Here is a 121,896-nt window from a genome sequence, read left to right on the forward strand (position 1 = left end):
GAAAATTTTCAAGATTCTACCGAAGACAGACAGCGTCGCCCAGGCCAGGACTTTTCCCTACGTGGTTCCAGGCCCTGGGCGCTAGGTAGGATTATCCTAACTTCTTGTTCGGGAAAAGGACGGCTCAGAGAAGCTAAGTAACTTACCCCCAGTCCCAGAGCATGAGGGTGCCAGGACTGGAAATGTGGAAGCAGGTGGCAGAAAGCCTGACTTCTGCCTTGGGCATCACTGGTTTCCAAGCTGTGTTCTGCCAAGCTTCTACCTGCTTGGAGGGCTCTGAAAATGTACAATTCTGATTCTTGTTTTAAAAAAAAAAAAATTAGTTCGTGTTTAGATTGGGACTTCTGTTTTGAGCAATAGAGTGGATTATATAACCTGAAAACCATCCGGCTCTGAACACCTAGAAAAGCCAGGCTGAAACCAAAACAGTCAAACAAAAGAAAACGACCAACAGCATCCTTTCCAATCCAAGAAGTGAAGAAACAAACCACATCCTTTTAAGTCCAAGAAGTGAAGAAACAAAAGGAAATTCTCCAACCCAAAATGAAGTTGGCCACAACTGCCCTCGCCGGGGGACCAGGGAGTGGTGAGGGCACAGGCAGAAAGTGGGGACCGGTTGTCATCCAGGGAAGGTGAGGCTTTGGACCAACCGAAGTGCAAGGGGGGTTGAAGCAGAGACCCCAACTAGAGCCGAAGCTGTGGGGGGTGATACCCTCAGTGCAAGCATGTGCTGGGGAAGAAGGAAAGACCTTTAGGCACAGAGGACAAGAAGGAAATTTGCCTTTCCAACCTGGCTGGTAGAATTTTTAAAAATCCCTCGTGATAGTTTGTTACCATGAGCCAGTGCTTATACAAGTTTTAGATTCGCATTGACTGTACCCTGCAAAACCTAAAACTGAGAGATTAACATATCTGTTGGTCCCAGGTTTAATGAGAGACAGACTCCAAACTTGCTTTAAAGGAACAGGACGATGGGGCGCCTGGGTGGTTCAGTCGGTTAAGCGTCCAATCTCGGCTCAGGTCGTGATCTCATGGTTTGGGAGTTCAAGCCCCATGTCAGGCTCTGTGCTGACAGCTAGAAGCCTGGAGCCTATTTCAGGTTCTGTGTCTCCCTCTGTCCCTCCCCCACTTGCACTCTCTCTCTTTCTCTCAAAAATAAATAAAAACATTTTAAAAACTTTTTTAATAAAAATTAAAATTTAAAAAAGAAGGAAAATAATACCAGAAGGAAACCTGGAACATCGGGCTTGACAAAAAAGCAATAGAAATGATAGATGTCTGGGCAAATACAACAGACTATTCTAAGTTTCAAAAACTATGTGTGACAGTTGAAAGGAAAAAGCTATAACATTGTTTGGTGGGATTTTCAGCATAGGTCCACGTAGGATATGACCACCACAATGTAAAGGGGAAGAATAAAGGAACCTATATTATGGTAAGGTTTCTATATTCCATGTGAAGTAGTAAAACATTGATTCTAAATAGACTGGAAAAGTTAAGTCTGTATGCTCCCTGGAGACACCACTAAAAAACTATACAAAAAGATACAGTCAGAAACACAATAGATAAAACAAAATAGTAACAAGCATGCAAACAACCCAAAAGACAGGAAAGGGGAAATAGAGAAACATACAAGGGAAAAACGGAAAATTGATAAAATGGTATATCTACATCCACACAGGTAGATAATAATCCTAAATGTAGATAAACACACCAACTAAAAGAAAGAGATGGTCAGAAAGGATGGAAGGAGAAACAAAACAAGACCTAACAGTATGCTGCCTACAAGAAACTTACTTCAAATGTAATGATACACATAGGCTGAAAGTAGAGGAATGGAAAAAGAAAACATTCAAAAGAAAGCTGCAGTGGCTATATTAAGATCGGGCTAAGTAGACTTCTGAGCAAAGAAATTTACAAGGGACAAGTTCAATTTACCAAGGACACCTAGCAATCTTAAACGGGTATGCACCCAAAAACAGAGCTTTGGAATACATGGAACAAAGGCTGGCAGAAACGAAAGGAGAAATAGACAAATTCGCAATTACAGAGACTATAGCACTTTTCTCTCAGCTGAGTGGTTACGTCCTGGAAGACAGAAAACTAGAAAGGCCATTGAAGAAAGAACAAGACCATCAGTCAACTGGATCTAACATTTATAAAACACTCTATACAACAACATCAGAATACACCTTCTTTTCAAGTGCCCATGGAACATTCACCAGGATAGCCTGTATTCAGTGTCCTAAAACTAACCTTTACAAAGTTAAAGAAGTGAAACTATACAAAGTGTGACTATAGTGCCCTGAAACTAGGCATCCGCAACAATAACACACAAAAATATTCAAACACCTGAAAATGAGACAACATACTTCTAAATAATCCATGAGACTGAATACCCCTTATTCATTGTACGTGGCCCGTATTTCCCTGATATCAAAGCCAGACAAAAAAAACACAACAACAGAAAACTGGAAACCAATAGCCTTTATGAATATAGGTGAGGAAAAAAAAATCTCATCAAAATACCAGCAAACTGAACTCAACGGCATATAAAAAAGATTATATACCATGACCAAGTGGGATTTATCCCAGAAATACAACAGTAGTTCAACAAACAGAAATCAGTCAAAATTAACTCAAATTGTATCAAAACGTAAGAGCTAAAACGATAAAATTCCTATAAGAAAACATAGTAAATCTTCATGACCTTGAATTTGGCAATGGTTTTTTAGAAATGACATTAAAAGTGGGGCGCCTGGTTGGCTCAGTCGGTTAAGCTTCCAACTTCGGCTCAGGTCGTGATCCCTCAGTTCATGGGTTCGAGCCGGATGTGAGGCTCTGTGCTGACAGGTCAGAGCCTGGAGCCTGTTTCAGATTCTGTGTCTCCCTCTCTCTCTGATCCTCCCCCGTTCATGCTCTGTCTCTCTCTGTCTCAAAAATAAATAAATGTTAAAATTTTTTTAAAAAAATACACTAAAAGCATGAGCAACAGAAGAAAAAATAGATAAATTGGACTTTGTCAAACTCAAAAAAAAAATTATGCTTCAAAGGATACTACCAAGAAAGTGAAAAGATAACAAAACAGGAGAAAATATTTGTAAATTTTATCTCTGATAAAGAACTAGTATCCAGAATATATAAAGAACTCTAAAAACTCAACAATAACAAGACCAACAACCCAATTTAAAAATGGGTAAAAGACCTAAATCACATTTCTCTAAAAAGAGATATACAGATGGCCAATAAGCACATGAAAAGGTGCCCAATATCATTAGGCATTAGGGAAATACAAATCAAAACCCAGTGAGAAACCACTTCGTACCTACTGGAATGGCTATATTTTTTTTAAAAAAAAGGAAAAAAAACGTTTGCAAGGATGTGAAGAAATATGGACAACACATTCATGGTTGGTGGGAATAGAAAATGGACAGCCTCTGTGGCAACAGTTAACCATATTGTTACCATAGGACCCAGCGATTCCACCAAGAGAACTGAAAACATATGTTCACACAAAAATATATGCATGAATATTCATAGCAACAGTGTTCACAGCAGCCAAAAGTTGGAGGTAAAACTGATGCCTGAAGAAATCAAAAGTCCAAACCGACCTCTAATTAAATAGATGGAACTAGTAGTTTGACATCTTCAAAAATGAAATACTCGGACGCGTGGGTGGCTCAGTCAGCTAAGCGTCCGACTTCAGCTCAGGTCATGATCTCACAGTTCGGGGTTTGAGACCTGCGTGGGGCTCTGTGCTGACAGCTCCGAGCCTGGAGCCTGCTTTGGACACTGTGTCCCCCTCTCTCTCTGCCCCTCCCCCCCTCATACTCTGTCTCTCTCAAAAATAAACATTAAAAACAATTTTTTAAAAGATTCTCTTCCTCTCCCTCTGCTCCTCCCTTGCTATAAATACATACATACATACATACATACATACAAACACTAGATTTAGGTGGCTTTTTAGGTGAGTTTTTCCAGATATTCAAGGAACATAAAATATAAATTATGAACAAAATATTCCAAGGAAGAAAAAAGGAGAGAATGTTTTACTGACTCATTTTATAAGGCTGATAACAGTATCAACCCAAATACCCAACAAAAACAGTAGGAAAAAAAGGAAATTATAAATCAGTCTCTTCTAATAGCACTGAAGATGTCACAAATGCAAAAATTCTGAGTAAACTTAGCAAATTAAATGTAGCAGTAAAAAAATTAGGACAGTATGACCAACTTGCAAATTATACCAGGTATACAAATAGTGTTCAGTATTATTAGGAAATATATAAATGCAATTCACCGTATTACCAGTTAAAGGAGAAAAGCCATGGGGCGCCTGCCTGGGTGGCTCAGTCGGTCAAGCGTCCGACTTCCGACTTCCGCTCAGGTCATGATCTGGCGGTTTGTGACTTCAAGCCCCAAGTCGGGCTCTGTGCTGACTGCTCGGAGCCTGGAGCCTGCTTCAGATTCTGTGTCTGCCCCTCTCTCTACCCCTCCCCGGCTCACCCTCTGTGTCTCTCTGTCTCTCAAATAATAAATAAATGTTTAAAAAAAAAAAAGAAAAGAAAAGAAAAGCCAGATGATCTTCGCAATAAATGCAGAGAAAACAATTGAAAAAATAGCATTCGTTTATGTTAAAAATAAAAACTCTCAGTAAACTACAAACACAAGGGCATTTCCTTAATCTGAGACTGCTGTGCACACACCCCTACATGTTCTTCCCTCCTTTTTTGCCAATAGCATTTTTAGCTGGGCATCTGCACCGCCAGCAGAAGGGTTAACCTTCCCAGCTTCCCTTGCTGTGGACTCTGTTGCAGTGGGGTCTAAGGACCGATTTCTGGGAGCCTTACTTACCAGACAGCTACTGTGCATCCTTCGCCTCTGTTTCATCTTTTCCTTCATCCTGGGTAGAACTCAGAGGCCACTTTGGACCATGAGGACCAGAAAGACTGTGGAGCAGTGAGCAGAAAGTAGCTCGAGTCTCTGAGGGCTTCTTGTAAACGAGATGTCATACCAGCCTCTGGTTGCCGACATCTGAACTGTTTTATCAAAGAGAGGTAAGTGCGGCGCCTGGAGGGCTCAGTCGGTTAAGCATCTGACGTTGGATTTCCGCTCAGGTCGTGATCTCATGGTTCATGGGTTCAAGCCCCGCATCGGGCTCTGTGCTGACAGCGCGGAGCCTGCTTGGGATTCTGTCTCCCTCTCTCTCTGCCCCACCCCCATCCACTCCCTATTTCTCCCTCAAAATAAATAAATAAATAAACTTAAAAGAAAAAGAAAAATAACTTTATCTTAAGTCACCGTTATTTGGGAATTTTCTGTTACAGCTGAAATTAATCTTAAATGGGCAATACTGATAAAGGATGTCTACCAAAAGCCTAAATGAGAGGTGCCTGGCTGGCTCATTCAGAGGAGCAGGTGACACTTTTCTCCGGGTTGTGAGTTTGAGCCCCATGTTGGCTGTAGAGATTACTTAAAAATAAAATCTTAAACAAACAAAAACACACACACACACAAAAAACGGGTGTCTGGGTGGCTCTGACACCAGTTGGGCATCTGACGCTTGATTTGGGCTCAGGTCAAGATCTCACAGCTGGGGGGCTCCAGTCTGGAGTCCAGCTCTGTGCTCACAGTGTGGAGCCTGCTTGGAATTCTCTCTCTCCCTCTCTCTCTCTGCCCTTCTCCCCCTTGTGCACGCACGCTCGTGCTCTCTCTCAAAATAAACTTAAACACACACACACACACACGCACGCACGCACACACACAAGCCTCAATCAGTTGTCATACTTAATAGTGGAATATTAGAAACGCTCCCTTAAAATCTGCAATTCTGTTTCAATTCAGGATTGTCCTGAAATTCCTGGTCAATACAGTAAGATCAGGAAATAAATACGACACTCTTCAAAGTGAAGGGGAGTCGCATGGTTTCCCCACCTTATCACCCAACAATTCCAATTCCATTAAGTATCCAAACTCTTGCACATATTCATAAGGAGACATGTACAGGAACGTTCATGACATCATTGCTTTCGGTGAAACTGTGGGGTCAGCCTAAGCACCCATCAGTAAGTCAGTGGTCAAAGAAATCAAATTATTTTCCCCATGTAATCAAATTTCATGGAACAGCCAAAATAACAAACAAAGCTACATGTACCACGTGGATAGATGCAAGACACGCTGTTGATTTTCTAGGCCGTATCTTTCTCTGTAGGAAATATGTACTGCAATGTTCACAGATGAAATTTCACGGCGTCTGTTTTGCCTTAAGATAAGTCAGAAGAGGGGCTTCTGGGTGGCTCAGCCAGTTAAGCAGCTGACTCTTGATTTTAGCTCCGGCCACTGTCTCACTCTTCGTGAGTTTGAACCCTGAATCAGGCTCTGTGCTGACAGCACATAGCCTGCTTGGGATTCTCTCTCTCTCTCTGCCCCAGCCCCACTAGTGCTCGCTTGCTTTCTCTCACTCTCTCTCAAAATAAAAAAGAAATAAACTTTAAAAAAAAATGATTTAAAAGAAGTCAGAAGAGTGAGAGGAAGTAGGTAGGGGAGTTAACAAAGCACATGTAGCCATAACTGATTGTTGCTGAAGTTGGTATATGGATACACAGGGGTTCATTATATTATTCTCTGCTTTTGTATACATTAGGGAAAATAGTGTGAAAAGAAGGCATTGAGAACAACATACTCAAAATGACAGTATTTTTACATAGTTTAACTTTTTTTTTTTTTGAGAGAGAGAGAGAGAGAGAGTGAGCGGGAAAGGGGCAGAGGGAGAGAGAGGGAATCCCAAGCAGGCTTCCCCCTGAGCTCGGAATCCCACGACCCTGGGAGCATGACCTGAGCTGAAACCAAGAGTTGGATGCCCAATTAACTGAGCCAGCCAGGCACCCCTGCATAGTTTAAAAGCGCACAAAACATTACTGTATATTGTGCAGTGATTACATATATAAGGTTTTAATGTATATATTTTTATATATGGTTTTAAAATACATATACGGTTTTTAAAAACATTCATAAGAGTGATAAACACTAAATCCAGGAAGATAGAGGAATTAGGATGGGGAAGAGTTGCGTAGGAAACTTCAACTGGTTTTGTGATATTTAAATATTTTTGTTAATATTTATTTATTTTTGAGAGAGAGAGAGGGCTCGAGAGGGGAAGGGCCAGAGAGAGAGGGAGACGCAGAATCTGAAGCGGTTTTGTGATATTTTATTTCTTAAAAGAAAATCTGAAGCAAATAATGCAAAATGTGCAGATTTGACAAAGCTGGATTGTATTAGCTGTTGGTTATATAATTTCTGAATTTTTTTTTCTGAATGCTTGACACATTTACTTTTAAAAACATTTTTAGCTGTTTACAGAAGAACAACATGCCTACTCAAATGACTTTTAAAGTTCATTTATTTTCAGAGAGAAAGAGAGAGCACAAGCAGGGGAGGGGCAGAGAGAGACGGAGAGAGAGAATCCCAAACAGGCTCCGCACTGTCAGTGCAGAGCCCGACATGGGGCTTGAACCCACAAACCACAAGATCATGACCTGAGCCTAAACCAAGAGTCAGGCGGTTAACCGACTAAGCCACCCACGCACCCTTCAAATGAATTTTAAACCAAATGCTTACACATTTGCAATCACCAAAGCAAAATTTATGACTAAACTGAATTTAATAAATGATTGCTATTGTTAAAAGTAAATGGGGCGCCTGGGTGGCTCAGTTGGTTAAGCGTCCAACTTCGGCTCAGGTCATGATCTCACGGTTCATGGGTTTGAGCCCCACATCAGGCTCTGTGCTGACAGCTCAGAGCCTGGAGCCTCCTTCCGATTCCGTGTCTTCTCTTTGCCCCTCCCCCGCTCGTGTTCTGTCTCTGTCTCTGTCTCTCTGTCTCTCTCTCTCAAAAATAAATGTTAAAAAAAATTAAAAAGTAAATGAATTTGACACTATAATTATACTAATTATACTAATTATACTAATTATACTAATTATAATTATACTAATGAAATATCATTTCTATCTGTTCTGTATACTGAGAATCTCATACAAAAAAAAAAAAAAAGCTTTAAAAATCTTATTAGGAATTGCATCAGAAAACAACTTTGTCCAGATAGAGTTCACAAAACATACGATTTAAAGTGTACAATTCAGGGGCGCCTGGGTGGCGCAGTCGGTTAAGCGTCCGACTTCAGCCAGGTCACGATCTCGCGGTCTGTGAGTTCGAGCCCCGCGTCGGGCTCTGGGCTGATGGCTCAGAGCCTGGAGCCTGTTTCCGATTCTGTGTCTCCCTCTCTCTGCCCCTCCCCCGTTCATGCTCTGTCTCTCTCTGTCCCAAAAATAAATAAACGTTGAAAAAAAAAAAATAAAGTGTACAATTCAGTATTATTTAGTACATTAACAGATAATGTACAATCATCACCACAGTCAACTTTAGAACTTTCCAACGCCTCCAAAACAATTATAACCTTGTAACCTCTCCCATCTCTCCCAGACTTATGCCAAAACTAGTCTACTTGGTGTTTTCTAAAGATGTATCTATATTGAACATTTCATATAAATAGTATCATATAATATGTGGCCTTCTGTGACTGGATTCTTTCATTTAGCAAAATGTTTTCAATGTCCATCCATGTTATAGCATATATGAGCACTTCTTGCCTTTTTATCTCCTTGGCTTTTTTAAAAAAAATTTAATGTTTATTTATTATTGAGAGACAGAGCGTGTGAGCAGGGGAGGGGCAGAGAAAGAAGGAGACAGAATCTGAAGCAGGCTCCAGGCTCCAAGCTGTCAGCACAGAGCCTGATGCGGGGCTCGAACTCACAAACCATGAGATCGTGACCTGAGCCAAAATGGGACACTTAACTGACTGAGCCACCCAGGCACCCCATCCTTTTTATCTCCTTGTATGGAACCACTAAATATTGTTTATCCACCCATCAGTTGATGAACATTTGGTTTGTTTCCATCTTTTGGCTACTATGAATAATTCTGCTATAAATATTCATATACAAGTAGTTCTGTGGATGTATGTTTTCATTTGTCTTGGATGTATATCTAGTAGTAGAATTGCCAAATCATATGGTAACTGAATGTTAAACTGTTTAAAGAATTGCCAGGTTGTTTTCTCAAAGCAACTGTATCATTTTATATTCCCACCACCTGTGCATGAAGGTTCTGATTTCTCCACATCCTCACCAACACTTGTTATTATCTGACTTTTTGATTATAGTCATCCTAAGGGTGTGAAGTGGTATCTTGTGGATTTCATTTGCATTTCCCTAATGCCTAATGATGTTGGACATCTTTTCATGTGCTTTTTGGCCATTCGTATATCTTCTTGAGAGAAGTGTTTATTCAGATCCTTTGTTCATTTTTAAATTGGGTTGTTTGTCTTTTTATTGTTGAGTTGCAACTATTCTTTATACACTATAGATACAACTCCCTTTTCAGATACATGATTTGCAAAAATTTCTAACATTCTGTTAGTTTCCTTTCACTTCCTTGATAGTGACTTCTGAAGCACAATTTTTTTTTTAAGTTTGATAAAGTCTAATTTTCTATATTCTTACTCTGTTGCTCATGCTTTTGGTAACATATCCAAGAAACGTGCCTGGTCAAGGTCATGAAGATGCATCCCTATGTTTTCTTCTAAGAGGTTTATAGTTTTGGCTCTCATATCTTTGATCAATTTTGAGTTGATTTTTTTATATGGTGTGAGACCAGGAGCCAACTTCACTTTGCATGTGGCTCTCCAGTTGTCCCAGGAACCATTTGTTGAAGAGACCATCCTTTCCCTATTGGATAGTCTTGGCACCTTTGTGAAAAAAATCAGTGACCATAGACACATGGGTTTTTTCCTAGACTCTCAATTCTATTTTACTGATTTATATATCTATCCTTATGTTAGTACCACCCTGTCTTGACTACTTTGCTTTGTAGTAAATCTTGTAAACAGGAAGTATGAGTTCCCCAACCTTTTTAAAAAAATTTTTGAAGATTGTTTTGGCTGTTCTGGGTGCCTTGTATTTCCACATAATTTTAGGATCAGCCGGCTCATTTCTGGTAGGGAAAAAAAGCAGTCATAATTTTTATGGGAGTTGCACTGAATCTTTAGGCTAATTTAATAATAAGCCTTCCAATCTATGACTTAACAATATTATTCTGGATCTCTTAACTTGTTCCTGTGGATTCACATTACTGTCTCATTTCCTTAGCTTTGCTTCCACTCATCTCTTCTGTGCTGTTGTTAGCCAAAAAAAAAAACAAGTCAAAACAACAACAAAAACCCATTACATTTCTATATGTTATAGGCTCACCAATACATTATATGCATGTTGTTTTATGCTATTGCTTTTTAAATCAGTTTAGAGAAATAAGAAGCAATGTGCATTTATATTGCCTTTTAGAGTTACATAATTACCTGTGGCTATTTTTTTTTCCCCTTCTGTGAATCCTGTCACTTGTTTTGGGATCACTTGATCTCAGCCTGAAGAACTTCTTTTAGTACTTCTTTTTTTTTTAAAGCATTTGTTTATTTAGTTTATTTTTTTATTGTTTTTTTAACATTTATTTACTTTTGAGACAGAGAGAGACAGAGCATGAACGGGTGGGGTCAGAGAGAGGGAGACACAGAATCTGAAACAGGCTCCAGGCTCCGAGCTGTCAGCACAGAGCCCGACGCGGGGCTCGAACTCACGGACCTCGAGATCGTGACCTGAGCCGAAGTCGGCCGCTTAACCGACTGAGCCACCCAGGCGCCCCTTTTAGTACTTCTTATAAGGCAGTCTGGTTGCAACAAATTACCTCAGTTTTTGTTTATTTGGGAATGTCTTCATTTTTTCTTGATTTTTGAAAGATAGCTTTGCTGAATATAAGCTTCTTGGTTGACAGGGTTTTTTTTTTCTTTGAGAATTTTAGATATGTTACCCCAGCACCTTCTGGCCCCATCGTGTCTAATGAGAAATAATCTATCTTATTGATGTTCCCTTGTAAGTGACAAGCTGTTTTCCTCTTGCTGTTTTCAAGATTTTCTCTTGTCTTTGGCTTTCGGCATTTACACTATGATGTGTCAGTGTATGGGTCTGTTTGTGTTTATACTATTTGGAATTTGTTGAGGTCCCTGGATGTGTAGATTAATGTTTTTCCAATTAGTTTGGGAATTTCTCAGCCATTATTTCTTCAAATATTTGTTCTGCTCATTTCTTCTAGTGAATTTTTCACTTTAATGACTGTAATTTTTAACTCGAGAATATCCATTTGATTTCTTGTATAATTTCCATCTCTTTATTGATATTCTCAATTTGCTGCAACTTAATCATCACATCTCCTTTTACTTCTCTTGTCGTAGTTTCCCTTAGTTTTTTTGAATATGTTTATAATGGCTACTTTGGGGCGCCTGGGTGGCTCAGTCAGTTGAGCATCCGACTCTTGATTTCAGCTCAGGTCACGATCCCAGGATCATGGGATCAAGCCTCATGCCGGGCTCTGCACTGAGTGTGGAGCCTGCTTAAGATTCTGTCTCTCGGGGCACCTGGGTGGCTCAGTCCGTAAAGCGTCCAACTTCGGCTCAGGTCATGATCTCGCGGTCTGTGAGTTCGAGCCCCGCGTCGGGCTCTGTGTGGACAGCTCAGAGCTCAGAGCCTGGAGCCTGCTTTGGATTCTGTGTCTCCCTCTCTCTCTGCCCCTCCCCCACTTGCACTCTGTCTCTGTCTCTCGAAAATGAATAAACGTTAAAAATTTAAAAAAAAAAAAAGATTCGGTCTCTCTCTCCCTTTGCTCCTCCCCTGCTTGTGCTCTCTCTCTCTCTCTCTCTCAAATAAAAAATAAATAAAAATCAAAAAGTAAGAATTTATAAAATGGCTACTTTGAGGAGTTTTAGATCTAATACCTGGTCACTCTCATAGGCTGTTTCTATTACCTGATTTTTTTCCTGGTATGTGAGTCATACTTTTCTGTGTCTTTTTTTTAAGTATGTATTTATTTTGAGAGAGAGAGGGAGAGGGGGAGAGAGAATCCCAAGCAGGCTCCATGCTGTCAGCACAGAGCTGACACGGGGTTCAGTCTCATGAACCGTGAGATCATGACCTGAGCCAATATCAAGGGTCGCACTGAACCACTCAGGTGCCCCAACTTTTCTGTTTCTTTGAATGTCTCATATTTTTTTTGTTGCAACCTGGATAATTGTAGGTTATAGACATTCGATTTCAGATAATATACTGTAGGGACTCAGTGTGGTTCCCCCCTCCCCTGGGTCCCGTTATTGTTATTTGCTTGTTTATATATGTAGTGACTGAGGGGCGCCTGGGTGGCTCAGTCAGTTGAGTGACCGACTTCGGCTCAGGTCATGATCTTGCAGTTCGTGAGTTCGAGCCCCGCGTTGGGCTCTGTGCTGACAGCTCGGAGCCTGGAGCCCGCTTCGGATTCTGTGTCTCCCCCTCTCTCTATCCCTCCCCTGCTCACGCTCTGTGTCTCTCTGTCTCTCAATAATAAACAAACGTTAAAAAAAAATTTATATATGTAGTGGCTGAAAGGATTATGTATCCCACCCTCTCTCCTTCTCCGCGTGTAGCCTCTGATGTTGCTTCCAAGGAGGCGTAACCATAGGTGTGCCCACAGTTACGCCAGAACGGCCGTGGTCTCGGCAGGCTTCTCCTTGACTGTCTCTTCCTCTGATTCCACCTGTACATTAAGCTCCACTAATCGCTATAATTATACAATATTTTTTCAACAATGTGCTATGGCATAAATTGGTCTCACGCTGATCCAATCAAATTTGAGCTCATTTGGTAGTTCCCGAGGTCAGTGTTTGAGATTTGTTCTGACCCCAGGAGAGCTCTTTCTGGTCGTCTCTCTCCCTGATCCTCTCTGCCTACAGTTTAGTCTGTATCTCTAATGAATTTGCTCACTTCCTTCCAACGGCGTTGTACCGCAGCCCCCACTGTTTTTGAGAGCACTGCTGGGCCCCAGCTTCTTCACGCTCTGTTGTAAATAAGTCGGTTCCTTTGGGAAGAGATCCGGAGCCGTCTGTCCTACAGTCTGCCTCTTCCTGTAGGTGCAGTCTCTGTGCCGTGTCTCTCGAGCTGGAGACAGGACAAGGGTATGCTTCCCTCTGAGAGACAAGTCTGCCTCAGGGGCCGAGGGCTCAGTAGAGGGGAAAGGCAGCAGCCTCGGGTCTTCCTGGTTGTCCTCTCCCGCGATGGAACCTCTGCCTCACAAGCCAAGGCAAGGGGATCGGGGCCTAAGATTCTCCGTGGCCTCATGCTCGCGGCAGAGTGGGGTCTGGGCAGAAGGGATTCCAGAGCTGAAAAGTGCTGCTGTCCTGCCCCTTCGGGGAGAACAGCCCTCTTGACTGGGAGCTGGAGGGAAAGGGACTTCTCCGTTCTGGGCCACCCCAGTCTGGAGTGGAGTTATCATCTTGAGGAGCTAGAGGTGGGGCTGGGGGAGTCTTGGTTCAAATCCCACAGACCCCTCACTGTTCCTACCAGCCCTCGGTAGATTTGAATAAACGTTTCTTCTTCGCTTGTTTTTGTTTTGTTTTGTTTTGTTTTGTTTTGTTTGAGAGAGGGGAGGTGCAAGTGAGCGAGGGGCAGAGACACAGAGAGAGAGGGAGAGAGAGAAGCGAGGCTCAAGCTCACCTGATGAGGGACTCAGGAACCGTGAGATCGTGACCTGAGTCGAAGTCAGATGCTTAACACCTGAAGCCCCCCCCCCCCCGCCCGGGCGCCCCATTGCTTCATTTGTTATATGCCTTTAAGACCATTTCCAAAGGGTGCCTGAGTGCTGTGATGAGCAAAGTCCCCCTCCCCTCCCACCCCTGGCCGACAAGCAGTGTGAGGGAGAAATATTCCTTTGCTGTTTTAAGTCACTGCGAGTAGAGTTTTTGTTGCCACAGCAAAGCTAGCTTAGTGGTTGTCACGCTGGAGCGCACATTGGAATTACCCAGAAGGCTTATTAAAATACAGAGTCCCGGGGCGCCTGGGCGGCTCAGTCACTTGAGCAGACTGACTCTTGGTTTCGGCCCAGGTCATGATCTCCCGGGTTTCGTGAGACTGAGCCCTGCTTAGGGCTCCGCGCTGACTGTGCAGGGCCTGCTTGGGATTCTCTCCCTCTCTCTCACTCTCTGCCCCTCCCCGACTCGAGCTCTCTTTCTCTCAAAACAAAACAGAACTTTAACATACGGAGCAGCTCTCCTCCTGAGTTTCTGATTCAGCAGCTCTGGGGTGGCGACAGAGAATTCCCATTTCTAGTTCCCACGGAAAAGTGATCCGGCCATCCCACTTTGAGAGCCACTGCTGCACTGAAACGCAGGGGTAAATAACAGTCCGGTAGCCCTGACCTCACTCGAGAGTTGTAGGAATCATGGCGTTAACATCCGCAAGTCATTTAGACTGTGGCACACTGGTAGCCTCAGTGCTACTGTTAATATGTCCCAAGGTTTTCTTAATATATTCTCAGGTGGTTCAATTTTAATACTATTTGGCCTTTTACTCCAATAACCCCGATGACTAGACTTCCCAGGATTTTCAGTTGTCTCTTTTTCTTCCTTCCTGATCCACATAGAGCTCCCGCCAATTTGCCAGGAAAGAGAGCCAGCCATCCAGGCAGGATTGTTAACTAGACCGCATCACCTTACCTGCTTTCCCCGGGAGGGGGGGGGGGAGCCGCTCCCCCAGTGCGCGGGGGAGGGGGGAGAGGGGGTCAGCCCTTTCCTCCCCCTGCACAAAGGGGCATGGGCTGTGTGACTGCGGTTCCCCTCGGTTCCCCTCAGGACTGGGCTTTGGGGAGGGGGCGGGTCTCCTTTTTTGGCAAAGCTGGTGCAAGGCCCCAAAACGGTGTTATCGGAGTAGTGCTGAGATTTCTTCCTGGCGGACAGATTGTGTAGAAGGAAAGACAGGCACCAAGCCGAGTCGGGGAGAAGGGGGGGTACCTGGCTTCGGCCGCTGCCTCCGTGCCTGAGGAATCGAGGAACCGAGGTTTGCTGCCCTTCGGGAGGCTGTGGCCCGAGAGGAAAAGGCAAGAGCCGTTCCCTTTGAATTCCTCAGAGGGAAAGATTGGTGGGGCTGCCGCAGTCTAAATGATGGCACTCCGCGATTTGGTGCCCCAGTACCGTGTCATAACCCTCCCAAGACTCCCCGGGAGGGCCTCAGGTCAGGCACTGACAGTGAGGGTAGCCAACATTCTGTGTCCCGTGCCATTAACTCATTTAATCCCCCCCACCCCGCAACAGCAAAGCCCGTACCTCCATTACCGTCAGTTCACAGCTGGAGAAACGGAAGCACCGAGAGGTTCGGCGTTTTGTCCAAGGTCACACAGCTAGTGAAGAGAGCCAGGCTTCGAACCCAGTTGGTTCTAGAGTCTCTGCTGTCAACCCTGCCACTGTCACACTATAAGACTCCCCAGAGTGCAAGCCCCATGCAGACAGGGACCCGTCCTGTCTCGCCTACGCTGGAGCCCCAGCCCTGGAAGACTGCCTTCCCTATAGGAGGTACCCCGTAACCATCTGTAGAATGAACGAGCAAGTCCCCACTGTGACAGGTGGGCGGAGACTGCTGAATATGTGCTGGGTGTACAAAGGAGGCTCAGAGAAGACTGACCCCTCCGAGATCTCCCAGGGCGTGGTGTGGCCAGAACCACTGCCCAAGGCTAATTAGATGAACGAAGTGCCTGCGAGTCTCTCCAAAGCAAGAACCTGGGGCAGGGTGAGGTTCTGCGGGCGGAGGCTGCCCCAGAGAGGCAGAGCCCAGTGAGTGGGCGGGGAGGGCACCGTGCCCGACGCTCATGTCCTAGCCATCACGAGAGACAGACACCGAAGGCTGCTGTGCAATAACACTGAGCTTGGACACAAGGAAGAATCTGGGGTTTTCCACCATGACCTAGACTGTGGGTGGTGGCCAGAGACCCAGGTTCAAATCCCAGCTCCAGGGCTACTGCCGCCTGGGACAGTCCACCCTGCAGGTGATTGTGAATAGCTCAAGCAGGCCCTTACCCACTTCGGCTCCTCCCAGACCTGGCCCGAGCGCTTCAGCCCCCAGGGAGCTGCCTCTCCCCAACCTCTCGCCAGGCGTGGATTTCCCAGAGAGAGGCCTGGACACTGGTGGGGTGTGATCTTGCCTCAAATAGGTCACTTTTCCAGCCGGTCACTTTTTCCCTGCTGCTGCTGACCCAGAGAGAGCTGGCACATTGGCCTGCCCGAAGGGAGGAGGTGGAAGGGAGGGGGGCGAGGAGAGAGCCTGGACCCTGCCCAGTCTAACACCTCCCAGAGCTCCAGCCCTGTGCAGGGGGCGGGTGGCGGGGGGGGGGGGGTGGGGGGAGGGTCGTGCATCAGGGGAGGCCTGGGCCACCACAGAGACAGCAGGCCTAAGACCATGGGGGCCTTGCTTAAAATGCACTTCTGGCCCCACTCCTGGGAGCCCAGGGTCTGGAACCTCCATTGCGAGGAGCTCCCCAGATTCCTCCGACGCAGGCCTCAGACGCCCTTTGGGGCTCCCTGGCGGAGGATCCCCACCCCAGCCCCACCCCTGCTTCCAGGGCGCCTTAAGTTCCTCCTTTCCTCTCTCTGTTCCTGGTTGCCGGGGAGGCCCGGGTGGTGCAGCAGGCCCCTCACCGCACCCGACCCTCATTCCTCACCGACTACCCAGCTCTGACTCTTCCCCAACCTGACTCGGCCAAGGATGTGCACTGGCCCCTCTGCAGCCGACCCGAGCCAGCCCAAAAGTCAGCGGTCTCGGCCTGGGGGACAGAGCTGCGGCGGGGGACCCTCCCTGCACCCCCTCCTGTGGAGACCAGGGGCAGGCAGCGAGCCTGGTGCGTGGTGGGGAGGAGGAGGTGGAAACTCTGTCCGGATGGTCAAATGAGGCATGACCAGAGGGCGGGGCCTGGGGGTGGGGGGCCTGGCCGGCCAGCTCCGTTCCATGCACAAGCATGTGCAGGATGCCATGGGGCTATTTTTACTCCTGCCAAGGAAATAGCATGATTTATGTGAGGCCTGGTCCCCTTCAGGGCTATGTTATAAATACACCTGGCCCCACACTCGTGTTTGCTTGGAGAGGAAGCTCGGGCCCTGTCCTGGGTGGCCTCCCTCCTGCCTCCCTCCCAGCCTCACTGGGTCGTGTCCACGTGTGGCCTCCTCAGAATGCCCTCCCTCCTCCTGTGGTGGCTCAGCTCTCCTCGCTCATCAGGGCCTCACATGCTTTCAGGAGTGACAGCTGTCTGGGTGCTGGCTTTGATGAGGGAAAGAGGAGAGAGGCCTTGAATTTGGGGTTCACGCTGCCTCCAGGGGCCAGTCTGGGTAACAGGAAGGAGAGAGGGGTCCAGGCAAGAGGGAGGCAGGCCTGAGAAACACACGGCCCCTCCTTGAAGATGTGCCCCTCTGACCAGAGTCCCTTCCTGGAAAGTAGGAGGCCAGACAGAGAGGGTGCCTGAGGGGCCTTTCTGGGCCCCGACTGGTCCCTGCCCTGCTCCCTGCCTTCAGCTCCCAGAACGGCAGGTAGTGCTTCATCATGGAAAAATCTAGTCTCGGGAGCACCGGCTGAGCTATTCCCTGATCAGCTCCGTGGTCTTAGGAAGTCCCTCAATTTCTTCTGAAATGGGCACAAAGATGCATACCTTCTAGATTGATGTTTGTGAGATTCAGCCCAGGCCAGAGGGACAGGGAGATATTCAGGGCAGGCAGCCTGCGTCTGACATCATTCTCATCCTCTGAGAAACCCTGGTCATGGGGCGGGGGGCACAGGGGCCGCACTGATCTGTGGACCCCACCTCTGCTCTGCCGGGAAGAAGGCAGGGAGGGCTGCTTCTCAGTGAGCTCCTGGGTCACTCAGTTCCTTCGTGGTCATTCAGCGCAGCATCCAAACCTTTCACAGAAGGCCGGGATTAGTCCCGTCACAGATGCTAAGAGCTACAAGGGGCCCCAGTGGTCACCTAAGAATGACAGTCGGCTATTGCCACAATAATGCTGTGTACCAAGCTGCTTGAAGACCCAGAAGCTTGAACCAACAAGCATTTATTTCTTGTTCATTCTGCCGGGCGGCTGGACTTGGCTCCCAGTCGGGTCCGGGACTGGCTCCACACGTCCCTCAACCTCTGTGGACAAGGAGGGGCTGGCTGGGGCGTGTCACGGCCGAGCCCAACCTAACGCTCCTGCCATAGAGGGGGGCGGTGGGGAAGGGAGTGACCATCGCTAACTGATAATCTCGTGAACTAACTTCCCGATCTGCCCTGGACGATGAGACGGGATCATGGAGATGCTCTGGGGCAAGGGGCGGCAGAAGGGACAGATGTCGCAGAATACCCCCCCACCACGGCACCCCCCCCCCCCAGCCTCAGCTCCATCCAGAGCCTTCCGGCTCCTGCTTCGATGGTGGGAGGTGGAGGGAACTGCTTCGTTATTCATATGCTCTGCTCTTCTGCAGTTCTGAGCTACGTCCTGGGAAAGGCCATGCAAAGAGGAAGAGGAGACGGGGAGGATGTCTAGCATCCAACCACACAACTGTGCCATCTTGAAAAGGAATGAACTTAATGCCAGCACCTTCCGCTGTAACTGACCGAGGTCCAGGCTTGGAGAACGACACTGGGCCGTAGTGTTTATGATGAGAAAAACAATCCAGACAAGAAGAAGGAGGGCGGGGCGGGCCCCCACTTCCTGCACCTGGGATTCGTGGGAAAGCAAGTGACGACATTGCATGTCCCCACCTGGGCTTCTGGATGAGTGGAGAGGGGAACCAGGGGTGGGGTTCTCTTGCCATTGGGACTGTGGAGGAAACCCCTTGGACTGAGCCACATCAAAGTGGACACGATGGCCAGCATGGTCAGGCAGGGGTAGCCTGGACACAGAGCTCTCCAAGGCCCCTCCGAGTGGGTCCTGCAGGACGAGTCCCAGGGTTAAAAGCCAGCCGTCAGCCACAGAGACATCTGTGGTGGCCACGGTGCCACCTCAGCTAAGGGTGGGAGGGGATGCAAGCCAGGCCCGGATCCTGGAGGCCGGCAGACCCCAGCAGGTGCCAGCACGGGCCCCAGGCCAGCAGAAGGCTGGACCCTTCATCCCTCGCTCCCTCTGCATCCAGGCCACCCTCTCTGGGAGGGAAGAGGAGGGTGGAAGGGGTGGTTCTGAGAAAGATGGGGTTTGTTTTCCTCTATGAAAGGCTAAGAGCCACTAGAAGGGAGCCTCATCAGTCATCTGAGCAGACACACAGGATACCCCCTGCCCGTCCCCACACTAACACAGCCCTCACACGGCCGACATCACTGCCCCCCAGAATAGGTCTGAGCGGTTCGCTCTCTTGCTTCACACTTGGGGCCAGCCCCTCGCCCGTGGGGCAGGGGTCCACCTTCCCCGCCTCTCTAGTCCCCCGACCCCACGGCTGGATCCAGCCATGCCAAAGGAGAGAGACAGAGACCTCTGGTTGTCCCTTGATACCTCCTTCCCCTTCTTCCGTGGCATTTGAACCCCTGAGTTTTAGCTGGATATGCAGCCACCCAGAATAATCTCTTGGCTGTCCTTGTGGCTAGGGTGGTTACAAACCACGTTCTGGCCAACAGGTTATAAACAGTGTCACCTGTCAGCTTCTGAAAGCCTTCCTTCAGCACACTGGCATGTATATTCCCCCCCCCCCTTTTTTTCTTCACCTCTTCCTCCATGCCACTGCCTGGAATGTGGGTGTGATGGCCGGGACTCTAACTGCCATCTTGGGCCAAGAGGTCAAAACCTGCATTCCAGGGATGTGTGGTGAGCTGGAAAGAGCCTGGGTCCCTGAGGAATTCATGGAGCTGAGCCACCAAGTTAGCGGTGACTGCCTCCCTCTGGACTTTCCCATGAGAAGGAAGGTGGGGAGGGTGGGGAGAGAAGCTTCTATGTTGTTGAAGTGGCTACTGCCTTTCTGTCGCTGTTACTAACAAACACATGGAACTCACTGTTTCCAGAACGGGCCACATTCTTTCAGCCCTCCAGGTCTTTGCACCTGCTCTCTTTTCCTGTCCCCACTGCCACCCAACAGCCTGAGAAACTCCCATTTAGCTTTAAAAACTCAAACGCCAGACATCCTCTTCCCCGCAAAGAAACCTAAGACTACACTTATTTTAGGTGATTAATGAGCCGTTTCTTCTCGTTTTTCTTGCATTTTGTTCTTAAACCCTCGCAGAGCTAGCTGCTTCCGGTTGCGGGTCCCCCCCCCCCCCCAGCTCAGATTCACCCCAGGGTCAGCACCGTCTAGACTCCTGTCTCTCCAGCCCAGCAGCTCCTCAGGGACTCTGTGTCTTTACCCTCCTGGTCCTTTGTGAAGTACGATTCATCACAGGGTCTGGTGGGTTTATGCAGGGCGGGGGTGATTCCAAATCGCAATCCTGCCCTCTCCTGTCATTCCGTCCCCCTCGCGCGCCCCCCCCCCCCGCCCCGGGCTGGCAAGGTGGTGAGGGTCAGCCGAGGCCAAGGGCAGGCAAGGTGGCCACGTACCTGGACTGTGCCAAAAGCAGTGCCGGGCGGGGGGAGATCCGCTCTGTGGAGTGGAGGTGGGGGCCTCAGACCAGGGCTGCGGGTGATGTGCCCAGGTGTCCGGGCTGCGGACAGGAGGGAACAGGCGCGTCAGGAGAGTGTAGGTTCCAAAAATTAAAAAAAAAAAAAAAAAAAGGGGCGCCTGGGTGGCGCAGTCGGTTAAGCGTCCGACTTCAGCCAGGTCACGATCTCGCGGTCCGTGACTTCGAGCCCCGCGTCAGGCTCTGGGCTGATGGCTCGGAGCCTGGAGCCTGTTTCTGATTCTGTGTCTCCCTCTCTCTCTGCCCCTCCCCCGTTCATGCTCTGTCTCTCTCTGTCCCAAAAATAAATAAACGTTGAAAAAAAAAAAATTTTTTTTTAAAAAAAAGGAGAGTGTAGGTTCCACTGCCTAGAACCTTATCCGGCCGGCCCGGCCCGGCCCGGAAACACACAGCCCGGGCATTATTGCTTCAGCCATGGAGGGTCAGCTCGCCCCGGCTCTCCAGGGCACTGACTTACACGAGACCCTCTTTGTAGCCAACCTCGTTGCTAGCAGGGACGTTGACAGCGTGCTGGGCCCCTCCTGGGCGGAGCTCCCCTACCTCTTCCTCTCCTGGTGACCCTGTCGGGAGGACTGGTCCCCGCACACGGGGGAGAGGAGGGCCCAGCCACAGATGGTGGACACCCGGATCGGCCTCAGAGCCACACACCCTGAGTACAGACGGAGCCCCAACTTCAGACTGAGCTCCACTAGTCTGAACGTGTCCGCATGGGACCGGGCTGAAGTCAATATGTCAGAGAGAAAAATCCATCTGTCCCTAAAGGGTCTGTTGTCTGGTTATTACAGAGTGATTCGTTGGGCAGACGAACCACGTCCAATAAGGTGGTGTGATTACAACGAACGGAAGGGATTCAGGATATTCCCTGGACTGGCTGGTGATGAACTGGGCGTTGGGAATCCAAGTATTCCCAGGTTTCTGAGCACAAACCCCTGCCTGGATGTGACGTCACCGGCTGCAGTGAGGACAAGAAGAGAGGTAGAGGGGGAGGTGGGGGGTGAGGGAAAGACAAGAACCCTGTTCTAGTTGCTGTGTGCGTGGGCTGTCCTAGCGGAGACACGTGCCAGGCACTCGGTTGGATGTCGGGACTCAGAGGGCAGGCTGGGTGGGAAATGGGAATTTGGCAGCCACCTCGTACAAATGAGAGAGGTCCTTGGGGGGTTGGGGGGGGGCGCAGTGGGGAAGGTGCTGCCCTGCCAGCATTCGGAAGTAATGGGAAAGTTTGAGGCACACCCAGCACATGCAGGTCAAGGTCAGGGAACCAAATCCTTTTCGGAGGACTCTGGAACGGAAGCTCCATGTGGGCAGGGACCTTATCACTTGTCTGCTTCCCCCATCTCGGCCCTCCTGGGGAGACTTCCAGACCCGCAGGTGGAGCAGACCGTGCCTCGCGCACCCCGGGGGGCTCCCCATTGGCATCAGGCATGCTGTGCTGTCGGGTATATGTCTTTTAAGGGAACATAAGTGAAGGAAGGCAGGATTCGGGGCCTGAGGTTGTGGAAACAAATGTGAAGGATCGGTTTCAGGAAGTAGGTGCCACCCGATGGGCCTTCTCTATGGGCACCAGGTGGGAGCAGGCAGAAGACGGGGTGGGGAGGAGTGCGAGGGGTTGCGTGCAGCCCCCACTCCCTGCTCTGTGTCCTTCTCACCCCCACAGCTCAAGGTGGGCTCAGCCTGCACGTGTGGGGGGGGAAGCTGGGGGAGGCAGGGTCTGATCTTGCCACTCCCCTCACATCTGGACAAAAGAACCAGGACCACTGGGGCACGGGCCCTGAGTCTCCTTCCCCCCAGTCCTGGGAGCTGTGACTTGTCCAGGTCAGGCAGCCCAGCGAGGGGCTTGCGGCCCTCCAGGCACCACACCCCCACCCCCGCCAGCCCTTTCTGCAGCCGGAGGCCATTTCCTTCCCCAAGGACACAGCCCCCCGAGGTGGCACAGAGGGTACAGGAGCCCCGGGGACAGCCATCCACCGCAGAGCTCTTTCCACACCTCCGCTGCCTGTCCCCTGCCTGGGAACCCCTGCTGGGGGTCCCTGGCTCCTTGCTTCCTCTCTGGGGGCAGCCCTGGGTGAGGGCAGGACCTGGGGAGACTGGGAGGCCCGAATCTTCAGTGGGCCCTGTTCTCTCTGGGGCCAAAAATATTCAGGGGTGGGGGCTCAGCCTTCTGTTCTGCCCCTGCGGCCACACAGCAACTACGGCCATGGGGTTGGGGTTGGGGGCGGAAAGAAAACCCCAACACCCCGCTTTCCACCCCAGGCCCCAACTTCTCTGTATTTGTTTATTTACCTTGGAAAAGGCCCCACGGCCCAGGCAGGAAATGGGCCAATTCCAGGAGGCTCGGCCGGGCTGGGGAACAAGGAGCCACATTGTGCTCCGTGCCCGGCTGCTCCCCACCCTGGGCCTGCCGCGGGAGCCCAGAGAGGGGGATCTGCGTGGGGGCCCGGCAGGAAGGAGGCGTGGGGCTCCAAGCCAGCCGTCCATGAAAGGGCTTCTGTGCGGGGGCGGGCCGGGGGCTGCCGTGTCCCCACCCCTCCTGGGAGCGGACGCAGCAAGGATGCGGGGCAGGGGGCGGCCCCTTGCTATGGCCTAGGGCCCTCCTGGCACCGACCTGCCAGGTCAGGCGAGAGACACCCAGGAGCCGCCTGGCCACGGCGCCCCCTCCCCTTCCCAAGCAGATGCCACCCCTCCGTGGTGGGGACGTCCTGCCCTTAGCCTCCCCTCCCTGGTCCCAATTCCTGCCAGGCAGCTGGCCCAACCTCAGGCCTCCCTGCGGAGAAGCCCGCAGGCTGGAGAGTCCTGTGGTCAGAGCCCTGCCCTGGCTGACGAGGGCCAAGCCGGTGTGGAGGTTGATGTCACCGTGGGGGCACTCGGGGAAGGCTGGCCCTTCCCCAGCTCTGGACTCTTCCCTACCAGCAGACTGTGTCCATGGGGGCTGATCGTTCATTCGTTCATTCACGTGGCTCCCTGTCTGGGGCCGCACGCTCCCTTCCTCCCTATTCGTGCAGCCCTGACAGGCCACAGCCCCCTCCCCCAGGTCCCAGAGTGCCGGTCTGAGAATGGCACCCCATCTCTACGGTCTTCTGCAGAGGCTTCCTACTACTTTCTGGGTCAAGACACTCAGGGCCCTGCACACTCAGCCCCACCTGCCCTTAGGCCCCAGCACACCAATGATGGGATGTGGGGAGACAAGGGATGTGGGGGGACCTCCCCCACCAACACTCAGTGGGGCTTTTGGATGAACATGTCCTTCCATCTGGAAGAGAGTCTGAGGGGGCTCAGAATGGGGATAAAGACCTGGGAAAAGAAATGTGTACAGGAGTCACCTAGGACTGCCCCTCCCAGCTAAGTTACCACCCTCCACCCTGCCACTCGGGGCATGGCTCTGTGCCCCCACACCTGCAGGCCCTCACAGCCCCACATCACCCAGCATGTGTGTGTGTGTGTGTGTGTGTGTGTGTGTGTGTCTGTGTGTCTGTGTGTGTGTGCGCACGCGCGTGTACCTATCTGCACTAATCTCCGAATGGATCATCAGCCTTTCCGGCCGGGACTGGGTCTGTGTCCTCACTGTGTCCCCAGATGTGGGCCATAGCAGGTGCTCAGTAAATGTGTATGGGATGAAGCAAGCAGGAGAGGAAGGGAGGAACGAATTAAGGAAAAGACCAGAATATAAAGAGAGATAATCTGCTTCCAGATGGGTGGGCTCGATATTGTAAAAGTGTGAGTTTCCCCAAATTAGTCTATAACTTCAATAAAGTAATCTCTAAATCCAATAGGGCTACTTAAGGAAGTAGATGACACAGTTCTTCTAGAAGAGAAAGTGAGCAAGAAGGAGCCAAGAAGATGATCCAGAGGAAAAAAGACGAGGACCTGCCCTTCTAGCTATTAAAGCAAATGACACGTTCGCAATCATTCAAACCAACGAGTCCTGCACAGCCGATGCTGGGGGCACGGATGTGTGTCCCACACCATTAGGAGCGGCTCTTCCTGTATGGACCCATCTGAACCTCAAGTTAATCTCCTTTCACAGCTCCTGTCATTTCCAGGTAAGGAAACTGAGGAAACACCCCACGCAGTGGGTACTATTACTCATCCAGTCCAGCTAGAATATTTTCATGCTGTGTGAAATGCTGAGCCACGGTTACTCAGGGGGCAGACTGAGCTTTGAAAGGGCCCAAGACCCATCCAGTTAAAGAAAAGCTGCAGAATGGTACCTACATCTTTGAAGGGGAACACAAGAAAACACCCGTTGTTCTGTATACATGTGCATGGAGGGAGGTGAGTGCATAGAAGTTTCCGGAAGGAAACAGAGACCCACCATGTCAACCCTCCAGGGGGGAGAGGGATGGGGACGTTTGGATTTCCCTTCATATACTTCTCGTGCCTCTTTCCTTCTTCCGTGGGAAAACCTAACACACAGAAACGTGCCCCAAATGTAGGTGTTCGCACTGAAACTTGTTATCAGATGAGCACCTGTGTGACACCACCCGGCCAAGAGAGGGACACTCACTGCCAGTCCCAGAGCCCCGTCCTGCCCTTCCCGAACGTAACCAACTCCCGGTCCCTGCATGACTGCCACATGTACTTACCAATTATGATGTCACCTGCTTTGCATTTCTGTAACATTTATCAAAAATAGCAAACCGGGGCACCTGGGTGGCTCAGTCGGTTAAGCATCTGACTTCAGCTCAGGTCATGACCTTACGGTTCGTGGGTTCGAGCCCCACATCAAGCTCTGTGCTGGCAGCTCAGAGCCTGGAGCCTGCCTCAGATTCTCTCTCTCTCTCTCTCTCTCTCTCTCTCTCTCTGCCCTCCCCTGTCTCTCTCTGTCTCTCAAAAATGAATAAGTATTGAAAAAAAATTGTTTTAAATAGCAACCTAATTTACTTTCGCCTGTTTCCAGGCTTTGTCTAAACAAACAGTAGGTATTCTGCTGGCCCTGGCTTCTTTCAGCCTTACGATTTAAGATTCACCACGTTGGTGCACGTAGCTTGTATAAAGACGCTAGTCTCGGGACGCCTGGCTGGCTCAGTGAGAAGAGCGAGCGGCTCTTGATCTCAGGGTCGTGAGTTCAAGCCCCACATTGGCTGTAGAGATTACTTAAACAAACAAAAATCATGCTAGTGTCACTCATGGGGCTCCACCCTCATGACCTGTCAGCTGCCAAAGACCCCACCTCGTTACGTTACCTGCACACAGAGGGTTGGATTTTGGCCCAGGAATTTGGGGGGACACAGACACTCAGTCTATAAGACGTACGTGCCATCTATAAGCAAGCCCCAAACTGGAGACGGCCCAGATGTCGGTCACCAGAACAAACTGTGCCATGTCCATACAGTGGAGCCCCACTCGGCAATAAGAGCGAACAAATCACAGAGACTCACAATGACACAGAGGAGTCGCATAGACACCACGCCGAGCGCAAGAAGCCAGACACAAAGAGCAAATACTGTAGGATCCCATTTATAAGACGGTCCAGAACAGGTGCAGCAGAGCTGAGACACAAGCAACAACAACAGCAGAGTGTCTGGCTGGAAGGGGACACGAAGCAGCCCTCGGTGGAGGGGGTGGGGCTTGGGGGGCGGCGGGGGCGGGGGGGGGGGGGAGCACACATGCTCTGTTTCTTGATCTGGGTGGTGGTCACAGGGCCGTGTTCACTTTGGGATTTTTTTGTTTTTTAATTTTTTTTATTTTTGAGCGAGAGCATGCGAGCAGGGGAGAGGGGCAGAGGGAGAGAGAATCTTAAGCGGGCTCTGTGCTGAGGGTGGGGCTCGAGCCCACAACCGTGGGATCGTGACCTGAGCCAAAATCAAGAGTCAGATGCTCAACCGACTCAGCCACCCAGGCGCCCCCATATTCACTTTGTTACTAATTGGTCAAGCTGAACACGCAAGACTTGTGCATCTGAACGTAAATTATATGTCAGTTAAAAAAAAAAACACAAAAAACAACTATATGCATGTATCACTTTAATTACGAAAGTATTGGGTCACCTGGCTGGCTTAGTTGGAGGAACATGTGACTCTTGATCTCGGGGTCATGAGTTCGAGCCCCATGCTGGATGTGGAGATTACTTAAAAATAAAAATCATTTAAAAAATTACAAAAGTGAGGTGCCTAGATGGCTGAGTCGGTTAAGAGTCTGACTCGTAACTTCAGCTCAGGTCATGACATCGTGGTTTGTGGGTTCGAGCCCTGTGTTGGGCTCTGCCCTGGCAGTGCAGAGTCTGCTTGGGATTCTCTCTCCCTCTATCTCTGCCCCTCCCATGCTCTCTCTTTCTCTCTCAAAATAAATAAATAAATTTTTAAAATGCTACCTTTTAAAAAAAATCACAAAAGTATTATAAGTAAACAAAAGCACCCCAATTTTACTCACCTGTAAGAATGTCTTTGAGTCTGGATAGACACACCTCCCACTGCCAACAGGGAACCTTCCAGAGAGGGGGAAGAGAAGGCATGAAGAATGTGAATTTTCACTTTTTTAAAAAATGTTTTAATGTTTATTTTTGAGAGAGAGAGAGAGAGAGAGCATGAGCTGGGGAGGGACAGAGAGAGACGGAGAAACAGAATCCAAAGCAGGCTCCGGGCTCCGAGCTGTCAGCACAGAGCCCAATGTGGGGTTCGAACCCACGAACCATGAGATCATGACCTGAGCCGAAGTCGGACGCTTAACCAAATGAGCCACCCAGGCGCCCCTGGATTTTCATTTTTTTTTTAATTTTTTTTTTAACGTTTATCTATTTTTGAGACAGAGAGAGACAGAGCATGAATGGGGGAGGGTCAGAGAGAGGGAAATCTGAAACAGGCTCCAGGATCCGAGCTGTCAGCACAGAGCCCGACGCGGGGCTCGAACCCACGGACCGCGAGATCATGACCTGAGCCGAATCGGCTGCCCAACCGACTGAGCCACCCAGGCGCCCCTGGATTTTCACTTTTTTTTTTAAAGTTTATTTATTTGTAATCTCTACCCCCAAGATGGGGCTCAAACTCATGACCACGAGATCAAGAGTCTCACGGTCTGCCAACTGAGCCAGCCAGGCGCCCCATTTCACTTTCTATTGAGTAAACTCGAAAGTGTGCAGAGAACATAATGCTAGTTTTTAAAATATGTGTGATTATAAATTATATATATTCTGTTTCTTTCTCTTTAAAAAGAATAATCAGAAAGCAATGGCGATGAAGAGTCCACAGTCAGCAGAGGGTTGTCCTGAGCCAAGATGTGGCCCAAGCCCAGGGAAGCTGCACAGATTAGCTGAGATGACAGGTGCAGAGCACGGTTTGAACCCAGGCAGCTGAATCCAGAAACTGTGTTCTGAACCATCCTGTGTGCGGCCTAGAGGCGTCAAAGATCCACGTGTGGTTTGCCCCAGGGGGGTGGGGATGCCTGCAGAAATGGTAGTACAGGCCACAGGAGAAGACGTATGGGAAGGAGGCTTCTGTCCTTCTCGTGGGATAACGCTCCCCTTGCCTCTCCCCAGAGCACACCCAGGAAGGACAAGCAACCGGCGAGGACCAGGGAGGGACCAAGATGGAGGGACATCCTCCCTGCCTGTGCCGCAGCTGGGAGAGACACAATGACGGGGCCATGGACGCGGGGACTCCCTGGTGGGATGACCTAAGGCAGAGAGGTAAGGCAGGGCATAGGCCAAGTGTCTGGCCCAAGGTCCAGGTGACCACTCAGCCTCAGTTTCCTCATCTGTAAAATGGGGCAAATAAGGTCATGGGTGTGAAAGGGCCTCACAGGACACAGGGAGTGGTTGGGACCATAATCTGAAAGAGTTGGAGCCTGGAAGGGGAGGCGGTCTGGGCTGTGAAGCAGTGGGAGGCTCTCCCTGGGCCGTAGGGAGGGGGGCCTGGGGGCAGCGTCCACACCTTTTCCTCCACACGTCCGTCCCTGGCTGAGGGAGGCCACGGTCCGGAGTGGCTAAAGGTCATGCTTCTGCATCTGACAGGCCTTGTCAGGCTTCTGCCCTCACACCTTGAGAGGCCAGTGTGGCCTAGAGCCAGGCTCCTATGCTGGCTGCCCCGGAGGCGGGGGCTGGGGCGGGGCAGGAGGAAGGCTCCAGAACACGTTCAGGAGCTCAGGACTGTCCAGCCTGGAGCCTCCCCAGGCAGGGGCGGAGTAAGGAGGTGAGACCCTTGGTGGTCAGGGCCCACTTGCCCCACAGGCAGGTGACTTTCCCTGGGGAAGCCCCAGAGGCCAGCCCTGCAGACCGCAGCTTCGGGGGGGGGGGGTGGTCCCGGGCCCTGGAGCCAAGGGAGACCCGGGCTAGGGAGCACGTCTGCTGCCGGGACAGCCTGTGGGCCTGGACCCGAGGCCCCCGGCTGCGCTGGGCAGGGCGGCAGAGGCGGCAGGGGCCGGGCTGGGGCCTCCTTCCTCCCTGCTCGGCAGCTGAGGTTATTTTTTTCCCCTCCGCTGCTGCTGAATTTCCCTTCAAGTTGGATAAATAAGCAGCAGGTTCCAACGTCAACGAAACAGGAGCTGGAGCTGCCGCACAAAAGCGGCTTTCAGTAGCCGCGGGCGCCTCCCGGCCGCCCCGGCCCCAGGGTGGCTGCAGTAGCCCCAGCAGGGCTTGGGGCTGGACACAGGACGAGGGGCTCCCCAGAGGAGGGGTGCCTCTTCCCGGCAGCAACCCCAGAGTCCCTGCGCTGAGAGGGCCTGCTTCCTGCTCATAGCTCTGCAACCCTCTGCCTCAAATACCTCTCCCCTTCCCTTGGCCCGCTGAGAGCACCTTCCCCTCCAACACTCACGCACTCGCACTCGTCACCTCTTTGGGTCCCTGCCTGCACCCGCCCCCTGCCGCAGAGCCCACGCTTGTCCTTTGCCCCCCATAGCATGCCCTCCCTTAAAATCTTCCCAGGCTCCCCGTTGCCCAACGGTAAATCCCAGATTTCCAGCCTCCACTACAGACCCTGGCAGGCTGCTGCCTTTTTCTCTCCAAGGCTTTTGCAAAGGCTGTGCCCTCTGTCTAGAACACCCTTCCCTCTCTTCTACCTGGCTCCCACTTAGCTTTGAGACCCAGCTCGTGTATCACCTTCTGACACGCACCCTGGTGTCTCTCTAACCACAGCAATCGGCTGACACCACAGTGGTGGCTCTCCCATCTACGACTCGGGCTGTCCCTGGGCCACCAGAGAGCAGGCGGCCAGGCTAGCCCGGCCTGTGCTGTGCGAGCAAAGGCTCCCGGCGCAAAGGAGGTGCTCAGTTAATATTTGCTGCCAAAAGATGTGATTCCTACAAAATCACATTAACATTCCACTCATGTAAACTAAATGCAAACCAAACTGTACTGACCGCAGTCCAGCACCTGGGAAGGGGAGAGAAGGTACAAGACAACTTTTAGGGGTGAAGAATATATTCACGATTATTATTTTTTAATCCTGGCACTATTGCTTGCCCTTCAGCCAGTAGCTTTAACTCTCCCTAAGCCCATGAAAACTAAAATAAGAGCCATCTCATAAGGTGTTAAGAGGACCAAATAAGATATAAATTAGGGGTGCCAAGCTGGCTCAGTTGGTAGAACATGCGACTCCTGATCATCTCCGGGTCCTGAGTTCGAGCCCCATATCAGGCACAGAGCTCACCAAAAAAAAAAAAAAAAAAAAGGTAAATGAATACTTAAAATATGGTACTTTTTTTTAAGTTTATTTATTTAGGGGTGCCTGGGTGGCTCAGTCGGTTAAGTGTCTGACTTCAGCTCAGGTCACGATCTCATGGTTTGTGAGTTCGAGCCCCACGTCGGGCTCTCTGCTGTCAGCGCAGAGCCCGCTTGGGATCCTCTGTCCCCCTCTCTCGCTGCCCCTCCCCTGCTCACTCTCTCTCTCTCTCTCTCTCTCAAAAATAAATACACTTTTTTTTAAAAAAGTGTACTTATTTATATTGAGAAAAGGAGAGTGGGGAGGGGCAGAGAGAGAGAGGGAGAAAGAGAATCCCAAGCAGGCTCTGACCACAGCCCAACGCAGGGCTTGATCCCATGAACCGTGAGATCATGACCTGAGCCAAAACCAAGAGTGGGCTGCTCAACCACCTGAGACCCCCGGGCGCCCCAGGACTTATTTTTAAGTTCGTTTCACACTATACTGGCCAGTTATTGTATATAAGTTATGTACCAGTTATTAACAGTTGAATGTGCTAGTGCCCGGCAAGATAGTTGCATTTTAACCAGAAGATACTCATTATCTGCGTAGATTGCGGTGATGATTCCACAAGTATATCCATACGTCAAAAGTCATCAAATTGTACACTTTATTTTTTTTAAGATTTTATTTAAGTAGTCTCTACACCCAAGGTGGGGCTCAAACTCACAACACGGAGATCAAGAGTTGCACACTCTGCCGACTGAGCCAGCCAGATGCCCCAAAATTGTACACTTTAAATATGTGAATTGCACATCAATAACGTACCTCAGTGATGCTGTAAAAAAAACCTCATATACCCGTTGATCTAACAAGTTCTCAGACTCTATGCTATAAAAATAAAAGCACAAGTACATTCAGCATTTGACAAACATTTTCTATAAAGGGCCAAATAGTAACTGTTTTCTGCTTTGCGGGCCATGTAGTCTCTATCACAACTCCCTCTGCTATCGTAGCTCAAAGACTGAAGATTCTGTGTCAACCAGTGAGCATGACTTTGTTCCAGTAAAACTTTATTCACAAAAACAGGCAGCGGGTCCAGATTTGGCCTGTGGACCACCTTTTGCAGACCCTGAATATAGATACATATATTCATTTATCTGCATGGTAATAGAAATCATAACAGAAACCACCTAAATGTCTATCTAAAGGGGATTAGCTAAATAATTTATAATAATTCCACACAGTGGGAATCAGAGAAGAATGGGTTAAGGGCACCTGGGTGGCTCAGTCAGTTGAGTGTCTGACTTCAGCTCAGGTCATGATCTCACGGTCCGTGAGTTTGAGCCCCGAGTCGGGTCTGAGCCTGCTTCGGATTCTGTGTCTCCTTCTCTCTCTACCCCTCCCCGGCTCGTGCTCTGTTTCTGTCTCAAAAATAAATAAAAATTTTTAAAAATTAAAAAAAAGAAGAAGAATGGGTAATGGGTTGGATCCTGTGTATCGACGCAGGAAGACATTCGTGACAGATTATTTTCAAATAGTCTATTATGAGACTTTAAAATGAACAGAAAGTTGAACCAAGAATGTAGATTCCACCATCGACATTGTGCTATGCTTATTTTAATCATCTATCCATCCATCTATCTGTATCCATGATAGATTTTTAGGTGAGGAAAATGAGGTGTAAAATGTAGAATATTAATTCCATTTCAGTAAAACAAAAGCTAAGAAAAGACTAAACTATGCATGTATGTGTTTGCAAAGTAAGAAAGTATCAGAAGAGGTGTCTGAACTTTTTTAAAAAAATTTTTAATGTTTATTTATTGTTGAGAGAGAGACAGAGTACAAGCGGGGGCGGGGCAGAGAGAAAGGGAGACACAGAATCCGAAACAGGCTCCAGGCTCTGAGCAGTCAGCACAGAGCCTGACGTGGGGCTCGAACTCACGGACCGCAAGATCATGACCTAAGCCAAAGTCGGACGCTTATCCGACTGAGCCACCCAGGCACCCTGAGAAGTGCCTGAACTCTTAACGTTGGTTGTCCGAGGGCTGGGTTTGTAAAGAGAGGGGAAAGGATTACTTCTCTCGTCACCTCTAATGCTGATCAGTTGTGAAAACTGGAAATGCCCTAATAAGGAGTTTTTTAAATTCTTCTTTAGTAAGAATAGAACAGTCCAGGCCAGCCCTGGACACCCCCATAAAGGGAAATCGAGTCAGAACCAGGGTTCAGGGAGGCGGGCCCATTCCCTGAGCACCACCGAGCATGTCAACTGGCCCTGCCCCATGCACAGGCACGCGTGCACACACACACAAGCAACCAGGCCCCTGCATGTCCCTGTGCGAACGCACACACTTACCTTGCTCCTGCCTCCCCTGTCCCAGCACTGCCCAACTCTGCCTGCCCAGACTGTGGCGTCACTCTGCACCTGCCCCTGCCCAGGAGCAGGGGCATCATTATAGCTTGGCGGGCCCTCCCCAACCAGCGACAGCCCCCCTGAAGGGTGTCCTGGCACCTGGGCACCCGGAGAAGGTGCGGGATGGGCCTGCTTACTCCCACAAACACCTCTGTGCTCCAGGGCCCAATCAATACCCTTCCCCCGCCCTCAAGCCCCATTTGCATTCAGGCTCTTCCAGAAAGATCTCCGGCCCCCTCCTCATTACAACGTGCTTTTCATTCAACAAACTTTGATGGGAGCTTGTCCAGGCCAGGCACCAAAGACACCCAGGCTGGTGGGGAAGAGGGCGCAGCTACAGGCACCAGGGCCATCCAGCAGGGGAGTGTCCTGGAGGAGGCAGGGTCAGAGCCAAGCTGGGGAAGGGCAGGGCAGCAAGTGTCCAGTGGGCGTGATATGTGGCCATAGTCAGGGAGACGGTGGGGAGAAGGGCCTCTGGGAGTGCAGGCAAGGGTGACAAAAGGGGCGTGGGGGACACAGGTGGGGAGGTGTCCCTTCCCACGTGTGCAGGACCCCCAGGAAGGAAGGCCTCTCCCGGGAGGAGCTGAGAGAGGGTTCCACTACCCCCTCGCCCCTGTCTCCGGCCCCTCTGCCCAGTGAAGCAGGAATGGGGTGGGCACTGATGGTAATCCCCCTCCTCCCAGTCCATAGTCTCCCTTTCAGGGAGCCCTCGGGTATTGTTCTGCCTTTGTAAAGAGGGAGATCGAGTGACAAAGCCGGGTGGGTGGGCAGGCGGCCCAAGAGGCCTCTTCTCTCCAGGCAGCATCTGCATGGGGGAGGGGCCCTTCCACACCCCCACCTCTGGCTTCCCAGGAGCAGCTGTTGCCATGGTGAGAGTCCAGGCATCCCCCAGCTCCTGGGGCGCCCTCTCCCCCATTGCTACATAGGAAGGGCCCCCAGACTCCTCTCCGCCCTGCTGGGGGACAGGAGCACAAAAAACCTGGCTCCCAGGCCAGGGCTGGTGGTGGGAAAAGCCTCCACCGGCCTCAGCCTCCCCGCCCGGCTGCCAGCAGAGGGGCACCTCTGGAGCCCCCACCTCCTACACACACCCTGACGCGGGGCCCCCGCTATCATTCATGCACCTCTGCCTCCTGGAGGCCAGACACACAGAGAAATAAAATGTTCCCAAGGTCCTCGAGCAGCTGCTGGTATTAGGGTGGAGTGGGGATGGATGGAGGGCTAACTGTGAGTGCACAGTGCGGGGACAAGGACCCTGGGCCCACAGAGCAGACCCTCCAGCCCCATCTAGGAGAGCTGGGCTGGGGGACTGCCCCTGCGAGGTGATGCTGGAGGCTGGTTGTGCCAAGCAGGGCAGGAGAGAAAGGCCTCCTGGTCTGGGGAGATTGGAGGCATGATGGCAGGATGTGGCTTGGTGCTTCCATTGAGGGGGTGGGGAGGTGGGGGGGGGGATACAGTGGGCGGGGGAAGTCACGGCAGGAAATGAAGAGGCGAGTTGGGGGCTGTGCCTGGAAGGGCTTTATCCCCAGGAGCGTGGGCTTCACCCTGGGCAATGGGAAGCTGCTGCTGACATTTTGGGAAACTGTTATCCTTGACCAGGGGGTCAATGCCAGGTCCTTTTTTTGCAAGATACCCTACCTCCTTGGGAAGGTCGGGAGCTTGTAGCCGCACCCGTCGTGGCTCAGGTGGGCTGAGTGCATGCTATGCGCTGGCCACAAGGCTGTGTGCCCCTCCACGGATGCCCAATCTCACGGGGCCACTCCGAGAGCATGAGGCTGGGTGCACACCCAACACAGAGCGCCCCCCACCTTTCCTTCTCCCTTCCCTGCAGGCAAGTCTCTACACGGTGTGAGTGCACCAGCCTGAGTCCCCACCACGTGCCACAAGGGGCAGGTGCCCTTCCTCTGCTGTGACAGGCAGCCTCATGCCGTGGAAGAGCCTGAACGCCCACCCTGATCCTTCCGAGCTGTGTAATCCCAGCAAATTAGGGTTTCCTGTGCCTCAATTCCTCATCTGTAAAATGGTTACAGAAGTCCTTGCAAGACTGTTAGGAGGGTTAGAAAGGCCACTGTGTGAAGTGCCTGGCCCAGGGCCTGCACCGTTCATGGGAGGTCCTGGGCCCCTCTCCCAGCCGCCCTGCAGGGCAGGTCTCTCCCTCAGCCTATCTCTCAGCACCCTGAGCAGCTGCTAGTGCGTCTGGACCTGTGGAGTCTGAGTTTTCCAGGTACGTCTAAAGTCAAGGGGGTGAGGACAGACGGGGCAGGGCCTGGGGTGGGGGTGGGACCATAGTCTCTAAGTGAGTCCCAGACCAGAGCAGAGCCCCGTGGGTGGTCTGCTGGGTGGCATTTGTGTTTCCCTGCAGAGCTTCTCTGGGAGCCATGGTGGGAAGCTGGCAGGGCAGACACAGGTGCTCTGGGACTCCAAGTGGCCCCCAACAACCCCAGGCAGGGTGGGGCGGGGTAGGCCGCTCAGGGGTCGCAGTTCCAGATCTCACTCATTGTCACGGGCGGACTGAGCCACACCCGTAGGGGGTCACAGATACCTCACTGTGCACTGGTGAACCCATCTGTACCACGAGGACGGTCCTCCTCGCTCCCCGTGGTTGAGGAGCTGCCCATGGAAGCAGGGGGGTAACAGTCTCATGTCATCCTGATGGCTCTCAGGTTTAGGTGAGGAGGGTATGAGGTGGACTCCTAAGGTACCCGTGGGACGTTGCTGTGTATCGCCCCTCTGCTCTGCAGGCACAGGAAGGAGAACAGGGCTCTGCCGGGGACTGGCGGGGCGGTGGGGAGTGAATCTTGGAAGTTCTCATCACTGGTGAAAAAAAATGTGTAACTGTGTACCATGCCAGATGGTGACCACTTGACGTGGGGGCTGATTATTTCCCAATGTGCGCAAACAGCGAGTCATGCTGTGCATGTGAAACTAGTATGAGGTTATGTGTCAATTATACTTTGATTTAAAAAGCCCAGAGTCCATGGAGCACCTCGGTGACGCTCTGGGGAGGTCTGTTGAGCCTCCAACTTCGGCTCAGGTCATGATCTTGCGGATCGTGAGTTCGAGCCCCACATCGGGCTCGCTGCTGTCAGCCACAGAGCCACTTTGGATCTTCTGTCCCCTTCTCTCTGCCCCTCCCCTGCTTGTCTTCTCCCAAAAATAAATTTTAAAAAATAATCAATCAATAAAAAGCCCAGTCTTTCAGCTCTAAGGGAAGCACTTTCTAAGGGTGTCCCAGAGGTGGCCAGGTGGCACCCTGGGGGGGGGGGGGGGCGGAGCCTGTGTCCCCCAGGGGAGCGCAGCAACCTTATGAAACCAGTACGGGGGTGGGGAGAGCGCCTGGCTGGTGCAATTGGTAGAGCACATGAGTCTTGATCTCGGGGTTGTAAGTTTGGACCTTACTCATTTAAGATTACTTAAAAAAATTAATATCTTAAAAACAACAAGAAAACAAAACAAGAAAAATAAGTTCGGAGACAGTAACAAATGCAACACCTAATAGCTTCATACCCGTGGGTATGTCACTCCTCTGAGCCTCAGTTTCCCCGCCTGGATTGAGGAGTAGAGACCAATGAAGTCAAGTGTGCAGCGTGACCCATAAGCAGCATGTGTGCTTGTTTTTACAGGATTATCTATCTGCCTGTTTTACAGAAAAGGAAACTGAGGCTGAGGGAGAAGAGCCCAAACTCACATACAACTGGTGAAGGCACAGGAAGCACTGGAATACAAGCCACTGGAATACAAGCCGGAGGCTTCCCAACGCGTGGAGGCCTCTAACAATGGTCTGCCGCCTGGGGTAAAGAGAGGCGACCCGGGGTGGAGGGCGGGGAAGTCTTCGACTTCGACATGAGTCGCTGGGAGAGCGGGGAAAGCAAGGGAAGGGGAAGCACCGAGTGTGAGCGCGCGTGTCCAGGGCGCACGTGCAGCCCATACAGCCAGGACTCGCCTACGCCGATGCCCCCGCGCGGCGGCGAGACGCGGCGCCTTTAAAGCCCGGCGGGGGGCGTGCCCGGCGCGCGGAGGGCCCGCCTCTGGGCGTGTCCGCCAGGCGCCCCGCCCCGAGGCTTGTAGCGGCGGCCCCGGGAGGCGGCGCCCGCTCTGGCTCCGCGGCCGCTCGAGTGGCAGCGGCTGTGGCGGCTCAGCGGGCTCGGCGCCTCCTCTCCCTCGGGCGGCTTCCCTGCGCGCTGCCGGGGCGCCCGGACGCACGCGGGCGGCTCGGCGATGGCCAGCGCCCCGCGACGTGGCGGGCGGGCACGGGGGCGCCGGACGGCGCGGCCCGAGTGAGCCGGGGCCGCCCTCCCGCCCTCGGCCGGGGCCGCCCGGGATGGCCGTGCCGCCGCTCCGCCGGGCGCTGCTGCTGTGGCAGCTGCTGGCGGCGGGCGGCGCGGCGCTGGAGATCGGCCGTTTCGATCCGGAGCGCGGTCGCGGGCCGGCGCCCTGCCAGGCGGTGGAGATCCCCATGTGCCGCGGCATCGGCTACAACCTGACCCGCATGCCCAACCTGCTGGGCCACACGTCGCAGGGTGAGGCGGCCGCCGAGCTGGCCGAGTTCGCGCCGCTCGTGCAGTACGGCTGCCACAGCCACCTGCGCTTCTTCCTGTGCTCGTTGTACGCGCCCATGTGCACGGACCAGGTCTCGACGCCCATCCCCGCCTGCCGGCCCATGTGCGAGCAGGCGCGCCTGCGCTGCGCGCCCATCATGGAGCAGTTCAACTTCGGCTGGCCGGACTCGCTGGACTGCGCCCGGCTGCCCACGCGCAACGACCCGCACGCGCTCTGCATGGAGGCGCCCGAGAACGCCACGGCCGGCCCTGCGGAGCCCCACAAGGGCCTGGGCATGCTGCCCGTGGCGCCCCGGCCCGCGAGGCCCCCCGGCGACCCCGCCTCAGGCCCCGGCGGCGGCGGCACCTGCGAGAACCCAGAGAAGTTCCAGTACGTGGAGAAGAGCCGCTCGTGCGCGCCGCGCTGCGGGCCCGGCGTCGAGGTGTTCTGGTCGCGGCGCGACAAGGACTTCGCGCTCGTCTGGATGGCCGTGTGGTCGGCGCTGTGCTTCTTCTCCACGGCCTTCACCGTGCTCACCTTCCTGCTGGAGCCCCACCGCTTCCAGTACCCGGAGCGCCCCATCATCTTCCTGTCCATGTGCTACAACGTCTACTCGCTGGCCTTCCTCATCCGCGCGGTGGCCGGCGCCCAGAGCGTGGCGTGCGACCAGGAGGCAGGAGCACTGTACGTGATCCAGGAGGGGCTGGAGAACACGGGCTGCACGCTCGTCTTCCTGCTGCTCTACTACTTCGGCATGGCCAGCTCGCTGTGGTGGGTGGTGCTGACACTCACCTGGTTCCTGGCAGCCGGCAAGAAGTGGGGCCACGAGGCCATCGAGGCCCATGGCAGCTACTTCCACATGGCGGCCTGGGGCCTGCCGGCCCTCAAGACCATCGTTATCCTGACCTTGCGCAAGGTGGCGGGCGACGAGCTGACCGGGCTCTGCTACGTGGCCAGCATGGATGCGGCCGCGCTGACGGGCTTTGTTCTGGTTCCCCTCTCCTGCTACCTGGTGCTGGGCACCAGCTTCCTCCTGACCGGCTTCGTGGCCCTCTTCCACATCCGCAAGATCATGAAGACAGGCGGCACCAACACGGAGAAGCTGGAGAAGCTCATGGTCAAGATTGGGGTCTTCTCCATCCTCTACACGGTGCCTGCCACCTGCGTCATTGTGTGCTATGTCTATGAACGCCTCAACATGGACTTCTGGCGCCTTCGGGCCACAGAGCAGCCCTGCCTGGCAGCCACCATGCCCGGGGGCCGGAGGGACTGCTCACTACAAGGGGGGTCGGTGCCCACCGTGGCTGTCTTTATGCTCAAGATCTTCATGTCGCTGGTGGTGGGCATCACCAGCGGTGTCTGGGTGTGGAGCTCCAAGACTTTCCAGACCTGGCAGAGCCTGTGCCACCGCAAGATGGCAGCTGGCCGGGCCCGGGCAAAGGCCTGCCGGGCTCCCGGGGGCTATGGCCGTGGCACCCATTGCCACTATAAGGCCCCCACCGTGGTCTTGCACATGACTAAGACGGACCCTTCTCTGGAGAACCCCACGCACCTCTAGGGACACAGGCCTGTGTGGGGCGGCTGTTGCCCCCTCCTGCACCCCCCCCCCCCGGAGGAGACAGCTGACTAGCAGCTGCCCAGCTGTCAAGGTCAGGCAAGTGAGTGCGAGGGGCCGAGGACCAGGGCGTGGAGCCTCTCCTTCCACCCTCATTCACAGAGACCCAGTGAGGCTCACTCCCCTGTGGCCCAGTGGAGGGGGCGGGCCTGGCCAGGTCCCCACAGGGTCCTGGGGGAGCAGGTGGAGAGGAGGAGGGGCAGAAGGGGGCGTGGTCCAGCAGGGAGTTTATTTAATGATGTAATTTATTGTTGAGTTTCTCTGGAAGCTGTGACTGGAATAAACCCCCGTGTGGCACTGCTGAGTCCTCTGTGGGCTGGGAAGGGGGTAAGGTCAGAGAGTGAGGGTCCTGTAGGAGTCCCCCTGGTGGGGTGAGCTGGGTGGCTGCTGGCCTCATGGCCCCAGCCCCACTCTCTGCCTCCCCTCCGGTCAGGAGGACGTCCCTGTGGAGCAGCTGTCTTTGCAGAAGTCCCAGATTCTGTGTGTGTGCGTTGTCCCCTCTCACCAGTCTTTGCTCTTTTGGGCAACCTGTTTGCCCGAGTCCTGGGTTCCCGCTTCCCAAAGTGTGACCAGGATGCCTGCCAGGATACTTAGGAATCCCCTGAGAGGACACCTCTGGCCCTGGGGACTCTAGCCTGTTTGGTGGCCCTGGGAAAGACTGTTTTCTTCATTTGTATAGAAAACGAGGGCATCAGCCTGTCTCCAAAGTTCCCTTGGGGGCTCAGGATCTGCTCCCGCTGTCTCCTATAGGCTGTCCTACTGTCCCTTCCCTGGGGCCTAAGGTCTAAGGCTGGAGTGACTGTCCTCATTGCCTTCCAAGATTGCTGGTGTGTCCACCTCTCTCCTTGGGCTCCTAGTCGGGGCACCCCACGGCATCCCTTCATCTTACCAGGTGGAGTGGAGATGGGGCAGGACTGGCTGGTATAGGGACATCTTGGTGGCACAGACACATGGAATGGGGAAACCCTTGAGCATAGTGGAAATTGGGTCCCCAGCTCCGAAAGGGCTGCCGAAGGACTTGGGGTGCTGGGCACCATGTGAGAAATGGGGCAGGTGCGGGGGCATATGCGTGGCTGCTCCAGGCTAGCTTACACACTCATGTGCCCAGGGACAGGAAAATGTACCTGTGTATACGTGCGCCGGGCTTCGTCATCTCTGCCCACTGTAAGGAGTGTGTGGCCGTCCCAGAGATGCCCATCGGCTTGGGGCAGGAGGTCAGACCCCAGAGCCCCATCTTGGCCTCTGCTTTGGCCACTGTGACTCCAGCCAGGTGTATCGGTCATTGTCCTGGGTGCATGATACAGAGCCGGCATTCAGTGTCACTGCCAAGAGGCCCCAGGGGTCCAGCCTCACTTCAGAACCAAGGGGAGGCTCAAGGCCGACTGCTTCCTGTGAAGCAGGGCTGAGTGCCTAAACCCAGGGCCTCTCAGGCCGGAGCTCTTTGCCCTGCACCAGCCACCAAGCTCTGCGGGACAAGAAGGAAGCCAAATGGAGCCCCAACAGGCTGTGTCAGACTCCCATCAGGAGCTAAGGAGAATTAAGGGCTGTCCCTCAGCACAAGCAGCAGCCCAGAGCCCCCAGGAGAACTCTGCCGCCTCGGCACCTTGGGCTTATGCATTTCATGCATGGGACGGCCCAGCCCATCCAAATCTTTCCTTCTCAGAGCACACGGGAGGCCCTCTTGCCTTCTTTACAGCAAAGCCAAGTGACCCTAACACCTTGTAACTCCCTAGGAGGGTCCTTGACTGACAGATTACGCCTACTGAATGTGACAGGGGCCCAGGTTGGAAGGGGAGACGGTGGCTGCGTGGAGTTAGGCTTGCAGGCCAGGTCTACAGGGAGTGGCCCCAGTTCACCCCTGTCCCTTGCCAGTCAGCGGCCCTGGGAGAGATGATGCTTGACTAAGTCCCACCCAGCGGAAAAAATTTGGGCTCCCAGGACAACTGGGAGGGGGGTGATGGAGGGTAAGGGGCTCTGCCAGCAGCCTCTCAGCACTTGGGGACACTGGAAGGTCCCAGACCCCGGGAGAGAAGGAAGGAATCGTTTACTAAAGACCTTTTACAGGAGTCCTCCATTAGATCCTTCTCTCCCCATTTTCCAGATGGGAAGTGTTGAGTGCTTGGCTGGCTCAAGGTCACGCAGCCAGGTAGCGTGCAGCCTCCAGAGCCTTTGTGATTTCCACTGCGCCACGGATTCCACCTGGGTGGGCAAGGGATGGCAGGTGTTATAACATAGGGTGGTTTTGTCCAGAGAAACACCCCCCCACCAGCCCCCAAAAGGAAATTCCAGAGCCCAAGGGAAGTGTCTCGGAAAGCAACACCTGCTGGCCAGTCACTGTGTGTCCCCGGCCCCTCCCTGCCGGGCTTGTGTGTGGGAGACCCAAGTTAAGGGAACTCCTTAGCCCTGACCTATTAGTTCCAAGGAAATGATTCAACGTTCACAGGAATCAGTGGCGGTGATCTTGACCAAGGTCAGCCTGAGGAGAGGCCCCAGAGTGTCAGTGGCTGCTCACGGCCACACCCCAGAGGCAGAAACTCCAGGACTGCCCTGAGTGTGAAAAGGTCTGAAGGCTCCGGGCAGGGGCAGTGGTGGAAACTTCTCTTCCCACCTGGTTGGAATTTCTCAATATCCTGCTAAAGAGGCCCTGGCTCCTGGCAATCCAGATACCACCTCACTGCCACACACCGCCCCCCCTTCCCCAGACACCGCAGCAAATCCCCCATCCCCTGGGGACACTGCCACCCCACACACACACCCGCAGCACCCTCCCCCATCCTCTGGGGACGGGGTCTGCGGAGAAAGCGCAGGCAGGACGGGGGAGAGGTCTCCGTTGATCCCCAGGAGCAATGCCTCAGACCCCGGTCCTCAGGAGGAAAAGTTCTCTTGTCCCCTCTTGCAGTAGTCAAGGGAAGTTAGGCGGCTCCCCGAGGTCGAGCCCACAGCAGGGAGGATGGGCTGATGGTTTAACAGGACCAGGGTGCTGAACCTCAAGAAGACGTGGCCCCCGGAACACCATCCTAGGGGAGCCTGAGAAGCCCACTGAGGAGAGGACATCACAGAAGTGGCCGAGCCCCCGAGTCCCACTGTGACTGTGTAGGAAATGCACAGAGGCCCACAGCTCCCTTCCCCAGAGCCTGAGCACTCGTCAGACCGGAGCTGACCTTGGGGCAAACTGCTCACTCAAGCCAGGGGCCTGGCTCGGAGCTCACACTCCCCGAGTGTGGACTCCACAGAGCAACCCGGGGTTTTGGTTTCTCCTTTTTCTGCCCATTTTAGCCAACGCTGCCCCAGGTTCAGGTGGTCAGGAGTCGGCAGTGTCCCTTCTTGGTCAAGGGGCTCACAGAGTGTGCTCTGCAAAATCTTTGAATTCCAGAAGCAGATTGCCACCTAGCAGTGACCTACTGAACCAACCACTCTGACTTGATAAAAACGCCCAGCATAAAAAATAAATGGAGACATAAATAAAATTGCTTATGTGGTAGAACTGATGAAGCAGAGTACAAGGGAATTCATATTTTCACTCTTTTTGCGTTATGTTTGAAATTTTCCTGGAAAAGAAGTGTTTTAAAATGTCTGGGATGCCTGGGTGGCTCAGTTGGTTGAGCGTCCGACTTCGGCTAAGGTCATGATCTCACAGCTTGTGAGTTAGAGGCCCGTGTCGGGCTCTGTGCTGACAGCTCGGAGCTGGAGCCTGCTTTGGAGTCTGTGTCTCCCTCTCTCTCTGCCCCTCCCCCGCTCATGCAAGGTCTCTGTCAAAAATAAACATTAAAAAAAATTTTTTTAATGTCAGCAATTACCCCTAAATTAATTCTTCCAGCCCCATACAAATTCCTAGCTAAGCCTTTAGAAATATTTGTCTCTAATTACTAGAAAAATGTTTTTAAAGTTTGTTGTGAGAGAGAGAGAGAGAGAGAGAGAGAGAGAGAGAGCGCGCGCGCGCGTTGGGGCAGGGGGCAGGGATGAGGGCAGAGACAGGGAGAGAGGGAGAATCCTAAGCAGGCTCTGAGCAGTCAGAACACAGAGCCTGATGCGGGGCTCGAACTCACAAAACCATGAGATCATGACCTGAGCCAAAATCAAGAGTCAGACACTTAACCAATTGAGCCACCCAGGCGCCCCCCCCCCCCGGAAATTTCCAATGACAATTTTGGGGGTTTCAGAGACCAGGCCAGAAGCTTGAAAGTCACACTCTGATTACTGGGCACCAGAAATCTCTCCAGGAAGCAAAGAAATGCAAATGGATGTGGCCTGTGGTTAAAAAGATGGTCAGAAGTCCTCTCAGCTCCGGGAAAGAGCCCTGGGGGCCACGTGTGCCACTACCGCCCCCACAAACACAAAGAAAGATTCACCAGAACTGCTGCTTCTTTATAAACACAAGTACATAATGTTTATTTGAAATTCCAATTTATTACAAGTTTACCCTTGAACGGGGCCCTTCCTCCTTAAAGACAATTAAAAAAAAAAAAAAAACAACAAACAATTCAGGTGTCACTGAAGTGGGAACACAGGATTCTCTCACTGTTAACAAGAACAGACTGGCTCTAGGGTAAGAGGCAGGGGGAGGTGTTGGTGGCTGGGATCACGGAACTGTAGCGTCAGTGCTAACTCCGAACCTGTGGGAGAAGGGACAGTAAACCTATCCAGCAGCCACTGGAGCAAATCCCCCCGGTCTCTGGGCAGGGTAGGCGGGGCGAGACAGGGAACACACCTTGAAATTCAGTATTAAGAGGCTTTATTCTCAAGTTCTAGGAGCTGCAATCCCCTTGGTGGACATGTTTTCCCTTAACTTAAATAGTTACAGAAGAGCTGAGGTGCTCGCATTTGCTAAATTCAAAGCTGGTAGAAAAGAAAATTAAACCCTGTTTTGCATTTTATCAAAATCTGCCATAAAAGGGAAAGAAGACTAGGAAGTCCCGCCCAACCAGAGCCACTAAAGCCAGACTCCTTGCGGAAGGGCCGGCAGAGCTCCTCCACACCCCCCCACTCCCACCCCACGCGCAGCTGGCGGACCGGCAAGATTCAGCTTCGTGGGGACACGGTGGGGGGAGGCGGGAGGTGGGGGCTGTAGATGGAGGCGGCAGAATCGGCGGTCGGGGCAGGCAGAGGGACAACCCTTCCCCCCCAGGTCCCACCACCTGCCCCGATGACCCTCCAGCCCAGCTTCTCTGAAGGAGAGAGGATGGGCGGAGGGAGGAGACGGGGCAAAGTAAAGCGAACACGTTATCATATAAACTGTACTGTACATGTGCCAAAGCAAGATGACAGAAATATCTTACAAGATGTTCTTTATACAATATCACTGCTGAAACAAGCAACTTTTAATAACTAGAAAAGTCAATTAAAAAAAATTAAACATTTAAATTCTTCCTGCTTTTCTTCTCCCCTAAGAGCTTGTCTGGTACGTGGGTGGGCTGGGCTCCAACACCCCTCTGGCCAGACCCATTGAAGTAAAGGTTATACGCATGATTATAAGCAGGACTCCAGTCTCTAAGTGAAGTGCCTTAGGTTTTTTGTGGGGTTTTTTTTAGTTTTTTTTTTTTTAAGTTTTTTTTTTTGTTTTTTTTTTTTTTTTTTTCTGAGGGGGTGAGGTGGGGTCGGGTGGGAGCAGGGAGAGAGCGGTCACAAAGAGGGGGAGGGGTTAGATTCAGGAATGGCTCCGGGACGTGTCCCTTTACTCTGCCAAGAGCAACTCAAAGGAGCACAAGTGTCTCATGATGCTGGTGAATACAGAACGTGGTGTGGCACTCACTGATAGCGTCACCTGAGGGAGGGGGAGCGAGACACAGAGGACGGGCTTGAAGAAACAAGACTGGGTGTAAATACAGATTAAAAAAAATCAACACCACCTCCCCAGTTGGCCTGATTACCCCCGATCCTTCTATGTAATGCAGTAACCCCTCCCCTAGAGACCAGAGGCTTGGCACTGTTGTGGTGGCCAAAGCGAGAGGGACCCCGGGAAAGAAGGTTAAAGGACAGGGGCTCACGACAAGGGCTGTACCCCCAGCCCCTCCCTGGACACTTTCAGGGCCAAGGCCCTCGTCTACCACCCGCCGTGTCTCTGGGCAGAGACCACCCAAGAGCAGGTTCTCCAAAGAGCTCTGCGTGCGGAGGGCCCTCTGGAGAGCTGGGGAGGGCGGCAGAAGCTCGGGATGACGGGCACTTCAGGACTCCCCGTGACTCCCTCCCTTCCACACTCCTGTCCGCCTTCCTCTCCCGCCCCCCCCCCCCCCGCTCACCCTCCCCAGCTCTCTCCATTCCCCCCACCTCAGCTCCCTTACCAGGGCCCTGCCTCTCTATTTCTTCTGCCTTCGTCCCCTGGACTGTCCAATGGGCTCTGACTCACTGTCCCCTTCATCTTCAGCAAGCCGATCGGGAAACTTCTTGCGTTTCCTGCGGACATATGGGTGGCCAGGAAGGTGTTTATGCAACAGAGCCACCAGACACTGTTCTGTCTTCACCATACAGTTTAGCACATGGCTGCCCCGGCAGTTGTAGAGCTCAGCATTGGTAAACACTTGCTTCATGTCAGTAAGAAACTCCTGCACAGAGCGGTAGCTCCCACAGGAACATTTGTTCTGCATTGTCTGGAAGTCCATGGGGTGGGTGATGACATCGTAGTAATCCTCGGCCTCGTCTCTGGTCACCGGCTCCCTGTGGAAGAGAACCAAACGGAGATGTGAACGTAGCCTCGAGAACAGACACAAACCTTGTTATCAAACCATCGCTCCCAGAACGCCCGCCCCTGCGGAGATCGGCCAGCTGGCAGGCGGAAAAGAGGTGCGTCCACCTTGTACAAAGTGCTCTCCCTTACCAGTTTGGGAAGCTAACTCTTCCACCACTCACACATGTCCTAAACGAAGGGATCGGGGTGGATCCCACGGCCTCCGCTCAGCACGCCCCAGGCCAGCTGCCTATCTGCACGCTCTGAGAACCCACAAGGTGGGTCCTGCTTCCCTGTGCTGGAGACACAAAGCCCACCTGAAAGGCCAGCTGAAGCGGTACTTCACAATCTTGTGGAGGATCTCTTCACACTTCTGCAACTCCAGGCTTTGCCTCCGGGAGCTCCGCTTGGTCTGGAGTACCTGGCACCAAAAAAGAGAGGCATGTTATTACAGGTCCAAGAGAAGAGTGGACGGAAGAGAAAATGTGTGTATCTGTTTTTAAAAAAAAAAAAAAAAAAAAAAGGAGTTCAACCATTTTCTTGGAGCAGAGATAGTCAATATCTGACATTCAAGTCAGGGAGTGCGCTCAGTCAGGGGGCAGGCGTCTTCCCATCAGCCCACTTGCCTCTTCTCTGCAAAGGGAGCAGCAGAGGGCAGGCAGCAGTTGCCGTATTACAGCCGTCCTGCTGGAGGTCAGCTAGTCACCACTGTCACCAGGACGGCGGCCTGAGAGCAGATGGACCTGGGATTATGTGCACACCATGGAGGGGTATAAAACAGCAAGTGCAGAGAGCTGGACTGGCTACAGGGACCACTGGCGGCTAACTCTGTGGGGGTGGAGGGCCTGAGGGAAGAAAAGCGAGAGGCACGACTCCTTTCCCAGACTCTCCTGCTGCAGGCATGTGGGAGCTAAGTGGCTGAGGAGGAAACGGCGGGTGTCCCCTCCAGGGAGTTATCACTGCTGCGGCTCACAGTGGTCAGAGCTACGGGCTTGAAGAGTTAGTTAGGGTCGGGCCAGCAGAAGGATCTCACAATGCCCCCGAGCTCCCTAGAGGCTCACTTTATGCCCCCAACCCCAATTTGCTCTGTCAGAATAAGTTAATTTTCAAGAGCCTCTTTATTGTTCTTGGAAGCACAAGTAAAATCTGAAGTAAAACCACTAAAATTACATTGGTTGGGGGAGCAGAGGGGAGGGTAACACCCCTCCACGACAACTGTCGGCAAAAGACTCAAGAGTGAATGAGGCTCCAACATTGCTGACATTCCCACAATGGAGACCCAGCCCCTCTGAGCCACTGGAGACACATGGATACTATTTTAAAATCCCTAACAAGTCACAGGCTGCCTATTAACTAGGGGAGACGATATCTGCAGGCTACAGCAGGGGAATGCCGGACATAGCTGCTCCTGGAGGGCCTGCTGCCTCCAGGCCCACCCATCTGCCACACGCAGCAGCCTGCAAAGTTGGGGAGGGGGGCGCCAGGGGGAGGCTTCCACCTGTTGCACACTGGCGGGGGAGGGGGGGAGCGTTAGAGGGAAGGGGAGAAATCACTTACCAGCTCCTCCACCTCAGCGTCATCCACAGGTGGTACCTTCGGCCGAGACTTCCTAGCAGGATGAGGCTTCTTGCCTGGCCGTCGTCCTGGCCTCGCTGCAGGAGGGATGACACCATGCTTGCCCCTGACAGTCTTTCGAGGTCTCACTGAAATAGAAAACATGGATTTGGAGTCGAACAGCTGAGGAAGAAGGGAACACATCTATGGAATGGGAAGAGCACCCAGTCGAGCAAAGCAACGGCTCCCTGTGGCTGTAAGGAGCTCTTACAGTTTCTCTCTTGCCTTACCTAACAGGACACTTTAAAGGTAGAGAAGGAGATGAACGGATAGCTTTCATCAACTGCCAAAGACCTGCTAAGAGTCTCTTCGGCAGGCTCTCTTCAGAACGGCTCTCTCTGCCCCACTGTTCACAGTCACTCCTGGGAACGAACGAGTCAGTGGTGAGCTGACTCACCCAGGAGGAGAGGCCGTCTGCTAACAGGTCTGCCTGGAATTCCCACAGCCCCAGCTCAGCCTGTCAACGTACGTCCTTATGTGGAGGGGGACTCTGAACGTGGAACACTTCCTAGTTCCCCAAGGAATCCTACATTCACCACAACCTTCTCAGAGAAAAGCAGATACCTATGCAAAGTCTCCCTCATCGAATCCAATTTCTGGCTTACCCTAGTCCAGCTTTCTTGCATTTCTAAAAACCACAGACAGTGGACCAGGCCACTTCCACAAGAGCCCTTGCCCACAACCCCGAAAGGAACAATAAAGAATACAAAGACCCCCAAGATGACCTGTGTCTCAGGTTTACAACAGGTGGTCAATGTCAGACAAACCAACATTTCTCAATATGTCCTCCAGGAGCGATGCTCCATAAGGATTAGCTCAAAGCTTCTCCACTGAACACAGGGAGGTGACATGTGGACAGAGACGGGGGTATACATAGTCCAGTGACACAAAGAATCAATAAACAGTGTTTTACATTCACTTCTGGACCTTGATAACCCTTCATAAGCTATTTTAAGGTCTCTAAGCTCAAGACCAGGCTTGAAAGAGAGAATAAAAAACTGACACCAAGGATGAAACTCAAAATGCTAGAGACAGCCACCAACCCAGAGCCTCGAGCTGTACTAAGGAACACATCTTTGGTGGCCTAAAAGGTGCAGCAGACAAAGGCCTCAGAGGTACTAATATTTCCTAGACCCTTTTGGCAGACAAGAACCTAGAAACCTGGAGAGAGAACAATTCCTTGGAAAGAGAAGATAACTCACAAGTGAAAGCATTCACTACTCCGAAAACAAACCAAATGAGTACACTGTTACATTCAGAATCTATTCCCAGACAACCGTGCATCTGAACTGCACCCTCTAGCCGGCAGATGAAGTCTCTTCCTGTAAGGGACTACGTGTCTCCTTACCCTGGATAACTGGAAAATTATGCCTGGGGAATAAAAAAAAAAAAAAAAAAAACCCTATAGGAATGAGAGAAATTAATGGGTCTCAAATTAGAGCCCTGCAGGACTGGGAAGATGGGGGCAGGTGGGCACACCCAAACCTCTCAAGGTTTTAGCAGCACCACTGCCAGAAGACTGGTCACACCAAACACCTTCTCAGACTCTATACCAAGATGTGAATGTTCAGAGTGCTGTGATCTTGGGAACTGTATCATCTGTTCAAAAGCTCATCAAAATCTTGACTTGTGGTCTCTTTTCTACCAACCTACAAGGAAGGGTATATACTTTGCAAAGGAGAAGGCTGTTGAAAGTCTAGACTGCAGGACTTTAGGCTTAATCATGAAAAGGACTCATGAAAAATGACCATCACAGAAGTGAGAGAGTCAACGAAGTAAAGTGTAAATGATGAGGCCTCCCCAACCCTGGCTCCTGCTGGCATCTAGTGAGAAACAGATCTGAACCTTCCAAACAACTACCCTAACCCATGAGAAAACAAGTCTTCTCTTTTTAAAACCAGCAATAGACCTGCATGCCACATAAATGAGAAAAATCACTGTAACCAGAGAAAAAAAATCACTTCTCTGACAGCAGCACTGAACCAGAGGCTAAAACAACCGTTAAGAGATGACAATGGGCCTAGACCTTCCTTACCCATTGTCCCCACTGTCCCCATACACTGAGAGGTTTGAATCAGGAGACTCGTCATCAACACACTTGGGGGCTTGAATTCCACTCAATCTTGGACCAACTGGACCTACCATAGGGCTGATCCAACCTCCCACTAGGAAAGTGGTTAAATGGCATCTTGAAAACCCATTTGAAACCATGGCAGTGGAGTCACCCACCCCACAGCCACAACATGTGAGAGCAATGCTGGGTGGGAGTCCGCTGCCAACGCAGTCTTCCTAAGGCAGCCTGGAAAACTGTGAGGTCAACTATGAAGGCAAACTGAATACTTACATCGCAAACCAGCCACCTCATAATCTTCTTCCTCCTCTTCCTCCTCCTCCTCTTCCTCCTCTTCATTGCTCTCATCATCTTCACTGTCCTCAGAGGCAGACTCTTCAGTGTAATTCCTGTGGGGAGGGAAAAGCACGTAGGGAAGGACCGTGGTTCTAGGCCTAAGCGCTCCTGAGGAAGGATGAATTCCCACACCCCTGCAGCTTTCTCCTCTTCACCAACTAGGCAGGTTTGATGACAAGGCCAGGACACGGGAAGCAGAACGAAAGCCTAAGCTTCAATGGCATCTCTCCCCAACCAGGCCATAAATGCTTTGGATGAGACACCAACAGCACCAGAAATCAAGCCCAAAATACAACCCCACCTCTCCTCACATAAAACAACACAAAACCTGTTTCTTTTGTCTCAACAGAATCAGCCAGGTAACGTAACATTCCAGATATGAAAAGTTGCTCCCGACCTTGGGGCAGACTGAACGAACGAGCAGCCCGGACAGGTGTTACTCCACCTTGACGGCCCCGTTCCAGGAGTGGGACAGCTTACAGATGACCACGACATCAAAGCAATGCTAATCCCGGCTCTGAACAGCTGGTCTAAAGCCCCGCCATTTCAGAGGAGTGTGCCTTACTCGGCTCTCAGTGTGGCTGGAGCGGAGTGAGAAATAACTGAGTAACGCTGTCACATGGGGTCAGGATCAAACAGCTCTGCCCTCTCGGAGACCAAGCCAGAGCACCCAGAAGCTGCCCTTTCACAACCTCCAATTGCAATGTGGGAAACAACGGGATTAACTTGGCCAGTATGAAGGCATCTCCTCTTTACAAGGCCCCGGTGTTCGGCCTTGTGGGGGTGAGGGTGGTGAACAAAGCACCACCTCCACTCTCAGGGCAGCAGCAATCTCCTGGAAGACAGTCACTTGTAAGCCTAATCATGGAGGCACGATGCACCAAAGACCGCGAGACTGGATGCTCACTTGGAACACAGAGGAGGAACAACTAATTTTACGAATACAAAAACACTTCAAAAAAGTGAAATTTTAGGTAGGCCATAGGCAGTTCCCTCAGTACTGGGGAGAGGGAATATTCCCAGCTAGGAGGAACACACAGAGGCAAGGATACCCAATGAACAGTCTGTAACAAGCACACAAAATGGGAATAAGGGCTCATAAAAACAGACCGGGGAGGGACCCCACGTCACGCTCTCAGCTGTCAGCATGGAGCCTGGAGCCTGCTTTGGATTCTCTGCCTCCTTTTCCTCTCTCTGCCCCTCCCCTGGTCATGTTCTCTCTCTCGTTCTCAAAAATAAATAAATGTTAAAAAAAAATTTTTTTTAACACAGACTGGGTGCACCTAGGGCTCAGTCAGTTAAGTGTCCAACTATTGGGTTCAGCTCAAGTCATGATCTCACGGTTTCATGAGTTTCAGCCCTGCATTGGGCTCTGTGCTGACAGTGTGGAGCCTGCTTGGGATTCCCTCTCTCTTTCTCTCTCTGCCCCTGCCCTACTTGTGCTGTCTCTGTCTCTCTCAAAATAAATAAACAACAACAACAAAGACCAGCATTCTATAACAATCTCAAAAATTAGGCCCAGGAATTTGGACTGTACTTCTAGAGGCAGTGGAAAAATTAAGGTTTTTAAACAGGAGAGTAACACGAACAGATCTCTGCCTTATGTAAACTGTTCTGGTATCACCACAAAAGCTGGACGAATAAGAGGGGGAAAGATTGGAGGTAAGGAATTAAGAAGCCACTGGAGGAGCCCAGATGAGAGAGACAGGAGGGCCAAATGACAGCAGGGACCATGGAGAGTACACAGCAGATGACTGATTTTGTAAGACGTCTGGACACACAGATAATGTCTGGCAAATGAGCATGGAAATTGAGAGAGAGGAAGACTTTCAAGTTGACAGCAAAGTTGTAATCGTGATCAGGAAGGAAAACAACAGGTATGCATAAGGAAGGTCAGGAGTTTCGGGATTTTTAGTGGTGGGTGGTTGCAGAAGTGATCGCAAATCAAGAAGTGGCCCAAGTGGAAGTAAAAGGCAAAAGGAGACATACTGCTAGGCAGGATCAAGAAGACACAGAACGTGTCTCACAACGAAGATGAGAAATGTCAACCTTAAGCTAAAGTGAAATCAGAGTCCTTTGAGCTCTTACTGTAACACCTTAAATGATCAGGCTCCATACGCAAAAGATGAACTTACAGCTCCTTAGAATAATTCAGTTTGAATAACTAAAGCTTAATTATAAACCAGCCATTTCATCTGTTTTTAAAAGAAGAAATTCTCACCTGCCACGGGAGTTGCGCCTGGCAGTAGCAGGCTGGCAAGCGGGGCACTGCCACTCACCATCTGGCACCTCATAGAGGGCTGGCCTCAGACAAAACAGGTGGAAGGCTTTGTTACATTCATCACACAAGATCAGTTTGTCATCCTCACCTGCAAGGAGATAAACTTGTAGAGCACTGTCGGGAGCACAGCAATGGTTGGCAAGCTGTAACAAAGAGCCACTCACCCTCCATTAACGCCATAGGGGAGCCAACAGTCTAGCAAACTGTTATCCCTTTTTAGAAAAAATGCAGTCATTTCTGAGAAGAAATGAAGCATAACTACACTACTCGTAATTTAACACTCAGGTCTTCTGACTTCTATCCCCAAATCCAACTCCATCTAGGACAGTTAAAACATTTACAAAGTGGCAGCAAATACCAAGTCCGAGCAGGAAATGTCACTGCTCCTCTCCCACTAAGAAACAAATCCCCATGAAGTATTAACATTTCCTATCCATCCTCTTCCTCGATACCCATCTGATATCGTTCTCTTAAATCACTCAGTTTCAAAATATATGAAATCAACCTGACATGGTCACTTCCCTCTAAAACATTCATTCTAAAACAATGTTGAGAGCAACTGATGGGTTTTACACAGGATCTTTTCATCCTTGGGAAGGGAATTAAATCCTAACCTAGTTCACAAAATAACTTCAGCCACTGAGAAGGCACTTGAGGGCTATTAGTCATTAAGTTCCTTTTACACGGGTTCTGAAAGCTAAAAGCATTAAAGAGTCCCAAACGCCTTGCTCTGTAAGGACTGTGACAGTTGGCCCAAACCTGAGTATTCTTCCCAATGCACAAATACTGCCCTCTGCTGGTAGAATATCTTACTTCATGGATGACTAAAAACTCAGATTTAAAATTGTAGGTTAATTTTGTTCCCTGTAGAAAATTTAAAGATTGGCAAGATAAACCGCTCTTATATTCAAAACTGAGGAACAAAGGGTTTTCTCTGATTTGCTGTCATGTTACTTCAAAGGGCAGCATTTTACAGATCTCTAGAAAAAGGCAAATTCTGTTCCATTACACTTGAAAGTTGTGCAAAGAAATCTTCAGGGGGGGAAATATCTTTGGAATGGAAGCCCCAGTCCCTATTACACTCAGACACACAACACTGATTTAAATATACCTTTCTTTCGACAAACTTTGCATCTAGCATTTTCTGCTGACATATCCCACTTGATACAGGCATCAAGCATCCCAAGTAGAACATGCATTCTGGAAAAAGTCTGAGCTTCACGGATTGCTGTCTTCCATTTCTCCAGAGCAGACGCAACCTAAACAGAGACCACATCAGGTCAGCGCTGCCACAGCGACCTCAAGGACATGACATGCAGACTGTCGGCGAAATGCTGCCGGAGAGCATGAACTGACAGCATCAGGAACAGGTGGAGGGGTGAGAGAATGCTGGATACATTTATCTCCTAGGGCTTTTCCAGTCTCACCCGTTTAGTTTATAGAAGAAATCAAGGCTCTGAAGAGTGGGAAAAACTTACCAAAGGTTACATAAAGAATTAAGGCAGGGGATGGGGGGCGGGGGAGGGTGATCAGACACCTGTCTCTTCCAGTGAAATCCACTTAAAGATTGAGTGTCATTTAAAAGCACGAACACTTGTGTACACGCTAAGCGTGCAGTGACGTCATGTAGCTACCGCAACTCTGGTCAACAAGATAATCGGTTTCTGCATTATGTGCCACAACCCCAGTTTACAGGGCCTGGAAATTATAGTAAATACTCTCCATGAAACATTCTACAACACTTAAAAAATATTTTAATTTTTTTTTAATGTTTATTCATTTTGGAGAGAGATACTGTGAGCAGAGGAGGATCAGAGAGGGAGACAGAATCCGAAGCAGACTTCAGGTTCTGAGCTGTCAGCACAGAGCCCGATGCAGACCCAAACCCACAAACTGAGATCATGACCTGAGCCAAAGTCAGCCACTTAACCGACTGAGCCACCCAAGCGCCCCAACACTTAAAAAAATACTATGCACTGATCTGAAGTATTCCTCTTGACTTTATCACCAACTTGTAAGTGAAAATTTCAGAGGCCCAGGGCTCAGACTCACTTCTTCTCGGGAGTTACTCTCAGCATAATAAGCACTGCCTCTTCCCATCTTCAGAAAATGCAAATTAATTCAGAATAAGCCAGGGAAAACACAGTTAGGAAGGGGGAGGAGGGGTTAAAACTCTCAACAACAGGGGCACCTGGGTGGCTCAGTCGGTTAAGTGTCCAACTCTTGACTCGATTTCAGCTCAGGTCACGATCTAAGGTTCATGAGATTGAGCCTGCATTGGGCTCTGCGCTGACGGTGTGGAGCCTGCTTGGGATTCTTGCTCTCCCTCTCCTTCTGTCCCTCTCTCACTAGCACACATGTGTGCCCTCTCTCAAAATAAATAAACTTAAAAAAAAATTCAATGATAAACACAACCCTCTCTCCTATAAAATATACATTCTAAGGAAAACCAGAAATGCCATTTTTGGATAATTCCTTTATTTGTATTACTGTTTCATTAATCAAAAGGTGTTTATATCTTCAAAACATTTCTTACCTCAATGATGAGGTAAGCATCTGCATAAACAAATGCCTCTAAAGGGATTATCATTCTCAGACAGTCAGAAAACACAGCAGCGATGGACGAGGGAAAGCTTGGGAGCTACACCGGAAGCTGAGAGATTAGGTCATCCTACTGTCATCCACCTTGTGGGGATCGTATTGCTTAACCCGGCCAACCTGGCCGTAACTGAACTCAAATTCAAGGAGCGATGCCTACTGCTTTTACAACTTGGCTACCAGGCCTAGCTGACTAACAATACCACTGCTGCACATCTCTGCTCTACCCTAGGCAGAGGTCTATTTTAAGTAATATAGTCTTTATCTTATAGGAAAGGCTAGTTATCCTGGAAGCCCACAGGCTTTAAAATAGAGCTGCCAAGGGACAAAGACCGTTGAGCTACTTCTGAAGCTGTGGTGTGAGGTTTGAGAGTGGGGAACAAAGGCTGCCCTTTCTCTTTCTTATGGAAACAGAACCACAGAGAGCCCTGTGTGTATCAATTCATGAATAACAAGAATACGTAATATAAATACAACAAAAAGTCTATTTAAGGGGCAGCTAAAATTCTAGTAGAATCTGGCTCATTCCTTACTCCAACTTCCACTGCAGATAATTTCAACATCTGCCTTCAAAATACAGTACAATTTCCTTCCTTCCCTCCTCAGAGCTCCTCAGTAAAATGTGAAGTCCACAATTGCAGCTTGCCTCGCTGGGCTGGGCTGTTCCCATGATGCCAGGGAGAGCTGACCTATGGTACACAGATTCTTGTAGCATGGTAACAACCCACATGCCTTCAATGGAATACAAATTTAAGAATTTTAGGTTCAGGAACACCTGGGTGGCCCAGTCAGTTAAGCATCTGACTTTGGCTCAGGTCATGATCATGCAGTTCCTGAGTTTGAGCCCCGCGTCATACTCGGTGCTGACAGCTCAGAGCCTGAAGCCTGCTTCAGATTCTGTCTTCCTCGCTCTCTGCCCCTCCCCCGCTCATGTTCGGTCTCTCACTCAAAAATAAGTAAACATTAAAAAAAAAAAAAAAAAGATTCAGTCCTTAAAAAGAGTGCCCTAACAGACAGAAATGGCTCAAATGGGCTTTGCTGTCCTCTAGTGGACAGACGCACGAGAGCATTCAAGAGTCCTATTATAGCATATAGTACCCTCTTTTTTTTTTTTTTTTTAAACTATTTCCTATGAATTACAAGATTTGAGTGCTCAATAGCACATCTGGCCTCGTTAAAATAAAAAAAAAAATTTTGGAAGATCCTGGAAATAGGCTTACTTAACCTCATTTTAATACAGACTTGAGACATAATTTATGTTAACAAGTTCACCTGTAAAGAAACAATGGTTTTTCATGTATTTGCAGAGCTGTACAACTAGCGGCATAATCTTAATTCTAGAACATTTGCAGCACCCCCGAAAGAACCCCTGCACCCACTAGCAGCCACTCCACATCCTCCACCCTAACCCACCACTTCCCCAGACCTAGGCAACCACTAATTCACTTTTGGTCTAGAGATTCTCTTATTCTGGACATTCTGTATACCTTTTGTGTGGCCTTTTGTGACTGACTTCTTTTACTGAGCATAATTTTTCTAGGTCCATCCACATCGTAGCATATAACAATACTTCATTCCATTTTAACTGCTGAATAATAACCACTGAATGGATAATTCACATTTTGTCTATCCATTCATCAGTTGAGGGACATCTGGGGTATTTCCATTTTTGGGCTATTATAAATAATACTGCTATGAACATATGTGCACATTTGTATAATCTTCATTTATTATTTTTGCCCGAAGTCTCAGCAATTTGGGGCCAGGTCTCCTTCACATTTCTAGATCCCCAATCCCAGCGCTCTTGACATCATAGATACTGGATAATCACTAGCATCCTGTTAAACCCACTGAGTTATCCACTTAGACCAGCCTACATTCCAACCAACCTCTAATTTTGAGGGCAAAACATTAGGCATTCAAGATTTGAAAGACCATCCTGTTCTCCTGTCACTGTAAAAACTTCCAAACAGTCCAGCACATTAAAACAAAAACCCCACACCATATTCAAGACACTGGGTTTTTTGTTGTGCTTTTAAAGACACTGTTTTCAAAACAGATATACAGTGGCAACAAAGTTTTGACATTCGACACTGGTGGTATCCAGTAAATCCTCTAGGTCCTACAATGCTGCTGGAGGCTAAACACATTATTCTGATGGAAAATTCAAATCTCTAGCATGTTTAAATAAAATTGGTCCCTAGGTAGAAGTGGATGTAACAGAATCAAGGGGAAGCCAGCTTACCTGCAAAGTTCCCATTAATCCTTTCACTAACAGTAAAAAGGCAATATCCTATCTTGGCTAGGATATGACAAGGCTTTCAACCATATTCTTCCACAAAAGAACATTTAAAATGGAAAAATAGATAATCAAGTTTAGGGACAAATGCATCCAAAGTAAATAGCCTAAAAGAACTCAGGATTTTGCCAATTTATACAACGGCTTTCCCACTTAATGCAAAAAAAAAAAATTAAATAAACATTAAATATCTGAAATCATCAACTATTACAAAAAGGGATTCGAGAAACCATCTACTTTTATAAGTAAGGAAACTGAAGCCCATTTTAAAGACTGATATTAGTTCAAGCAACCACCTAGTGCCAGCTGAAAAACCCTAGCCTGTGCTAAGTGGAAACCTTCAAAGCAAAGGGCAGTGGAAAATTTCAGAGCTGTGGCAAAGCTGACCTTTGGTCGGGAACTGCAGGCAGGGCATAATGCCATTTTAATGGAGAACATTGTTGAACTACTTAGTAGGCAACCTAATTGATTTTCCAAGAAACTCTTCCATGCTTTCCATTTGTGTACCATGTGTCTGGGCCCCAAGGTTAAACCAGCAAAACGCTCATATTTTCCTCCCCGATCAAGTTAAGAATGAAGTCTCATATGACAAGCTAAAAAGAGGTTACTTTGCTATGGGAAGGAATATTAAAAAAGAACTTTTGACAAGAATTCTATAGCTACTGCTGCGCAATGAGAAACTGTTACTGGCAAAGAAATGTCAAGGGAACATCACATTAAGAAAGAGACTCTTCTGGATACAGTTAAAAATAAAGCCCATGCAGTACTCAGCAAGGCTAAAACTGAGGTCTAATGAGAAAAGACTTAGCAAAGGAGACTATTAACCATCTAACATCTTAGACTTCATCTAGAAGCCTACCTGAATGCCGTGCCACCATCAAAAGAGAACACAGAGAAGTGGGAACTAAATCCCAGGAAGATACCAACATGTGTGGAGTGTTTGAATCTAAGTCATGAATTAACAGTTAAACCTTTATTGGGGTGCCTGGGTGGCTCAGTCTGTTAAGCATCTGACTGCGGCTCAAGCCAAGATCTCACAGTTCATGGGTTTGAGCCCCGTGTCGGGCACTGTGCTGACAGCTTGGAGCCTGGAGCCTGCTTCAGATTCTGTGTCTCCCTCCCTCTCTGCCCCTCCCCACTCGCGGTCTGTCTCTCTCTCTCTCTCTCTCTCTCTCTCAAAAATAAATAAAAACATTAAAAAAAAATAGTTAAACCTTTATCGGACTGAATCTTAGCTCTCTGCTCTGCTTACCTCCTTCCCAAAAGCATCCTTTTATCATGCTTCACCCTTGGCCTGAGGAAGAAACGGAGGGTAACTTGACAACAGTGTACAAATACCTGAGGAGCTTTAGAGAATAAACTCATTCTGTGTTCTGTATCAATTTGGAGGGAAAACAAGGACCGGCTGGCCCGTGAGGAGAAAGCCAATGTCAGCTCAATCTAACGAAGCCTATGTGCCCTTCCACGACTGGATTAACTCCTACTTATTCTTCAAAACCCAGCTGACATGGCCTCTCCTCCGGCCCCGCTTTGCCCTAGGTACCCCTCACAGGCAGGCTGGCTCCTGCACTTTCTCATCAGCGCTCGGATGCCACCAAGACCATCCTTCCCATGCCAGCGGGACTCCTTGAGGGCAAGGACTTCTGGCTTCTACTCATCACCATGACCTCCAGACTTCCCACACGACTGGCACAAGGCAAGTCTTTACCAGATGTTTGTGAACAGAAGGAAATGAGGGAGTGGAGAAAAATCAAAAACAGGGAAAAGTGTTCTTCTATGGGATAATGCCTGGGACCACTCCCTTCATGTAGTGTTTTCAAATTCTTTTCTTCCTAAGTAATCTTAAGCAGAAATCTAATAGACAAAACAAAAAAATGGAGCTAATTATTCTAATAAAGAAAAACCAGAGACATTTCATCAGTAAGGAATTAAGATTCTGAGAAAACAGTGTCATGTGGATCTATATGGACTGAAAGCAGACAGAGGTTATGCTGAGGGGTGAAAAATCGCAGAACATTATGCAGATGACTCCATTCTGTACAACTGCCATAAAACTATCTTCATATGTATACAGAAAACACACCAAAGTACTAAAGACTGATATCCTTGGGGAGCAACACCAGGACAGGAGTGGTTTCATGTTTTACGGTACCTCTCACACTGGATTTACTTACAATGAGCAGGTTACTTTTAAAACTTAAAAACCAAAAAAACTGGATATCCACATGCAAAAAACTGAGGTTAGACCCTTACTCTACAAAAATTAACTCAATATGAATAAAAAATTCATTTAATTATTAATTTTTTTGAGAGAGAGAGAGAGCACGCGCGCACACACACCTGTGTGCACAAGCTAGGGAGGGGCAGAGAGAGGGGGAGAGACTCCACGCTGTCAGCACAGAGCCCAACGCGGGGCTCGAACCCATGAACCACGATATCATGACCTGAGCCGAAATCAAGAGTCAGGTGCTTAACTGACTGAGCCCCCCGAGGTGCCCCTGGATCAAAGATTTAAGTGTAAGAGCTCAAACTCTAAAACCTGTAGAAGAAAACAGAGGGGAAGGACATTGGATTTGTTGACACTGGATTTGGCAATATTTCCTAGATGTGACACTAAAAGCAGAAGCAGCAAAAGAAACAACAGGTAAGGTGAATTTTTGTCAAACTTTAAAACTTTTACACATCAATGGACATCACCAAGAGAAGTAAAAGGCAGCGCACAGGATGCGAGAATATATTAGCAAATCACACATGTGATAAAGGATTAATACCCAGAACGCATAAAGAACCTACATAACTCAACAGTGAAAAATATACAACCCAATTAAAAAGCAGCCAAAGGACTCAAAGCAACATTTCCCCCAAGAAGACAGACAAAAGGCCAACAAAAACATTGCTCAACATCACTAATCATTAGGGGAATGCAAATCAAAACCACAAGAGATCACTTCACACCCATCAGGATGACTGCAACCAAAGAAACAGAAAATACCAAGTGTTGGCAAGAATGCGGAGAAATTAGAGCCCTTGTGCACGGCTGATGGGCATGTAAAATGGTGCAGCTTCTATGGAAAACATGACCGTTCTTGAAAAAATTAACCAGAATTACTATAATGATGCAGCAATTCTACTTCTAGGTATACAGCCAAAAGAACTGAAAGTAGGAACTAGAACAGATAGCTGTACACTGGTGTTTAAAGCAGCATTACTGGATGTGAGGGCCACCGGCTGCAGTATCTGTCATGCCAGTTCTCCAGGATGGATCTGGCACATGTGGTGGGCTAGCTGAGTGTATCCTTCCTCCCTCACTGTACAGCCCTCCTGAACCTTCCCCCATAGAGCAGGACCATTCTTCAGTCAAGGGTATACAGTGGCACTCCCCTGCTAGAGGCTCCCAGCAAGCTCTCAAGGCCCACAGCAGCATCACCCACTAGAGCCAAAAAGTGGAAGTTACCCAAGTGTGCATGGACGGATGAATATGGAATGTGGTATATACACAGAATGGACTATTACTCAGTCTTAAAAGGGAAATTCTGGCACGTAATATAACACAGATGAGCTTTGAAGACGTTATGCTAAGTTAAATAAACCAGTCGCAGAAGGACAAATAGCATGATTCCACTTCTATGTAACGGTGCTCAGACTAGTTGAATTCAGACACAGAAAGAAAGTGGTGGTTGCCAGGGATTGAGGGGAGAGTGAAATGGGTAGTTCAGTCTTTAAGGGGCAGAGTGTCAGCTTGCAAAGGTAAAAAGGTTCTGGAGATGGATAGGGGAGATGGCTACATAATACTGTAGGTACTCGACACACAACTGACAAAGAGCATAGAAATGGCTAAAATGACTAAGTGCTCATTACGAGTATTCTACCATTTTTGAAAACTTAAAAACTGCTACCACCTTTTAAAAAGAAATCAGCTCTGGCAAAAGGGACTGGGGACACTCTGAGCCATTATCCAGCTCTGCTCCACAGACGAATCTGAAAACCACAAAATTTAGTGAAAGTGATAAAAATGGACCACTGGTGCAGGAACAGTGCTTACAGAAGGTAAAATCACAGGGTGAGACCATTTTAAAACCAGACCGCACTCTTCCACAGTCATGAAACTGCATCTTCATGAACAAAATACCTTTGCTTCCTCTGCCATTTTCTTCTCTTCATCCACCTCTTCTGTCTTTGCTGAATCTTCACTTTGGAGTTTTCTTCTCTTTTGTTTGGGAGCCATGAAGCCTTGGAGAAACTTCTTTATGACACTGGCTTGTAGGGCAATCACACACTCACCAAAATCCTTCAGTTTCTCTAATGAGATCACCTACAGGAAATGATGGAAACACCAGAATGAATGAAAGGCCAAGATGGAAACACCAGAATGAATGAAAGGCCAAGATGCGAGGAGACTATACTCAACTAAATTAAAATCAACGTGGGCCCCAAATGGGTCACATAGCATGAATTTATCTCGGTGCCTCAGTTCAGTGGGTGGTTTATACATTGAAAAGCAACTTATTACTTTCCCTGCCAATAGGACCCACGGGATGCTGAAACTTGCTCCACTCAAGAAGTCATTCATTCACTCAGCAATTGAGTACCTACTATGTACAAACTGCAGTCTCAAGGCAGAGAGAAAATGAGAAGGAAAATAAACATTACCTGACCCACCGGCTTACAAACTATATAAGCCAGGTAAATATGCTTTCCATACTTTTTCACCTAAGCCTCTCATTTACGTCCTGGATAAGGAAATCATTTTGATTCAAAGCATGCGCTTACGTGAACACTACCTTCTCAGTCACACAAAACATGTCAATTAGAGATAGCATTTTAGAACAACAAAGAAATAAAGATGAATGATGGCAACCCGATGTTAGCAAGGTGTGAGCCTGGGTCTGGCACAAAGCAGGCAATGGATAAATATTTGCTAAATAAACAAAAAAGTATATGTTGATTTTGAAACTGGCAAAATCCTTTAGGGTTGAAGAATTCTTTAAAAACATCATTAAGGGGGCGCCTGGGTGGCGCAGTCGGTTAAGCGTCCGACTTCAGCCAGGTCACGATCTCGCGGTCCGTGGGTTCGAGCCCCGCGTCAGGCTCTGGGCTGACGGCTCGGAGTCTGGAGCCTGTTTCCGATTCTGTGTCTCCCTCTCTCTCTGCCCCTCCCCCGTTCATGCTCTGTCTCTCTCTGTCCCAAAAATAAATAAACGTTGAAAAAAAAAAAAAATTTAAAAACATCATTAAGAACAACAAAGACGTTTTAAATCCTTTTTCTCAGGAAATGTGCCACGCATTCATAACCAAATTACAGAGAAAAGGCTGAATGAATAAATAAATAAATAAATAAATAAATAAATAAATGGAGAGAAAGCTGCATATATGTTTTACTAATTCTAATAGTAAAGACACAGAAATATGGAAGTCTGGCTGTAAGACATCTACCCTATCAACTCCTACCGTTATTATGTACCCCAAAGTAATATAAAGACGGAGAACAATGGAATGTATTTGTAAATTAGGAAAAATGGGGAGAAAAGACGCAACTGCTCATAAAAAAATCACACAACTAATACATGTTTAATGCATACGTATAATTTGAAAAGACCCACAAATGTTATTACCTTTGGAGTTATATGGACTTTATCATTTAAAATCAGTAAAAAGCACTTTACAACAACTGGTGGATAGTATTTTCCAATCTTCTCTCAGGCTGTGGTATACTAAACCTACCTCACGTGGAACATGGGGTCTCCTGAACTGGTTCATCCACAGCACGTGACAGTCTTTTGGAGCAGTAAATGACAAGACCGTAAATGGGCCTTGAAATGTATCCATTCACCAGCACCAGTGCTACCCAACATTAAGCAAACCCTTCTGAGCCAATCAGTGACAAGGATGGACAAATGGGAATACACAAACATGTTTCAGACCTTAAAGCATAGGCACCAATTACATGGGAATGTTAAATAACAGATACGTTAAGCAATGTTCCAGAACTGTGACTCCAAAACCAGTTTTCTATTCAACTTCATAGAAAAGAGATTTTTGGAGAGCTTGGCTCAGTTGGTGGAGTGTCTGACTCTTGATCTCGGGGTTGTGGATTCAAGCCCCACAATGGGTGTAGAGATTAAAAATAACATCTTTAAAAAAAAAAAAATAGAAAAACTCTTTTTGAACAAAGGATCTAAGTGTATGATGAGATTTTCCAGATATCAAAGGAAAAATACCACATGTACACAGAGAATTTTTGGTTCCACAGGTCTTTCAGGACAAACCCACATGTGATTTCCAGGGTCATCTGGGGAAGTCAAGAACATCAGGGCACAATTCCGAATTTAGTTTACATAAGTAACAGATTTCATTGGGTGTTTATGTTCTTACCCGAGCTTCAAATTCTGAGGTTTCTTCCACATAACCAAGTCCACCCTTTTGTAACCTTGTTGCAACTTCAATGAGATCACTACGAAGAAAGTTTAAAAGCTCCTGGTTGCCATCACAGGATTTTAGACCCAAATTTGGCTTCCGGGCCAGATGAATAGAATGAATAATGTCCTGGTACCTAGAAAAGTTGGGGTAGGGGGAAGGGGAAATAAAGGAACATTTCAAAACGGTCTATAAATTTCAACGACTTGAATGGCAGGTCTCATTTCTAGAAGACTTACTCAGACTGTTTTTATCTCTCCTGGGTGTTTCTTCAGACCCACGGTTTCTTGCACAAATTCTCAAATTTTTCTTATTCATTTTAAAAACACCCTTCTTTTATTCTGTATTTGATAATCCCAGTATCTGAAGTGAACTGCTTTACCTGGCTCTCATTCACATTTCCTGGTCTGGGTTTTGTTTTGACCTTTTTACCTTGAGTTTCTTGGATTTCTATCTGTGGAAATTCTTTGAGGCCTGGTTTGAAGCTTACGTCTCCACAAAGAATGTGCACTTGCTCATGTCAGCTGCCAGGAATTGCTACCAACCTGAGATAACTTTAAATCACCTGCCTGGAATTCCTTACAACATAGAAAAAAACATGAAACTGAGCAGAGACCCTATAGAAGGACCTTCAAGTTCACTCTCACACTACAGATTAACCTGCTAAAGTCCCAGCAGCAGACTCTCTTCTCTGTTGGCTTCTTACAACAAAATGAAAACTAAAGCTCAAGGTCATCTCCGTTGAGTTAGACTAAGTTTCCATTTCGTTCATTCCAAGCACTTTTCATATTATTTTCCTCTGAATACAACCTTCACTGTATCCCATGGGTTTTCTTACAAATGATTTCCCTTTCCTTGCTTTCTAGAATTCCCTTTTATTTTCTTCTTTGATACGTTATCTAGGAATACATTTAACTTTCAGTTAAGATCCTTTGGTTATCTTTTTTTTTTATTTTATTTTTTTTTTTATATGAAGTTTATTGACAAATTGGTTTCCATACAACACCCAGTGCTCACCTTTGGTTATCTTTAAAGAATTTATTTCTAACTTTATCATAATCTGATCAGAGAATGTATCCTGAAATTACTTTTTAAAAAAAATTTTTTAATGTTTATTTTTGAGACAGGGAGAGGGAGAGACAGAACATGAACGAGTAGGGGCACAGAGAGACGGAGACACAGAATCTGAAGCAGCCTCCAGGCTCTGAGCTGTGAGCACAGTGCCCGATGCTGGGCTTGAACTCACAAACTGTGAGATCATGACCTGAGCCAAAGTCAGACGCTTAACCAACTGAGCCACCCAGGCACCCCTTACATCTGTTGAAATTGCTTTTGTGGCTGAGTATACGATTATCTTTTATAAATGTTGATGGATATAACAAAAAACTTCACTTCTCTGTTTCCAGTTGGCCTGGTATCTATCATTTTGTTTTTAAATTCCTTTTTTACTGAGATAATTGAGTGCACACTCCATATCCTCCATCACTTATTTTCTTGAAAAGAGCATATACATTTTTGTTTTATAAATTTGAACCTCAAATGGTTTGTGATACATTATCCTATCCTTATCCCCTTGGCCACCCAAAGGAAATTCAAATAACCACCAACAAGAGAACAGATAAATTAGATTCACAAAGATTACACAAATTCACAGAATCATATATAGAAAGGAAAATGATGGGAGTTCAGTTATAAAAATCACGGATGGAACCTGAAACTAGTATATTGTATATCAACTATACTTCACTTAAACACAATGATTTTTTAGTATAAGAATGCTAACTAAAAAACATTACATCTCAGGGCGCCTGGGTGGCGCAGTCGGTTAAGCGTCCGACTTCAGCCAGGTCACGATCTCGTGGTCCGGGAGTTCGAGCCCCGCGTCGGGCTCTGGGCTGATGGCTCGGAGCCTGGAGCCTGTTTCCGATTCTGTGTCTCCCTCTCTCTCTGCCCCTCCCCTGTTCATGCTCTGTCTCTCTCTGTCCCAAAAATAAATAAACGTTGAAAAAAAAAAAAAATTTAAAAAACATTACATCTCAAAGACCACATATGCTTGATAGCCTTTAAAAAGTTCAAAATCAGCAAAACAAGATATGTGAGATTTTTTTAATGTTCAACAAAAGAAAAAAGTTTAAGTTTTGTTTTTAATTCCAACTATCAAAAATACTTTACCCAAACAGAAGAAAAGTCACAGAACTATATTCCTTTGTGATTCTATGTATTGACATTTTTCCTTGTCTTTCTTAATTTGCCTGGTCATATCTATATTAAAACACCATGATTCAGAATGCAATTTTAATTAATCTCCACATTAAGTAGGAGACTAAAACTAGTATACTGTACCCACCATCACTCACAAAAGTCTGGAGAACTTGCAATGTACTGAATGGTATTTTCCTTCTCTCTTCAACCAAACCTAAATTAAACCATGAAAGCGTGCACTTGATACTAAAGGCAGCCTTAAGCCAAAACTTTGCCCTGTCTTTGACAGGAACAACGGCTAGAGCAGGACGGACACTAGCAAATCTCAGATGTAGACAGTTTTTGTTTTGAGGGGCTTTTTAAGACAGAATTCACATTAACATTAAACTCACCATTGTAAAGCATACACTTCAGTGGCTTTTATGTTGTGGAACCATCAAAACTACCTAATTCCGAGACTTCCATCACCTCATGAAGAAATCCCACACCTGTGAGCAGTCACTCCCAATTCTCCCCGTCCCCCACCCACTGGAAAGCACCTGTATATTTTCTGTCTCTATGGAGTTGTCTATTCTGAAAGTCTTACACAAATGGAATCCTAAAACATGTGTCTGTTTACCTAGCTTCTTTGACTCCACCGTTTCAGCCACGTTGTAGCATATACCAGTACTTTCTTTTGTCGCTCAATTTACGGCGATGCTACATTTTGTTCATCCGTCAGCTGAAGGACATTTAGGTTGTTTGCATTTTTTGGCTATTTTCAATACTGACAGAATACTTCCGAATGCCAACTGATGTGGCACTGACCTTGCAAAGATGCCTAACCACAATGAGGACCTCAGCTCGCTGCACGGCACACACTAATCAACAAATAACCCTGCCACCCTGTACATACGTTAAAGTTTAAAAGCAGACTTTTCCAAATAAGCAGGAGTCAAGAAAATACCAAGCAACAAGGACATTAAAGGGTTACAGACACTTTTAAAAAATGTATTTTAACAGCTTTTATGAATAAACAAACAAAGATCCTCTAAGATATTTAAATGCTGAAGAGAAGCCGTGAGGAGCAAGATGAAAGTCCTTACCTCTTCTCCAGTCTCTCTTTAAGTTGACTTTCTCTTATTCCCTGAGGGTGAAGGCAGTTTAGCAACTCATCCAGTTCCTTCTGACTATCACATAAAAACCTGCAAGGAGCAAAATAGACCTAGTGACTCTGAAAAACAATCAAATACTAAGAAAGAGATCTACAGAGATCTAGGGTTGTTGGTGGGAGTTGGGAGAGAATTCCAAACTTGCTTACAAGTAGAATAATTTACTATTTCCATGAAGTGTAATGTTAAGTTTACCCTAGAATATTGAAGCCAATGTTTCCTACTAAAATAGACAAATTTTATAAAGTTAATAAGCACAGTTGTCACACACCTTCAAAAGAGTAAACTTATATACAAAACTAAAAGATAAAAGGTCATTAAACCAAAAGGTGGATCAGAGGTGGAACAGTTAATGCAATCACAAAGTGAAAGGGACCCTCTCAAAACCTAGCTCCCTGCCTGAAAGAGAACTGACACAAAAGATTATTACTATGTATACAATATTTTATTCTTTAATTAATAAAGATGAAAATCCTAAATCTATTCCCAGAATTAAAAGCACTGCCAACGTAACCTAAGATCTATTATAGAACATACACAGTTACTTTATAAGGGGGAAATAAAATTCCAAAGCTTAGAAAAAATATATTATAAAAAAAAAAAAAAAGTGTGCTTTTAAAGCAATGAGTTTACATATTCAAGAAATCAAAGTCATACAAAATGATCTTAATAATCACTGGTATCACTATATTAAATATTTTCCTTCTTTTTCTTAATTTATTATCTTGGGAGAGAGTGTGAACATGTGCACACAGGCGTGTGATCAGGGAAGGAGCAGAGAAGGAGGGAGAGAGAATCCCAAGCAGGCTCCACGCTGTCAGTGCAGAGCCTGACGCAGGGCCTGATCTCACCAATCGAACTGTGAGATCATGATCTGAGCCAAAATCAAGTCAGAAGCTCAACCGACTGAGCCACCTAGGTGTCCCTAAAATATTTTAACGTGAAAAAAGAAAAAAATAGAGCAACCAGATAAATGCTCACATTACCATAGATTCTGTCCTTGTTTGGGTATGGTGGTCTCCACAGCAACTTCTGCTGATGGGCCAGGTTGTACGTTCATGCTTACATTTTTGCCTAGGTTTGCTTTCTTACCTAAAAAAAATTAAAACATTTGGTTGAATATAGTAAATCCCCAATTCCTACTTTCAAACCTCAGTGGGACACAGTGCCAAAGCCAACAACTAATAACACAGATGCTGCATATTGAATATAGCCAATGTACAGCAGGTGCTAGTTTCTCTTAAACATCTTATGTACAGCACATCATCTGAGATAATTGCTCTCTATGCAGCTGAACAGCTGCACAGCCCAAGGTTCAGAGTGTGGCAACTTAGAATGGAATGGGAGCACTGAATAACTATCAAACAATTTACTTCTTGTACATCTGTAGTGAAGTAGAGACAACTGAAACATATAAAACCATAAACTTACCCCTGGAGGCTTCAAATGTCAAACATGATTAACTTTTTTGTAAACCAGCTCTTATCTACCATTAGGACATGAATACAGACAGATCTTAAGCCAATGTGAAGCCTGTACTAATACTCTCATGGCTCCTGTCCCTTGCTCCCATTCTGCCCTCTTTACCCTGCGGGCACTTTCCCTGCAATAGAACACATGACCCTGTAGTGTTGAGTCAAGTGACTCTGAAGTGACCTTGCCATGCCTGAATGAGGGAGCATGAAGCAACAACATCCGCCAGGATGCGCTGGAAGTGAAGGGACTAATGTCCATCCTCTCTTGAGAGCTAGAACTACGGAAACCTGATTTCTAAAGACAGCCATTAAGCTTTTGAACATCATAAAATCAGTCTCTCCTCCTGCTAGAAACTCTCCCCCACATCTGAAGACCCGGACTTCACATTTACTGCTCTCAAATACAACTGCCCTCATGTGGGTATTTACAAAGTTTACTAAAACTAGATCTTTCTACTAAGTACTACAATCTAACACTTAATACAATGCGCAATATGAAAATACCTGTGAAACTTTGAGCTATATATTAATTTCTTTAACAATTTTGAGTTTTAAGTTTGGGTTAAGAGTTTCTCTAAAATGAAGGAAAACTGCATTTTACAAAAATCTCTCCAAGAAATATAATGATCTAATATTTGAGAAGTAATTTGCATTAGGTCGTAGAAAGTAGAGCTAGAAGGAAGCTTGCAGATCATTTAACCCAGGGGTTCTCAATTGGGAGCCAGGCTGCCTCCCAGGAGCCATGTGGCAATGTCTAGGGACATATTTGGCTGTCACTATTGCATCTAGTCCACTGAGGCCAGGGATGCTGCTAAATATCCTACAATACACAGGAATAACCCCAACTACAAAGAATTATCTCACCCAAAATGTCAGTAAGGTTGAGAAATCCTGACTTAACCTCACCATTTGGTTTTTTTCGTTAAAAATTTTTTCTTTTAATTTCTTTCTTGAAATATTATACATATTATATATGTAAATGTTGTTATATATAATATATATTCAATATATACCTCAAGAAAAAAAGTGCCCCTCTGTATTTATTTTACAAACTGAATAGACCCGTGTAACTAGAACCCAGATCAAGAAAAAGAACATCAGTATCCCTTTATGACCCTTTCTCCGTCACTTATTTTTAGTTATTTGCTGTTTCCCCTCACTAGAATTTTAGTTAAATGACATTCAGGACCTTATCTGTCGTGTTTGCTATCTTGTAGCAAAACATGAAAAATTGGTTGGCACACACAAGATGCTCTATAAATACTGAATAAATAAGTTTTGGAAGATGTGTAACTGCCTTCTTAGCCCCTTCACCTCAATTCCAGCCATTAAGGTACCTACAAAGAGACTTTTAAGGAACAAAGTTTGAAGACTACTTGTATAAAATCTAATACCCAAATACCCTAATATTCAAGCTCTTTTCACACTATACCTGGAACAAAATTGGTAATCAAATGTTAGTTTCCTTCCTTCTTCCGTGCATTTCACATTCTCCCATCCCACTCAAATACATCTACCTAAGAAGACAATAAAGAATTCTTTCAAATGCAAAAAGTGACAGAGAAAAGACAATCCTTATTAATGACCCTACTCAAGCAGGGTAAAAGAACTAGTAGATATATACATACTTCGGGGACAGTAATCCTCATCAGAAGAGTCCGCACGGTCTTTGCGGTGATTGAATCGGTAGTCGATGCTGTCATGTACCCAGCCTTTTTCAATGAACAATCCTGGAACTTCATCTGAGAAGAGCCAGTATCTATAAATCACAACCATATATTAGTAAGACAATGACAGATTATGAGCATGACTGTTAGTGGAGATGATCACACAATATCACTGAAAATTCAGATAGATACAAATGATAAAGTAAGGCACAGAATACCAACATTTTTGAAATTTGAGATTCACAGCTGTAAATTTTATAACTTCTAATATTTCTGTTTAGGTTCCACACAATGTACACATGCAAAATGTATCGCTATTTTTAATAAACTCTATTTGAATTACATTTCGCAAATCACAATAATTTAAGTTTCATATTTGTAGTATCTTCAAGAACAGGGTCATGTCTTAACTTTGTAACTAGCATGTGGCACAGAAAATATTCAATAAATGTGTGAAGAGCAATTGTTTCTGAAATCCATAAATAGGGAAGCCTGTCTCTTCTTGGTACTGTAGGCAGTTTCATAACTAGGAACAATAGAACAGCTCTAGAAGATAACAAAAATTAAGTTTAGTAACTTACCTGTTATGGTTTCGATCTGTACCAATAGGAGTCCTGCGCATGACCAGCTTTGCCTTGGCAATTCCTTCCTGGAAAGCCTTCTCAGCAGCTGCTTTGTGCTTTCGTATTCGTTCTTCTTCAGCTTCACGTTCTAGTTTCACTGTTACAGATAAAAGAATCAACTAGATTTTTTTCCCTAATAAATTCCATTCATACAAATTAAGTAGAATACAGAGTAGAAAGTATAAAGTCGATTTTCTGTCAAACCTTATTAGTTTCCTTCTCCTGATTCTGATCTGTTATAAGAAATGATGTGCTATAAGGCTGGTTGCCCTATGTCCTTTGAATTCTGATGATACTGCAACCATCGACTCAATGCAAAATCTTTTCTCTTCAAAATGTAACTTCTTACTAATTTTAACAATCAAATTAGATTAATTCTATTAATAATTAAAAATGGAACATTAAAACAGTCCCTAAAGGGAATTAATTGATCCTCAAAATTATGAGAATGAATAAAACCAGAATAGTTATTTTGAAAACATATTTTGATACTGAGGAAGCTGATTATTATTCAGCTTATTAGCCTTGGTGACAAGCAAAAAGAACTGAGAAATCAAGGGCGGGAAGGCAAGCACTTGTGGATAATAATCATCACTGCATACTGAATACCATTCGGGGGTTGGTTATTCAGCAAGTTACTACTGTTACAGATGAAAAAAAGAAGTTTTACTCAATTTATTCCCGATCATTCATCCACCCAGAAATTTCTCTCAACAACAAAAGCAGCTCAGTAATCTTGTCTTTTCAGTTTTTCTATAACTGTCACAAATTTTGAAACAGTAAGTATACAGTGCTGCTATTTACAAGGCCAGAATTTGTAACGCTGATCTTCTAATAATGACAGCCTCTACAGTATGATAAGAATCTGGAAAACACATCAATCTACAGATGTTACTTTAAACAAGACAAATCTCAGTTATTTAAAACCAACATGATACTTGTTACCTTTAACAAAGTTTGCTCTCCTGAATGGAACTATGTTTGCAACAAGGATTACAGTAAATATAAGTACAAAGGTAATGATGAAAACAGTAATGGCTTCATCACAATACAAGTTCTTTCTCCTACGGCCACAAATAAACAAAAAACTCAGGGCAAGTCATAAAAAGAAGACCAAATTTAGTTTCAGAGGCTATAGAACTGAAGGAGACACTGAAAGACCTGAATTCTAATTCAAGTACTGGCCTTGGCAAAATATTAACAGTTTCTGTCCCTTTTCTCTACATCAATTAAGAGTGCCATAAATAAATAAATAAATAAATAAATAAATAAATAAATAAATAAATAAATATCAACTGCCTTTCCTCTGTCCTGTGTTAAGATAAATATAACACACAGAAAGAAACACTTCAAAAACCCAAGAAGAGGGGCGCCTGGGTGGCGGTTTAAGCATCCGACTTTTTTTTTTTAATGCTTATTTTTGAGAGAGAGAGAGAGAGAGAGAGAGAGCGCGCGCGTGCACGTGAATGAGGGAGGGGCAGAGAGAGGGAGACACAGAATCTGAAGCAGGCTCCAGGCTCTGAGCTGTCAGCACAGACAGAGCATGACTTGGGGCTTGAAATCGTGGACCATGAGCTCATGACCTCAGCCAAAGTCGGGACACTTAACCTACCGAGCCACCCAGGCACCTCATGACTCTTGATTTTAGCTCAGATCATTATCTCATGGTTGGTGAGTTCTAGCCCAGCATTGGGCTCCATGCTGACAGTGCTGAGCCTGCTTGGGATTCTCCTTCCCTCTCTGCCCCTCCCTCAATTGCCCAGGCTCTACCTCTCTCAAAATAAATAAACTGAAAAAAAGAAGGGGGTGCGTGGGTAGCTCAGTCAGTTAAGCATCCAACTTCAGCTCAGGTCATGATCTCATGGTTCATTAGTTCAAGCTCCATGTTGGGCTCTGTGCTGACAGCTCAGAGCCTGGAGCCTGGTTTAGATTCTGTGTCTCCCTCTTTCTCTGTCCCTCCCCTGCTCACACTCTGTCTCTCTCAAAAATTAAGTAAACATTTTTTTTTAACTTAAAAAACCATTAAAAAGAAAACTCAAGAAGAAATCATTACATTTCTGGTGAAACACAGCTAAAGTGTGATTACATACATACATATATATATATATATATACACACACACACACACACACACACGTATACATACACGTATATGAGTTATATATATACAATTATTACATATATAATATTATATACATATACACAATGACTATATATATATAACTTTAAAACTGGAAAGTACACACATATAAATGCAATGTGTATATATATACATGTGTGTATATATATATATATATATATGTGTGTATATATATGTAAAAACATTCCAGCGGCCTTACTTAGTATAAACTAAAACCTGTTTTGGGGTTTTTTTTAGGTTTTATTTATTTACTTATTTTGACAGAGCACAAGCAGAGGAAAGGCAGAGAGAAAGGAAGAATCCCAAGCAGAATCTGTGCTGCCAGCACAGAGCCCAATGTGGGGCTCAAACTCACAAAATGTGAGATCATGACCTGAGCTGAAATCAACAATCAGATGCTTAACCGACTGAGCCAGTCAGGAGCCCTTAAAATCTGTTTTAAAAGAAGTATTACATATACATGAAAGAACTACTGAAGTTATTTCTACGTATCTGTCTAATTCTTAGTATCCAACTTTGACAAATAAATGGTTTTTGCCATCTTCATTTCACAAGCTGGAAACTTTCCTAAGGTTGGATACTGTAACAGCGATCAAAATAGCTTAAAAATCAAAAAACCCCAATAAACATAGCAGGTTTACTGTGGGTAACAGCAACTATGAAACTTATTTTGTGTACAACATAAGACTGAGCAAATAAGTACACACTGATATTGATGGATACACTAAGGTTCTCATGATGTTATAAGAAGGGAGATACAAATACAGAATGAGGGATGGCAAACCGGAACCCTTGGGTGTCAAAATTTAGGAATAAATTTAACAAAGTACAAAATGTATACTTTGAAAACTACAAAATATTTGTTGAAAGAAAGTAATGATCTAAATAAAGAAAACATCTGATGTTCATGGATCAGAAGACAAAATATCATTAAGAGAGCAATACTCAAAACTGACCTATCTACAGGGACCTATCTACAGTCAGTTGAGCGTCAGGCTTCAGCTCAGGTCACGATCTCACAGTTCAGGAGTTTGTGTCCTGCATTGGGCTCGCTGCTGTCAGTGCAGAGCCTGCTTCAATCCTCTGCACGCCCCCCCCCGCACCCCCCCCCCCCCGCTCCTTCCCTGCTTGTATTCTCTCTCAAAAATAAAACTTTTAAAAATTTGTTTTTTTAATGTTTATTTCTGAGAGAGAGACAGAGCATGAGTGGGGGACGGGCAGAGAGAGAGGGAGACACAGAATCCGAAGCAGGCTCCAGGCTCAGAGCTGTCAGCCCAGAGCCCGATGCAGGGCTCGAACTCACAAACCGTGAGATCATGACCTGACCCGAAGTCGGTCACTCAACCGACTGAGCCACCCAGGCACCCCAGAAAGAAAACATTTTTTAAAAAAAGGAACTGATAAGGGCACCTGGGTGGCTCGGTTGGTTGAGCGACTTTGGCTCAGGTCATGATCTCTCGGTTTTTGAGTTCGAGCCCCGCATCGGGCCCTGTGCTGACAGCTCGGAGCCTGGAGCCTGCTTCCGATTCTGTCTCCTTCTCTCTCTGCCCCTCCCCCACTTGTGCTCGGTCTCTCTCTCAAAAATAAATGTAAAAAAAAAATTTTTTTAAAGGAAGTGATCTACAGATTCAACACAGTCTCTATCAGAATCCTAGCTGCTTTCTTTGCAGAAATTAACTGATTCTAAAACCACTGTGTAATTATAAGGGACCCAGAACATATAAAACTATCTTGAAAAAGAACAAGTTAGAAAATTCACACTTCTCCAATTCCGAACTTATTACGAAGCAACAAGAATCTAGACAGAACTTATTACAAAGCAACAAGAATCTAGACACCGTGGTACTGGAGCTAAGGACAGACAGATCAATACAACAGAACTGAGAGTCCGGAAATAAAAACAACGTGTCTATACTCAAATGATGTGTTGTTTTTTTTTTTTTTTAAGTTTATTCATTTATTTTGAGAGAGCACAAGCGAGAGCAAGAGTGAGGGAGGGCAGAGAGAATTAGAATCCCAAGCAGGCTCCACACTGTCAGCACAGAGCCAATGTGGAGCTTGAACTCACAAATAGTGAGATCATGAACTGAGCCAAAATCGAGTTGGATGCTGTAGCCAACTGAACCACCAAGGTGCTCCACAGTCAAATGATTTTTGACAAGGGTGTCAAAATCATTCAGTGGGGAAAGAGCAGTCATTTGAATAAATGATATTACAGCCACGTGCAAAAGAATAAGGTTGGGTCCCTACCCTCATACCATATACAAAAATTAACTCAGAATGAACCAAAGACCTAAATGTAAGAGTTAAAGACCTTGGATTTGGCAACAGATTCTTAGATATGACACTAAAACTAAGAACAACCAAAGAAAAAATAGATAAATTGGACTTTCAAACTTAAAATTTGGGCTTCAAAGGATACTATCAAGAAAGTAAAAAGACAACACAAAAGCTGGGTGAAAATATTTGCAGATCATAGATCTGATAAGGGATTTATATCTAGAAAATATAAAGATCTCTTACAATTTTATAATAAAAAAACAACCCAATTTGAAAATGGACAAAAGATTGGAATATTCCTGCAAAGAAACACAAATGACCAAGAGGCACATATGGAGATGCCTGATATCATTAGTCATCAAGGAAACGCATATCAAAACCACAGTGACATACTAATTCACAACCACTAGAATCAAGGAGTCATCTAATAACAAGTGTTGTTGATGCAGAAAAATTAGAATTCTTGTACACTACAGGTACATCTGTATGTAAAATTGTGCAGCCACTTTGGAAAATGTCTAGCAGTTCCCCCAAACAGTTGAGGATAGCGAACATATGACCCAGCAATTCAATTCTGGTATATACCTAAGAGAAATGACAACGTCCACACAAGAACTCATATACCAATGCTTATAGCAGTCTTCATAGTAGCCAAAAGGTGGAAACAAATCAAACATCCATCAACTAATGAATGGATAAACAAAATGTGGTATACCCAAACAATGGAGTATCATTCAGCCATAAAAGAAATGAAAACTGATAACTACCACAACATGGATGAACCTTGACAACATTATGCTGAGTGAAAGAAACCAGACATAAAAGACCATGCATTCATTATAGGATTTCATTTATATATGTCAGAAAAGGCAAGTCTGGATGGACAGGGTGATGATAGCTAAAAAGTATAGGGTTTCTTTCTGCGATGAGTATGTTCTAAAACTATGATGAAAGTTACACATATAAGGGGGAGGGCGTGCCAGGGTGGTTCAGTTGGTTAAGTGTCCGACTCTTGGTTTCAGCTCAGGTCATGATCTCAGTTTGTGAGTTTCAGCCCCACGTCGGGCTCTGTGCTGACAATGCAGAGACTGTTTGGGATTCTCTCTCTCCTCCTCTCTTTGACCCTCCCCTACTCGCACTCTCTCTCAAGATAAACTTTCAAGTTTATTAAAAAAACACTCAGGACACCTGGGTGGCTCAGTCGGTTAAACATCCGACTCAGCTCAGGTCATGATCTCGTGGTTCAGGAGTTCGAGCCCCATGTCCGGCTCTGTGCTGACAGCTCAAAGCCTGGTGCCTGCTTCAGATTCTGTGTCCCCTCTCTCTCTGCCCCTACCCCTCCCCTGCTGGCAATCTGTATCTTTCTCAAAAATAAAAGAAAACATTAATAAAAAAATTTAAATAACACATTAAAAAAACAACTATGAGTTATTCACTTAATGGACAAGTTGTATGGTATGTGAACTATTTAATAAAGCTGTTTACAAAAATGTTCAAGTGTGCCTGGGTGGCTCAGTCGGCTTAGCATCTGACTTTGGCTCAGGTCACGATTTCATGGTTCGTGAGTTCAAGCCCCACAATGGGCTCAGTGCTGTCGGTGCAGAGCCTGCTTCAGTTCCTCTGTTTCCCGCCTCCCTCTACCCCACCCCTGCTCACAAGCATGGGTGCTCTCTCTCTCTCTCTCTCTCAAAATACTGAACATTAAAAAAAATGTTCAGGTTTGACAGAGTTGTCAAAGTCCCAAATTTTTACATTCTTAAACCTTAACAAGGGAAAGATTAATACCAGAGTTGGCAACTGTGCTGAGGGCTTCAAAGACCCTGCCATTCAATTGTTGTAACAATCTTAACAAGCATGTTAAGGGAACTGAGGCATGAATAAGTAACTTGCCCAAAAGAATACAGCTAAGTCAGAGGTAAGGTTTGAAACCAGGCCAGCGATTCCCAAATTATAGGTTATTTCCACTATGGCCATTTGTGATTTTGGTCCTTTACTAAATCCAGAAAAGATGCCAATGTCACATTAATCTCAAACCATCCCTCACTGCAGAATGCCAGGCTGAACACGCCTGCCAGAATATTGCCTAAGTGGGGTCTGGGTTACTGCATACAGAAATAACCGAACAACTGTGACAAAGAGAGACTGTACCCTGGCAATTTCCTTCCTTCTACTACCTTCTAAAGGGTTTCCCTTCTGCTCCCAACACAAGGCTTTCTTTACCTTTCATTTCTCTCTCCTGAATCTCCCGCTCCTTCTTGGCCTGGATGGCGAGCAGCCGCCTGCTCTTCACCGCGCTAATCATGTCTTCAGCTCCCACATCTACCTGGGGTTCAAACTTCACAACCTCTTTTTTCCTATCAGTTTTGCCCAGCCCATTCTCCTCTTTTCCATTTTCCTTGTTTCTGGCTTCCATTTCTTTCCTTTTCTGTTTCTCTGCTCTCTTCTTATCATTCTCTTCCTTCAGTACAGCAAGCCGCTCTTTCCACAACTCTGCAGACATCTGCTGTCTGGTTTCCATGTGGTCTTGCACCGAGTACGTCATGAGGATGCGGTGGCAGAGGGCCGTCAAGATCTGGAGCTTCTCTTCTGACGTCAGTTCAAAAAACTCCGAGGTCTCCAGCTTCTCTAGGAACTCATCTTGTACTTCATTATCCTCAAATGGTGCTGAATCTTTATTGTCGTCCGTGTCTGAGCCCTCGCTTTCTTCCTGAACGTCAGATTTGCGCAAGCAGAGCCGCACCAGCTCCGAGACAGAATGTAGGGTCAGAGGGATTTCTGACAGCTTCATTCCCAATTCGCCATAGTCTTCTGCTATTTCATCTTGCAATAAGGTCTGTAAGAGGATGACCAACACTCTATTCAGATATAAAAAGCCACCTTTTTCTGCACTCAAGGCTTCCATGAGGGACACAGCAGTAATAGGATACTGAGCATCTGGTAAGAGTAGCCCAGAGTAACAGCTCAAGAACTCCACCACCATGGCCACGTCCCCAAACAGTGTGTTGGGCAGCCCTTCAGGGGTATCCACCAACCTAAACGCCGGAAGGCTTTTGCCAGTTAACTCTTGGTCCTCGTACCTCTTCTGCTTTTCCAGTTTCTCAAGCATTTCTTTCTCTCTCCTCTCCTTGGCTTTCTCCTTCAACTTTTCTTTCAGCTCCTCTCGTTTCTTTTTCAAATATTCTTTGCGCTGCTCTTCAGACATAGAGGCCCACCGCTTTTTATGTTCTAGAAGCTCAAAGCGTTTTTGAACAATACTTCGCAGCTCTTCTGGGAGACGAGCTCTATCTTCACTGGAGAGCAGACGAGCTGTTTTGGAGATAACACAGGACAGGGCACTCTTTTTGTCCTCCCTGTCTTTGTTTTCTTTGTAGTAGGCAATAAGGTGTAGGGCAGCAGGAGGCAGATGTTTATGGGGTTTACTAGAAGACCTGGGTGTACCCCCGGAATTCCGTGGGGCTCGGGTCATCTTCTGAGTGCCTTTGGCCATATCCAACAAAGTCATCTGCTTCATTTTGGTTTTAGGAGTCTTCAAGCCCTTTTTAGGAGATTTGGAATTACCTGTGGATTTCTGTCCATTAAGGATGCCTTTGCTCCTACCCTTCACTTTCAAAGGTTTGTCACTATGCTTCCCTGATTTCTTGGCAGGTGGGCCTTTCTTAGGAATGTGAAAGTTGGCGTGTAGCTTGTTGGGTGACATCATCTTCATCACTTCTTCCAGATGTTCTTCTGGAGACTTGGAATTCTTTGAGTTCTTCACTTTGAGTGGTGAGCCATTCAAGGATTTCTTCAAATGTACGTGACACCATAACTTGGGATTTAGTGGTGAACTCAGAGAAGAGCTGTCTGTCTTGGATTTTTTTGAAGGCTTCCTATCTGGGGATCCAGTATTCTTCCTCTTAGTAGAAGGGTTGAGAGTCATGTACTAGAATTTAAGAACAGGAGCAAAATTAATTTTAAAAACTAATTTAAAGAAGCAACACTTAAGCATCATAAAGACCCTCTTCCCCAGCTATCCAGGTAAAGATACATATTCATTTCTGTTCAAAGACACCATGTCCCTAAACAAAGACATGAATGTTAGTTGATGTTTTGGCCCTATCAATACAAAACTGATAGCCAGACTTTAAAATCTATACTCTTAAAATTAAACATTTTTGCTATGTAACTACATGTGTTCTGTTTATATATGGTGCTAGCAATTCTTAGATATTTTAATGACATCTGTGAGCCCTTTCCCCAGAAGCAACATATGATAATTCTGCATTCTATTTCAGAATCCATCTGTGGATCCCAGACTGAGGATACCTGATTTAGAAAATGGCAACATCTAAAGAGTTAATAAAGTATTACTCTGGATTTCTTATCATTTAAACCTCTGTTCCCACTAGGAACATTCTATGCTTTTAAGTAGAAAAATTTAAGTATTTTTGTCTAAATGCAGAAGCATATTTTCTTACTTACAATACCACAACAAAAATCATTGCTCATAAACAGGGAGCCCTCCCGCCCCTGGTTCCTCAAACTCCCCTTTGTCCTGTCGCCACACATTGAGAACTCATTCCCGTGAATACATTACTAACTATAAGCCCTCTATATTCTCAACCTCATACAATCCCCTCATGTCCTTCAAATTCACTCCCTCTAGTAGCCCAACTCTGCAATCCTTTAATCCCTGCCAGGACCTTAAATCCATTAGTTCTACCTAACTTTCTGCACACTCGCTTCCTTGTTCTTCTTACCCACATTAAATTCCGGTCAGTTGCTATAATCAATCTTGCATGAACCTCTGGTTCCCTGGCCTCTCCTGCTCTACTACACCTAGTTCCCTGGCCCATACATGTTCAGCTTACACAGGCATGGAATTAAAGATACAAACGCAGTGTGTGGTCTCACTTTAAATTCAGAACCAGGTACCTCAAATGCATCCTGAATACCACCCTTAATATATTCCTTATCGATTTAACATATTCCTTTAGTCCATTCACTTCCCTCTCCCCGGACACATATCTATCTCCTATCTCCTCAAACCACCATATCCCCTTCATAGAGAATTAGTTAATAGGTTAGAACCCAGTCAACTTGTCATAATACCATGGTTTCTGTTTAACAGTGGATTTAAAAAAAAAAAAAAAAAAAAGCTGTGGATTTTCAAACTTAATTTTTTTTTTTAACATTTATTCATTTTTGAGAGTGAGAGAGACCGAGCATGAGCGGGGGAGGGGCAAACAGAGAGGGAGACACAGAATCCGAAGCAGGCTCCAGGCTCTGAGCTGTCAGCACAGAGCCTGAGTGGGGCCCAAACTCACGAACCGTGAAATCATGACCTGAGCTGCAGTCGGATGCTTAACCGACTGAGCCACCCAGACGCCCTGATTTTCAAACTTTAAAGAATGTAATTACAAAGAAAAAAGCTTGGCAGCTAAACCGTAAACTAAATGAAATAATAACCAAGCAGAGCCAATTTCAAAAAAATTCTAGTGACTAGGAGAAAGATTAGAAAACCTTTAGAATATTTGATTTGTTACCAAAAGCAACTAAGCACAGAGGGCACTCAGAGACCTGAGCCTAACTCAAAGTTTGAGTGGGAAGGACGAACCTGACAGAAGCTGCATATAGACAGCAGCCTGGAGGCAGCTGGTAAGACAAGCCCACAGGAGAGGAGACTGCAGGTGAGGAAGCAGCTAAACACTATGGAACATGAAATGATGAGCTCCTTTAAAAAGGCGAGAAGGAAGTGCTATGAGGAGTACACCCCAGAGATGATAGGAAAGAACACCCATGCTCTTGTCAGGAGTAAACAGGTATGGTAAAATTTAATAAGCTGTACTGCAACACCAGGTAAGATTTAAACATTATGGATCTAATCACCAGAGAAACAAACTCACAGAACCAAGGCAGCACAAGTAGGAGAAATATGGTCTGCAATGAATGAGTGGACTACACCTAACATCCTCCTTTTGATTAAGTCCCCAGCTTCAAGGATTTTATTTTTTTAAGTAATCGGTACACCCAACATGGGTTTAAACTCACAACCCCAAGATCAAAAGTCGCACACTCCACCAACTGAGCCAGCCAGGCGCCCCAAGTCTCCAACTTTTGCCTTTTACGGACAATAGGCAATTACAGATTATTGTTCCTCTAGCGGGCTGTTTTTGTTGCCTGACTAAAACTATAAGTTTTGTTCCCCATTTATCATCCTCCATATCAGTTGACAAAGAGGCTACATAGTTTATAGAACATAAACAATATCTATCTGTAACTCAGGGGATATTTTCTCCAGAAGCAGAATTTCCCAGTCCTAGCTCCCCAGAACTAGATTTCAAAATGTTAACAAGAGTGAGCAAAGATAGCTTATGTAAGACTCCACTCTCCGCTTGGACAGTAATAGTACCAATACTCCAAAGACCACCCTACAAATCATAGACTAAGGCCCAAAACTACTCTGGCAGGAACTAAAGACAAATGTGTTAACTAAAGACAAGTTAACCATCCTCTTCAACCAGCCTTGGAAAATCTTCAGAGTATAGACATAACAGATGGATACTTTTTCTAATGCTCAGGATAACAGGCTATATTTAAAGTCATTCTAAAATGAAATTTATCACTAAAAAGGAGACTAGCGTGAGACTATGTTTCATTTTTACCATTTCAAATAGGTATCATTTAATAGGGCCTATTATAATTTGGCCACTTCTTAATTTACTGATTACTTTTCTATTTAAAAAGTCACTCAAATTTTCATAAGGTTCTTTAAATTTCTTCTATTTAGAAGCATTATACTATGCAGAATTGATGTAAGAGCTGGGATGGCTTAGCCATGAGAGGGTCCAGCAACCCATTTATTTTTTTTTGTAAGGTGTGTTTTTTGGCCAAATCACACCATATAATTTTTTTTCTTAAAAATGAAAGAAATTAACTCACCCAACCCCCTCCCAACAGGCCGGCTCCCCGCGTGAGCAGTCCTTCAGTAACTGGATCATCTCAGCATAGGGCATGCTGGGCAGTCACAGCCACATGGGAGCCGGCATGGCTGGACTCAGGGGGATCTGAAAAAGTATAAAACCACTTATGTGCTAAGGGTCTCCCTATCCCCCATTCAGCATTAAGTAATCTACCGGAATAGTGCACAGAGAGGGAGAAAAGAATGGACACCCAGAATAGCAGAATTACAGGTTTTAGGCAAGGCCCTTTCTAAGTGCTAAACAGGAACGAAATACTGATGAATGTCTCACAATGTGAAAGCCTTTAAGAAAAAGTGTATACAATTCTATACCTGCTCCCTGTCAAGTGAAACAAACCACCACCCCAAATAAGAAAATCTATTAAATAAGATAAAAATGAAGAAATTTTATTTATAGCAGCTCACTCAGATGCTAAATTTAACTCAATAGTAAGTGGCCAAGAGCCCTGCACTGGAAAACTCCAGCAATCTGTATTCTAACATTTACTTCTCTCTACATTCACCCCAGGAGCTGTGGTAGGAGTTTCAAGGTAACACTCACACAATGGGCTCGCCTCAATCTCTAGATGTCTTTATCAGCAAATGTGCAAAATAGGTTACCATAAAATAGTCTTAAGTACTTCTAAAGTTAACTTATTTTTAAAGTGCTTCTGCTCTAGTCTCTAACTCAAACAGAAAATTCCAAAGGCAAATTTAAAGAAAAACATCAAAACCCTGAACATCTACTTGAAACATTAATTAGGAGAGATAAGAAACATCTTTAAAAATATATAATGTCATTAAGTAATGAGACAAAATTAAATTACATCAGGTGCGGGGCGCCTGGGTGGCGCAGTCGGTTAAGCGTCCGACTTCAGCCAGGTCACGATCTCGCGGTCCGTGAGTTCGAGCCCCGCGTCGGGCTCTGGGCTGATGGCTCGGAGCCTGGAGCCTGTTTCCGATTCTGTCTCCCTCTCTCTCTGCCCCTCCCCCGTTCATGCTCTGTCTCTCTCTGTCCCAAAAATAAATAAACGTTGAAAAAAAAAAACTTAAAAAAAAAAAAAATTACATCAGGTGCCTTTTGATATAATTCACTCTAAGAGGCACACAACATCAATTCTGTGGTATCTCTACCAAAAACCCATAACCTGAATGTAATTATATGGAAATAACCCCGAATTGAGAAGCATCATATAAAAATAACTGGCCTGTATCCTTACAAAATGTCAAAAGTTTCTGAAAGACAAAGAAAAGCTGAGAGACTGCTCCAGATCAGAGGAGACCTCAGTCTCCTAACAAGTCACAAAACAAGGAAACATAATACATGATACTACACCGGAGCCTGTGAAAACAAAAACAAAATTTAGCTAAAAAGACAATATTGGGACAAATTTCAAAACACGCGTAAGAACTGCAGATAACAGTATTATTTCAATGCTAATTTCCTGATTTTGATACCTGTACTATACTTATGTTAGAAAATAGCCTTGTCAAGGCACCTGGGTGGTTCAGTCAGTTAAAAGTCCAACTTCGGCTCAGGTCATGATCTCACAGTTGGTGAGTTTGAGCCCCGCATCGGGCTCCGTGCTGACAGCTCAGAGCCTGGAGCCTGCTTTGGATTCTGTGTCTCCCTCTCTCACTCTCTCTCCCCCTCCCTCCCCCTCTCTAAAATAGATAGATAGATAGATAGATAGATAGATAGATAGATAGATAAATGTTAAAAAAAAAAAGTAGCATTTAGCCATTATATATTGATCCAAAAGCTTCCCTACTATGGGGTACCTGGGTGGCTCAGTGAGTTAAGCATCCAACTTTGGCTTAGATCATGATCTTGCAGTTCAGGAGTTTGAGCCCCCCGTTGGGCTCTGTGCTGACAGGTCAAAGCCTGCAGCCTGCTTCGGACTCTGTGTCTCCCTCTGTCTCTCTCTGCCCCTGCCCCTCCAGCTTGTGCTCTCCCTCGCTCTCAAAAATAAATAAATAAACATTAAATTTTTTTTCTTAAACCAAAGCTTCCCTACTAGGATATACCAATCTAAAGTAAGAGTAACAAAACACTAGAGCTGCAATGTTATTACCAAAGGGCAATGAGCCAAGATAGCAGATTTCATCTTAGATGACTGGGATCACACAAATAAATGCCTTATAAATCACTCCCCCAAGTCATTATCCCTAAACTCAACTGTCCACTGCATTTTTTTTCAATGAATGGTACTTCTTAAAGAGATGACTTCACAAGCCACACACCTATTATACCTATACTAAATATCACAGAACATAAAATGAGTAAGATAGTTCTTCTATTCAAGTTTTATGTTCTAGAGTTTGTAAGACCACAAACACACTCTCATTATCACAATAGGCCCTATTCGGCTCACACTCCAAAATTCCATACCCCTAAATAACTTTTTCCTCTCTCCCACCTAAGCTCTCCCTGCTGGTCCTTTCCTCAAACTACTGCTCAGAACTTGCTTCCTCTCTCCAGGCTCCTCTCTCTCCACAGTAGCTACATTCAGCAGCCTGGCAGAATATCAAGTTCTACAAAATCCAAAGAGAAGGCAAAGAGAGAAAAACAATTTTTTCAAGCTATTGACTTTGGAATAGGCAGATCATAGATCTGATCAACGTGAATCCTCAAGGCATTATTTAAAATCTCCTTTAGATGAAGAAAGAAAATCCAAAGCATTGTTTTATGGTCTACTTATCCATGTCTTTACTGTATTCTGTCCTGGCTGAGATGCTATAAGTTCCTTAAGAAAACTACAAATAGGAAAAACACAACTTATATGCAAAACTCAGGAGACAAAATCAGCGACAGGTCAAATCGTACGGGGAGATAAGAATTACTGTGTAGAATGGTATTGTACAGGAGTCTCAATTTCTCTAAGCATAATCACTGACTTCAGGCAGCACTTTGTTCTAAACAAGCTTACAATTCCTAACCTCAATCTTATAGCCAGGTTCTATTAAGTTAGTATCTTAAGACCTCATTAGAAAATTTGAGAATAGGTGATTTATTCATACACTCCTGGAATTCTAGTCTCTGGCTCCTACAGAAAGTGAGTTAAGCATCCACAGAAAGTGTGGATCAGCTTTTTTGTTCTTATTAGCCCAAAAGACCTTTTACCCATAAATAATACTTAGTCTTTCTTCTTCTTCTTTAAGTCTTTCTTTCATGTCATTCACATACTTAAACTAAACTAAAATACATAAAAGACAGCTGTTAAGATTTAACAAGAGGAAAATATTTAAGGACTCAAATGATCCAAGGGTCTAAAAACTCATTCAGAGATGATTTTATATAGGATTTTCATACAGTAATGACAGTAATCTTATGTTATAGCCACTGAAAGCCTTACCAGAATTCCAAAACTCTATAGCAATGAAATGACAAATAATTAAAACTTCCCCTCAGTAAATAAAAAACTTTAGTACTGATCTAGAAAAAGCCAATTGGGGTGCCTCGGTGGCTCAGTCAGTTGGGCGTCCGACTTCGGCTCAGGTCATGATCTCGCAGTCCGTGAGTTCGAGCCCCGTGTCGGGCTCTGTGCTGACAGCTCAGAGCCTGGAGCCTGTTTCAGACTCTGTGTCTCCCTCTCTCTCTGACCCTCCCCCGTTCATGCTCTGTCTCTCCCTGTCTCAAAAATAAACGTTAAAAAAAAAAAAATTTAGAAAAAGCCAATTAATTAATTTCTAATTTTCCTTTTTATGCAAATAATAAAAATTTAAAGAGCATAGGAAGAAAATGCTTGATCATGCTGGTCTGGAATAAGAAAACATGCTAAATATTAAACTATGGTTGGAGAAATAAAATTATTTCTCATAATTTTGTCAGCAAAATCAGTCTAAAATAATTGAAGTAATTTAATTGTATGCCTCAAGATGTGCTTCATTTTTCAAAATTGAAAGGAAGGGGAAAAATCTGTTTTAAATGGATCAGTAGCCCTCTGCCAGTCCTATCCTGGCCCAAAGACAAAGGTGAAATATCAGTATGCAAATCAGTAAAGTTGCCAACGAAAGACATATATACTCTCAAAACTTACATTAAAAAAAAAATCTTAGGGGCGCCTGGGTGGCGCAGTCGGTTAAGCGTCCGACTTCAGCCAGGTCACGATCTCGCGGTCCGTGAGTTCAAGCCCCGCGTCAGGCTCTGGGCTGATGGCTCAGAGCCTGGAGCCTGTTTCCGATTCTGTGTCTCCCTCTCTCTCTGCCCCTCCCCCGTTCATGCTCTGTCTCTCTCTGTCCCAAAAATAAATAAACGTTGAAAAAAAAAATTAAAAAAAAAAAAAAAATCTTATTGGAGGGGCACCTGGGTGGCTCAGTAGGTTTGAGCATCCAACTTCGGCTCAGGCCATGATCTCATAACTTGTGAGTTTGGGCCTCACATCAGGCTCTCTGCTGTCAGCACAGAGCCTTTTTCAGATCCTCTACCCCCCCTCTCTCTGCCCTGCTTGCATGCACATGCACATTCTCTCTCAAAAATAAACAAACATTAAAAAAAAAATCTTATTGGAGAAACCCTGAGATAGAAAAGACAATCAGAAATCTGAGGCCAAGGTCTTGGCTTTTGTCATTTTAGTTTCTGTTGGTTTTAATTAGACTAGCCTCAGTTCCTGCAACCGGAAAATAAGATTATGTGTATGTGTATATATGTATATAAAATACACATACACCCGACACAACATTATAAGAATTGTTTGGAAGATCAAACGAGTTGATTAAAGAAAACAAAAAACAAACAAACAAAAAACATTTTCAAGAGGGAAATGCTAGGTTTTCTACTAATCTGCCATACAAACTAATACCCATTCCAAGTCTTTTTCAAGGCTGCTGATGTGTTTATCTTATCTGATATACAAAATCAGTTTTCATTCTTAGGAATTAATTTGTAAAAAATTTTTTCCTATTTATATCATACCTCATTCCAAGAAGAATCTGAGGCAAAAAACCGTGTGTGTGTCTGTGTGTCTGTGTTTTAATCAACCATAGTAAAAAATAAATCAATCTAGGAGAGATTTTCAATATCAACCCCACATCATCATCTACATAAAATAGATGGATGTCAAAATTTCTGAATCCATTATCTGATGTTAAGAGCTCAAAATCTAATCTAACTGGAGCCACTGAAGAAAACGAACTCGTTTAAGTGTTCTACCTTGCTCTTCAAAAATTAATAGTGACCTTACCTTGTATGGATCAAGTAAAAAGTCACTGAACTTGCTAGGCAGGGAATATTTCTTCACCAATTCGTCTTCTACCACCCATGGTGCATTTTCACCAGTACCAGCCCGTAATGCGTTATGCCGTATAAAGTATCGAAGTATCTCCTTATTTGGTGGGCGTTCTGTACGAATCAAGCTGTCTGCTGGCACATTACTGATGATCTAGGTTAACAAATATAAATAACTTACCACTGGGGTTAAAAGCAATTAACCACGGAGAACAAAGATTTATGTTCTTTCCAGAAAAATCATAACTCCCTCTATAAAACAGGGCTATAAACTAGATGAAAGAAAAATAATTTTCAGAAACAGAATGTTAAATTAAACACATCCCTAGGCAATTTATCTGTATGTATCAAAGACCTAAAACTGTGCATACCCACTGAACCAGCAATTCCTCTTGTTAAGAATTTAGAAATAAACGGACTGTCAACTAATAAAAGGAAGGGGGGGAAAAAAAAGGGAAAACTACATAAAGCTACATCAGTAAGGGATTCATTTTTTAAATTAAAATACATCCATACAATGAATGAATGCAACCATTATATGCATATAATATATACATGCATATAATTATGTATAATATATTACACATAATATAGACAACCATAGGGGGAAAATGTTTCTCAATCAGGACGAATTTATCAGAATCGTCTAAGGTGCAGATTCTTGGCCCCCAAACTTACTGAATGAGAAGAATCTCTGGCAGTAGAGGCTGGGAATCTAGATTTTTTAATAAAACTTCCTGATGACTATCATACACACTACAATCTGAAAATACTATTTTGGAAAAAAATTTAATGACATCACAGACGTTTACCATATAGTAAATGAAAAAAGCAAGTTACAAAATAGTATGTATAGAATCCTCTCTTTGTTTCCCCCTAAAATTTTATTTTTAGGTAATCTCTATACCCAACATGGGACTCAAACTCATAACCCCAAGATCAAGTATCATACTTTAGCAACTGAGCCAGCCAGTGCCCCGACTCCTATTTTCAAAAGTCACTTAAAAGCTGGGGCACCTGGGTGGCTCAGGTCCTGATCCCAGGGTTGTGGGATGGAACCCCGTGTTGGGCTCTGTGCTGAGCATGGAGGCTGTTCAAGATTCTCTTCCTCTCTCCCTCTGCCCCTCGCCCCTACTCAATGTTCTAAAAAAAACAAACAAGCTAACCACCATTAACCACATCTATATTCACCAAATATCATCTCTGAGCACAGGATTAGAAATATCTTTTACCCTTATTTGTATATTCTATCTTCCTCTATTTACTACACGTAAACAAAGCAATTTACATTCTTCACACTCATCAGTAAGAATACAAACGATAATCAGGGAAGTGGGTGAGACTCCCTAGTAATAATATTTTAACTAGCAACCCTGCTGAAGGTGAAGAAACTTAGTGAAAAACTGTATTTAACATCCAATTTTCAAATATAAAGAAATCCTAACAATTTAGCAATGCCTTCACATCAACTATAAAACAAATGGAGTCAAAGTGCTGGGGGCGATCAGATGACTCAGTCAGAAGAGCATTAGACTCTTATCTCAGGGTTGTAAGTTCAAGCCCCACGTTGGGTACAGAAATTACTTAAAATTAAAATCTTCAAAAAAAAAAAAAAAGAGTCAAAATAGAATAAGACTTGTCAACTTTTTGAGGTGGGAAAAAAAATCCAACACTCTGAAGAGCCAAAAGAACTGGGTTATACTCCTTCCCACGCTCATTTACTAAATTAGGAACTTTGACAGAATTCTTCAACTTCTCAGGCCCTAGCTGTTTCTTCTATAAACAGTTGAACAGGAAGACAAATGTGCAGTTATCTTCCATATCCAGCAGCCCATCTTGCCTCTTTCTAAATACAAGATTTTACACATACAGGTATACAAGTACCTGAAACTAATATGCCATATTTCACGGATTCTAAGACACTATCAATGAAAAAACACAGTGTTTTATATGCCACTAAGAAAACAATTCTTGCCAATTCATTTAAGCAATGTCCTGACTCTGGACATATTAAAAACATTCAAACCTTAGAATCAATAAAACTTAGCACTAAGTTATTTTAAGGGTATTTACTGTTTTAGATTATTAGCTTCACAGATACCTTGTAAAAGTGCTGATGAGAACTGACTTGGTTTCTGAGTTTATTACAAATTGCTTTATTTTTAACTGGGAAGAGCTATTTCCTGGAGAAAGTCCGTAACTGCTGCGAACCGATTCTTATTTTTCAAACTGAGTTTGAAACTCAAATGCAAATTATTCTTAGACCCTAATAATTCTTATTAAAAGAAAACAGTATGCTATCTCCTAGGGGAAAAAAATACAATTTAACTTAAGGTCATAATTACAAAGACTACAAAAGCCTAGAATTTACCGTAGAAACACATTCATTCACATTTTTCTGTAGCACATTTTCTCCGAGAAAACTGGCCCTATGATATTTTCTGAAATAGCATTTTCGACATTTAAGAGGTTTAATATAAAGTGCCAACTAACCTTATCTTCATTTTGTAATTTCACATCATATTTGTGAGGCAAAAATTTTGGCGGAGCCCATTTCCTTTCTCCTTTTTTTAATGAAGTAGGGAGTTTTCGTGGAGATCTACGTGCTCTGTCATCTAGTCAAATCAATAGAAAATTAGTGAAAAAAATACGTCTTTAATTTTATCCATTCATTTATTAATAATCTTATTGAACACCTACTCTGCACCAGGCACTGAGTGATGAGACACAAAGATGAATCATAAAGTCCTTACCTCAAGCAGATCAAGTCTGTGAGAGTCTACAAAACTTACAATATAATGTGGCAAAATACTGTAACAGAGATTGGGACAAAAAAAAAAAATACTATGAGAGCAGAGAGGAGCAACTCTAACTTGGTCTGGAAGACAGGCAAAGGAGAGGCCTAGAACGACTAGAACTTGTTCAGAGACTATAAGCCGTAAAATGAGTGAATATGATCTAGGCTATAGTGAAAACATCAGACTAAAGATACGTAGGAGCCAAATTATAAATAACACTGTACACCTTTTTAAAAAAATTTTTAAATGTTTATTTATTTTTTTTTTTTAATTTTTTTTTTCAACGTTTATTTATTTTTGGGACAGAGAGAGACAGAGCATGAACGGGGGAGGGGCAGAGAGAGAGGGAGACACAGAATCTGAAACAGGCTCCAGGCTCTGAGCCATCAGCCCAGAGCCCGACGCGGGGCTCGAACTCACGGACCGCGAGATCGTGACCTGGCTGAAGTCCGACGCTCAACCGACTGCGCCACCCAGGCGCCCCTAAATGTTTATTTTTGAAAGAGGGAAAGTATGAGCGGGGGAAGGACAGCGAGAGGGAGACAGGATCTGAAGCAGGTTCTGCGCTGACAGCAAAGAGCCCAATGTGGGGCCCAAACTCATAAACTGTGAGATCATGACCTGAACCGAAGTTGAACACTTAACCGAGTCACCCAGGTACCCCCATTAATTTTTTTTTTTTTTTAAGTAGGCTCCATGTCCAATGTCCAGCGTAGGGCTTGAACTCGAGACCCTAAGATCAAGAGTCACATGCTCTACCAACTGAGCCAGCAGCCAGGAGCCCTAACACTGTATACCCTTTAGAGACTGGAATTTGTCTCATGGGCACTAGGGAAACAAAGGATTTCTTGTCTAACTAACTAGATATACATTTTGAAAGATTACTAGTCTGAAAAAAACTGAGAAAGAAAATAACACTTTTGAAAGTTAGAAAATGAGTAAAATGGCAAGGTGAGACTGAAGAATGGGAAATCACAAGATGTAATACTAAACACCTGAATTAATGTAACTGGAATGGAGACTAAAAGAGTCAAGAGGTATTTAGAATACAAGATTTGGTAACCACCTAGATGTGGAAATGCTAACGGCTTCTAAGTTTTCTGCCTTAGGGACCAAGGAGAGGACAGTGTCATTAACTGAGTAAAAGAATGCTGAAAGACTAGCAGGATTCTTGTTGACATGCCTTGGGAAGACAACATAAGCAAGACGATTAATTCAGCTTTACAGGTGTTAAATTTGAACTGCTTGGGACATGCATGTGAAGACTAGATCTAAAGTTTAGGAGTTAAACTGATGTGGTCCTGGAAATCGTCAGCCTTTATACAGATTAAGAATTTAAACTGTGGACGGAATGAAATGTAACAGTACACTTCTGCAGAAAAATAAAAAGGCAGCAAGGGTGCCTGGGTGGCTCAGTAGGTCAAATGACCAACTCTTATTTTCGGCTCAGGTCACTATCTCATGGTTCATGAGTTTGAGCCCCATACTGGGCTCCTCACTGATAGCACAGAACCTGCTTGGGATTCTCTCTCCCATTCTCTCTCTCGGTCCATTTCCCAATCACATGCGTACACTCTCTCTCTCAAAATAAATAAATAAACTTTAAAAAAAAAAAAAAAAAAGGCAGCAGGCAGTTCTTCCTGCCCACAGGCTTTATCCCCGTACTTTAATAAAATCACCTTTTTGCACCAAAAAAAAAAAGGGGGGGGGGGGAGCAGAAAATTCCTATGAAAAATAATTTAATGAGAAAAGGAGGTTAAAAAAAAAACAAAACAGGAAAGTAGGGGTGCTTGGCTGGTTCAGTTGGAAAAGTATGTGACTCTTGATCTCAGGGTCATGAGTTCAAGTCCCATATTGGGTGCAGAAATTACTAAAAATAAAAATAAAAATAAAACAGAAAAGTAGTTGGGAAACCTAAGAGACTATGGTACTAAATAAGCTGAAAGATAGGAGAGTGACCAACAGTGTTAAATGGAACAGAAAAGTAAAAAAAAAAAAAAAAAAAAACAAAGAAGAAATCAGTGAATTTTGCAATTAGGGGGTCACCTATAACCTTATTAGGAACAGTTTTAGGAATAAAGAGGCAGAAGTCACACTTATACATAACAGCGTAAGGAATAAACTCATGGTCAGAAAGCAGAGACAACATTCTCAAGAATCTTACCTTGAATGAATTAAGACAGAAATAGAACAACAGGATCAAGGGAGGATAGTTTTTGTTTTTAGAAAATGGGACTTTATTTATAAGTTAAGAATGATTAGAAAAAGGGTTTAAAACATTCTATAGTAGAGTAATAAGTTTACCTATTCCTTGAAAAACTAGGAGGGAATGGAATTCAAAGAACAAGTATCTTCGCCAATTGGAAAGATCACTCCCTTCTAAGATGGAGGAAGAATACAGAAATTGCTACAAGAGAGGTTAGGAACACAAAGCTGAAAAGTTCCTGCCCTAATACATTATTTCTGTCCCCCACAAAGTAAAAGGCAAGGTCACATGATGAGAACATATTTTTCATACTGGAATTTGCCTATCATATTTCTACGAAAATTCTAATCAATTTTTCCCTGAAGACATTCAGAGTACACCGAAACATTCTTTAGCTCACCTACAACGCGTAACAATATACTAGAAATGACATTATATCCCAATAATTAAAACCTGAACTAAGGCACAGGCTCTAAAAAATACCCAAAGCCTAAAACCAGCAGTTCCTGGTACATGATGCTTAAGGTATAAAACTAACAACTGTAACACATCATTGGTATGCCAATGATTTGATTCTATAAGAAAAGAAGTGTTAGAAGACCTAACAGCCAACACTTAACCAAAACACTTATCCTCCTCAAATCTTAGGATCTGTGAAAAACACACATATTATAAACCTCCAGTATCAAAAAGGAGAAAAACTGAAAAACACAGACATTAGCATTCATAGTACACAGTGGAAAACAAAACTAAAGTATCAACAACTGCGGGGGAGGGGGACAGCTACACAACAATCTCAGAAGCTGCCTTGGGAGTAGGTAAGGACATCCCTCTAAAACCATCTGCACATATCCAAAACATCTGGAGACACAAAACAGAAGGCAGACGGTGGAACATTCTAATGCAACATTCTAACTCGAACTTTATGACAGTTAAATAATGAAGTAAAATTACTGGATCCTCTAACAGTCACAGAGAGGGGATCAGTATACACAAACCCTCTTGAGTAATCCTATTTTTGGAAAAAGAAGGGACCCAAATAAATTCCTTATTTACACAAATTTAAAAAAAAAAAAAAAAAAAAAAAAAGGACTCAGAGGCTAAAAAGTCTCCCCGGTGAACAACATCTCTGTTTCTCAACTTTCAACACATCATGGTTAAGGTCTCCAGGCCCCTAAAATTTACTTTTAGAGTTTCACAATTCTGGCAATTCCTATCTGAGAGGGACCTGAATTTATGCAGATAAAATGAAATCTCTTAAAAGCACAGCAATGGCTTACAAAATGAAAAAAGAAAAAAAAAAAGAGCGGGACCCTTGGGTGGCTCAGTCGGTTAAGTGTCTGACTTCAGCTCAGGTCATGATCTCATGGTTCAAGAGTTTGAGCCCGTCAGGCTCTGCACTGACAGCTCAGAGCCTGGAACCTGCTTCGAATTCTGTACCTCCCTCTCTCTCTGCCCCTCCCCTGCTTGTGCAGATGGGCTCTCTCTCCCTCTCAAAAATAAACCAATATACAAGAAAGAGAGAGAGAGAGAGAGGGAGGGAAAGAAACAGAGAGAGAGGGAGAGAGAGAGAGAGAGAGAGAGAAAGAAAGAAAGAAAGAAAGAAAGAAAGAAAGAAGAAAAGAAAAGAAAAGAAAAGAAAAGAAAAGAAAAGAAAAGAAAAGAAAAGAAAGGAAGGATGGATTTGAATTAGCTCCTCCTATTCCAATCGCCCCCCTTCCACGCATCCTTATGAATGTCCAACTTGGAGAAAAGGAAAGCAAACTCTTTCCCATCCTGAGTAGGCAGGTATGTGCACACAGATTTCTAAGCAGCCACAGGTAAGACTTCCCCCTGGTCTTAACTGTGTGGGGAGATTTAAATCTTGATTCCCTTAGTGGATATTTTAATTGTTTTCTGAATCATAAATGAACAAAAACATATCTATTTATCTATAAAACTTAATTACAAATTTAATTGTTAGAACTCAAAAGATTTATGGAGGATAAAATAAACAGAGTAGCATAACTCACTAAGGAAAGCTAGCATCATACATACTAATACTCTCTCTCCTTCCTTCATCCTCTTTCACAATTGGCTCCTTCTTCTGATGATCCTGAGCAATTTGGCTAGAATTCTCTTTGTCACTTGAGGGAGAATCACAGGCACCGTCTGATTTCTTCTCAGTGGCCTCTTCATCCACTTTCTCCAAAGGATGAATCTTCACAATCCTCACCTTGAGCATTTTTTCCTTCCCAACCTATAAAGGAGACAAGAGAGAATCAAAGATAATAAAGAACCAAGAACCTAAAGATGTTTAGAATATATTATCCAATATATATCCCACTTCACCTGACAAAAAAATTCACTGAAAAAGTAGCCAAGTTGTGATTTTTTTTCCAACTTTGTTTCTCAGACTTCTAAACGGCAATAGGATACCTTAAAAAATAAAATGATCACAATCTAGTTCATAATTCATGTACCGATGTACTAAGGCTAAAAGGCCATCACTACACTAACCTGACATATGTGTAAACACAGTTCAAGAACTTCCATTTTGTTAAAAAATCAACTACGTAGGGGTGCCTGGCTGGCTCAGTCAGAATAGCATGCAACTCTTTTTTTTTTAAAGAATCTTTTTTTTTTTTTTAATTTTTTTTTCAACGTTTTTTATTTATTTTTGGGACAGAGAGAGACAGAGCATGAACGGGGGAGGGGCAGAGAGAGAGGGAGACACAGAATCGGAAACAGGCTCCAGGCTCCGAGCCATCAGCCCAGAGCCTGACGCGGGGCTCGAACTCACGGACCGCGAGATCGTGACCTGGCTGAAGTCGGACGCTTAACCGACTGCGCCACCCAGGCGCCCCAAGCATGCAACTCTTGATCCTGAGGTTGTGAGTTCCAACTCCACGTTGGGTGTAGAGATTACTTAAAAATAATATCTTTGATAAATGTATAACTATACATACGAATATCCAATTATTTTAGAATCATCTGTTGAAAAGACTATCTTTTCTTCACTTAATCATCTAACTATCAAAAATGAGCAGCGTGTGTATACATGGATGGACGTATAGGAGTCTATTTCTGGATGCTATTGTGTCCCAATGAATCTATTAGTCTATCTTTACAACAATTTCATACCACCTTAATACTTGAAAATAAGGCTCAAAATCAGACAGTATTATACCTCTAACTTGGTTGTTCTTTGTCAAAGTTCTTTGCATTTTCACATGAATTTTACAATCAGCTTGACAGTTCCCATAAAAAAGCTTCTGGGATTTTTTAAAATAATTTTTTAATTTGAGTATAGTTGAAAAGCTGCTAGGATTTTATAGCATTTGTGGTGTATCTACACATCACTTTGGGAAGAACTGCCATTTTAACAATACTGAGTTTTCTGACCCATGAAGACAATATCTCTCTCCATCATTTAAGATCTTGTTTAATTTCTCTCAGAAACATTTTATAATTTTTAGTGTCTAGGTCTTGTATGCCTCTTGTCAGATTTACTCCTAGAGCACAGCATATTTTTGATGTTATCATAAATGGTACTGATCTTTCTTGGGGCGCCTGGGTGGCGCAGTCGGTTAAGCGTCCGACTTCAGCCAGGTCACGATCTCGCGGTCCGTGAGTTCGAGCCCCGCGTCAGGCTCTGGGCTGATGGCTCGGAGCCTGGAGCCTGTTTCCGATTCTGTGTCTCCCTCTCTCTCTGCCCCTCCCCTATTCGTGCTCTGTCTCTCTCTGTCCCAAAAATAAATAAAAACGTTGAGAAAAAAAAAAAATTTTTTTTTAAAAATAAATAAATAAATGGTACTGATCTTTCTAAATTTCAATTTCCAATTGCATGTTGCTAACATTGGTTTTCGTATTATTTACCCTATATCCTGCTACCCTGCTAAACTCACTTGTTAGTTCTAAGAGGTTTTATGGGAGATTCCAGATTTTCTACATGGACAATCATGCTGTCTACACATAAAGATAACTATACTTCTTCCTTTACAATTTAGATGCCCTTTATTTCCTTTTCTTGACACACAACTAGCTAGAACCTCAAATACAATGTTAAATGGAGTGGGAGAGCAAGCATTCAGTCTTTTACCATTAGGTATAATGCTAGCTAGTGACTAATCTGTAAATATCCTTTACCAGGTTGAAGAAATTTCTTTTTTTTTTTAGGTTGAAGAAATTTCTATTTGCAGTTTGCTATAAGTTTTTATTAGGAACTAATGTCGGACTTTGTTGAATGCTTTCTTTGTGTAAACTGGAGATGACCATATAGTTTTTCTTGGTTGTTCTCAACTGAATTATAAATTTAAAAGAGCCCAAATGTCCATCAACAGATGAATGGATAAAGATGTGGTACATAAATATATACAATGGAGTACTACTCAGCAATCAAAAAGAACGAAATCTTGCCATTTATGACAATGTGGATGGAACCAGAGGGTATTATGCTAAGCAAAATTAGAGAAAGACAAGTATCGTATGACTTCACTCATATGAGGAATTTAAGATACGAAACAGATGAACATAAGGGGAAGGGAAGCAAAAATAACATAAAAAACAGGGAGGGGGACAAAACATAAAAGACTCTTAAATTTAAAGAACAGAGGGTTACTAGAAGGACTGTGGGAGGAGGGTGGACTAAATGGGTAAGGGGCATTAATGAATCTACTCCTGAAATCACTGTTGCACTACGTGCTAACAAACATGGATGTAAATTTACAAATATATTTTAAAAAAGAATTATACAGGGGCGCCTGGGTGGCTCAGTCGGTTAAGCGGCCGACTTCGGCCCAGGTCATGATCTCGCGGCCCGTGAGTTCGAGCCCCGCGTCAGGCTCTGTGCTGACAGCTCAGAGCCTGGAGCCTGTTTCAGATTCTGTGTCTCCCTCTCTCTGACCCTCCCCCGTTCATGCTTTGTCTCTCTCTGTCTCAAAAATAAATAAACGCTAAAAAAAAAAAAAAATTAAAAAAATAAAAAAGAATTATACAAAAATTTATAACAACTTTGCATTTGGAGGATTAACCCCACTGGGTAATGATGAATTATCCTTCTCCTAAGGAAGTGTTGCATTTCATTTGCTAAAATTTTGATTAGAAAATTTTCCATCTATGGGTACCTGGGTGGCTCAGTCAGTTGAGCTTCTAACTCTTGATTTTGCCTCAGGTCATGATCCCAGGGTTGCGTGATCGAGCCCTGAGCTGGGTTCTGTGCTGAACGTGGAACCTGCTTGGGATTTTCTCTCTCCTTCTCTCTCTCTCTCCCCTCTGCCCCTCTCCCCTGATTGTGGTCTCTCTCTTGCTCTCTAAAAATAAAAACAATAAAAATAGGAGTGCCTGGGTGATTCAGTCAGTTAAGCATCCAACTTCAGCTCAGGTCATGATCTCACAGTTCATGGGTGGGAGCCCCACGTCAGCCTCTGTGCTGATAGCTCAGAACCTGGAGTCTGCTTCAGATTCTGTGTCTCCCTCTCTCTCTGCCCCATCTCCACTTGCACTCTCTCTCAAAAGTAAACATTAAAAAAAATTTTTTTTAATAAAAATAAAATAAAGAAATTTTGCATCTATGTTCACACAGGAGTTTTGTGAACACAGAATTTTTTTTTGCCTTAGTCCATAGTTTTTTCTTATAATGTGTTTATATGGTCTTAGTATTGGGGTAATACTGACCTCATACAATAATGTGCAAAGAATTCCCTCCTCCCTCCACTCTTCTATTTTCTGGAAACGTCCGGATAGAATTGGTGCTATTTCTTCCTTAAATGTTTGGTAGAACTCACCAATGAAGACATTTGGGCCTGGAGTTTTGCCAGATAATTTTAACTACAAACTCATTTTCTTTAATAGATATAGGACTGTTAAGGTTTTTATTTCTTGCTGAATGCATTTTGGTAGTATCTTTCAAGGAATTTGTCCATTTAAGTTGTCAAATTTATTGGCATAAAGATGCTCCTAACATTCTCTTATAATCCTGTCAATATATGTAGACTGTAGTGACATCATCTAATTCCTCATATTGGTTAATTTGTATCCTCTCTTTTTCTCCTGAGAGTTTGGCTAGAGGTTTATCAATTTTACTGATCTTTTCAAATTACCAGCTTTTGGTTGCACGACTTTCCTGTTTTCTATTTTACTGATTTTCACTTTGATCTAAACTTATTGAATCTTTTCTTCTTGTTTTCTTTGAATTTGAAAGCTCTTCTTTTTCTTAATTTCTTAAGGTAGAAGTCAATGATTTGAGAACTTTCTATTTTGTTTGTTTAAAGTTGCTTGGTTGTTTAGTGCTATACATTTCTCCTAAGCCCTACCATAAGCAACATCTCACAAATTCTAATATATTGTGTTTTCATTTTTTTTTTAATGTTTATTTATTTTGAGAGAGAGAGAGACGCACATCCAAGTGGGGAACGGGAGGGAGAGTGGGAGAGGGGAAGAGAGAGAGAGAGAATTTCCCAAGCATGCTTGATCTCAGGAACCGTGAGATCATCACCTGAGTCAAATGCTTAATCAACTGAGTCACCCAGATGCCTTCATTCACATTCAGTTCAAAACATTTTCTAATTTCCCTTTTGATTTTCCCTTAACTCTGAGTAAGTTAAAGGTATGTTATTTAGTTTCCAATTATTTGTAATTTCCAATTATTTGCAGTTTCCAGATAACTATTATTGATTTCTAATGTAATTCCATTTTCATCACAGTATATTCTCTGTAGGACTTGAATCCTTTTCAATTTATTTTATGGCCCAGAGTATGTATGATCCACCTTGGTAAACTATACATTTGAGAGGAATGTCTCTTCTGTAGTTATCAGGTAGAGTATTTTATAAATGGTAATTAAGTCACATTGGTTGATAATGCTAACTCAAGTTTTCCATATTCTTGCTGACTTTGTCTCCATTTTCTATCAGTTACTGAGAAGAGAGGTGTTGAAAACTCCAACCATAACTATGGTATCTATTTCTTCTTACAGCTCTATCCATTTTTGTTTCATATATCTTGAAAAACTCATTAGTAAATACATAAACATTAAGGGCTGCTGTGTCTTCTTAAAAAACTGACCCCTCTCATTATGAAATATTTCTTAACTAAAATTCAAATTAAAAAAAAAAAAATGTAGGGGCGCCTGGGTGGTTCAGTCTGTTAAGTGTTCAACTTCAGCTCAGGTCATGATCTCGCAGTTAGTTCTTGAGTTCAAGCCCCGCATCGGGCTCTGTGCTGACAGCTCAGAGCCTGGAGCCTGCTTCAGATTCTGTGTCTCCCTCTCTCTCTGCCCACCCTTGCTCACACACTCTCTCTCTCCCAAAAATAAACACTAAAAAAAAAAAAAAAAAAAAAAAAAATTGAAAAAAAATTTTTACCTATGGTAATACTTTTTGCCCTGAAATCTACTTTGTCTTATATTTACACAGCCATTCCAGATTTCTTTCCTTTTGTGAGAGAGAGAAAGAACACACACACACACACAAGCAGGGAAGGAGGGGCAGAGGGAGAGGTAGAAAGAATCTCAAACAGGCTCCAAGCCCAACACAGAGCTCCACACCGGGCTCAATCTCAATCTCACAATTGTGAGATAACGACCTGAGCCAAAATCAAGAGTTGGGTGCTCAACCTACTGAGCCACCCAGGCACCTTGCCATTCCAGAATTCTTTTTTTTTTTTTAAGTTTATGTATTTACTCTGAGAGAGAGTTGGGGGAAGGGGAAGAGAGAGAGGGAGAGAGGGAAAATCCCAGGCAGGTTCCACACTCTCAGTGCAGAGCCCAATGCAGCGCTTGGACTCACAAACCATGAGATCATGACCTGAGCTGAAGTCAGCTTAAGTGACTGAGCCACCCAGGCGACCCCAGATTTCTTTTAATGTTAAGATGATACCTCTTTCTCCATCTTTTTACCATTATCCTATTTGCATTGTATAGGCAGCATATAATTGCATCTTGCTTTTTTATCCAATCTGGCAATTTCTATCTTTTAACTTAAATGTTTAGATCATTTATATTAAATAATTACAAATACCACTAGGCATAGTTGCTTTCTATTCAGCATCATGAAAACTAAAAAAATTGTGCTCTTTAAAAGACACTGTTAAGAGAATCAAAACACAAGCCTCAACAGGCGACTGGGTGGCTCAGTAGGTTGAGTGTCCGACTTTTGGGTCAGGTCATGATCTCATGGTCCATGAGTTTGAGCCCCATGTCAGGCTCTGTGCTGACAGCTCAGAGCCTGGAGCCTGCTTCGAGTTCTGTGTCTTCCTCTCTCTCTGCCCCTCCCCTGCTTGCACTCTCTCTCTCTCAAAAAAATAAACATTAAAAAACAAAAAACATAAAACACAAGCCCTAGTGGGGAGCAAATAAAGAACTTGTATCCAGATCTAATAAAGAACTTGTATCCAGAATAAAAAAGTCTCAAAACTCAAAAACAAGAAAACAATCCAATTTAAAAATGGACAAAGAGGGGCGCCTGGGTGGCGCAGTCGGTTAAGCGTCCGACTTCAGCCAGGTCACGATCTCACGGTCCGTGAGTTCGAGCCCCGCGTCAGGCTCTGGGCTGATGGCTCAGAGCCTGGAGCCTGTTTCCGATTCTGTGTCTCCCTCTCTCTCTGCCCCTCGCCCGTTCATGCTCTGTCTCTCTCTGTCCCAAAAATAAATAAACGTTGAAAAAAAAAAAATTAAAAAAAAAAAAATGGACAAAGATTTTTTTTTTTTTAATGTTTATTTATTTTTGAGACAGAGACAGAGCATGAACGGGGGAGGGTCGGAGAGAGAGGGAGACACAGAATCTGAAACAGGCTCCAGGCTCTGAGCTTTCAGCACAGAGCCCGACGTGGGGCTTGAACTCACGGACCGTGAGATCATGACCTGAGCCGAAGTCGGACACTTAACCGACTGAGCCACCCAGGCGCCCCAAAATGGACATTTGAACAGACACTTCATCAAAAGAAATATATATAAAAGGATAGCAACAAAAATATGAGAAGATCTTCAACATTATTAGTTATTAAAATGATATTCAGGGACACCTAAGTGGCTCAGTCAGTTAAGCATCCAACTCTTGATTTTACCTCAGGTCAGGATCTCAGTTTTGTGAATTCAAGCCCTGTATTGGGCTCTGTGCTGACAGTGCAAAGCCTGCTTGGAATTCTCTGCCTCCCTCTCTCTCTCCTCCTCCTCACTCTCTCTCTCTCTCTCTCTCTCTCTCTCTCTGTCTCTCTCTCTCAAAAGTAAAATAAACATTTAAAAACACCAACAAAAAAAGGTATCTAAGAAAAAAATTCTTGGTCAAAAGGTATGTGCACATTCAATTGTTTTCAATAATGTTGAAGTGTTTATCAAAATAGTTCCACATTCTTGTCAAAACTTGGCATTATTTTTACTTTTTCTTATTTACTAATCTGACATGTATAAAATGGTCCTGCTATGCTTTTTACTTATTTCTTGGATCACTATGTTTTCATACGTTTTATGGGCATACAGATCTCCCCAATTTTAATTTCTCTCTCCCCCTTTGTCAAACTTTGCCTCTTTCACCTTCCAGATGTGTACAGCATATTTTCCTCGTGCCACTCCAAATCTGTCTCCATTCTGGTCTACCTTGCTCTGGACTTATACAGGCTGATCTTTGTGGCCTACATCAAAGGGCTCCCTTGTCCTCTAGATTTTGGTGAGTTCAACCCATGGGAAACAAGAGCAGAAAATCAGATAGTGGAAGAAAAGTGATGTCGGGGTATTTACTCCCATCTCCCTGTGAAATGGGTCACACCTTACTACTGAAATACTCTTCTCTTCCACAACGACATTACTCTCTTCTTGTTCCAGTACCCACTCCCTCCTGTTTCTTACAATTTTCTTACAATGCTTATATAAGCATTTTCTCACTCTGAATACAGTCGTAAGTTCACAACCAAGAGGCACCAAAGCTAAGGACAAAACCAATACACTGAGAAGCCCAAAGCAGAAAGGCAGAAAGATACAAAGCATAGGTCCTTGACAATATTTCCCAACCTCTACGCCACATCTGGTGTCACCCACCTCTAAGACTTACATGAGATAACCAAATGTTTTCACTGCCTAAACCAATGCTATACTACTCAATGCTATCCACAGAGTATCATCATCATACCCCAGAGCTTGTTAGAAATGCATACTTTCAGGGCCTATCCTAGACCTTCTGAACCAAACTATCAGGGGATGGCACCCAAGAATGTATATTCAGAAGTCCTTTAAGTGATTCTATTTAGGCTAAAGCTTGAGAAGTACTGGGCACTGCTAGTTAGCTACTTCATTACATACAGACGAAATCACTCTTAACTGAAACATCAACATCAACAAGTTTTATTTTGTTTTTAATTTTCTTTTTTGAGTGATCTCTACACCCAATGTGGGGCCTGAACTCACAACCCCGAGATCAAGAGTCACATGCTCCACCGACTGAGCCAGCCAAGCGCCTCTGAACACGCTATTTAAATATCTGAGTGAGTGAATGAGTGAGGAAGGGAGAGAGGGAAGGAAGAAAAGAAAACAAAAGAAAAGAGAGAAGAAAAGAAAGAAAGAAAGAAAGAAAGAAAGAAAGAAAGAAAGAAAGAAAGAAAGAAAGAAAGATATTTGAGCCTATTTACTACTTCAACATTTCTGTGCATATTCTGCAAGACATTATGGTAAAGCAACCAGCCTAGTGTCCACTATAAATATTTAACAAATGTTAGTTCCCTTACTCCTGAATCTTACTTTAAGCTTTCAAAGGATTATACAGGGATTGCTTTAGTTTTAGGTTATTATCACTTTAGTAATAGTTATCCTTGTGCTATTTGGGCTACAAAATTAAAAAACAAATATAGCAGGGGTGCCTGGGTGGCTCAGTCAGTTAAGCATCCGACTTCGGCTCAGGTCATGATCTCACAGTTCATGAGTTAGAGCCCCTCATCAGGCTCTGTGCAGTCAGCAAAGAGCCTGGAGACTGCTTCAGATGGTCTCTCCCTCTCTCTCTGCCCCTCCCATGCTCCTGCTCGGTCTCTCTCTCTCAAATAAAAACAAAAAAATTTAAAAAAACAACAACAACAACAAAAAAAACAAATTTAGCAGAGAAAGAAAAAAGTCAATTTGCTCACTATTGTAGTGAAATGACATTCTTTGCTTTTGGTACCACAGATTTGGATTAAACATCTGAAAGTCTTTGAAACAAAGTATGAAAAAATTACACAACCAAAAAAAGTCAAGATAGCAGTTATCAAAAAGGGCTAAAACAAGGAAAACAAGGATGCAGCAGTACACAGTGTAACAATTTTTGTAATATTAACATAAAGTTAAATATTCCCAACAATGATTATGGTTCTAAAATTTGGCCCTTATAATATCTGACACTAAGCAAAGCAAACTTCAAATATAACACAATTTTGCACACAGAAATGTACTCTATAATCTATACTAGAAGCTCTAATCCTGACATATGGTTATGGAGTCAAATTGTACCAAAAAAGGGGGGAGCAGGTACTTACCTCAAAATCACACTCTTCTCCCACAGCATATTTGGTCATGATCTCCAACCAAGCAGTATCTACTAACTTCTCTAGAGAGGCTGTGTTATGATGAACCATTTCCAGAACAAGTTTCTCGTACCAGGCAGGGAACTCTTCCTTCAAACTAAACAAACACATTATTAGTTACCAAGAAAATGCAGAAAAACCTATCTAGAGAATTAATTCAAGTTAATTCAAACATTTCTTGGGGCGCCTGGGTGGCTCAGTCGGTTGAGCATCTGACTTCAGCTCAGGTCACAATCTTGCGGTACGCAAGTTCGAGCCCCGCGTCGGGCTCTGGGCTGATGGCTCGGAGCCCGGAGCCTGCTTCCGATTCTGGGTCTCCCTCTCTCTCTGCCCCTCCCCCATTCATGATCTGTCTCTCTCTGTCTCAAAAATAAATAAACGTTAAAAAAAAAAAAACATTTCTTTAGCAAAGCTAAGTGAGGCACTGGGGAACACAAAGATTAAAAACCATGTGGCACACAGGACAAAGAAGGAACTAGTAAAGAACTCTGTCAGATGGACCTATCCAGGTTAATTTTCTCATCTGGAAAATAAGAGTAACAGGCACATCATCAGTAAGGCTGAACATTTTCCCATTTGTTTTTATAGTAGACTTCCCTTTTCAGGTATGAATTATTTATTCATACCCTTTGCCCATTTTTTGTTAGAAGACTGTAACTTGAGTCTATTTGTGTTACACCTTCATCAAGAAAATGCTTCCCTATGCATTCATTCAGTTAGTACCCACAATGCCTCAGGAGGGGTATAGAATTTTGATTTTATGAGTAAGGAAAATAAATCAGGAAGGACTGGAACCATGACTTGAACTCCAAAGCTCTTGCAAAAGTGAAACAATTAAGTGCTACTTTCTACTTATTAAACTCACGGACATGCCCAGTATAAGCAAGGAAAGAGTGCAATGTGCATTCATGCACAGCTGACAGCCTAGGTTCCTACTCTTTTGGAAAGCAGTTTGACAATTATCAAAAGTGTCAACTTGGGGGGCGCCTGGGTGGCGCAGTCGGTTAAGCGTCCGACTTCAGCCAGGTCACGATCTCGCGGTCCGTGAGTTCGAGCCCCGCGTCGGGCTCTGGGCTGATGGCTCAGAGCCTGGAACCTGTTTCCGATTCTGTGTCTCCCTCTCTCTCTGCCCCTCCCCCGTTCATGCTCTGTCTCTCTCTGTCCCAAAAATAAATAAACGTTGAAAAAAAAAAAAAAAAGTGTCAACTTGGGGCGCCTGGGTGGCTCAGTCGGTTAAGCGTCCAACTTCAGCTTCATGATCTCACACTCCATGGGTTCGAGCCCCGAATCAGGACCTGTGCTAACAGCTCAGAGCCTGGAGCCTGCTTCAGATTCTGTGTCTCCCTCTCTCTCTGCCCCTCCCCTGCTCATGCTCTGTCTCTCTCACTCTCAAAAATGAATAAATGTTAAAAAAAATTTTTTTTTTAAAGTGTCAACATGTGCACAAAGATGGTCATTGCTGGATTCTTCATGATAGCAGAAAATGGGAAGCAATCTAAATGGAAACTCATTAAGGTCTCCAGTTCTGGGGGCGCCTGGGTGGCTCAGTCGGTTGGGCGTCCGACTTCGGCTCAGGTCATGATCTCACGGTCCGTGAGTTCGAGCCCCGCGTCGGGCTCTGTGCGGACAGCTCCGAGCCTGGAGCCTGTTTCAGATTCTGTGTCTCCCTCTCTCTCTGACCCTCCCCCGTTCATGCTCTGTCTCTCTCTGTCTCAAAAATAAACAAACATTAAAAAAAAAAAAAATTTAAGATCTCCAGTTCTGGCCAGATCAATTAATATTTGTGTTGCAAGGCAAGGAAGGACCAGGCATGAGAACATTCGTACACATCCAAGTATCAGGCTTACTATCATCATATTCCCACTCTGTTCATAACTAAAAATGTTCCTCCAACTGACTGCTAGATTTAAAATCTCTTACCATACTGCCTTAAAATTTACCTGAGTTATATCTGCTTTTCCCCAGTCCCAATCAATAAGCTTCTAGTCTCCCTGCCTTTGTTAAGGCTTTTACCTTTGTCCTCTCCCCACCATCCTCCCTCCCAGCTTAATCATCCTCCAAAGATGTCCTCAGACTTCCTTAACTCCATGAGGCCTTTCCTGGCCCCTATAAATGCTTATTAATAAGCCTCCCAGTCACCAAGCTTTTTAAAACTTCATTGTCCACAGCTACTTCTGGGGAGTGAGGATGGACGATGATGTTCAGATTCTTTTACTAACTCTGTAGTGTTTACATACGTAAACAAGTATGCATTACTTTTATAAACCAAAAAAAAAAAAAAAAAAAAAAAGATTTCTTCTTGAATAAAAATTGCATAATCATACTTTTTCAGTAATCCCTCTCATCATTCTCTATATTCTGTTCACTATCAAATCACATAAAACATTCCCCCATCTGTGTTCTTTAGAACTTCACTCTGCTGTAATGGCTTCTAAGATCAAGTAAGTTTCAGATCCACAAGGTTAAACCAAGCTAGTTTCTTTACTGGAGGTCTTCTGAAAATCTTAAATACCCTAAGTATTATGACTTTTCAAGAAGTTTGTAGCAGTTTTCCAAAGTTATGGCCCAAAACCCTCTTTTCAGGAAGGATTACAGACTCCAACTCATTATTTCTATTCCCAATAATGCCATCACTCTCTACCTGAATACTATCCTAGCAAGCCCACATCAACTTCCCACCTGCTTTTCCTTCTTGAACTCTTCCTACACAGTTCCCAGATTAATCTCAAAGCCTAAACATCAATCACCAAAACCATCCCATGTTCCTCTCCTGTTCAAAAATTACTGCTGTCCTCCTATTGTTCACAGAATTAAATACGAATAGCTCATCTTGTCTTCCATAATCTGGTACAAACTATTTTTCAAGTGTTACCTTCCTCATAGAGCCACATGAAGTTTTCCCTAACAATTCCAGGTTAGTCTCTACCCTCTAAATTCCCACTGCCTCTCTGTGTGGAGGAAAGCAATTTATTTATATTTTGAAACTGAATTCTCTTATTACTCCTAACAGTTTTTTATGGATTCTCTTTGGATTTTTCCCAAAGAGTAACAATAACTGATTTCCTCTTCAGTACTCTTCATACTCTTTGTTGTAAGTTAATGGTTACTATCTTTTATTTACATATAATTTTCACACACACAACTTTTTGTCTCAAAAAGATACCCAGAGAAGGCAACATTATCTCTATTTGCAAAAAGCAAACAGTAAGTGCTCATATAGTGCAGAGGATAGTGTCTCAGCACTGTAACCAATTCAAGAATAAGTCACATATGAGACCTGCCCTCAAGAAGTCCACAAGCTAGGAAGGGGAAAAAAATACTTTCAAACAGAGACGGAGGCAAACCATAAGACACTCTTGAATACAGAGAACAAACTGCGGGTTGATGAGGGGCACAGGGGCAGGAAAAATGGTAATGGCACTGAGGAGGGCACTTGTGGGATGAGCACCGGATGTACGTGATGAATCATGGGAATCTACTCACAAAGCCAAGAGCACACTGTACACACTGTATGTTGGCTGACTTGACAATAAATTGTATTTAAAAAATAATAATAAATAAATAAAAAGATTTTCTTCTTAAAGTCCACAAGCTACTGTAGGGGTCAGCAAAAGCCCAAGGGCCAAATTCAGCCAACCACCGGGTTTCTGTAAATAAAATTTTCTTTTATTTACAGCCATTCACATTCATTTACATTTTACCTATAGCTGTTTTCACTGTACAATGTCACAAATAGCTGAGACAGAGACCCTAAAATATTTACTAAGTGACACTTTACAGATAAAGTTGCACAACTCCTGGTCTAGTACACTAAACAAGACACATATGTAATTAACACTAATCCAGGGATGCCTGAGTGACTCAGTCAGCAAAGCATCCAACTTTGGCTCAGGTCATAATCGCACGGTTCGTGGGTTCAAACCCCGCATCAGGCTCTGTGCGGACACCTCGGAGACTGGAGCCTGCTTTGGATTCTGTGTCTCCCTCTCTCTCTGCCCCTCCCCCTCTCGCACTCAGTCTCTCTCTCTCTCTCTCTCAAAAATAAATAAACATTAAAAAACAAATTTTTTTTTAGGGGGGGCCTGGGTGGCTCAGTTAGTTAAGCAGCTGCATGACTCGGCTCAGGTCACGATCTCACTCACAGCTCTTGGGTTCGAGCCTCGCATTAGGCTCTCTGCTGTCAGCACAGAGCCCACTTCAGATAGATCCTTGGTCTCCCTCTCTCTCTCAAAAATAAACAAACATTTAAAAACAATTTCTTTTAAAGTAATAACACTAACCCAAAATGGAACAATGTAAGTGACCAAGCAAAGAAGAAACAGGCACCAGATTAAGACTCAACTGATTATTAGTCAGTGATGGAGCCACTACTAGAACTAGGTCTTAACTGAACCTAGTGTCATTACACCAGCAAAAAAGCAGAACAGTATTAGATTACTAAACTGTATGCTCTCTGCTTATCTGCTACCAACAGAAGTCAATGAAAAGTCCACAGAAAAAGTTTCTATTCCCAATTCCCGAAAGAGTTCTGTTTTATTATCACCCCTAGTTTCCATGTATCTTTTGCAAGCTCCTACTGCCCAAATTCTGAGTGTTTTCTCTGAGAGAATATCCACATGAGTAGGCACTTTCAACATACACAAGTGTTTTAAGTTTACGTATTTATTTTGAGAGAGAGAGAGAAGAGACAGCAGGGGCGGGGCAGAGAGAGAAGGAAATAGAATCCAGAGTAGGCTCTGTACTGTCAGTGCAGAGCCCAATGCAGGGCTTGAACTCACGAACCATGAAATCATGACCTGAACCAAAATCAGGAGTTGGATGCTTAACCGACTGACCCACTCAGGCACCCCAAACTGTGAATTTTTTTTTTTGATAGCCACTGTAAAGACTGTCCTGAATTTCAAATGACCACAAAATAAAGAAAATTTTCTCATTTGCTGCCCCTGTATTACTTCCAAATTGTGTCAGCTTCCTTTGCTTAGAACATTTCCAGAATATTTACAAGGTAAAAGTATAGAGCAAGAACACTTAAAAGCCTGGTAAATACCCTAAATAAGTGTACATACAACGATATATTCCACGTACTTTGTTACCAGCAAAATGCCACTAGGCAAAGGCACTCAGATACCAATACATTATACTAATGTATTCTAATGTATGCCCATAAATTTAAATACAAATATTGCTTTACTGTTAATATTCCCTCTTTCCCAATAATTTGAAGATGGTGCTAGAAGGGCAATGCTTCTATTACTTACAGTTCAGCAACTTCCTGTTCCTCCTCCCAGGCCTCCTTGTGTGTTAGCTGACTGCTTCCGGTACTCTTACAGGTCCAAATGCGCTCACTGTACCTTTCCAGGCGGGCCTCATACTCTCTGTTAGCAGTCGCTCAGGAAAATAATAATCAAGCAACTGAGAAAACTCATCCACATCCACAAATTACTTACACAGAAAAAAGTCTATAATATGGCAACCTTTCTATATTGTACAGCGTAAGGTAAAATTGAAATCACAGCTTTCAAGTGGCAAATCCAAACAAAATTATTAAAGCCAAAGTATGATTCAAATGGTTTGTCATGTTTTTGTTTTACAAATAAAATATTACTATTTTAGTACAAATGTGATTTATTCAATTCACCTGTTTCAGATTCCCACAGCACTAAAAATTTGTAAGACAAAGTAAAGGTAAATTAAACACAAGTTGTAAGGAATAAGAATACAAGGTACGTGGAATTGTTACCTAACTTAGATGGTCAGCAAGTTTAAGAATCTTCCATAGAAAGAGGAGAGGACTACCCCAGTCTCACAGGCAATTTGAATAGCCCTGTATACCAGCTAATGATCCACTTACTATAAGCTTCCAGCCTACTTTGGAAACACCTGCTGAGTTTAAAAAATAAATTCCATAAAGCCCTAAAAATAATTTCGATATCATATTTATCCAGCCTTTATGTTGCCTCCAATAATACTACACTCACAAGTCATTTACCAGACATTGTTCGGTCTTTGTAAGGCAGATGGAGGAAGAAAACATCCTACAAGTTAGTGCCATATAAATGGTAACTTTCCACATCGTCCCAACTGGAATTCACTATCAGCCAGACACATTCAAATTCAAATGACAAGTTAACTAATTTATTTTATGCACAGCAACAGATGCTACCCAAAAAAATAAACTGACACCACAACTAGAGAATTAGCTGCCAATCTCTGTACTTTCCAAGTGACACTTTTTATAGTAGTTGAAATAAAAGTATTTACGCAGCTCCCTCTGTAATACTACCTCACAACTCAACAAGTAATTCATTTTAAATATACAGAGATTCTTTGAAATCAGTGCAAAGATAGATGACAGGGACAAATGCATAGATAACCCAAAATAGTAGTTTTAGCCAATAGTATGAGCACCTTCCCTTACTGTAGCATTCTCTGGATCTGCCAAAAACAAAACAGTTTAAGTCTATTTTCCTCACCAGAGAGGTGATACTAATATTTAAATGATTAAACAAAATAGAGTACCAGTAAAAACCAGGAGTCAAGCTTCCATATAAAACTATACAAATTCAATCTCACTGAAAATTTATAAAAATTTATAGAGAAAAAAGGAAATAGCATGACTTCCAAAGTGACATTATCATAACTAATCAATAAGATAAATTATTATGTTTCTGTCTGTTTGCACGGGGAGGGGGGAGGTGAATCATGACAGGAAGAATCAGGGGCGCCAGAGTGACTCAGTCAGTTAAGCGACTTGATTTCGGCTCAGTTGATTTCGGTTCTCATGGTTGATGAGTTTGAACCCCACATCGAGCTCTGCGTGGACTGCGGAAGCTGCTTGGGAGTCTGCCTCCCTCTCTCTCAAAATAAATAAAAATTAAATTTAAAAAAAAGAATCAGAAAGTGGATTTATTAAAGCATTTAAAGAGCTTGATAACATTCTAATACATTATTTAGTTATACTGAAGAAATTCACTGTGTAATCAGAGAGAATATGAGATAAAACAAATAGATCTTAAAGATTATTAAGTTTCTGTTATTAGCTGTTATTTTTAAAAGTAGGAGTCATGTGCCCAGTGATTCTCCTTTGATCTAGACCTATGCAGCCAACAACATACAACTCGGGTATCACCTAGATGCTCAAATCCAACTTTTTCTAAACTCTTCTTTTTACCCCCTTCCCTTCCCTCCCCTCCTAAACTTGCTCCTTAGCAATTATTCCCAATCTCTCTTAATGGCCCTTGTGTCCAAGTCAGAAATGAGGGAAGCATACTCAACTCTTCAATCCCTAATTGCAACCACTTAGGTTTTTCTCAGTTCAGTCCTTCCTCTTCCACAACAGAGCCATTATTTAAATTCAGCCTCTGATCCTCCCTTCCCACCTAGCCATAACAGTTTTAAACATTTTAATTGACCTCACCGGTAATCCTCCTCAGGTCCTTTGTGCTTCTCACCCAAACATCCTTTTACTCAATCTTATTTGTTTTTAAACCCAGTTCTACAGCTTACTTTAAAATCTCATTTGCCCTCAGGCCCCTGAAATGCAAATACGTTCGCACTGGGAAGTAATCCTCTGGCTCCCACATTACTGAAAATCACTCCACCAATCAAGATTTTGTTGAGCTTTACTTTGTGGTTTTTATTCTTTCTTTTCTTTTTTTTTTTTAAGTTTATTTTTGAGAGAGAGACACAGAGCACGAGCAGGAGAGGGGCAGAGATAGAAGGAGACACAGAAACCGAACCAGGCTCCAGGCTCCGAGCTGTCAGCACAGAGCCCAACGCGGGGCTCAAACCCACCAACCAACCTTAAGATCACAACCTGAGACGAAGTCGGTCACTTAACCGACAGAGCCACCCAGGTACTCCTATTCTTTTAAGAAGAAAAAAAGGGGGAAACTTTTTTTCTCAAATGATACATATTTAAATATTAAATTTTTTTGCTGATTATAGTTTTTCAAACAATACAAGACCCTTCTACCTGGATACATGGCTTTCCCACCATCCTTTGAAAATCACTATCAACATAACATTCTCATTCGCGGTGGCAGTATCAATGCCCATAACTTCAATTACTATCTACATGCTAATAATTTCTAGCACCCAAACTAAACTTCCTATCTTCACCCCCCATTCCCAGTCAAAACAAAAAGAAAAAAAACACCAGATCCTCTTCCAGCGTCCTCTGTTATCAGAGAATGACCAACTAACCAAGTGATAACCAAAATACAATCCTTGATTCCTCCCCAATTATCAAATCCTGTCAAATCTACCAAATTTATTTCTGTAATCTACTGTACTTCTCAAGGGCTAGTACATTTGTTCAGATCACCATTACCTATTGCCTCGTTTATTTAGTAACTGCCTCACTAGTCTCAGGGCTAGATTCTCAACACTGTAGCCACAGTGAGCTTTCAACCTAAAAGCCTGCTTCCATCCTGATTGAATTTTTTTTCAAAGTTTACTTACTTTAAGAGAGAGAGAGAGAGAAAGAGGGAGGGGGCAGAGAGAGGGAAAGAATTTCAAGCAGTGCAGAGCCTGATGCAGGACCTGATCCCATGAATCATCACGACAAATCGAGTCAAAAGACAAGAGTCAAAAGATGCTCAACCAACTGAACCACCCAAGCGCCTCCTGCTCCAATTTTTGAACAGCCTCCAATATATTTAAGGCAGAATCCAAACTCCTCAGCCTATCTCCCAAGGACTTATATGGTCCAGCCCCTTTGTGTATCTCACCACTAAGCAACTCTATCTCAATTCCCATTTCTTCACTCTAGCTATATAAAACTTCTTTCCATTAAAATTTAAGAATCTTCAAGTTCACAAACTCTTCTCTTCTTGATCTAACTACCCTAATCATACTCTAGATATGAACTTAAAAGTGACTTTCCCCTGAAACATTCCCTGAACCCTGAAGCATAGGAGACTGTATCATTTACAAATATTCACCTCCCTTCCATAAAAGGATTCTACATCTCCACCCTCTGCCCTGTGGCTTGCAATGCCTCCTATGAAGAGTAATGCCCATTCCCTCCCCACTGATGTTAGCCTCGGTCACATGCCTTGTTTTGACCAACAGATGAAAAACATGACAGATGCCACTTCCAAGAAACTCAAAAAGCCACCATAGTATCCTCCAGATCTTTCTGCCACCAGAGGGGAGCCTGGTGGCTCAGTCGGTTGAGTACCCAACTCTTGATTCTCAGCTCACGTCATGATCCCAGAGTTGTGGAATTGAGCCATGTGCATCAGGCTCTGCACTGAGCAAGGAGCCTGCTTAAGTTTCTCTCTCTCTGGGGGTGCCTGGGTGGCTCAGTCGGTTAAGCTGGAAAACATTTAATTACTTGTGGCTCACATTATATTTCTATTGGACAGCACTGTCTACCTAAGATTCACATCTAGGAATGCATGCCCTCTGACAATACATGAAAAATTTAACTAGTAATCTACGATTAATTCCGAAAATCAAAAACTTAAAGTCCTACAACCCAACATTGGATATTTTTAAGTTTATGTAACTCTGCTCTGGTTGTTACTTTGTCTTATGTTAAGAGAAAGAGAAAAAAATTAAAAAGAAGAGAAAAAAGCCCATTAGAAGGATACTGAGTCAGCTGCCTCTAAATCCTATTTCAGATTTTAGGTTACCAAAATAAGTCACTTACTCTCAAATAACTACTCAGAGCAAATGCCAATTGAGGTTTTTATGTTCCAGCCACTGTTGCACATATAATTGCAGACAAAATGTCAAAGCAATTCTCCAAAGGTTGTGTAAGTTATAAATGACAAGATATTCTCAAATCCTATATATCTCATTATGCATCTACTTTTTCATGAGTTCAAGAGCTACCTCCTCACAATATGCTGCTTCATTGTTCTCTTTAGCCTTCTTTCAATAAAAGTACTTGATAGCCTGAAAGGAAGTGGCCCAGAAAAGTACGGAGGTTAAATAAGCATAACTATAACCCTAAGAGTTCTAAGTGAAATGACAAAGCACCAGCTCCAGATTTGCTTTTTATCCTATTTTCTGTCTCTGGAACAGTCTGTCATCAAGTTAAAAACAATTCTAATCTAGTTTAATTTCTCACTCTTAAGAAATTAAATTATAAAAACCAACCTAAGAAATCATTATTCCAACTGTCCAATAAAATCCTGGCTTGCAACTACAATTTAACTCCAGCTCTTACAACTTGGCTGTAGTCACTCTTGCCTAGAGCCTGATTAACTATGTTCTAATAGCCCCTCCTCATTATACCATCTAAAAGCTCTCATAGGGGCGTCTGGGTGACTCAGTCGGCTAAGCTTCTGACTTCAAGGGCTCAGGTCACGATCTCACAATTTGTGGGGCTCATAGGTTCTAGCCCCCCCCCCCAGACTCTGTGCTGACAGCCCAGAGCCTGTCTCCCTCTCTCTGCCCCTCCCCCATCACGCTGCCTCTTTGTCTCGAAAAAATAAGTAAACATTAAGAAAAGAAAAAAATAAAAGCTCTCATATATTAATATTACAAGGTTATGAAGCAGATGGTCCCAAGCTTTATAAAGCAGGACAGTAAAGCAATACAACAAACATATTACCCTCAGCAGGCTGCTTGTAGCTTCAGTTTCTCCTTAAAACCCATCTTGACTTACTCACTGTATTATCCTATTGCCAGATAATAACATCAAGAACTGATACTGATAATCTTTCCAAGGAAGATCTAGTGTATTGCCTTAGTATTAACCTAGGAAGTAACGTCCCATAGATTCAAACCTATAATACAAAAAACGTAATCATCAATATATAAAACCTAGTCATTAAATGTGTGCATCATTCACAACTACCACTGGAAGTTTAATGAAGAGGTACAATAAAGCCTTCAAGAACATACCATCACTTAAAGCTTTAAGTCAATAAAATGTTATACTGATTTGCTATTGCATATACATGCAATCAAAAGGCAGGTATTAGGAGAAAATTAAAGATCAAATCCTATTAAAAAAATAATTGTAAATATTAAGAACTGGAAACAGTATACTTTAAATGCAGCTGTTAACCAACCACATACCTGTTCTCTATGAAATCACTAAAAGCCTAATAAAGAAATAGACCAACCTGCCAACCACACAGCACAATTGTTTAAAACCATCCTCAAAGAGCTTCCACTTGTAGAAATTCCCATGCAAGCAATTTCCCCCCAATATGCAATGCAATGTAAGGACTCCTTTGTTAAAGGGGTTGGTTCTACATACTGGTATAGGAAATACTTAAAATGAAGAATTTTTAAAAATACCTAACATATAAAAGGTGCAGGCTTCAATTTTCAATTGTCATCATTAAGAGAAATTCCTCATATATATCATTACATTTCACCTATTTCTGTAAACGATATGAAAAAGCCTGTACTGCCAATTCTAAAAAATTAGCTCTCTTTTAGCCATTTTTCACATGGCTCAACACCTATCACAGACTTGGAACTTGTCTCTATTGAGTGTGTCTTATGCTACACTCCAAGCCGACATAAAAATAAACATCTGGTAATACTAGTGTGTGAGTATCCACCAACTGCTCAAAAAATGATATTTGAATAACATTTGAAAAGGATATGGCAGATTCCCACAGTACTTTTTTTTAACCCCACTGATGGGGCTAAATATTTTTTTTTACAAAGTAGGACACCTTTAGAATAATGATGGATTTAGCGCTTGGGAGTACTTCTCCAAAGCTTCCCAAAAGTCCTTACAGGACAAGAAAAAGAACCAGATTATCATGGAATCCCTCCCTGAAATGCACGTTATCTCATACCACTGACAGAGGTTGACTAACATGAAAAACCAAGCATTCCACCTTCTTTTCTGGATTTGCTTACAAGGATAAGGTAGAAAGGCACTGCATTCTACTCCTAACTCTCATCATCATTTCAGAGTGTTTGACCTTTAACAAGTCCACCAACCCTCTGGGTTCACTTGGCAAATGAGGCTAGAGAATCCAACCATCCCCAAGATCCATTTCAGCTACAAGATGCTCTAGCTATATTTCTCCAAGAGCTTTCCCACAGCACAGGCTCACTTTCCAGGCCCCTTTGTATGTAAACACCCTACATCCACAAACTGCACTGGAACAAGAAACGGGCTATCCTGTAAAAGATCGTATTATATCAAAGAGAGGATCAAAATGAAGTGAAATCAAATGATATCATCGTTCACATGGACACTTCCTCCCATACAGAAGCAAGCAAGCAAACAGAAACTAAGAAATCAAATCCTTCCAAAGGAAAAGAGCCGATAAAACTCAATATATTTAGCCTTCACTGCTGAAGAAAGCGTTGAAGAAAGCAAGCAAGCAAGCAAACAGAAACTAAGAAATCAAGTCCTTCCAAAAGGAAGGGCTGATGAAACTCAATGTATTTAGCCTTCACTCCTAAAGAAAGCGTTGATTCAGAAATCTACTCCTTTTTTACACTTGTGCTTCCAAAAGGACTCATCTGGCATCCATAAAAAAAAGTAAATAACAGTCGTACAACTAGAAGACTTCAAAGCTTACACAAGAAACCTTAAACAATGATTAGAAAAGACGATGCGTCTTATTTAAAACATCAGCCTCCTGTTCCTAAAATACAACATAAAACCGTTAAGTAGGTCTTGGTATTTTTTATATGTTCATTTAAAGGCAGATACGGATCTCCTCCTCAATCGTCAACATTTCAAACCTGTGCATGCCGGGGAAGGCAGGCATCATCTCCTCCAAGATAACTTTTTCTTCCCCTTCCCCGGTCTGGAATTCGTTCTGGGGTATGTGCCTCACGATCCTGTCAGCTCACGACCAGCCTGAAGTCCACTCGGGAGGAGAAAAACCCAAGTGCCCCCGCGGAGATGGGGGAAAAAAACGCACAAAAAAATCTCGCACAAGCCGGATCACGAGGCCGCGTGGGTACAATTTCAAAAACTTCAAGAGAAAGGTTTAATTTAAAAAGGAAAAGCAGCCAAGGAACCCCGTCTCCCGTTCGTACTTAGGGCCTAATGCCACCCGGGGGAAAGGGGGGCCGCTCCTCGAAAACGAGGCCCGGGGACAAAGTGCGGAGCCGGGAAAGGATGGAGGGCACGGGGCCCCGGGCCGGCCCGCGCCCCCGCCCGCCCACCCCGCGGAACGGCGGGCTCGAGCTCCCGCCCGGGGGTGCAGGCCCGCCGGCGCCGGGCGCGCTGACAGCTGCCACAGGGGCGGGCTGCGCGGCCCGCCGGGCCCGGCGAGCCCCCGGCCCACCCCGCCCCACCCCGCGGGCGGCCTGGCGGCCAGGCTGGAAAGGATACTCCCGGGTGCGGAAAGCCTCCTGAGTGTGCGCGATGGTGAAGAGCGGCTCCTCGCCGGGAAGCGGCTTCACCAGCGGGAAGGGCTTGCGGCCCAGGAGCGGCGCCATCGCGGCGGCGGCGGCGGCGGCCCGGAAGGCGGCGGCTCCTCGGCGAGCCCGCGGCGCAACACTAGGCCCCGCGGCCCGGAGCGAGCGCCTGGCTCCCGGGGGTGGGGTGGGGGAGGGGAGGGGTGAGAGGGCGGCGCGAACTCGGCTCCCTCAGTGCTGGCGCGGCCGCGCGAGGGCCATGCAACGGGACGCAGGGACACGGAACTCCCACGCACACCGCTGCGCCTCCCGGCAGCCTCCGGCCCAACCTTCGCTACGGGTCCCCGCGTTCGGCAGTCACGACTCCTCCTCAGCAGCACCGGAGGAAATTATTGAAAAATGGCGGGAGATTCCCCTCCTCCCCCCCGCCCGGTCAGCGCACACACTAACTTGCTCCCCTGTGGCGCCGGTGGCGAATGCTCCAATAGGCGGAGAGCCGATCAGCGCTCACGGTCTACTGGCTCACGGGAGCTGCCGCTCTGCGCTTGGGTCCCGCCCCCTTTCCGGGCCGCGTAGTTGGGTTGCAGCGCACCAGAGGGCAGTATGAAGAGGTGAAAGGTCACGTTATGTAAGCGCTGGTGACAGGCCTGCGGGCCTCCAGCGGCGGAGTTGAAAATGGGGGTCAGCGGGGGACCGAAAGGCCTGGAATTCAAAGAGGTCAGACCAGAGAAGCCCCTTAACATATACAGACACTGCGCCATCTGTCACCGACGGCGACACCGACATCCGGGCACCACTGTCCGTGTGGTGCGCCGGAGGGGGAGGGGGAGCGCGCGGCCAGGGGCTTTGTCTTTCCACCGTGCTCCGCCCCCTCCTTAAAGGCGCCGCGTTCGGCCACGCCCGGGGAGGCGCGGGTGGGGCGGAAAGAGAGGAGGGGTTGGCGGGAATAAGCCCCAAGATCCTACCCAAGCGAAGGTTCTCCTGAAGAACAGCTTGAGCCCCCAGTCTTGCTCACCCCAAAGTTAACTTCTGGAAGAGAGTGTGGTGGAGATGTGCATACCAGTATGATGCTTGTTTTTAGGGGCTTGGTGGAAAGGATCATACAGGAGCTTCTTTGGAAAAATATACTAAAAGACATACCTAGTAAAGATACATCCATTAATTCTAATAGTCTTTCGCAGCACCTCCAAAGTTGAGGGCTCTGGACTGGGAGCTTCAGAGGAAAAACAAAAAATAAGACAGACTGTTCTGAGAAAACAAGAGGCACGAATAATGCCAGTTCGGTGAAGAGTGCTGTCGCAAGTGCACAGTCCGAAGACAGCAGTAACTGCCTGGAGAGTGACGACATTTGAGCTGCTTCCCCGAGCACACTACACCCACATAGTCCAAACTATGTCCTACCCAGGACAAGCCGAAACACTCACGGATAATTCTCTCCCTAATTAAATTGTCCCCTTCCGTTCAAAGATCTTCACTGGCCTCAGAACATACCTCCCCAGCCTGTTCTTCAGCAGGGCGGAGAAAGCGGGGGTGCATGGCAGTGCCAGACCCTTTTCTTCTCATCTTGAGGTGAGAAGTCTCCCCCCAGGGAAGGGTAAGTACCAGGTCAGTCGCCATCCCAATGGAGCCTCCTCTGGTCACCTAGCAGAGATAGGACTGCATCCTCCTTCGGTAGCTATTTCTTCTAAAAGGATTATGAGCAACCTCGGAGGACAGGACATTTGAGTCGATTGTGAAAAGGTGAGTAGCATTTCACTAAGCAGAGAAATGAGGGACGAACATTCTAGGCAGAAGGAGCCGCAGAGCCTTCTTGATATTCTTGATAGATTCAGGACAGCACACCTTAAAACGTAGGGATTTTGAGATGGAAAGTATCAAGAGATGAGGGTGGCAACGGAAGTGATCATCCGGGCCACAGCGTGTGATGGCTAGAGTGACGTAGTTATTTGTGGCAGGGATACCAAGGGACCCAAATGTAACAAAATCAAGGGAGACAGGTGGACAGATTTGAGAGGCACAGACGAGGTGACTAATGGGACCGACATTTGCAGGACTAGATCCCCGGTAGCAGACTACACACAGGATAAGGTCTCCAACAACATTAAGAGACAAATTTTGGAAAAATTGATATTTCAAAATAGTGTCTAACTGCCCATGAGAGTGGGGACCGTCATCATTTCAGCGCTTGGGGCCACTGTAAGCTGAATCCAGCCCTGGCGTTGGTAAAGCAGAGATCTAAAATGGGAGAATCAGCGGGGACCTGGGTGGCTCAGTGGGTCAAGTGTCCGACTTCGGCTCAGGTCACGATCTCGCGGTTTGTGAGTTCGAGCCCCAAGTTGGGCTCTGTGCTGACAGCTCGGAGCCTGCTTGAGATTGTCTCTCACGCTCGTTCTGCCCCAGCCCTGCTTGTGCCCACTCTCTCAAATTAAATAAATAAACTTAAAAAAAAAAAAAATCAAACTTTAATGTGACTCTTGCTTGGTTGGTGTCCTCCACTTCTGTGGGCCAAATTTACAAGTGATAAAGTTGATTAACATGAGATTTTACCATCTTGTCCTGAAGATGTTGAGGAAAAATATAGGGGGCGCCTGGCTGGCTCAGTCAGTGGAGTATGTGACTCTTGATCTCAGGATCATGAGTTCAAGCCCCATTTTGCATAAAGCTTACTCAAAAGAATAATAATAAATTTAAAAATTTTTTAAAGAAAGAAAAAAAATGAAAGAGACTGTTAATGTAACTATCAGTTTCCTGCTCTAATATTTTCATTGACTCTTGTTGCAGTCAAACTTTTTTTTTTAATTTTTATTTTTAACATTTATTTATTTTCGAGAGAGAGAAAAAGAGAGATTGTGGGCTGGGGAGGGGCAGAGAGAAGCGGAGACACAGAATCTGAAGCAGGCTCCAGGCTCTGAACTGTCAGCACAGAGCCTGATGCAGGGCTCAAACTCACAAGCCTCGTGAGATCATGACCTGAGCCTCTCAACCAACTGAGCCACCCAGGTGCCTCCTCAGTCCTCAGACTCTTAACCCAGCAAGCCCCTACTGGACTACTTCCTCCTAATTCCCAGAATTCATTAGTTTTATTCCTACCCACTGCTGGAAATGGACTTTTTTCTCCTCTGTGCATTTCAACCCAATACTTCCTTCCTAATGCCTTTTCCCAATTGTTCCAGCCCACATCCGCTTTTACTATACTCTCAAGTTTTTTTTTACCATAATTTTAGCAAAATTCATTGTTCAATGTGTTTTCTTTCCTAACATTTGAATAAACAAGTTAATCCAAAAAGGAAGAGATTAAAATGTGTAGCTTCCAGGGATCTGCACCAAAGCTTCTATTGCTCTAAGTCGGCTATGGCTGCTTAGTCGCAGGAATAAGACTGTCCAAGGAAGTGTAGCCATTTCCCTACATGGATCTCCACTGGGTAGTTTTAGGACATGAGCTCAGTCAGCAAGATCTGTTTCTGTGGTCTGTATCATGTGGAGCTATGCCCTGCCACATAGTCCTCGTTCATTGATGCAGGCACAAACCTTTGCTTAGACAGTTCCGGCTCCTGCCTGGGCTTTTCCTCCCTGTCCTGCTGGTTCCTTAAACTCAAAACATCCCAGAGCCACAATCTTACCGTCTTCCTTCCCTCCATCATCTGCTTTATCAGAATGGTTTTCATTTTTATTAACGGCCCACCTTCCTCACAACCTCACGGGCTCAGGTTTGACCTCTCTTGAGCTCCACGGGCATAGGATCAACCAGACAATGTCAGTTCTTGAACTGTCCTTTTCCTGCCATCCCCACAACATCCTATTTCAGGCCTCTATTATTTCTGGCCAAAACTACTACTATAATGCCTTTCTTCTTTTGAAATGTTTTAGGGGTGCCTCTCAATTGGTAGAGCATGCTACTCTCAATCTTAGGGTTGTGAATTCAAGCCCCACGTTGGGCTTGGAACCTACTTACAAGTAAAAGTTTTAAACTCCATTAAAATTATGTCTTTTTTATGGTAAAACGAACATAGTTCCCCAAAAGAAACATTTAAATGTACTTTAAGGGGCGCCTGGGTGGCGCAGTCGGTTAAGCGTCCGACTTCAGCCAGGTCACGATCTCGCCGTCCATGAGTTCAAGCCCCGCGTCGGGCTCTGGGCTGATGGCTCAGAGCCTGGAGCCTGTTTCCGATTCTGTGTCTCCCTCTCTCTCTGCCCCTCCCCCGTTCATGCTCTGTCTCTCTCTGTCCCAAAAATAAATAAAAACGTTGAAAAAAAAATTAAAAAAAAAATATATACTTTAAAAAACAACAACAGGGGCGCCTAAGTGACTCAGTCAGGTAAGGTCCGACTTTAGCTCGGGTCATGCTCTCACAGTTTGTGAGTCCCAGGCCCACCTTGGGCTCTGTGCTGACAGCTCAGAGCCTAGAGCCTGCTTCAAATTCTGTGTCTCCCTCTGTCTGCCCCTCCCCCGCTCGTATACTGTCTCTCTTCTCTCTGTCTCAAAAATAATAAACATTAAAAAATAAAAATAAAAAAACAACAGCAATAAAAAACATCAACAAATAGTTCTACAAAAATCAGCCCTAGAGCACTTTCCCCATCCACTTCCTGTTCCCTCAAGCACTCATTTTCAAATTGTTAAACTGCGTTAAATTGGTAAAAGGAAACTTCATTGTTTTTAATGTTTTATTTTTGAGAGAGAGAGAGAGCAAGAGAGAGTGCGAATGGGGGAGGGGCAGAGAGAGAGGAAGACACAATCCAAAGCAGGCTCCAGGATCTGAGCCGCCAGCACAGAGCCTGACCCAAGGCTCAAACTCCTGAACCACAAGATCATAGCCTGAGCCAAAGCCTGAGGCTTAACCAACTGAGCCACCCAGGCGGCCCCCGGATTCCATTTTAATGAAGTTTCCTAGGGGCACCTAAAGGTTTCAGTCAGTTAAGCGGAGGACTTCGGCTCAGGTCATGATCTCACAGCTTGTGGTTCGAGCTCCACATGGGACTCTCAGCTGCCAGCTCAGAGCCTGGAGCCTGCTTCCGATTCTGTGTCTCCCTGTCTCTCTGCTCCTCCCCTAATCACACACTCTCTCTCAAAAATAAACATTCAAAAAAAAAAATCTATGGAAGAAATTTCCAATCTCTTTTTTTTAAGTTTATTTTTGAGAGAGAGACAGATTTCGAAATAACATATATGTTGCTATGTTTGTTTCTCAGTTTTAACGTTAGCTGTTGTCGTTCTTCAATGGAAGATGAGGTCTCACCTCCCCCACAAATACCACACACATTCAATCATATTCCCCAAATAATTATTGCAATTGGTTAAATCCACACTCAGTGTATAACTTATGATTATTATTCATAGATGATCCACATGGTGAACTGATTACATTTCTTTTCTTTTGTTTTCACTGGTTTGCATCAGTCTATTTCCACTTCCTTTTCTAAGCACCTATCACTACTCTATCCCTCA

The 121,896-nt window shown here is 45.1% G+C and overlaps 2 protein-coding genes across 4 annotated transcripts; one reads left to right on the top strand and one right to left on the bottom strand.

The window, feature by feature from the left end:
• Positions 1-36,812: 36,812 nt before the first annotated feature.
• FZD9 (frizzled class receptor 9) lies at positions 36,813-38,814 on the top strand. The gene has a single exon (XM_047089495.1). It carries the CDS (start codon positions 36,813-36,815, stop codon positions 38,586-38,588), a length of 1,776 nt encoding a protein of 591 aa, XP_046945451.1. The 3' UTR covers positions 38,589-38,814.
• Positions 38,815-43,006: 4,192 nt separating this feature from the next.
• Positions 43,007-116,872, bottom strand: BAZ1B (bromodomain adjacent to zinc finger domain 1B). Of its 3 annotated transcripts, none has more exons than XM_047089138.1 (20): positions 116,425-116,872; positions 108,407-108,523; positions 103,101-103,245; positions 93,666-93,867; positions 89,118-89,239; positions 86,581-86,778; positions 76,678-78,379; positions 69,996-70,134; positions 69,376-69,506; positions 67,259-67,364; positions 66,207-66,305; positions 62,878-63,055; positions 60,635-60,817; positions 52,720-52,867; positions 51,549-51,696; positions 49,265-49,380; positions 46,864-47,009; positions 45,624-45,727; positions 44,924-45,296; positions 43,007-44,406 (listed from the first exon to the last, which is right to left on the bottom strand). In XM_047089138.1, exons 1-19 carry the CDS (start codon positions 116,529-116,531, stop codon positions 44,939-44,941), a joined length of 4,449 nt encoding a protein of 1,482 aa, XP_046945094.1. In that variant the 5' UTR covers positions 116,532-116,872; the 3' UTR covers positions 43,007-44,406; positions 44,924-44,938. The 3 variants fall into 3 exon arrangements, with proteins under 3 accessions (XP_046945094.1, XP_046945095.1, XP_046945093.1); XM_047089139.1 differs by having other exon boundaries at positions 43,007-44,439; XM_047089137.1 differs by having other exon boundaries at positions 43,007-45,296.
• Positions 116,873-121,896: the final 5,024 nt, after the last annotated feature.

The sequence above is a fragment of the Lynx rufus genome, unplaced genomic scaffold (assembly GCF_022079265.1).
Source record: "Lynx rufus isolate CCGP_SWC_20201006 ecotype Redwood Valley unplaced genomic scaffold, mLynRuf1.p SCAF_27, whole genome shotgun sequence".
Lineage (NCBI taxonomy): Eukaryota > Metazoa > Chordata > Mammalia > Carnivora > Felidae > Lynx > Lynx rufus.

Excerpts from the sequence above, each read along its gene's own strand:
- FZD9 (XM_047089495.1), top strand. The coding sequence starts at position 36,813 with ATGGCCGTGCCGCCGCTCCGCCGGGCGCTGCTGCTGTGGCAGCTGCTG.
- BAZ1B (XM_047089138.1), bottom strand. The coding sequence starts at position 116,531 with ATGGCGCCGCTCCTGGGCCGCAAGCCCTTCCCGCTGGTGAAGCCGCTT. Across the intron at positions 89,240-93,665 it reads AGGAAGGAGAGAGAGTATTA|ATGACAGAGCACGTAGATCT; the intron begins GTATGTATGATG and ends TGATTTGACTAG. Across the intron at positions 66,306-67,258 it reads AAACAAGGACAGAATCTATG|GTTTTTATGTGATAGTCAGA; the intron begins GTAATGTGAGCA and ends TGCTCCTTGCAG.